At 52.8% G+C, this 133,458-nt stretch overlaps 5 protein-coding genes and 1 pseudogene across 11 annotated transcripts in view; 5 read left to right on the top strand and 1 right to left on the bottom strand.

Moving 5' to 3' along the window:
• Window positions 1-556: 556 nt before the first annotated feature.
• On the top strand, window positions 557-2,105 carry LOC126500492 (pre-mRNA-processing factor 17-like; annotated as a pseudogene).
• Window positions 2,106-26,547: 24,442 nt separating this feature from the next.
• Window positions 26,548-61,347, top strand: Tmem94 (transmembrane protein 94). Of its 6 annotated transcripts, none has more exons than XM_050140281.1 (32): window positions 26,548-26,694; window positions 38,649-38,778; window positions 48,188-48,307; window positions 48,520-48,647; window positions 48,901-49,037; window positions 49,655-49,857; window positions 50,272-50,423; window positions 50,751-50,853; window positions 51,045-51,131; window positions 51,333-51,449; window positions 51,715-51,771; window positions 52,056-52,160; window positions 52,301-52,465; window positions 52,832-53,041; window positions 53,300-53,615; window positions 53,931-54,104; window positions 54,432-54,534; window positions 54,612-54,829; window positions 55,516-55,697; window positions 55,772-55,910; window positions 56,352-56,467; window positions 56,608-56,707; window positions 57,023-57,131; window positions 57,257-57,446; window positions 57,732-57,809; window positions 58,045-58,130; window positions 58,383-58,464; window positions 58,895-59,043; window positions 59,139-59,233; window positions 59,346-59,439; window positions 59,593-59,763; window positions 60,253-61,347. In XM_050140281.1, exons 2-32 carry the CDS (start codon window positions 38,755-38,757, stop codon window positions 60,323-60,325), a joined length of 4,083 nt encoding a protein of 1,360 aa, XP_049996238.1. In that variant the 5' UTR covers window positions 26,548-26,694; window positions 38,649-38,754; the 3' UTR covers window positions 60,326-61,347. The 6 variants fall into 6 exon arrangements, with proteins under 6 accessions (XP_049996238.1, XP_049996239.1, XP_049996240.1 ...); XM_050140282.1 differs by lacking the exon at window positions 26,548-26,694 and adding an exon at window positions 27,920-28,027; XM_050140283.1 differs by lacking the exon at window positions 26,548-26,694 and adding an exon at window positions 32,349-32,367.
• Caskin2 (CASK interacting protein 2) lies at window positions 60,974-75,113 on the bottom strand. Of its 2 annotated transcripts, none has more exons than XM_050140285.1 (20): window positions 74,987-75,113; window positions 73,328-73,823; window positions 69,093-69,144; window positions 68,517-68,614; window positions 67,993-68,138; window positions 67,798-67,893; window positions 67,574-67,704; window positions 67,096-67,204; window positions 66,703-66,811; window positions 66,488-66,582; window positions 65,736-65,997; window positions 65,510-65,631; window positions 65,363-65,423; window positions 65,161-65,249; window positions 64,895-65,005; window positions 64,713-64,814; window positions 64,290-64,428; window positions 62,676-64,145; window positions 62,368-62,590; window positions 60,974-62,024 (listed from the first exon to the last, which is right to left on the bottom strand). In XM_050140285.1, the coding sequence occupies exons 2-20, from the start codon at window positions 73,419-73,421 to the stop codon at window positions 61,934-61,936; spliced, it is 3,600 nt and encodes a 1,199-aa protein (XP_049996242.1). In that variant the 5' UTR covers window positions 73,422-73,823; window positions 74,987-75,113; the 3' UTR covers window positions 60,974-61,933. The 2 variants fall into 2 exon arrangements, with proteins under 2 accessions (XP_049996242.1, XP_049996243.1); XM_050140286.1 differs by lacking the exon at window positions 74,987-75,113 and adding an exon at window positions 74,546-74,955.
• Window positions 75,114-75,358: 245 nt separating this feature from the next.
• On the top strand, window positions 75,359-84,464 carry Tsen54 (tRNA splicing endonuclease subunit 54). The gene is made up of 11 exons (XM_050140194.1): window positions 75,359-76,281; window positions 76,380-76,544; window positions 76,632-76,695; window positions 76,789-76,872; window positions 77,164-77,262; window positions 79,884-79,936; window positions 81,498-81,596; window positions 81,783-82,408; window positions 83,050-83,110; window positions 83,402-83,518; window positions 84,008-84,464. The coding sequence occupies exons 1-11, from the start codon at window positions 76,226-76,228 to the stop codon at window positions 84,156-84,158; spliced, it is 1,575 nt and encodes a 524-aa protein (XP_049996151.1). The 5' UTR covers window positions 75,359-76,225; the 3' UTR covers window positions 84,159-84,464.
• A 985-nt stretch (window positions 84,465-85,449) lies between these two features.
• Llgl2 (LLGL scribble cell polarity complex component 2) lies at window positions 85,450-121,026 on the top strand. Its single transcript, XM_050140193.1, has 26 exons — window positions 85,450-85,585; window positions 96,765-96,869; window positions 106,246-106,343; window positions 107,943-108,024; window positions 108,312-108,427; window positions 108,821-108,979; window positions 112,834-112,996; window positions 113,092-113,224; window positions 113,500-113,554; window positions 114,086-114,240; window positions 115,398-115,615; window positions 115,690-115,757; window positions 115,878-116,031; window positions 116,121-116,225; window positions 116,525-116,817; window positions 117,004-117,154; window positions 117,350-117,500; window positions 118,216-118,332; window positions 118,444-118,610; window positions 118,981-119,245; window positions 119,485-119,644; window positions 119,837-119,865; window positions 120,088-120,135; window positions 120,285-120,327; window positions 120,414-120,475; window positions 120,706-121,026. The coding sequence occupies exons 2-26, from the start codon at window positions 96,795-96,797 to the stop codon at window positions 120,711-120,713; spliced, it is 3,075 nt and encodes a 1,024-aa protein (XP_049996150.1). The 5' UTR covers window positions 85,450-85,585; window positions 96,765-96,794; the 3' UTR covers window positions 120,714-121,026.
• Window positions 121,027-124,773: 3,747 nt separating this feature from the next.
• The window catches only part of Myo15b (myosin XVB), a 34,815-nt gene continuing 26,130 nt past the window's right edge, over window positions 124,774-133,458 (top strand). Inside the window, 14 exon segments of the mRNA XM_050140214.1 lie at window positions 124,774-126,840; window positions 127,451-127,514; window positions 127,727-127,836; window positions 127,986-128,060; window positions 128,270-128,366; window positions 129,219-129,322; window positions 129,455-129,598; window positions 129,600-129,744; window positions 129,841-130,002; window positions 130,685-130,798; window positions 130,892-130,950; window positions 131,024-131,156; window positions 132,762-132,857; window positions 133,084-133,215. Of these exon segments, the coding sequence (XP_049996171.1) occupies window positions 124,793-126,840; window positions 127,451-127,514; window positions 127,727-127,836; window positions 127,986-128,060; window positions 128,270-128,366; window positions 129,219-129,322; window positions 129,455-129,598; window positions 129,600-129,744; window positions 129,841-130,002; window positions 130,685-130,798; window positions 130,892-130,950; window positions 131,024-131,156; window positions 132,762-132,857; window positions 133,084-133,215 (3,483 nt within the window). The 5' untranslated portion in view covers window positions 124,774-124,792.

Consider the following 133,458-nt stretch of genomic DNA (forward strand, 5'->3'; position numbering starts at 1 on the left):
CTGCGATTAAAGGTCTGTGCTTCCACTGCCCAGCTGACTTTTTAACTCAGTCATTTAATGTGTTATACTATGACCTGTCCCCAAGTGGAAGTCATCTGTTTTTCAATAATCACAGAGATTTCATGAAACACATTGTCAGATTTATGGGGTTCATTTGATGAACTCTGTTGACGGATGGATGCAGTCTGATATACTAAAAGATGTGGTGATATTTTATTTATGCTCTAGTAAATAAAGCTTGCCTGAAGATTAGAGGGCAGAGCTAGCCGTTAGTTAACCTTAGAAGCCAGGCAGTGGTGGCTCACACCTTTAATCCCAGCACTAGGGAGGTGGAGACAGGATCTCAAGCCCATTCATTCTGAGGATTGCAAAGATAGGAGTTCTCAGCCATTGGATCTGAGGATTCTGTAGAGGTAAGAACTAGTGGCTGGCTGCCCTGCTTCTCTGAGCTTAAGACCAGTTAGAATTTGCGCTACATCTGGCACCCAATGAGGTGCTGGGACTCGCTGCTTCGTCCGCCCTGGCCTGACCACAGCAGAGGGCATCTGTTGCAGTCATGTCCGCTGTGATTGCAGCTCTAGCTGCTTCGTATGGTTTGGGTTCAGGGTCTGAATCGGACTCCGACAGTGAGGGCAGTCAGTGTCGGCCGCCAGCCGCCGGCTCTCTCATGCACTTGACCAAATCGCCTTCAGCCAAGCCCTCTCAGACAGTGGCGGTGACTGGGCTCTGGAGGTGGCAGTTGAGGAAGATTTGGAGACTGGAGTTCACCTTGACCATCCTGTTAAAGAAATTTAATATAATCCTACCTTTGAGATTGCTCCTATGGCTGCTCCAGAAATAAGCTTTCTGGATATCCAGAGCGGCTCATGTCAACGACTTCATGTTTGAACAGCAAAGATGGACATTTGTATTTGAAACTGGTCAAAAGAAAACAGAAAAGAGGAAAAATTCAAACAAAATGATGCTTCTAATATTGATGGTTTCTTTTTTCTTTCTTTTTTTTTTTTTTTTTAGTTTTTTGAGGCAGGGTTTCTCTGTAGCTTTGGAGCCTGTCCTGGCACTAGCTCCTGTAGACCAGGCTGGCCTAGAACTCACAGAGATCCGCCGGTCTCTGCCTCCCAAGTGCTGGGATTAAAGGCATGCGCTACCACCACCCGGCTATTGATGGTTTCTTGGGACCATGGGCAAAATTTGTGGATGAAAAAGATATAGCCAAACGTTCAGAAGAAGAACAAAAGTAGTTGGATGAAATCACAGCAAAGAGGCAGTAAAAAGGCAAACAGGAAGAGGAGAGACCTGTGGAGGAGAAGACAATCTTACACGTTGAAGAAATGTATGGTGCTCAAGGCGGGTCCTGCGTGCACACACCTCAGGATGTCGGTGTTAATCTACAGTCATCTGGGCCACCTGAAAATGTTGTCTTCCCCAAAACCAAATTCCCGTGTGGTCTGGACACACAAAGGTGTCAGTGTGGTCAGGCTGTTTCCTCTTTCTGGACTTGTCTTTCTTTTGCTGTCTTGTTCCATGGACTGTAAAGTTAAGCTATGGGAAGTTTATGGAGACCGGCGCTGTCTGAACACATTGATTGGTCACAGTAAAGCTGTGAGGGAATCCGTGTCAACACTGCAGGGACACAGGTCCTCAGTGCAGCCTGTGACAGGTACCTGAAGCTCTGGGACACAGAGACGGACAGGGTAAGCCAAGGTTTACAAACCGAAAAGCACCCTGTTGTGTCGGGTTCAATCCCGATGAAGACAAGCAAAATCTCTTTGTGGCTGGGACGTTTGGCGGAAAGATTGTGCAGTGGAGAGATTGTTCAGGAATACTACCGGCATTAGGGAGCTGTCAACACCGTTGTTTTTGTTGATGAGAACTGAAGATTTGTGAGTTCATCTGATGATAAGAGCCTTAGAGTTTGGGGATGGGATATCCCTGTGGGTTTTAAGTACACAGCAGAGCCAAGTGTGCACTCAGTGCCTGCAGTGATTTGTCTCCAAATGGAAATGGCTAGCTTGCCAGTCAACAGATACCCAAATCTTAGTTCTGGAGCATGGAACAGATTCAGATTCAGAAGTAAGGAAAAAAATTGTAAGGTCATCTGGTAGCAGGCTACGCTTGTCAGGCAGACATGAGCTGTGTGATTTCAGGAGATGGAAATGGAAAATTAAACATTTGCGACTGGAAGACCACAAAACTCTACAGTTTGTTTAAAGCCTGTAATAAAGTGTGTGTAGGTGCCGTGTGGCAGCCCCATGAAATGTCCAAGGTCATCACGTGTGGCTGGGATGGCCCGCTAAGCTGTGGGACTAATGTTATTAGCCTTTCGCAATCTGGGGTCATTTTTGATTCACGGTCATATTTAACTACTTAGTTATTAAAATGTGTTGGATGATAATTTGATTTGTAGGTAATCTTTCCATACTTAGCCTTATGAAGTTGACCCCTGGTTTTCATTAAGAGCGTTGTAAAATTGCCTCACGCTACAGTGGACAGTTTGGGAGTTTCCAACTTTTGAAATAGAATGATTTTTTTTAAACATTAATGAGAATTTCTGGAAGAATATGTAAGAAGTTTGTCTTAGTGGCCCCAGGAAAGAGAGAGATTAGGAGGCAAGGGACAGGGATGGGAGAGAACAATATTGATAAGCTAAAAAGGTAGATTATTGAACCTTTTATTTTTATTTAATTAATTTGTCTGTCTGTTTGTTTGTTTGTTTGTGACAGGGTTTCTCTGTAGCTTTGGAGCCTGTCCTGGAACTGACTCAAGTAGACTAGGCTAGCCTCGAACTCACAGAGATCCACCTGCCTCTGCCACCCAAGATCTGAGATTAAAGGCGTGCGCCACCACCACCCAGCTTGAATCTACTTTTTAAAAGTAATGGCTAGTTTTAAATGTTTTACATTGGATTGAGTTTTTGTTTTGTTTTGTTTTTGTTGTTGTTTTTTATTTATTTTTAAAAAAATATTTATTTGTTTGTTTGTTTATTTATTATGTATACAATATTCTGTCTGTATGCCTGAAGGCCAGAAGAGGGTACCAGACCCCATTACAGACGGTTGTGAGCCACCATGTGGTTGCTGGGAATTGAACTCAGGACCTTTGGAATAGCAGGCAATGCTCTTAACCTCTGAGTCATCTCTCTAGCACCTGGATTGGGTTTTTGTATATTGTATAAAAAATTTATATATTGATACAAATTTGAGATGAACTTTGTTAGAACATACTGTACATGCATTTCTACTCTTGTTCAAGGTATTGTACCCATACAGCTCATTTAACAATGTAATGCAAATTTCTAGCCCTTGAAAGTTATTATTACTGCTTACAATAATAAGGAAATGCAGGTGAGTAGTTAATCACCTATTATAATCAAACTTGTAGTCACATTAGGTAGGTTTTCAATGTCAAACAAAGATATATTTTAGATAGGTCATTTTCAAATACTTCAGAAATCTACAGAATATGGAATTTAAGATATTTTTGTCTAAAATTTTAAAATAAGTTATAATTAATATAAGAAAAACTATATATAATAAATACAATAACTATATATATATACATACATACAGGCAATAATTATATCAACAATGTCTAGTCCATTTGCATTTGACAAATTCAGAGACAAATACTCCATATCTATCCCATCTTGGTGAGTCCAAAGTTTTGGACTAATTTACTTTCTACATAACTTGCTTTTTGCATCTGGCCACCAAGGAAAACTATAACTATCCAGTCTTCAACTTCCTTAGAGACCCAAGAAGGAATTAATGTTAGCTGAGTAAGCAGAAGTGCAAGCAAGCAACTTCCAAAAACTGTGAGAAATGACAGAAGCAGCTGACTGCCTGGACAGTCACCCAAAGTTTCTCTGCAATGTTGGGGCATCCATCTTTGGCCTACAGGCCTAGATTATCTGACAGGCTTTTCTGTGAAGCTGGATATTCTGAAGGGCTATTCCTCCTTGTCTTGATAATGTTTGGCAGTCACTTTCTTCTGTGTCCTGCTTCTCCACTTAGGACAGCATACTGTCAGTAGTTGAGGCAAGGTCATTTTCTTGCCCAGTTGTTTACTTTTGCCACGAAGAAAGTAAACTCCATGTGGCATTTCCTTGATGCTCATTATCTTCTCTGAAGTAGACTGGTGCTTCTGCCTCCCGAGTGCTGGAATAAAGGCATGCACCACCACTGCCTGGTTAATCTTCTACTCTTCAACTCTTTATATTTTTAAAATACTTAGTTGCATGCATTAGTTATTCCAAAATAAACGGTACATGTAAAATTCCAAGGTTGGGCGGTGGTGGTGGCACATGCCTTTAATCCCAGCACTCAGGAGGCAGAGGCAGGTGGATCTCTGTGAGTTCGAGGCCAGCCTGGTCTTCAAGAGCAAGTTTCAGGACTGCCAGGCCTGTTACACAGAGAAACCCTGCCTCGTTAAAAAATTCCATTTATGCCAGGCGGTGGTGGTGCACGCCTTTAATCCCAGCACTCGGGAGGCAGAGGTAGGCAGATCTCTGTGAGTTTGAGGCCAGCCTGGTCTACAAGAGCTAGTTCCAGGACAGGCACCAAAGCTACAGAGAAACCCTGTCTCGAAAAACCAAAAAAATATATATATATATTTATTCATCAGTGTCTTTGTGTCTTCCTGTATGTGTGTGACAGTTTAGACTTTAACCTGTATCAGAATATATAACCTGTAGGAGTCTGTTCTCTTCTCTTCTTCCTCTTCTTTCGGTCTTTCCTTATTTATTTATTTATTTATTTATTTATTTATTTATTTATTTAAGACAGGGTTTCTCTGTGTAACATTCCTGACTGTCCTGGAACTCACTCTGTAGATCAGGCTGGCCTCGAACTCACAGAGATCCACCTGCCTCTGCATCCCAATTGTTGGAATTAAAGGCATGTGCCACCACCTCCCAGATTCCTTCTCTTTTTCTACCCTGTGGGGTGGGGGGGAGCACTGGCGATATTGTCTCATGGTTAGGACATTTGTTTATGCAGAGGACCTGGATTTGATTCCCAACCTACATGGCTCTAACAACTATTTGCAGCTCAAGTTCTAGTGGCTCTGATGCCCTCCTGGCCTCCTTGGGTACCAGGTAGACATGTGGTATATGTACATACATGTAGGCAAAACATTCATACACACAAAAAATAAAATATTTAGCTGGGCAGTGATGCCACACACCATTAATTCCAGCTCTCAGGAGGCAGAGGCAGGCAGATCTCTGAAGTTGAGGCCAGTCTGACCTACAAATTGAGAAAACCCTGTCCTGAATACCCTCCCCCCAAAAAGGCTGCTCTTTCAGAGGTACTGAGTTCGATGCCCAGCAACCATATGGCAGTTCACAACCATCTAGAGTGGGATCTGATGTCCTCTTTCTCCATTTGGCATACATGCAGATAGAATACTCATATACATAAACTAAGCTAATAAGATCTCAAAAGAAAAACAAAACTAAGAAAGACTTTTTTTTTAAAAAGATTTTATTTATTACATATACAATACAGTGTTCTGCCTCCATGTATGCCTGCATGCCAGAAGAGGGCACCAGATCTCATTTTAGATGATTGTGAGCCACCATGTGGTTGCTGGGAATTGAACTCAGGACCACTGGAAGAACAGTCAGTGTCCTTAGCCTCTGAGCCATCTCCCCAGCCCCTAAGAAAGACTTTTAAAACCAGCTATAGTGGTGCATGACTAAACCCAGCACTTGGAAGGCAGAGGCATTCGGTCTCTGTGAGTTAGAGGCCAGCCTGGTCTACATAATGAGTTTCAGGACAGCCAGAGCTACATAGTGAGGTCCTGTCTTGAAAGAATAGCCAAAAAAAAAAAAAAAAAACCAGCATTAAAATTATGAAACACATTATTTCATGTATGTATGTATGACCTTTGCTTGATGACAAACCTGGGGCATATGCTTTTTATGTTGGATGCCACAATCTATATAAGGATGGGGCCTCTCATTCCCCCATAACTAAATCCTGAGCAAGGACCCTCTCAGGGGAACACATTGTAAGTCATATTCAATGGCCAGGGGACCGTATGGACTTAGCTAGAAGACATCACCAAGAGACCTGAAAGTTCTGTGTCTGGTTTAAGGGCAAAGAAAATTCTTGGGCTCCGAGCAAAGTTCTGGGACTCACAGGGACCCCTAGGGCAAGCCCTCTCCCTGCCTTACTGTTTGTTTCTCTATGGACACAAGAAGAAAGGATAAAACTACAATAAAAAACTAACCAGGCAGCCTGCAATTCGAGAGGAGGCTGGGGAAAGCCAGGTGGAGTAACAGCTGACCGTCCGTCATACGCCGCACAAAGCCCCGGCTACCCCAAGATAGAAAAGGCATTTTATCAACGGTCATCAATTATGCCAACTTTTTATAGTGACAACCCAGGCAGGAATCTAGAACTCATCTTTAAATAAACCTGTCTTCCCTCACGTAGCTTGTTCACACTGTCAGGGGGACACTTTATAAGAATATCCTTGATAAACTTTGCTATTCTAGGGCATTGGAACAGGCACATAGCAGGCGAGGGCTGAGCCACCCCCTGGTCTGGCTTTCAGATAAACCTCTCTCTGCACGCGTGCGTGCAGGCACACACACATCCTCGCCCAGCAGCCTGGGGAGAGAAGCTGTCTTAGAAGAACAGACCCCAGATGCTGAAGCGAGCAGGGTTCCAGGTTAGCGGGCTCTGTCCAGGGTAAAGCATAAGGGGACTCATACTTGAGTTTAAACAGTTTTAGTAAAGCCAAGCCAGGAGTAGTGGGCAGTCCTTTAAATCCCAGCACTCGAGCGGCAGAGGCAGGAAGATCTTCGTGAGTTCCAGAAGCCAGTTTGGTTTCCCTAGTAAGTTTTAGGCAGGCCCAGGCTACACAGTAAGACCCTATCTCAACAAAACAAAACAAAAGCCAATCATGGTAATTCCGTTGGCATGAGAATAAAATGCCAGAGAGAGTCTTCTGTCTTCCTTTCCCAAGCTTGTATTCATAATGTTCTTGCTTTTATTTTAATTAGTATTATTTTAAACTTGATGTGCATGGGTATTTTGCCTGCATGTCTGTTCGTCCAGCATGTGTGTGCAGTGCCCACAGAGGCCAGAAGAGGTCACCTGTTTCCCTGGGGACTCAAGTTACAGACATTTGTGAGCCACAGTGTGGGTGCTAGCTACCCAACCCAGGTCCTCTGAGAGAGCAGTCAGTGCTCTTAACTGCTGAGCCATCTCTCCAGCCCTGCATAATGTTCTAAAATTAACCTCAAACGTTTGGGACTGGGAAATGGCTAAGCAGTTAACTGCTTGCTGCAGAAGAATGACCAGAATTCAGATCCCTTGAATCCATGTGAATGCCAGGTGGGCCTGCCTATAATCCTGCATCACCAAGGGGGAGCCAGGGAGTCCCCAGAGCGATATGGCTAGTGGCACTTCCCCACTGCTGGGCTGGATCCTGGTTGATGGAAAGACTTTGCCTCCCTCGTGAATAAGGCAGAAGGTCAATCAATGGTGACGATTCCTGACATCAGCATTTGGCCTCCACGTGCACCACATCCACACATGCACAAAATTTGCACACACACATGCCCAGCACACACATGAAAGTGGGAAAAATGTTAACCACATATAGTCTAGCAAGATGGCTGGCCAAAGCACTTGGTGTTAAAAAGCTGTAGGATTTTAACTGGGCAGTGGGGCTCAGGCCTTTAATCCCAGCACCTGGGACCACCTTGAACACTGGGTTTCCGCTACCTCCCTGAGAGCTGGGATTACAGGCCTGCATCTCCAAACGTCATGTATGCAGTGCTGGTGCTCAGATGGAGGGCTGTGTGTCTGCTAGCATCCTACCCACTGAGCCGCATCAGCAGCCCGCATACACGCATCATCTTAATTCAGGAATTAGGAGCTATGCCCAGCAACCAAGGTTGTAATGCTGAATAGAAAACAAAACAACATCAACAAAAAGTGTTGGCTGTGAATGTTTTGTTCAGTGACTTTCCTTCCCCCTATTCTAATTCGCTCTTTTCTTTGCTTAATTTTTTTTTTTACTTTGTAGCCCTGGATGGTCTGGAACTCAATATGCACACCAAGCAGGACCTGAACTCACAGAGATCCACATCCCTCTGCCTCCCTACCTCTAGAACTAAGATGTGTGCCACCACACCTTGCTCAGGTTTACTTTTGATAGTATATATATAAAAGGATCTATCAAAAACTAACTGCACTGAGGCTGGAGAGATGACTCCAGGCTTAAAAGCACTTCATTTGGTTTGTTTTTTTTTTTTTTTTTTTTGAGACAGGGTTTCTCTGTGTAGCCCTGACTGTCCTGGAACTCACTCTGTAGACCAGGCTGGCCTCAAACTCAGAGATCTGCCTGTCTCTGCCTTCCAAGAGCTGGGATCAAAGATGTGTGCCACCACTACCGGGCTAGCAGTCAGCAGTACTCTTGTAGAAGACTTGAGTTTGGATCCAAGCACCTGCATGTCATTCATGACTATTGGTAACTCCAGACCTAGGGGCTCTAGCACCCTCTTCTGGCCTCCCTGGGCACCAGGAACTCACATGGTGCATATACACACAAACAGTAAAAGCCCTACACACAGACAATAAAAAATGAATGGATCTTCAAATCTGACCTCACAAATCTCATTCTGGTGTTAATGCATGGTCTCTTTTTACAATGAATTCATAGCTGGGCAGTGGTGGCACACGCCTTTAATCCTAGCGCTCAGGAGGCAGAGGCAGATGGATCTCTGTGAATTTGAGGCCAGCCTGGGCTACAAGAGCTAGTTCCAGGGCAGGCTCCAAAGCTACAGATAAGCCCTGTCTTGAAAAGCCAAAATACCAAAGAAACAAAAAGCAATAACAAAAAATTAAAAACAATGAATTCATGACCACCAGATGATACCAGTGTGACTTATATCAGAGTCCCCACTGTCAACACAGGCTGTCATTTCTCCTGCCATTAAGTTCTTAAAACATTCCACAAAAATTTTAGTCATTCCTAGTTAGTCCTGGAGCTATGCAACAGCCAATGCTATTGCAATCTCTCCAATCTCTCCAGGGCACCGACCCTACCCTGGTGGGCACTGGGGTGGACACTGTCAACTAAATCTCAGTTACTTTGGCACCCACAGAATGTCATCTTTGCTGAAGAGGCTCTTCTGCCTCGCTGGACTGGCCTAGCTGTTTACCAAGGATGAAGAAAGCACGGTAGTGTCCTGTACCTTCAAGATAAGCCTGGCCTTTCCTTTGTAGCCTTTGGGCTGGAATGGCAGATTTAAATGGCTGGGATTACTGGGGGTGGGTGTGGTAGGCACCTGTTCCCTAAATAGCATGGCCCTTCCCCTGTAAACCCAGACACAAAAGAGATCAACTCCTGATCTCTCCCACCGTGAAGAGGGAGATGAATGATGGGCTCGGTCGGGGTTTATTTTCAACCCAAGCCCTGTGACCCTGAGTAAAGGTCTTAGCCTGTTTGCCCCACATTCCTGCCTTCTAGAACACAGAGACGACGTCACCACTCTGCAGCTCACTCCCCTGGGATAGCCAGAGAGGAGAACAGTCTTTGGGGAAAAGCCTCAGAGGAGCTGAAATGTGGGTAAACTCGAGGATTTATTAAAAGAATTATAAAGAGACCTGGACTTCAGCCCAATAAAGATGGTCAGGAGTTGTAAAGTCCCTGTGGCTCTTTCTGACCGTGTGCTAGCCACACCCCGTGATAAAATCAAAACAAAACCTAGGCAACAACCTCTGTTTGTTGGCCTTTTCACCTAAGAAAACAGCCAGCCTGTTGTACGTGCTCTGATTTCCCAGGGATGCTCCTGTGTTTATTACTGACATTGGTCCTTGCCAAGTGGCCTGTGGACCCAGCCTTTTTTGCTAGAGAAAGTGGCAGAGTGGAAGGAAATAGTGAGAGTTTAGACATCTTGAAAATTCCTGCCTTGATTAGAAAGGTTGCAGGGCAAAAAATGGTACAGAGGATCTGATGCTCTGGCTGGGTCTCTTGGGAAAGGAGTAACTACACCGGAGAGATGTTCAGTAGGAGTCTGTCATTGGCAACAGTTTCTCCTCTGGGAGTATCAGCATCAGGTCTCGAGGCCATCTGTCACAACTTAGTGTACTCAAAGTTGACCAGGCTCCTGGGTCAAGCAGGTGCTGACCGTGCTAGCCAAGGCTCTGGACTGGAGACAGGACTGGAGAGATGGCTCTGCAGTTAGGAGCATGTGCTGTGCTTGCAGAGGACCAGAATTCAGCTCCCAGCACCGCATTAGGCAGTCCACACCGCCTGTATCAGACCATGGGAATACAGCAGCATCTTCTGGTCTACAGCGGCACACAGGTTCTCTCTCAATTTAGTTTTATATGTACAGATGTTTTACCTGCATGTATTTGTGCACCATTTGCATGCCTGGTGCCATGGAGGCCAGAAGAGGGTGTCAGATCCCTAGGAACCGGAGTTACAGATGGTTGTGAGCCACCAAGTAAGCAGTGATTTTTTTGCGGGGCGGGGGGGGGGGCATTTTTAAGGCAGCTGTTTTTCTGTGTAACAGCCCTGATTGTCCTGGAACTTGCTCTGTAGACCAGGCTGGCCTTGAACTCACAGAGATCCATGAGCCTCTGGGATTAAAGGTGTGCACCACCACTGTCTGACTGTAGTCAGTGCTCTTAACCTTTGAGCCATTTCTCCACAAATCTCTGGCCTCTGTGGGGCCTGCACACACTCAGTGCACATACACTCATGCAGGCAAAATACTCATAAATAAAATACATTTAAAAAAAATAACCTCTAGGAGCTGGAGAGATGGCTCAGTGGCTAAGAGCACTGGCTGCTCGTCCAGAGGACCAACCATCTGTAACTCTAGGATCCAACACCCTCACACAGATATACATAAAGGCAAAACACCAATAAGATAAAAATTAAAAGAAAATAACCTCTAGACTAATACGTCAGCTAAACTTGTGATGGATTTATCCATTCTGGTATGCAGTAGAACAAAGCCAGAGTGAACCTGGGCTTTGCAGCCACACGTCCTGCAGTCCACTCCCAGGTATTTGCCTAAGAGCAGCCAGTACACGGTGCCTACAAACATTTACACATGAATGCTCACTGTTGGCATGAGTCAAAACAGCCAGAGAGTAGCAACAATTCAAATGCTCCTCCGTGAATGAATTGCTGGGCAGAATCGCTGATACACACTTGCAATAGAGTACCATTGTTTTCTTGTCGGCTGCCTACAAGCAAGGTCACCCGCAGGTTCAGGGTTCTGGCTCTTGCCGAGTCTGCTCCACTCTAACCATCGTGGTCCTACCTGATCTGGAAATACGGGCTGAAACGTGCTGTTACTGTTCCCGCACTACTCAAAAGACTTGACTTAGGCTTCAGTAAGTTTGACTAAGCGACCCTGAATGGATTATCCAAGGCTGTCTACCCAGCGACACAGTCATGTTTGTCTTTGTACATAAAGGATATAAAAATCGAAAACCTTCAAAAACTACCATTCAGAGAAAAGAGTGAAGTAGTGGTAGATGGCTCACTATGGATGAACCTCGAAAAATATCACCGGTAGTGGGTCGTGAAGGAGACCAGTCAGTAAAGGTCACCAGGTGAATGATCGCATTTGCATGGGACACCCACCCAGAGTAGATAAATCCATAAACACATAAAGCAGATCAGAGTTTGCCTAGAGCTGGTGGGGGGCAGTGGAAAAGAATGCTAAAGGATACACGGTTGCTCTTTTGGGTTCTCTAAACTTGGTTGTGTTGAGGGCTACACAACCTTGAATATACTGAAATCTATTGAATGATTTACTTTAAGTAGGTAATTGTTCCTCCTCCTCTTCTCCCTCCTCCACTCCTTCCTCCTCCTCTCCTCCCCATCTTCTCCTTCTCCCTCTCTCCTCTCTTCCCCCTCCCTCTTCTTCTCCTCCTCCCCTTCCTCTTTACTGGGAACCAACTCTAAGACCTTCTGCACACTATGCAAAAGCTCCAAGTCAGGTACCCTGGTATAGATCTACAATCCCAGCACTTAGGAGGTGGCGGGCTGAGGAGACGTTCAGGTTATCTTCAGCTATATAGTGAGTGAGTTTGGAGGTGATCTGGAGTACAGGAGACCCCACCTCAGATAAAAAGAAAAAAACCTTATAAATAATAAGAAAGGTTCTCTGGTCCTGGCAGAAGCAAGGTGACAGGAGCTAGCCTCACATGCACGTGCACTGCTGCCACCTTCAGTCACGTGGTAAACGTGACTTCCCCGCCCTGTCTGAGATGACGCACTACAGAGCCTGGGGCCAATAAGGTCCCCAAAGCCTTTCCATTGCAGAGTCAGACATCAGTTCTGAGATGGAGTATCTGAACTCGAGAGCGTGGCTGCTGCAGCACCCAGGTCACCCTGGTGACTTCGCCTCAGCCATAAAATGAAGGTTCTTTTTTTTTTTTTAAAGCTATACAATTGCCCACTTTCTACAAATATATTTATGTTGCCGGGTGAGAGGGCACATGCCATGACAACGTGTCTATGTGGAGGTCAGAGGGCAACCATGGGAACTGGTTCTTTCCTTTCATCACGTGGGGTCTCGGGGATCGAACTCAGGGCGTCAGGTTTGGTTAGCAGCAGGCACCTTTACCCGCTGAGCCATCTCACTGGCCCCACATTCCTCCTCCTGTTTGTTTTGACGAGAGTTTTCTGGGTAGCCCAGGTTAGACTAGAACGCAACATCTTCCTGTGCCTGCCTCCCCAGTTCTGGGACTACAGGCATGTGCCCATGCTTTATGCCAAGCAAGTGAATTTTATGGCATGTGAATAATATCTCCATAAAGGATTTGTTGTTGTTGTTGGTGGTGGTGGTGGTTGTTTTTGTTTTGTTTTGGTTTTTCGAGACGAGGTTTCTTGGTGTATCAGCTGTTCTGGAACTCCCTCTGCAGACCAGGCTGGTCTCAAATACACAAAGATCCGGTTGCCTCTTCCTTCCAAATGCTGGGACTAAAGGTGGGTGACACCATTGCTTGGCTTCAATAAAGGTATTTTATAGACACATGCTCAAACACATAGTCCACATGAATGACCCTGGCCTCTGACATCACACTGCCTGCCGTGAGTCCCGTCATAGGATGCCCTGAATGTGCCACTTAGAATTACTCAGCTGCAGTTTTCTCATCTCTGAAATAAAGATGACAGCTATTGTTTTTTTTAATTTATTTATTATGTATATAGTATTCTGGGCACCAGGTCTCATTATAGATGTGTGTGAGCCATCATGTGGTTGCTGGGAATTGAACTCAGGACCTCCAGAAGGGCAGTCAGTTCTCTTAACCTCTGAGCCATCCCTCCAGCCCAAGATGACAGTTATAATGTAGAGATTTGGAACACATGTAAGTATATGGCAAAACTCAGAATAAGGGTTAACTATGCAGAGCCAAGACATGGAATCAGCCACGCGGTAGTGGCGCATGCCTTTAATCCCAGCACTTGGGAGGCAGAGGCTGGCGTACTTCTGTGAGTTCAAGGCCAGTCTGGTCTACAAGAGCTAGTTCCAGGACAGGCTCTAAAACTACAGTGAAACCCTGTTTCAAAAAACCATAAAAAAAAAAAAAAAGATATGGAATCAACCTCATGCCCACTGACAGAGGAAGAAAATGTGTGGGTTACTATTTAACCATAAAGAAGAATAAAATACTGTCATTTGCTGCAAAATCAAGGTGGAGACACATGCTATATGCGGAAGAAAATTAAAACAAAGTTGATCGGGGAGTGATGGTTGCCGGTAGCAGAGAACAGAGGAACGCAGGGTATTGGTGTGTTTATGGACTGGATGTAGAATATTCATCCACTTGTTGAAACACTTGGTTGTTAGCTGGCAGAATTGTTTTGGGATGTGTTTATTGTCTGTTTTTGAGACAGGGTCTGTAGCCCATATCATCCTGAAACTCATGACATGACCCAGGCTGCTCTTGAACTTGTAGCAATCCTCCTGCCTTAGTCTCCCAAGTGTTTGGATTACAGGAGGAGCCATCATGTAGATCTCATTTGCACTCCACCCAGAAAGCCCTTCACCGATGTGTTTGCTGAAGTTATATGACTGTGTGCTGGGTACTGTTCTGACGGCTTGGAAAATGGCAATCCCTAAACTGTATGGAATTTCCTGCTCATACAAAGCTTGGATCCCGTGGAGGGAGGCTGGCATCCCATGAACACACAGAAACACATGGCAAGCAGCGATCGGTATTCTGAAAACGAGAAGGTCAGCCTTAAGGAGACTGGGGGATGGGTGTTGGGTGGGATGTTATACATGGGAAGGTGGCAGGAGTGTGGAATCACAGCGGAGCCCAGGGGACTGTACGTGAGTGTCCTCTTAGATGACACTCCAGGTAGTGACTCCCTAAGTGATCCTCTCCTGCACTCTGTAGGGACTGCTCTGCTTCCAATGACAAGAGTGAAAACTTCCCAGGAGAGACCCTACAGTACCTTAAAGCTCCTGTTGTGTTCTTATGCACATGATCTTCTCAAGGGAGCCGGTACTCTGGCCTGAGGTCAGACAGCTCTGTTGAGGGGCCAGGAGAAGGGGAACGGAGGGGTCCTATCATCTAATTGCATTCGGCTTTTCAAACTTCAGCAAGCTTTCAGACGGGAGCTGGAGAGGAGGCTCAGCGCTAACAGCACTTGATGCTCTTATAGAAATCGCAGGTGGGAGCTGGCTGGTGGTGGCGCACGCCTTTAAACCCAGCACTTGGGAGGCAGAGGCAGGAGGATCTCTTTGTGTTCGAGTCCAGCCATGTCTACAGAGTGAGATATACAGAGAAACCCTGTCTCGAACCCTCCCTCAAAAAAACAAAAAGAAGAAGAAGAAGAAGAAGAAGAAGAAGAAGAAGAAGAAGAAGAAGAAGAAGAAGAAGAAGAAGAAGAAGAAGGAAGAGGAGGAGGAGGAGGAGAAGGAGGAGGAGGAGGACAGGTTTGCTTCCCAGCACCCTCCCTGGGTGGCTCACAACTTCCTGGTGCCCCCTTCTGATAGCTTCAGGTTTCTGCATACATGGTATAGACATACACACAAAGTAAATCTTTTAATTTTTTAATTTTCAGAAAAAGCTTTCAGATAGCTATAGCCCTGCTAGCATCTTTTTATTGCTCAACTTTTGTTTTGAGACAGGGTCTCACATGGCCTAGGCCAGTCACACACTTCCTAGATAGCTGAGGCCAACCTTGAATTTCTGAACTTCCTCCTGGGGAATGCTGGGATCATAGTGTGGGCCACGGACATCTGTGTGTGTGTCTGTGTGTGTGTGTGTGCGCGCGCGCGCGCGCGCACGTGCGCGCAAGTGTGCTTGTGGAGGCCAGAGGACAATCTGAGGTGTCATTTGTTCCTTTTGTGCCTCTATTGCTTTTTTTTTTTTTTTTTAGACAAGGTTTCTCAACACCCTGGAACTCAACCTAGCAAGCCAGACTGACTGGTTGGCCAAGAGTCGGGGGAGCCAGCTGTCTTGCCTCCTCAGTACAGGGTTTATAAACACACCTCTACACCTGGATTTTTTTTTATCTTGTGTTTTTCCTTTTTTTTAAATGACTGAAGGAAAGGAACCAAGATGTCATGTTTCAGCTTCAGGGCTGTGTGTTCGCAGTGCCGTTTGTGCAAGGCGGGGGCCTGGTGGGAGCTCCACTAGAAGAGGCTGAGTGTGGATTGCACGCGAGAGTTTGGGCTGCCTAGTAGAGGCACACACGTGGAGGAGTTGGAGAAGCCACTGCACAAAGCAAAAACTAGAGCTTTAGGGGAGAGTACAAGACTCACGAGTGTGGGCTCCTCACCTTGAGACCAAGAAGCAAGATGTGGTGGCTCCCACCTGTGATCCTAGCACTTTTCCTGAGGCAGGAGGATTGCCATGAATTTGAAGCCAGCTTGGGTTGCAAAGTGAGTTCTAGTCTAGCCTAGGCTGCAGAGTGAGACTCTGTCTCCAAAATAAACAAATTTTAAAAATGAGAGTAGATTTATGTTGGAGGAGGCCACTAGTTAGTTTCAGGCTACTTAGCCCCGAAATAATCCAACAGAAACAGTATTATTAAATCACTGCTTGGCCCATTAGGTCTAGCTTCTTATTGGCTAACTCTTACATATCAATTTAACCCATCCCCACTAATCTGTGCATCACCATGAGGTCGTGGCCTACCAGCAAAGTTCCAGCACATCTGTCTCCGGTGGTGACTCCATGGCTTCTCCCTAACTCTGCCTCTTTTCTCCCAGCATTCGGTTTAGTCCCCCCCCCCCAGCTCTGTTCCCCTGTAGCTCTGTTATAGGCCTAAAGCAGTTCCTTTATTAACCAATGGTAATCACAGCATACAGAGGGAAATCCCACATCAGATTTAGTCAATTAGAGAGATGCTAGCAGACAAGAGAAGGCCCTGAAGATGCTCACATCTTCAAGACGAATGCAGAACAGGCTGGTGAAGACGATCCCAGGACGGGCCGGTCAGTGGCGTTGAGGAGTCAGAACCTGGGCTGGGGTGATGTTCAGTTGTGCAAGCAATGGAGACCTGAACATAGCCCTGAATTCTTGGTTTTTGCTTTCTGCTTTCTAAAAGGTGGGTATGTTGAAGTGTGTTTATAATCCTGGCAGTGGGTGGGGAGGCAGAGGCCAGCGGATCCCATGGGCTCTCTGACCTGCCAGTTGGTGAGCTCCAGGCCAGTAAGAGACCTTGTCAAAAAAAAAAAAAAAAAAAAAAGTCACAAAACCAAACCTGGATGGTGCTTGAGGAAAGAAGGACCATGAAAAGTTCTCTGCCCTCCACTCACGGGCACAGACACTTTTGTACCCACATGCACACAACAAACACACACCAACAAAAATTCTGGGGCTGGAGAGATGGCTCAGGGGTTAAGACAATGTATTGCCCTTGCAAAGGACCCAGGTTCAGTTCTCAGCAGTTCAGTTTTAGACAGAGAAACCCTGTCTAGAAAAACCACCCCCCACAAAAGAAAATTGAAGGAGGGTCTCACTCTGTAGCCCTGCTTGGCTTAGCACTTCCTGTATTGCCCTGGTAGGTCTTGAACTCATGGCAATACTCCTGCCTCAGCTTTCCAGATGATGGAATTACAGGTATACAGCAGTACACCCAACAGAGGAAAGTCTTCTCTAAGAGGGAGAGGAGCAAACTGTCTTAGGGTTTCTATTGCTGAGATGAAACACCATGACCAAAGACCATTGGGGAGAAAAGGGTTTATTCTGCTTATACTTCCAGACAACAGATCACCGAAAGATACCAAGGCAGGAATCAGACAGGGCAGGAAGTAAGAGGCAGGAGTTAATGCAGAGGCCATGGAGAGGTACTGGTTACTGCCTTACCCCATCTCTCCTCAACCCAGATTGCTCGGCCTGCTTTCTTATAAACCCAGGACCACCAACCTAGGGATAGCACCACCCACAATGGGCTGGATCCTCCCCCATTAATTAAGAAAATGCCCTACAGGCCTGCCCTGAGCCCAGTTTCATGAAGACATTTTCTCAGCTGAAGTTCCCTCCTCTCATGAAACCCTGTCTTGCCATCTGCCTCCCCATCAAAATGATGGTTTGGTTGCAGGAACTACAGCAGTCGCCCTGCATGGACCAGATAATTCACGACAGAGAGCAGCCCATGCAGGATGTTGTTTTCCTTTGATGCTGTCCATCCTGTTTTGACTGGCATAGCTCCCTTTGGAGATGAGTCAGTGTTGCACTGGCCCGAGAGGAACTGCCTCTTCCAGTTAATGTACCTGCTAGGCTAGAGCAGCTCAGCTTTAGAGGACCCACTACTGGTGATAACTAGGCAGAAACAGTTCTAATAGCACAGGGAAATCCCTTAGACTTTTTTTTTTCTTTCTAAAGACTTCTCTGGAGGGTCTAAAGTTCCTTTGGCAGTTACTGGTTCCCAGCCAAATTGACTGCTTTATAGATTCTTCCACAGCCCCACGGGTGTAGTTACTGATCCAACACTATTGATCAAGATAGGGATCACATCCTGCCTCTCTTTTCAATAAACCAGCTGCTCGCAGAGGGGCCTGCCTACATGGGCACTGATGTAGAATATTAACTATGTAAAGGTTTGTTACATTTGTTTTTGTTTCAGAATATTACTTTAACTGTGCAAAGGTGTGTTGCTTTTGTTTATGCTGCGATTGTTTAACAATATAAGAATGTATGCTTAATTATGTACAGATACGGTGCACTTGTTTCACCTTGCCTGGTGAGGCGCCTGATTGGTCAAATAAAGAGCTGAACGGCCAATAGCTGGGCAGAGAAAGGATAGGCAGGGCTGGCCGATAGCGAGAGAATAAAGAGGAGGGAAAACTCTATGCTCAAACTAGAGGAGAAAAAACGAGAGAAGAAGAGAGGAGAGGACAAGGAAGACACCCTGGGCCAGAAGCCAGGCAGCCACCAGCCAGACATAGAGAAGCAGTGAAGGTATACAGAAGAAAGGCTCTAAACCCCGAGGCGAAAGGTAGATAAAGAGAAGCAGGTTAATTTAAGTTAAAAGAGATAGCCAGAAATGAGCCTATGCTAGGCCAAGCATTCAAGACTAGCAAGACTACATGTCACGATGTGGGAGCTGGTTGGTGCCCCCAAAAAGAAAGCCTGGCACAAGGGTGGGAGAGATGCAAGGACTTAGCCAGTAGGAAAACTGAGCGGCAGCCAGGTGGGTGTGGTAACGCACGCCTTTATTCCCAGCACTTGGAAGACAGAAACAGGTGGGTCTATGAGTTCCAGACCAGCCTGGTCTACAGAAGGAGTTCCAGGACAAGCTCCACAGCTACTGAGAAACCCTGTCTCGAAAAACCAAAGAAAGAAAAAATGTTGAGTCATCTCACCAGCCCCTGAGGGGCATTAATTTTTTTTTACACACCTGTGGTGTGTATTTGAGCACACTTTTGCACATGCCACAATGCAGTGTGGAAGTCAGAAGTCAGCTTGTGGGTGTTGATTCTCTCCTACGCGTGGGTTCAGGAAATCGAACTCGAGTCGTCAGACTTGGTGGCGAGTATTTCAACCCGCTGAGCCGTCTCACCAGCCCCTTGGGGGAGTGATTTTTATCTGATTCCCGCTGTGGTCAATACTCCCTGCACACACACACACACACACACACACACACACACACACACACAGCTTTGGACTTCTTTCCGAGTTGTATTGCCATAAGAAATGACAGCCACGACAAAGAGCTGGTCGTTTTGTGTTTTTACTGTCTACTGTCAGATTGTCCCGCAAAGATATTCTCACACTGCAATCACATATAAATCACATGTAAATGTGCCGGTGTCACCGTAGCCTCTGCCTTGTTCAATTTTATTATCTCGTGTGACCGAAGCGATGGGAAACGGACTCTGCGTTCTTTCCAGGTCAATCTTATTTTTATTAGGAAAATAAAATCTTCCCCTCCTCCAAATCAACTCCTGACGTTTGCCTTCTTGTCTCAACTGTCGGCCTGTGTCCTTTGACCATTTGACCCATCCCATCAGAGAACCTGAAAGTGTCTGGAACTTTGGCTGTGACAATAGACAGAGGATTAGCGCCCACAGCAGGAGGCTCCTCACTCTACTGTTTCTGGTCAGGGACTCTGGTCTGTTTCATCCGGAAGAGTCAGAGGCTTTTCAGCCCAAAGACTTTTAATATATACAAAGACTTTTATTTATGAGTGTCTGTGACTTTTATTTATGAGTGTCTGTGTGTGAGTCTGTGCCATGTAAGGTGCCCTTGGAGGCCAGAAGAAGACGGTGTTGGAATTATAGGCGGTGTTGGGGTGCCACCTGGGAGCCACAAGCAGGACCTCTGGAAGCAGCCTGAGCTTTTACCTGCGGAGCCCTCTCTCCAGCAGCTCCACATAAAGATATTAAGCCATGCCCGTTTCTTCCTGTCATCTTCAAGCAAATGATTAGGTGGAAAAGATGGCGCAATGACGAAGGATGCTGCAGTGGGTGGTAGGAGGGGCTTGTTTCAGCTTGCAGGTGGTTCAGCATGTTGCTCCTTGCTAAAATCCTGAATCAGGCCTGAGTCACTCATGGCTTGTGACTCAACTCCACTTGGGCGAAGTCCTAGAAACAAGAAGGTTCTCTAGGTGATGTCCTGTTCATCGTTTTGGTTTTTTTCTTTTTGAGAGATGGTCTCACTATGTAGCCCAGGCTGGCCTCAAACTCAGAATCCTCCTGCCTCAGCCTTCCAAGTGTGTGGATCGCAGGTGTGTGTCCCACCCCTGACTTGTCCAGTTTACGACTGCCTTTCTTTTCTCTTTTCCTTCCCTCCCCCTTTCTCTTCCCCTCCGCTTTGGTCCTCCCTCCCTCCTTCCCTCTTCCTCTCCTATGTGAATACAGGTATACAGTTTCCGCAGCACAGCTATGGGGGCCAGGAGAGTCAGTTCCCATCTCTACCTTGCTGAGGTTGGATTTCTCTTCTTTCTCTTGAACTGTGTGTTCCAGGCTAACTGGTTCATGAGCCTCTGCAATTCTGTCTTCACTTCCTATCTTCCTGCTGGGCTTATAGCCCTGCACTACAGCATCCAGCTTTTCTTTCTTTCTTTCTTTCTTTCTTTCTTTCTTTCTTTCTTTCTTTCTTTCTTTCTTTCTTTCTTTCCTTCTTTCTTTCTATTACTTTATCTTTTTATTTTTTATTTTTTGGTTTTTTGAGACAGGGTTTCTCTGTGGTTTTGGAGCCTGTCGTGGAACTAGCTCTTGTAGACCAGGCTGGTCTCGAACTCACAGAGATCTCCCTGCCTCTGCCTCCCAAGTGCTTGGATTAAAGGCGTGCGCCACCACTGCCTGGCAGCATCCAGCTTTTCACTGGGAATTGAAACCTGGGTTAATGTCAGGTGGCTCACACTTGAAGCCAGTGAGCCGTCCCTCCAGACTAATGGTCTGTTTATCCGTTTGTTTTGACACAGGGTCTCTCTACATAGCCCAGGCTGGCCTGGAACTCACTATGCCCATTTGGGCTGGCCTCTAAAACATCCACCTACCTCTGCCTCCCTAGTGCTGGGATTAATGGCATTTGCTGCCACTCCTGGCTCAGTAATTTGTGTTTGAGATGGGGGAACCCAATATGTTGCTCAAACTGGCTTCAAACTCTTGGGCTCAACTGATCACCCTACCTTAACCCCCAACTGCTGGAACTAGGCATATTCCAGTTTCCCCATCTGATTGTCCGGTATTTTCACTGTGTGTTAACCTTTCCCGGGTATCTTGGCACAGGACACAGACAGCTTCTGTCATTGTAATTGAGGTGATACGAGGCCCAGGGTTTGAGAGAGACGTTCCACCATTTTCCTATGACATTTCAAATCAGCCATTAGGTTTTGCTCAATAGCTCTTGGTCACATCTATGTCTTACCACCCAGGCTGCTGAGACCTCAGCACAGGCCCAGACAGCTTACCCTACTGCTCAGTGGAACCCCCACTTCTCATAGGCCCAGGCGGCAACTCCCCCCATCTTCCCAGTGCCATTTTCGCTTCTCTGCAATCCCGTTTTCACTCAGCACCCAGCCTGAGGATTTTTATAAATGTCATTCACAGAGTGCTGATGATCTTCTCACCATCTTTCCTGGTCTCAGAATAGAGTTCAAAATCCTTGACGTGGGATCTAAGGACTAATGTGGCTGCTCCCAGATTTCTCCAGCTTCCAGAAGCATCTTTCGGGTGTTTGGGTCAGGTGGGGGAATCTCCTTTAGTTCTTCACATCCTTGCTTCCTTCTCGTGACTGTCACCAACGCTGCATCCTCCGGTGGGAGCGGCCTTCTTCCTTCCCTTCCCCTTGATAACTTGAAGTCACCATAAACATCACTGCTTCCGGGAAGCCACAGCCACACAATGGAGAAAGCTGCAGTTCTCTGTTTAGCAAACCGAGCTGAAGGCATTGGGTGCTCCTTGGGCTAGTCTGAGAGAGATATGTCACCTAGACCAGGTCACCTGATATTGAAGGCATTTTCCTCTTCTCCATCCCATATTTTTTTCTCTTCTTTTTGCTTTATATACTTCTACTTCCTTTTGTTTTAAGGGGCGAGGACACCTACGAATGCTTATATGTTTAGGGAGAAAGATGTGGAGTGGGCAGTAACTGGGTACTGCCAGTCTCTAGACACAACCACTGCAAAGAAAATGAAGTTGGCATCCAAGAATAATTGCCACGCAACTTCAAATGCCAATGTGGTTTCTTGAGGAAGATGTCAAAGAGAATTACGTAAATTAGTGAGCTGCCATATGGATGTTGGGGTCCCATCCTGAGTCCCCGGTGAGAGCAACCAGAGCTCTTGACCACTGAGCCTTCTCTTCTGCCCAACTTCTTCAGTCCTGAAATTGTTTAGCAGCAGCAGAGTAGCATCTGAAACGAACTTTGTTACTCAATCCGCCAGAATGCTCTTCACTCTGTCCTAAAGCTCTCTTTCCCTCCCTTCAAATTTCCTCCAATTCTGCCCTACTTCAGACCATTTTGGTCTCTTCCTCCCTCTCTTCTTTACTCACCTCCCTCCCCTCTCTCCTTTCTTCCTTCCTTCCTTCCTTCCTTCCTTCCTTCCTTCCTTCCTTCCTTCCTTCCTTCCTTTCTTTTGAGATAAAGTCTCCTGTAGGCCAGGTTGGCCTTGAACTCACTTGTTCACTGAAGGACGATCCTGAACTTCTGATTCTCCTACCTCTCCCTCCCAAGTGCTAGTATCACTAGTCTGCACCAGCACGTCAGGCTTAGTGGTGCTTGGGATAAAATCCTGGCTTCATTTATGCTAGGCAAGCACTCTACCAACTGAGCCACACCCACAGCCCTCTTCCTTCTTTGAAAATGCATCCTTCTCTTGTATGTACTCGCTCCTGCACTTGGAAATGGTGGTTACAGTATAAACTCCCCAAAATCCAATGATGTGCAGGGTATGGGGGGGGGCAGAGGCAGGCAAGTCTCTATAAGTTCAAAGCTAGCCTGGTCTGCACAGCAAATTTCAGGATATCCAGGGTTACACAGAGATACCCTTTCTCAAAATAAAACAAAACAAAAACAAAACAAAGCAAACAACCAAAAACCAACAACAACAAAAAGCCAAAACCGACAATGTAAGCTTGGTTACCTGAGTTGGGTTCCCAAACCCACAGTGGAAGGAGAGAACTGACTTCTTTTAAATTGTGTTTTGACTTTTAAACACCTACTATGGTTCCCACATGCCCCCAAAATAATAAAAAATTTAAAAAAATCATCACCACAGGCAGGGCATGGTGGTGCACACATTCAGTCCCAGAACTCGGGAGGCAAAGGCTGGTAGATCTCTGGGGATTTGAGACCAACCTGGTTTACGTTGTGAGTTCCCAGCCAGACAAAGCTACACATGGTACCATGTCTTTAAGGAACAAACAACAAAATTAAAACAAAACAAAACAAAACAAAAACACCCCGCCATCACCACATCAAAAATCCCTACAACGTTCCCTCCTCTCAAAACAAATAACTCTCAAACACCCCACGTCCTGCTAGTACCTGCCCCCAGCAGGCGGGAGAGGGAAAGATGTACGCATACTTATGCTTTATTAATATTTTCTGTCAAAGATACAACCCAGTGGTAAGCAAGGTGCTACCGTTATCCACAGGCAACTGTGAGAAAACACGGACAAAGCCACCAGATCTGAAAGGGTGAGGAGGAGCCAATGAGGAAGCAAGGAGGCCGGGAAGGGTATTTCACGATCAAGGAACAGCACCAGTTGAGACCTCAAAATGGGATTAGCATTTGAGGTTGGAAAGGAAGGAACTGAGAACACAGGGGTGGTTTTCTTTAGAATCCTAAAGGAAAAAAAAAAAAAGAGAGAGAGAGAGAGACAGAGATGAAAAAAATCTCCAGCCAGGCAGTGGTGGCGCACGCCTTTAATCCCAGCACTCGGGAGGCAGAGGCAGGCGGATCTCTGTGAGTTCGAGACCAGCCTGGTCTACAGAGCTAGTTCCAGGACAGGCTCCAAAGCCACAGAGAAACCCTGTCTTGAAAAACCAAACCAAAAAAAAAAAAAAAAAAAAAAAAATCTCCCTTGGAAGGCCTTGGGCTCTTCTCAGGGCTGTCTTAGAGAGATTGGAGATGTTTCAGAAAAATGAAGGATTGATTGTACAGCTAGCTGCTTGAAACAGCTAGATTGGAAAGACACGGCTAAAAGGCCCTCAGAGCCTTGGAAAAGCTATCCAAGGTGCTTTAGAGTATGCTATTGGCAAGTTTGGGCTTGAGCCATTTGTTCTTTCAGCAGGTTTTTATGGGTGTCAGGGGCAAAGTAATCTTTCACAGTCCTTTAAACTGGCAGGCAACCCAGTCAGAAAGTCTAAATGGTGCCCAGAGGCAGTGTGGTCCAGAGGGGCCAAGGTAGGGTGTGTTGGTGCACACCTTTAATCTTAGCCCTTGGAAGGCAGAGACAAGTGGATCCCCGTGAGTTTGAGGCTAGCTCAGTCTACATAGTGAGTTCCAGGACAGCTAGGGATATATAGACACCCTGTCTCAAAAAAACAAAACAATATGAATTAGGACAGTGTATCGGCTGATTTTATGTCAACTTGACACAAGCTAGAATCATCAGAGAGAAAGGAGACTCAATTAAGAACATGTCTCCATAGGATCAGGCTGTAGACAAGCCTGTCTTCTTCTTCTTCTTCTTCTTCTTCTTCTTCTTCTTCTTCTTCTTCTTCTTCTTCTTCTTCTTCTTCTTCTTCTTCTTCTTCTTCTTTCTTCCTCCTCCTCCTCCTCCTCCTCCTCCTCCTCCTCCTCCTCCTCCTCCTCCTCCTCCTCCTCCTTCTCCTTCGTTTGTTTTGAGACAGGGTTTCTCTGTGTAACAGCTCTGGCTGTTCTGGAACTTGTTCTGTAGATCAGGCTGGCCTTGAACTCACAGAGATCCGCCTGCCTCTGCTTCCTGAGTGATGGGATGAAAGGTGTGCACCACCACTGCCAAGTGCAGGACATTTCCTTAATTAGTGGTTGATTCAGGAGGGCTCAGCCCATTATGGATGGTGCCAGCCTAGGCTGGTGGTTCTGGGTTCTGTAAGAAAGCAGGCTGAGGCTGGGCGGTTGTGGCACGCCTTTAATTCCACCCCTTGGGAAACAGGGGCAGGTAGATTTCTGAGCCTGGTCTCCAGGTCTCCAGAGCTAGTTCCAGGACAGCCAGGGCTACACAGAGAAGCCCGGCTTAAAAACAAAAATAGAAAACAAACAAACAAAAATAGAAAGCAGACTGAGCAAGGCCAGCAAACAACACTCCTCCATCGGCTTCTGCATCAGCTCCTGCCTCTCGGTCCCTGAACACTAGAGCTCTTGACTTCCTTTGCTGAACTGTAATGTGGCAGTGTTAGCGGAATAAACTCTTTCCTCCCCAAGTGTCTTTGGTCATGGTGTTTCATAACAGCATCAGTAGCCCTGACTGAGAGAGGCAGAATGAATGTCCAGCATCTCCCAAGGGTACCATGTTTTGTGGAGTGAAGTGGGAAGACCTATAAGACCCAAGCAATACCAGTTCTGTTGAAGAAACAGGGACAGCGTCGCCCGGGAAGGAAGTGTTAGGGCGCAACTTTCAGACAAGCACATGTTTGCATACTGGCTGTTATTAAAGGGAAAAAAACTTAACAGCGCAGAGAGCCAACGGCAACATTCTCTGGCGTGTTTGAGACTAGTGAGCTCCTGTGGCAGTGAGCCCTGAAAATGCATACATATCTCCATCATTAGGAACATCTATGATTACGTGGCGAGATTTAGACTTCTCCGTGGAATATGTAACGATAAATTGCAGATATTTGGGGCAAGTAACATGATTCTGTGGGTGTTTTAGGTAACAGCTGAACTGGTTTAAACAGAGCTAAATCAGTAAAATGATTTCTTGTCTAACCAAGAAGAGGAATTTTAATTACATGATTAAATTTATTAATATAAAGAAGGGAAGTCTTTCTTCCCAGGACCAGCTATGACCCCTTCTGATTTCATAAACAGCTTTTTTTTTTTTTTTTTTAAAAGCAACTCGTCCAGACTTAGATCTCTGGGAAAATGAAAGTAAATACTGACACAGGCTTATTTTGTTTTCCCAAGACACGGTTCCCAGGCGATTTCTTTAATTATCTAGAAAAAAAAATTTTTTTTAAACTTGTTTTCCCCTTTAGCTTTCAAAAGAACTGAGGGTGAAATAACAGTATTGCTTTAGATTCTCCAGCTTTGGCTTGGCTGCAGCATTAGTCTGGTGGGACTTTAAAAAAACAAGGAGGGAGAATTTAAAAAAACAGAGATAAGGCGCTCTTGCAAGGGGCTTTTTAAAAAATAATAAAGGGCAGAAGATATCGCCTGCCCATGGCTTTAAAACAATTTACTGGGAAAACTAATGGGGGAAGAAGAACTTGTGTGATCGCTTCTGGGCAGATTCTCTATAGCTAAAAACGCCAGAGCATCGTGCCCAAGGTAGGACCCAGGCTCCCGGCTTCAGAGCAAGTTATCGCAGAATTCCGCCAGGCTCCCTGAGGGGCGGTTAAAGCTACATCTTAGCGCACCCAACGACCAATAAGAAATCCAGAAACTGCCGCCATCTCGACTTTCAACCAATCAGCGTCCGGATGTTTAGCAGGTCTGCCCGCACCTTTGTTGTCGCGGGAAGGAGGCAAGTCGCCTCCGAGCTGCCCGTAACGGACATGGCTGCGGCCCCTGGAGGCGGGGACGTGAAGTGAGGAGGGGGCAGGGAGGGGAGAGGACGCGGGCGAGGAAGACCGGTCCGGGGGTCCCCCGGTAAGTACGAGAAGGCCGGCGGCCCGAAGTGGGGAGCAAGGGGGCGTGGGGCCCGACCTTCTGCGTCCTCTGAGTTCTTACCGGAGCCGAGGAGTGTCTGGGGTGTGCACCCAGCAAGTGCCATCAAAGGGGACATCCCTCTGTAGGGGAGTCGAGGGGCCCGCCTCCAACTCCTGGCCGGCTCCTTCCCTCACGTCCTCAGGGTGTTTTTTTGTTTTCCTATTTTCCCTCTCTGTCCTGGTTTGCCCCTTGCCTGCGGTCCCCTCGTCGGAAATAAAGGTTGTGTCCAACAAAGAGTCCTTGGCCCAGGTTCGTCGTGGCCGGGCCCTGGGCCAGAGGGCTCCCCATTCTGATGCCACGAGTGTTTATTTGTAGGCCTCTGGGTTGTCCCAGCCCAAAGGAAGACGGTTGTCACCCACTGCGCGCGCTGGGCCCCGGAGCTGACAGTAGCTAGTGCACCCGGCCGGCCGGTGGAATTACGAGGGTCTTTTAGTTCATCTGCAAGACTGCGATGTTGCAGTTGGGGTGGGCTCCCCCGCTTTCAGAGTCATGCCAAGGTTCTTCAGAAGCAACCCTAGCCCCCCAGTGTTTGCAATTCTGTAGAGCAATTGCTGTGTGACGCCCTCGTTTTCTCTCCCGTGAAACCCTAAAGGCAAAAGCAGAACTGAGATTCAGTATCTTAAAAGTCAAATAAGAGTGACTGAAGGGATAAAGAAGTTTGACAGTCACTTTCCGAATCAGGCCACCGTACCATGTGGGCTTAGCCTGCAGCAGGACGAAGCCGTGCGGATAGAATCTCACCTGCTTCATTAGCCCTAACTTCTGTTAGGTTCCCTCTTGGCAGATTGGTAGGTAGGGACACCTAGATTCTGGGGAGCACTGCACTGACCAGCGAGGGGAACTACAAACCATCCCTTTGATAGCCGGCCCCCAGCTAGCTGGAGAGTTAACTGTCCTGGAATGCCCACCTCTGCTCGCCCCCTTTGGTATCCAGACCTCATAGATGATTAGACCACAAAAGGCTGACTGCGCAGTGAGATGGAGGGAAAACAGAAAACACTTGAAGTTTCTATTTTAAGTGGCTACAGAGTGCCAGCTCGCAGCTTTTGGAAGGGCTACCTCCTGGGGAACAAATGAGATCTAAAGGTCACAGGCTTTGGTTCCTCCCTGCTCCTTTCCCCTAAACTGGACTCCAGAATCAGTTTCTGTACAGGGAGGGAGGAGCTGTCAAACGAATACTGCCTACATCCAAGGTGTTATTTAACTCGACTGGGGCTGTCAAGTGCAATCTGGAAAGCCCCTCAGCACCTCTAAGGCCATCCCTGGTTTTCAGGTAAAAGGCTCCCGATTCCCGTTGGCACCTCCAGTGCTCTTGTCCTGTTGCTCTGGTGTCTGTGTGGCTTTCATCACAGTGTCTTCCATGGCTGAAAGTCAGGTTTCTTTAAAACGGTTTTAAACCCGAGTTTCCAGTTTTATTCCTGGGTGAAATAAAGTTTAGGCTACGGTTGGAACCGGGATGTTTTCCTTCTGAAAGAAAGACCCAGTGTGTGGTTTGGTGATCAGGGGTTTGGGTAATAATCAGCTTTGCCTGCGGCTGCTGAGACAGTAGTAAACAGTGTGGGTCATGTGAGGTGGCAAGGAGGGTGAGGGCAAGATTTTAGTCTAACCTTGATGCTCCCTAAACCTGGCAAATCTCACTGATGGCTTTGAGTTTCAACATAATCATGTGACCTCAGTTTTTATAATTTTAGCTTCCACTTGAAAATGCTTTTGATAGCAGTCTTCCTCTGTAGGAAGATAAACAAAGAACTCCAGGAATCATAGGAAAGATGTTACTGGAGACTCAGGTGAGCTCCCAGGGCACAACCCTGCCCTGAGCTGACAGCAAACTCCAAAGAGAACGTTGCTTTGGTAATGTTAGGCAGAGCCGGAAATTCGCTGATTTTTTAAATGGTGATAAAATAGATATATTGCACGAAATTTGGCATTTTAACAAGTTCTGTAGCGCTCAGTAGTCTGTGTTATTGTGTAAACATCACCACCACCCATCTCTAGAAGTTTCTCATGTTCCCTACCTGAAACTACCATGAAAAGCCAATGTTCCACCCCTGGCAACTTTCTGTCTCTGTAGTTTTTGAACATTCTAGAAACCTCATGTGAGAGAAATCGTATGGTGTTTGTCCTTTCTGACCGCTCAGTCCATTTAGCATAATGTTTTAAAGGTCTCCCTCAGCTTGACTGTTTTCTTAGGAAAATTTTCTTTTTCTTTTTTTTTTTTTTGTTCGAGACAGAGTTTCTCAGTAGCTTTTGGAGCCTGTCCTGGAACTAGCTCTTGTAGACCAGTAGACCAGGCTGGCCTCGAACTCACAGAGATCCACGTGCCTCTGCTTCCTGAGTGCTGGAATTAAAGGTGTGTGCCACCACCGCCCGGCCTTTTACTAAAATTTTCATTGTGTATATTCATTGTACCTACTCCTTTGTTATCTAAGGACACACTCAAGTGTCTGTCACAGAGGGAGCACATTGTCCCCTGCTTGTCCCCTCCCATTTCTCCCTCTCCTAGTTGTCTCCTCTGTTCTCCTAGATAGGTTTGCTTTTCCTTTCATGTCATTTGTGTGTGTGTGTGTGTGTGATTTTTGTATCCATGTAAAACTTAGGAGCCAAAAATGAGAGACAAAATGCAAACAATATTTAAGACGGGCTTAATTCACTTAATATAGTCTCTCCAGTTATATCCATTTTCTGCAAATGATAAAACTTTATTCATGATGACCAGGAAAAAAAAACCCTGTGTACACGGAGCACATTTTCCTTCTCTGTTTCTCTGCTGTTGGTCAAGGAGGCTGGCTCCATGACTCAGCTGTTGTGAATAGCGCTGTGGTCAACAAGGATGTGCAAATGTCTGTGGTGTTGACACAGGAGCCATGTAGCTGTGTCTAGCTGTGTCATATGGTAGATCTGTTTTGAGGTTTTAATTGTTTTGTTTTGTTTTTGTTTTTTTTCAAGGCAGAGGCTCAGTGCGGTAGCCCAAGCTGTCCTGGAACTATGTAGACCAGGCTAATCTCTAACTCACAGAGATCCTCCTGCCTCTGCCTCCTGAATGCTTGGATAAAAGGGGTTGCCACCATGCCTTTTGAGATTTTTGTTTGTTTGTTTTTTTGAGACAGGGCTTCCCGTTATAGCCCTGGCTGTCCTGGAACTCCATTCTAAAACCAAGCTGGCCTCGAGCTCAGGGATTCACCTGCCTCTGCCTCCTGAGTGCTGGGATTAAAGGCGTGCACCATCATGGCCAGCGTTATTTTGAGGTTTTTGGCAGCTTCCATATTGAATTCCGTGGTGACTGGAGTGCTTTTCGTTCCCACCAGCAGTGGATGTCTTTTTGTCCGTGTCTTTCTGTTACTTGTGTTTGTTTGTTTGTTTTAGTTTTTCAAGATGGGTTTCTCTGTAACTTTAGGGCCTGTCCTGGAACTATCTCTTGTAGACCAGCCTGGCCTGGAACTCACAGAGATCCGCCTGTCTCTGCCTCCCAAGTGCTGGGGTTAAAGGCGTGCGACACCGCCCCTGGGCTGTTACTTGTTTCTAGCTGCCACTCTGACTCAGGTGAGATGGAATCTCAGTAGTTTGGGTTTGCATTGCTCTGATGGCTGGTGGGGTTGGGCCATTGTCTGTATTTACCGGCTGTCTGCAGTTCACATTTTGAGAACCAGCTGTCCATTTTGAAAGCTCTTTTATTGACTGGGTTGTTTGATCTCCTGTTGGTTAGCTTTCCTAGTTCTTACTATAGTCTAGATGTTAATGTTCTTCTGTGAATGGTCTAGCTAGACAAGATTCGTCTGTCGGTTGTCTCCATTCCGTTAACAGTTGCCTTTGCCACGCAAAGACTTTTGGCTGTCAAGAAGTCCCATGTGTGGTCGGTGGCATCCTTCTTTATTTTTCGGATTGGAATATTCGGTTGTTCCGACTGCCTTTGGTAAACACTTTCCTTCCTCTACTGAATCCTTTTTGTACTTTTCTTAAAAATCAATTGTCCAAAAATGTCTGGATCTATTTCTGGCCTCTCAAATACCAAGCCAATACCACATCGCTTTAGTGCGGTAGTGTTATAATCCTTGATGTCACGTGGCATCTTCTAACTTTTGTATGCTTTAACTCCGTTCTTGCTCCACCCTCCTTCCCTCCTCCTCTCCCCTCTCTTCTTTTTCTGCTTTTTTGAGTCTCATTATCACTTGATAGATCAGGCTGGCCTGGAATTCACTGTGTAGCTCAGGCTGGCTTCAGGCTTGGGACAGTTCTGTTTCAGCTTCCCAAGTGCTGTGCATACCACTGTATCAGGTTAAGCAATCCTAAGCACACAGAAAAATATTTCTCATACTGCTTTTGCTTGTTCTGGTTTTGTGTGTGTGTGTGTGTGTGTGTGTGTTTGCGCGCACTTTCACATGTTGGGAAAAAGTCTTTATTTGCAGTCCAGGCTGGGGTTGTGGGCATGAAGCACCACAGCTGGCTCTAATCTTTATTTTATAGGTGTTTCCCTTGCCCTGGAGGTCCTGGTCCCTACTGGGGGGTTTCTCACAGCAAGAAGCCATGTCTCCTGCTGCCATAGATAGCACCGTTGTCTGTAGCTTTTTCATCCGGTGTGTGCTTTTGGTGTCGGATAAGCACCTTCTCTTCTTCGCGTTTCTCCTGTCAGTTTCTCCTTCTGGTTATTGCTCTCCAGAAGCCTGCTGTATTCTCCTCCTCTTCCTTTTCTTCCCTCTTGTTGGCTATGGCATCCCTCTGCAGCCCAGGCTGGCCTGAACCTTGCTATGTAGAACAGGTCATGGCACTCTTGGAGATCCTCTTGTCACAGGCTCCTGAGTGCTGGGATTACAGACGTAGACCACCGGACCTAGCTTCTCAGTTTCCCTCTCTGTGTTCTGTATTGCGGGGACTGCTGAGACAAGTCAGCCGGTGAGGAGCCTTTCTGTCGAGCCTGAGTTCACGTCCCAGCCCCACGTGATGGAAGATAGAATCAACCCCTGCAAGCTGTCCCCTGACCTCCACATCTATGTCATGCATTCACGTCATAGCCAGAAATGATGGCACGTGCCTGGGATCCCAGCAACTGGGAGGTAGGTGGATCTCTGTGAGTTTCAGGCCAGTTTGGGCTACTGAGTGAGTTCCAGGACGGCCAGTACTATGTACCCTGTCTCAAAACAAAACAAACAAAACAATGCATGTGTGTTGTGCAACTGAATGAGGTATTCCAGACTCGCTCTGGTATAAGCAGAGGTCAGATGTCTTTCTTGCTGGGAAGAAGGATGTCTGTTAACTGTTAGCTGGAAGATAATGAATTTTGAGTGCCATGCACATGCTCACGTGTTGGAATTGCGTTTGACTAAAGCCATTTATGGTAGTTTTTGAGCCCGAGCTGAGGGCATATTATTCTTTTCAGTTAAACTGAGCTATTGGATTTGGCTCGTCTTTGCAACCTGTTGCGATCTCCTTGGATCCTGTCTTTGATATTTTTCCCCGGGTAACGCTATCTAAGAATTTGATTACCATACCATCTGTTTCCTTCTTCAAGCCATTGATAAAAATATTGACTAGGATGCAAAGGATGAAGCCGGATAGCTTGCTGTGAGACCTTCCGTTCATTGTGGCGTTAACACACCAGTTTGTTCCTTCTGGTTTCAGGTACTTAACTAAGTATGGGCCCATCAAATACTGTGGTGTGTTGAGCAAGGCCGCCGTGCAAGCCTACCTGATGCAGATTGTATCAGAAGGGTCTAGAAGGACAGGCAGCTCCCAGCTCATCCTCAGCTTGAGCCTTGGACCTGTGCTTGTTTTTTGGCCTCCGTTCTGAGCTTGGCAGCAGGAGGGCCATCCATCCCTTCTTTCCATGGCGGTTGATGTAGTCGTTTTTAGCTACTTGTTGTGGCAAACCAAGATTATTATAATTTTCTCCTAACTCTCCTGCATGTCATGTCTTCCCCTTCTCCCTCTCATTTTTTTTTTTTTTTTTTTTTAACTATTAAATACTCGAGTCTCCTGAGGAACTGTCAGCAACTCCTCATGGCCTCACAGCTCTGGCCTTTGGGGCCATGTTGGTCTGAGTCCTTTCCTGTGTGGGTGGGAGCTGTTCACCTTTTTCACTTTCTGCTGTCTCCCAAGAAGGCTGTGTGCCTCTCTCCTTGGTGCCCTCTTGAGATGGGTAGCTTCTGTGTGGGTTGCCCCTTGTCCAGCCTTAGCTTCTCCTCAGTTCTCCTGAGAGACTTTCCTGGTCCTGCGTCCCATGCTCCCCCGCTACCTGCAGGCCCCTGCAACGCCTGTTGTTTGGAAATTCCTGTTGAGTACTTCAGGGCCAACCGGAATCATAGCTGTTTTTAAAATTACATTTTTATTGTTTTATTATTTACTGACTTTCTGCGCGCGTGTATCTGTGCAGGCTCATGAGAATCACGGTGGATGTGGAAGTCAGAGGAATTGGCTGCCTGCAACCACGTAGGTCCTCAGGTGGTTAGCTTGGCAGCAGGTGTCTTTATCGGCTGAGCCATCTCACCAGCCCTTAGCTATCTGTTTTTATAATAGCCCTCAAACTGTTTATGTTTTACATTTCTCTGTGGCTTATGCCTGTAGTCCCAGCTGTTTGGGAGGCTGAGAACAGAGGGCTAAGAGTTTGAGGCCGTTCTGTGTACGGTAGCATACGCTGGCAGTCCCAGACCCTGAGAAACTGAGGCAAGCAGAGCAAATCTCTTTTCCTCAGGAAGAGACGTTACGTCTTCCACTTTGAAGGCCATCATTCCTTACCCTCTTTTGTTTTGATTTATTTATTATTATTTATCTATTTATTGTGTTTGCCTGCAGGCCAGAAGAACACATGATCTCATTACAGATGGTTGTGAGCCACCATGTGGTACTGGGAACTGAACTCAGGACCTCTGGAAGAGCAGCCAGGGCTCTTAACCACTGAGCCACCTCTCCGGCCTCTTACCCTCTTTTGTGAGGCATAAGGAGTGGAGCATGGTGGTCAGCTTTCTGTTTCTGGAATACAGTCCCAAGATAATCACTGAAGAAGAGGGAAGCTTTGCTTCTGACTCCTGGGCTCATGGATGGAATCATATACCAGGAGCTGTTCTGTGCCTGGCTTGTGTCTCACAGCAACCATTTGGAGATCCAGTTAGATGGTTGTATTATCGGTCCTACCGTTCACCTTCTCTCCCGGTGGTTCCACTGCATCGGGAGAACTGAGTTTGTTCACCCATTCTCTTGTGAATGGACACTTGAACTGTCGCTGGTTTGGGGCTATTTTGAATAAAACTAAGGGTAACTTCTCTTTCTGCACATGTATGTGTGTGTATGCATGTTTCTCATATGTATGGCAGCATGTGTGTATTCATATTCATGTGTGTGTGTGTCAGAGCTGATGTGTTTCCCCCGTCTGCTTTTCATCTTGTATATTGGAGAGAGGTGGACCTTCTCGCGAAACTGAAAGTGTGGCTGTTTGGCTAGTTGAGGTAGTCAGCTTGTTCTGACTTCACTTCTCGGCCTTCCAAATGCTGGGGTTACAGGTGGGTTGCCGTGTCATGGGCATCGAGACTCCAGCACCCACACTTACATGGAAAGTACTTTGTCTTCTGAGCCATTCCCCCAGCCATGTCTGCTTTATTGCTCTTGTTTTTTTTAATTTGTTTGTTTGTTTGTTTTTCAAGACAGGGTTTCTTTGTAGCTTTGGAGCCTGTCTTGGACCTAGCTCTTGTAGACCAGGCTGGCCTTGAACTCACAGAGATCCTCCTGCCTCTGCCTCCTGAGTGTTGGGATTAGCCCGGCTCTGGTTTTTGTTTTATAAAATATTTGGGACTAAAGAGATGGCTTCATGGTTAAGAGCACTTGTTGCTCTTCCAGAGAGTCTGTTTGGTTCCCAGCACCCACACAATGGCTCCCAATCATCCCCAACTCCAGCCCAGGGAATCTGATGCCCTTTTCTGACCTCTGAGTGTGCACGGGGCATGCACATAATACACATACATACATGCGGAAAAAACACCTATATACATGAAGTCAGTCCGACTAATTTAAACGGATTTATTCATGTGCTTAATGCGCCTGAATGTAGGTTTGTGCAGCGCATGCTTGCAGGTGCCCACAGAGGGCAGAAGGAGTTTGTTCCTCTGGAGCTGCAGTTCCAGGGGCTTGTGAGCCACCATGTATGTGGGTGCTAGGTATCGAACCATGGTCCTCTGCAAGAGCAACAAGGGCTTTAAACCGCTGAGCCATCTCTCTGGCCTCCGCATTTCTCTATTTGTGTGTGTGCGCACACGTGCCGTTTCACATGTGTGGAAGCCGGAGGACAGCTTGCAGGAGTCTGTTCTCCCTTTTTGCATGTGGGTGCCAGGCACTGCACTTAGCTCACTGGGCTTGGCAGCAAGGGCCTTCCACCTACGGAGCCGTCTGGCTGGCATGAGAAATATAATTTATATTTGTATTTTAACCTTACAACCTCATGCTTGCAGACTTCATACCATTTTCTGGAGACTGTATTATTTAGTCTGTAAACAGAGGCGGTCTTTCTTTAACATTTTTTTTTTTAAATTAAAATCTAAATACATCATTTTTCCCCTTCCCATTCCTCTTTCCAGCTCTTCCCATGCACCCCATGCCCCGTTCTCTCTCAAATTCATGGCTTCTTTGTGTGTGTGTGTGTGTGTGGTTGTTTGTTTTATTTTGTTTGAGACAGGATGTCACTGCGTAGCCCTGGCAGTCCTAGGACACACCATGTCCACCAGACTGTCCTTAAATTCATAGAGACCCACTTGACTCCATCTCCCAAGTGCTGGATTTTAACTTAAAGGCATGGAGCCACCATACCTGGCAAGGTCTCTATTTTTTAAATTGTTTTACACACACACACACACGCACACACAAACACAGAGAGAGGGAGAGAGAGAGAAAGAACTATATATTCCTAAGTATTTAAGTACAATCTGCTCAGTCCCTATGATGTTTGTTACTTGTACGTATATAATTTTAGGGCTGTTTGGTATTGGGGAACCAGTTTGGGGGCTCTTCCCTGGGAAAGTATTTCTTCCACATGCAGTAATCCTTGGTTGCCTGTAGTTCTAGGGTTGGGGCCCCATGAGATTTCCCCCTTCCTTGTTGGCATGTGTGTTGTGGGCGTCCTTGCCCAGGTCTTGTGTAGGCAGTCATGTTAGTGAGTCTCGATGGGTGCAGCTTCCCTGACATTTCTAGGAGATGAAATCTCGCAGCAAGCTTCCAGCTCCCGTGACTGTTACGGTCTTCCACGCCCTGTTCTGCTATGATCCCTGAGCTCTGGGTGCAGGAGCTGTGTCAGGGGATATGTCAGGGGTACTTGCTCTCCACATTTTGACTGTTGTGGTTTTTCTGTGATAATTTCTGTCTGTTGCAAGGAGACTTTTCTTTTTTTTTTGTTTTTCTTTTTTTTAATATTTATTTTTATTATTTATTACGTATACAATGTTCTGTCTGTGTGTATGTCTGCAGGCCAGAAGAGGGCGCCAGACCTCATTACAGATGGTTGTGAGCCACCATGTGGTTGCTGGGAATTGAACTCAGGACCTTTGGAAGAGCAGGCAATGCTCTTAACCACTGAGCCATCTCTCCAGCCCCGCAAGGAGACTTTTCATTTCAATCTCTATACCTTCTTTTTCCACTGTATACACATGGAGGTCAAGGGACTTCTACCATGTGGGTCCCACGGCCCAGACTTAGGCTTGGCAGCTTGAGTCCTTATTCCTTTTTCTTTTCTTTTTTTAAGATTTATTTATTTATTTATTTATTTATTTATTTATTTATTTATTTGTATATACCGTTCTGCCTGTATATATGTCTGCACTCCAGAAGAGGGAGTCAGATCTCATTACAGATGGTTGTGAGCCACCATGTGGTTGCTGGGAATTGAACTCAGGACCTCTGGAAGAGTAACCAATGCTCTTAACCTCTGAGCTGTCTCTCCAGCCCCTTGAGTCCTTATTCTTTTTCCTTTTTTTTTTTTTGTTTGTTTTTTCAAAACAGGGTTTCTCTGTGTAACAGTCCTAGCTGTTCTGGAACAAGCTCTTGTAGACCAGGCTGGCCTCGAACTCACAGGGATTCACCTGCCTCTGCCTCCCAAGTGCTGGGATTAAAGGCGTGCGCCACCACCGTCTGGCCAAGTCCTTATTCTTGACCTGGATGAACTTGAGTGTCATTTCTTGTTGTTCATCATAGTAATGGCTACTGTTTATTGAGCACCAAATACTGTACCAGGCCCAGCACATATGCTATTTTTCATAACTCTCACGGCACCGCTGTGAAACCGGTGTTGCCACATCCATCGTAAGGACAAGGAGCAGAAGCCGAAAAGGACAGATAATAATTTACCGAGATCCTTCAGTATCTGATACACGTTGGAGCTGAGATTTGAACCCACAGGTGTTCATTTAGCTGTGATGCATCTGCTTTTTGCAGTGAGATATGGGCAGAGCTGGCCCTTTAAGGGTTCTGCTCCTGATTTCAGGTCAGATGTTAAGAACGGTCCTCTCCCAGAATCCCATGTATGGAATGATGGGAATACAGAGACTCTTAGAAAAATGTCATGTTCCTGGCTGCCCTCTGCACTGCTGTGGTTCCAGCTGGCCACAGCCATTTCCCTCTGGTTGTGTTGGCAGAAGACGTTAGTAGGAACAATCCCCTTCTGGATCCTAGTTCCTTTCCCTGTGTGGTGAAAACCTTATTCAGCCCCTGCTGGGATGGGGTATCATGGGGACCTCAGCCATAGCTGTAAACAAGGCTCAGGACACTTGGTCAGAGTGGCCTTGGGGAGGAGTGATTTGGCCTCTCAGGATCCCATTTCAGTTGGCTGCCAAAGACTGAATGTCACCGCTTAGCAAGGCCACTGCCAGCGTCACTGTCTCTGACCCTGAGGGGTGTCTCAGCTTTGATTGAAGGTCCTGGCTGAAAGGAAGGGGTAGGGAGAAACTTGGCAGCCTGGCAGGTGACATCAACATGGGTGCCGCTCGGAGGAACTGGGTGGGATTTGGGAGTGGAGTTGGTGGCTTCCAACCCGAGTTTCCTGGCTGGCCCTCTGGACATAGATTTTTAATTGTTTCTCGACAGCTCTTTTATGGGTCAGCTCTCCGAGGCCTCTGATTCCTCGTAATGAGGTTGGCCGTGGCCCTGGAGAACTGCCCTCATCAGCAGGTTAGCGCTTCTCCGAGAGGCGGCCTCTGGCACAGGGCCAGATCACTCAGTGTCACTTTTTACTGAGAACATGCCCTGAGCTGAGATTGTGAAAGTTGTGTTGGCTGCCAGGACGGAAGGGTGAGGATCAGGGCTCAGGTGGGGCAGGTGGGACTGGTGTCAGGGTCACACGGCTCTGTTTTTGAAGCAGGAGGGATGCTGAGATCCAACCCAGGCTATGGCCCATGCTAAGCGCCTTGTTCTGACAGGGCTGCATCCCAGCCCTTGGGCTGGTTCCGTCGTCCAGGCACCTAGCTGGCTTTTGTCACACCGTTGTCAGATCGGCTTGCTCATCCTGGCCGACCTCTGCCCAAGGTGCCTGTCTAGCACTCTGTCACCCACACAAGAGGCTCAGAAGACCCGTGGGCATGCATGTGCCGGCAAGTGTGGCACCCGCTCAGCCCAGAGAGCGTCGTGTGCCTGCTTCTGCCCGGTCTCTTTCCGGCCTCCCTCCCGATGGCTTGTGGTAGACTCCAGATGACTTTACTGCGGTCTTCAACCCTAGTTGTGAGGCGGCTGATTAGCCGGGGCTCGTCCAGGGACCCCCCAGGAGTGGGCCTCATCCAGGGGTGACTCCTGAGGGATGCCACCAGAGGACCAGGCCAGCCAGGTGCTGCTGGTCAGGGGCTTGGTTGAGGTCGTCCTGTTGCACAACAGTCTCCCAGTCATGTGACCTTGTGACCTTATTTACAGGATTTCTTTCCTCTTTTTTTTTTCCCCAGATGCTGTGACTGTGGCAGACTCACCCGGGTTTGTCCATGTTGGGGAGGAAGCTTCCTTCCAGGTGTGACTGTGTTCATCTGGGCATGTCTGAAGTACCCTGTGCCCATGGACCTGAAGGAGAAGCATCTGGTGGGCCCTGCTCTCTTGCTGTGTGTCTGTCATGGGGGGTATCTCTATTGGGCTCCCCTCCCCTGGGTTTCCTGGGAGGTTTTACACTGAGTGTGAGCAAAGGGGGTGTCATGAGGCCTGTGGGGGATATAACTGTGACCCCTCCTCGGAGGTCACTATTGCCAGGCTGCGATGAATACAGGTTAAGGGGAGCCCGGCTAGCATGGCTGTCATAGCAGGCTTTCTGATTGGGTTTGATCCCAAGCCAGCTTTGCCCAGAGCTGTGTAATTTGGTTTGTTTGCACTGTGCTAGGGCTGTGCCCCAACCTGCCTGGCCATGTTGAGGACTGCTGGGCACCCTGTCTGTGGTTAGGGACAAGCACCTCATCAGATTCCAAACACAGCTGCGTGCTAATCAACAGGACTGAGCTGGGCCTGGTGGTGTGGGTCTGTATTGTCACTTACTGTAGAAGCTGAGGCAGGAGAATTGCGAATTTGGGGCATGCCTGGACTACAGAGTGAGTTTGGCAACTGGGTGAGGCCTCCTCTCAGAGGCCAGTGTCCATCGAAAGTCCCCGGGCCTGAGTAGTTCAGGCAGGGAAGACTGGCCCTGCCTTCAGGCGCTCTTGCTGTCTCTGGATGGAAGTAGATTTAGAATAGTCTCCTCCTGTGGCAGACTGCCCCCGCGAGTGCTTTACCCACCAAGCAGTCTTGCCAGCCCATAAGGATCTCTTCAATAACACGCTGGGCTCCAAAGGTGAACTCTAATGATAATACTACCCAGGACTCTCAGACGGCTTCTTGGAGAAGAAGGATTGAGGGGAGTTTGTATGGTGACAGTTGCTCCTCAGGTGGACTATACCCAGCGCCTTAGTCCAGGACTGGTTTGCCTGTCCCTGGATGGCTTTTAGCACCTGGTCCCCCCTCTTTCGTACCCACCGGTTCCCAGCCTGTCTGGAAGCACATGGAGGATGAACTTGTGGCCATGCCAGCTTGAGCCCTGTTTCTGGGCTAACGGCTGTTCTCCTGCCTTTGAGTAGGCAGTGCAGGAGTGGGTGAGAAGGGAAAGGACCGTGTTGCTGTCTACACAGCACCCTGTGCGCTCTGAGGTGTGCTCTGGAGCAGGGGGAGCTTTGCTGCCTTGTTCTGTCCTCACAGAGACTGGTACAGAGGCTGACCCCGCCCATCCCTCTTTCCTGCTCCCAGCAAAGACTTCCTGCCCTTAACCTCTGGACTGCCCAGCCCCTCCTTTCTGTCCCCATTCTACTGTTTGGCAGGGGCCCCACAGGGAGGTACATAGGCCAGCGAGGGGGAGGGGGAGAGGCCGGCTTGTGCTGGGAGGTGCTCTCTTTCCTCTCAGCAGCTGGAGAGGGTGTAGTCTAGGAGACAGAGGGCCCTGGAGAAGCACGCTCAGCCTCCAGCCTGCTCTCCAGCCAAGGGACCCATTAGGCTGTCCTCACTCCCTGGGGCGTTGTGTCACCATGCTGAAGCTGGCCTATCCATTAGCAGAGGAATGTATCTTACCTCTCCTTTACCCAGAGTGCCTGTGTTGATTTCTTTTATGTCAAACTAGGGACCAGCGTCACTCGGGCCAGGCTTAAATTGCAGCCTGGGAGCCTTTTTGCCTGTACTTGGGCCTGGTGGCACATGCCTTTTAGCCTGAGCACTCAGGAGACAAAGGCAGGCAGATCACTTGAGTTCGAGGCCAACCTGGTCTACATAACACACTGAATTTCAGGACAGCCAGCGCTATACAGAGAGACTCTGTCTCAAACAAACAAATATACAAAAATCAAACCAAAAAGAGATCACGGTGTACCCAGGCAGCCCTGGTCTCTACTGTGCCTAAATATAATGCTTCCCTTTGTGGGTCATTGACTTGTGGGATCTCTAGATCTCCTGGAGGGAGGGCGTTAAAATCCTAAGAAGCCCTTTTAGATGGCCTGCTCTCTCCCTCTGCTACTGGTCTCTTCCTCCAGACTCCTAGAAGTCTCTGCTGGAATCCCTGCTGGCCACCCCTCCTTGCTGCAGGATGTGCTGCTATTAATAAAACCCCGGTTCCCTCCCCTCCTCCCTGCAGCTCTCATGGTGGAGGTCTGCTGTTGCCTAGGCTCCGCTCTCCAAGAGGCAGGGAGCTCAGCCACAGTGGGATGCTTACTAGTGACCTAGGGGCGGTGGACAGGTAGTCGGGCAGGAGATTCAGAATCTGTTCCCCAGGGTTCTCCTGGATGCCAGCATTTGCCCTGGGGGCTCCAGGCCTTTGACAGCTCCCTTCGTTTGTCCAAATGTCCCTCCGTCCGTCTGGCTGTCTTCTAGCTGGATCTCCCTTCTGTGCTCACCCTGCACTGGACTCTTGGACATCAGGCAGTTCGGGGACCAACTTTGGCCTCTCAGCCCTCCTTTCTTCACCCTCCTTCTTCCCTCCCTCCTCCCTCCCTCCCTCTCTGTCTCCCTCCCTCTCTGGGCTGCTGTTACTGCCTGCTGCCTCCTCCTCCCTCCCTGAATCTGCAGCGTGACTGGAAATAGGCTGAATTAATCAGCAGATTGAAGCTCTGCTACACTGCGCCCAATTCTCTGCAGCACCGGTCTCTCACTCACACACGGTCTGGCTCTCTCCCCTCTTCTCGCTCACACGGTCTCTCACTCTCTTGTTCTGTTCTGCGTCTCCCTCTCTCCTCGAGGGTGGTGTTGGGAGTGACCATACCTGACTGCTTGTCCCTCAGGCTCTGTCTGCCCCATGCTCTTCAAGCAGGCAGAGCTATGGATGCCCCACCAGGGCAAGCACAGCACGGTGAGTATGCCAGCTTGGCTTCCCCAGCTCCCCCTGCCTCCTGCCCTGCTTACCAGGGTGTCTTTGGGTTATCGTTCAGAGGAGTCCTGAAGATGCTGCAGGGCAGGATGAGCCTGGGGTAACCAGGGCTTTGGAAGGAGATTGGGACTGAGAACCGAAAAGCTGGTGTGTCTTGGAATGGCCAGCCAGGTTTTCAAGTTATCCAGAGCAGCCTTGGGGATTGAGTTTCCCAGAGGGGAAAGGATGCTGGGACCCAAAGCTCCATGTACAGGTGATGAAAGCCCAGGGCCTGGCTGCCATTCTTTCTCTATAATGAGGGGACTTTTTCCCCTGCTGGATCACTCAGGTAACTGAGTCAGGGGTCAGGGCTGGGATAGTTCCTGGGTTTCGGTGGCTGCTGAAGATGCAGAAGCAGGTGGGTGGAAATGCTGGGGTCTGCATGAGTCTACGAGGAAGGAAGAGGAGTAAGCCGTGCTGCTCTGCCTCTGGCTGGCCAGGCTGCAGACGAGCCCAGATGTGCCGGCTGCAGACGAGCCCAGCTGTGCCAGCCAAACTCAGAGGGATTCCTCTCCGTCTGTGCTGACTACGGCAGCTCTGATGGGGTGACTGGTGAAGGGACCCAGCTGATTATAACTGGTGGCCGTCTGTTGTCAAGGCAACCAGTCAAAGTTTATTTTGTAACCTGCCTTCCTGAATATATAGCCATAATTTTGCTGCTTCTGAAGCAGGTGGAGTAGGAAGAAAAGTGGAGCAAGCCTCAGAAGTGCCCGACAGGGACACGGGCTAGGTGCTGGGGGCCAGGGGCTGGGGCTCCTTGCTGAGGTAGGTGTACCAGCTATTGGATGCTGAGTTATACACCTTGGCAGTGGGGTCCTGCTCAGTGTTAGATTACTGCTGGCGACTGTCAGTCATTTTGCCCTCGTTGTTCCCCACAAATGTTCGGTCCTGCTGGTGCTCCTCCTCAGTGGTGGAACAGAGAGAACCAGCCCAGCTGGTGAGGGCATCCAGCCTCCCAAGTCAAGACTTCCTTTTTGCCCAACATGGTGGGCAAATCTCAGCGCTTAGGAGGCAGAGGCAGGCAGATCTCTGACTTTGAGGTCAGCCTGGTCTACGTAGTGGGTTCCAGGTCAGCTAGGATTACATAGTGAGACCCTGTCTCAAAAAAACCCAGCAAAACAAAGCCCAACCAAACAACAGCAGCTGCCTTTCTGAGTCAAGTTGTTTCCTCTTCTCTCTGGCTGAGTGTGAGTGCTGACAATAGTGGGAAGGGCTGGCTCTGCCTGAATGACTTCAGCGCCCTTCTGTCCTGGTCCCTCCTGGCCCCACAAGTCCGTCTAGGGGGTGCCAGTGCCAGGGAAGGGGTGAGTTTTTAGCACCAGAGAAAGAGGAGAAATCTCTCGTTAGCCTTGGGAACTTAAGGCACATCAAAATGTTCCTCACCCTTCTTGACCTCAGTAGGTAAAGAGAAGCAGGCCTTAGCCTGTGCTGACTTAGTTTATTTATTGTTCAGATAATAGGAACTTGCTGCGTCTCTCAAGGCGCCCAGGAACACGGAGTGCCCCGTGTCACTCTGCCTGTTCCCTACCAACCAGTCCTGCTCCTCCTAAGTACGATGGTTTTCCACTGAGCCCCTTCCCTCTGCCACCTGGGGGAAAGCTCAGGCAATGAGGGTAGCAGTGATCTGACCCTGAACACTAGCCCTCCTTCCACAGATCAGCATGGTTGAACCCTGCAGAGAGTAGGCTGGCTCAGAAGGCCCAGTCCTCACCACAGGCTGGCCAGCCTGTGTGGGCAGGCACTTCCTTTGGGCAGCATGTAATTACAGAATAGCTTATTTTCCCTCTGCTGCACTGTCTTTAATCCCCTGTCTGGAGTTGGTGCCTCTGGCCAGACACAACATGAGGGGGCAGATGGGCAGATGCGTGCAGGCAGCTCTGCAGGTGTCCTGTCCACAGAGCATCTGTCACCTTCTGACCATGCCTCTCTCCCCTGGAGAAGAGCAGAGTACCTGGGACAGGGAAAGCAAGTGATGACGAGGCGGGCAATCCTGGGCTCGGGGCTGCAGAGAAGGAGGCAGGAGATGTCTAGGTGGTAACGGTGTAACCCGGGAGTCAGTGAGTGCTCTGCAGGCCTGGCTAGAGGAGGGACGTCTCTCTGGTTCCCTGGCTTCTCATAGACTTCTCTCAGTCCTGCAGGGAACTGCTCCTTCCTGGGCAGAAGGTCCTAGCTCGAGGTCCAGCAGCTTCCCATGTTACCTTACAGCCTGTGCATGTCTCCTGGACCCTTTTACTCCTTGTCCCATCTCTTGGGCATGCAGCCCTTACCTCTCACAGTAGTCCTCTCTCCCTCCTGTTTTAGAGGTATGGTCTGTGAATCCTGTCCTGTCCAGGAACTCTTGTATCTGGCTGTGGAAAGGAAGCCAGGAGAAGATGGAGTCCAAGAGGAGAGGCTAGTGTGAGGGAAGATGCTGGGGGCACAGGCCTCTTACTCTGGCCCCAGGTCCTCTTCCTTCCTTCAACAGGGAGGAACAGGCCCAGCCTGCCCTTTGGAGCCCTTTGTCTTTCTTAACTAGAGCCCCCAAGAAGGCCTCTGCCCTTCTAGGAAGTTGTATAATGGATCCTAGCTGCACTGAATGCTTGATTTGGACCCTGGGCTCTGGAGGGTCAAGATCCTACTGGCTTCAGGCAAAGGAGCTAAGAGTCGCCAGGCAGTGGTGGCACACACCTTTAATCCCAGCAATTGGGGGTAGAGGCAGGCACATCCCTTGTGAGTTCGAGACCAAGCTGGTCCACAGAGAGAATTCCAGGACAGCCAGGCAGGGCTATACAGAGAAACCCTGTCTCAAACAAACAAAACAAACAAAAAAGAAGCTGAGACTCTTGGGGTGAATGCACCCTGGAAAACTGGGGTGGCCAGTGGTGAGGTGGACACTGGGGACGCTATGTGTACCTACAATTCAAGGTGTGTGGCACTGGGCTCCTGCCCCTCAGGCTTGGCAGGCCCTTAGGGTCATGGAGGTGTGTGTCCCACCAAAGCCAAATGGCCAAGGAGAAAGCCAGGGGATACATTTGGAACTAGTCAGGAAAGAGAAATGCAGAGTGGCCGGCCATCGGCAAAGCCAGAACAGGTCCCTGCAGAGGACAGAAATGGGGCCATTGGAGTGGCGAGGTAGGACAAGGAGTCAGAGTGTCCCCACAGCCCTTCGTTCTTAGTAGACAGTCTTGAGGTATCTCGGGCCAAGAGTTTGCTACTTTTGCTTGGACTTTTCCTGGTGGAAGCTCTTCAGGTGGCCTCTGGGGAAAACTTGTTGCCCTTCAGAACTCTGTTTCTTGGTCCCATTGCCTTGTATTTTACAGTTGGAGATCTGTCCACTGAATTCACCCTGACATCAGCTTCATCCCAGAAATTTTAAAATTTTAAGTTTTGGTCAGTGGGGTCAGGATGGTATCCAGACAGGCTCCTCCTCCTCCTCCTCCTCTTCCTCCTTCTTCATTTTTGGTTTTTTGAGATACAGTTTCTCTGTAGCTTTGGAGCCTGTCTTGGAACCCACTCTGTAGACCAGGCTGGCCTCAAACACACAGAGATCTGTCTACCAGCCTCTGCCTCCCCAGTGCTGGGGTTAATAGCATGTGCCACCATCACCTGGTCTTTTTTTTTTTTTCTTTCTTCTTTTTTTTTCTTTTAAGACAGGGTTTCTCTGTGTAGCTGTAGCTGTCTTGGAACTTACAGTGTAGACCAGGCTATCATCAAACTCACAGAGATCCGCCTGCCTCTGCCTCCTGAATTCTGGGGTTAAAGGCATGTGCCACCACCCAGCTGGCATGTCTTTGAAAGCTGCAGGTACCACGGCAGGCTTTGTTTGACGTCCCCTAACTAAGGTGCCATTGCTATTTCTGTGCTCATCCATTCAGCTCATTCACTGAGTTTGTGTGTGTCTAGCATTGTCTGTTGTGGTTCAGTGGGGAGGGCTTGTGGGAATAGGAGAATTCCTCTTCAATTCTGTACCAAATACTATACCAAATTCAAGGAATTTAAGGTACAGTGAGAGAGCCAGACCTGCAAATCCAGAATCAATTCCATAAGGTACAAGTTGAGAGCCAGGTTGTCCTGATGCCCTTAGACCCCAGACCTGAAGAGCAGCTCTGGGCTTTTGGGAACTGCTTGTCCCTCCCACGGGAGATGATATTTGAGCTATCTTGAAGAAGCAAGAGTTGCCTGGTGGCAAGTATGTCCTTGGTCAGGAAGTACGCGTCCCTTTGCACGTGAGCTGAAGGAGCAAGGGCTGCAGAAGGAAGAGCAGGGAGAGGCTGGGAGGCCACAGGCTCCTAAGGCCTCACAGAGCAGGCGCAGGACCGTGGCAGTAGAGGAGAGGAGGCTGCAGAAACGGCTCAGTGGAGAAACATGCCTGCCATCAGCCTGACAACATGAGCTGGGTCCCGGGGACCCATGTGACGGAAGGAGAGAACTGACTCCCGAAAGTTGACCTTTGACACAGTCAGTCAATCAAATATCATAAAAATGTAAAGATAAAGGGAGTCGGCTGTTGAGGGCTGGGGTATTGCGGTGGGTTTGGAAAAGGTAAAGAAGGGATGGGAAGGAAAGGTGTGGGGGCCAGGTTAGAGCCTGGGGTGGTGCAGAGGTGACTGGGTAGTGGTGGTGTGGGAGGAGAGGTGACTGGCACGGATGAGTTTGGAGTTTGGGATATTTCCTGTTTCCTGTAAAGCAGCTCTGAGGCAGTCAGTAGACAGGCCTGAGTTCAGAACGGGCCTGGCCGGGAGTGAAATGCAGGTCTTGGAGCAGGGAGGTGGCAACGGTGGCAGAGGTCTCCTGGGAACATCCACCAGCTGGCAAGGATGGGCTGTGGGGTGAGAGGAGGGAAGAGCAGGAATGAGTGGTTCTCAACACAGAAGGCTCAGGTGGAGGTCCCTGTGCCTCCACTGTGGAAAGGAGAGGGGCCGAGTCGCGGTGCTGTCTGTAAGAACGGCTAGCTGTCTCTCCCCCTGAGATTATGTCCTGCTAATTTCTAGTGTCACAGACCCTGTCTTGCAAAATAGCGGTGCTAGAAGGCGAAGGTGGCAGGGTCTTCTTTATTTTAATTTTTAAACATTATTGTGTGTGTGTGTGTGTTGGTCAGAGAACAGCTTGCAGAAGTTGGTTCTCTCCTCCTACCACATAGGTCCTGGGGGCTTGGACTCAGGTTATCATGCTTAGCAGCCCACACCTTTACTGGCAAAACCATTTCACCAGCCTGCTGTAGAAATTCCTACCACCAGTAGCCTTTAAGTTACCCGCCCACTTGGGCATGGCCTCTCATTTATGCCTATGTAAAGCGTGCGACTGGCCTCTTTTCTGGCTGTGGGATTTGATTGCTGTTTTCCGTTCCAGCAGAGGATTGTGATTTGTGAGTCTACCCCTAAATAAATAACCCTGTCTCATTCTCAATTCTGAGCTAGTGTGGGATTTCTTTTAAGTGTCCTTCTTCTTCTGGTGCCCCACGATGGGCGCCAGTTTGTAGTAAGAGGGACTGCTTGTTGGTTCCCGGCCGCTTAGTCCCAAAATAATCACACAAAAAATGTAGCAATTAAACCACTGCTTGGTCCATTAGCTCTGCCTTCTTCTTTTTGTGTGTGTGTGTGTCCGGGGGTCTTGAGACAGGTTTTCTCTGTAGCTTTGAACTTGTCCTGGACCTAGCTCTTGTAGACCAGGTTGGCCTCGAACTCACAGAGATCCGCCTGCCTCTGCCTCCCGAGTGCTGGGATTAAAGGCGTGCACTACCACCACCTGGCAGCTCTAGCTTCTTATTGGCTAACCCTTACATATTAATTTAGCCCATTTCTATTAATCTGTGTATCACCATGTGGCGGTCTCTGGCAGTGGCTCCATGGCTTCTCTCTCACTCTGCCCTTCTTCCTCTCACCAGCCAAAAGTTTTTCTTAAATGCCTTCCCCAGGAATGATTAAGAACAACATCTGAGTTAACTCTCTTAAAGAAAGAGATATATTCCAGGTGGTGATGGCACATACCTTTAATCCCAGCATTTAGGGGGCAGAGGCAGGCAGATCTCTGAGTTGGAGGCCAGCCTGATTTACAGAGTGAGTTCCAGGACAGCCAAGGGTACACGGAGAAACCCTGTCTCAAACAACCAGAGGGGGTGGGAGAGCAGGAGAGAGAGAGAGAGAGAGAGAGAGAGAGAGAGAGAGAGAGAGAGAGAGAGAGAGAGAGAGAGAGAGAGAGAGAGAGAGAGAGAGAGAACAGGGCAGGGTGATGCATGTCTTTAATCCTAGTACTTAGGAGGCTCTGTGAGCTCCAGGGCAGCCAGAAATAGATGGATAGACCTGCCTCAAAACATAAAACAATAAATAAAAAAGAAATAGATACCCTCTGGTCTGTGAAATCTTGAAGTAAAATGGGGTAGGGGATGGGGCTGGGAGCAGGAAGAGTTGGAATGGGGCAGGAAGACCACCCGGCTCCATGGGTCGATGGTCTAACGACGAAATGAGTTGAGAAAGTCCTTTTTTTGCTTTTCTTTTTCACTTGGCTATAAGGAGTGTAGGGTTAGGATGGGGAAGAAGACCTGCAATCAAAGAGTGAGTCTGGGCAGGGCCCTGGGAGATGCTGACTGTTTCTATCACCCTGCAGGGAGAGCCCCCCTTGGCCCTGGGCCTGTCTACCCGGAAGGCCCTCAGTGTCCTGAAAGAACAGCTGGAGGCTGTGTTGGAGAAACACCTCAAAGAACGGAAGAAATGTCGCACATGGAAGGTGACGCTTCCTCCAGGGTGACAGGAGCATGGCTGCACAGGCAGCGAAGCAGGGAGGACCTGTCTTAGGGACATACTGTGCTTGTCCCCTGGACACTTCACGTAGTCCTAAGTTCCAGTTTACTGGGAGTGGTGTCCCACCCAGCTGCTGGAAGATGTGGGCATACTGGGGCGAGCTGGGAGACTCACTGCCTGCCTGTCGTGTTGCTCTAGGAGACGTGGAGAAGCAGCTTCCTGCACCTTAGCAACCGCTGCTCCTGTTTCCACTGGCCGGGGGCTTCTCTCATGCTGTTGGCTGTGCTGCTGTTGCTGTGTTGCTGTGGGGGCCAGCCAGCCGGGAGGTAAGCATGGACCATGGCTTCTGCCAACTCACTTCTAACCCCTCGGCCATCCCAGGGCTCTGAGGGGGCTGTTCCCTGAGCTGCCCATAGTGACATAGAGTACAGAAGAGTCCCCTTTCTATTGACTGGGGACAGAGGTGCAGGAAGCAACCAAGACCACTTTTAAAAGTGGCCAGAGGAATGGGTGGAGGGAGCTGGCTGGGAGGCCTTTTCTCTGGAAATGCAGGCCGTTCTCTGTGTCCCTCAACACCAGCCATGGAGTGGAGCTGGTAAATGCCTCTGCCCTGTTCCTGTTGCTGCTTCTGGATCTCATCCTTATCGGGCGGCAAGATCGGCTGAAGCGCCAGGAGGTGGAACGCAGGCTCCGGGGGATCATTGACCAAATCCAAGGTGAGGCCGAGGGTCAGAGCAGTCTCTAGGAATGAGGCTCTGTGACTTGTCAGAACACCGCCAGTCCAGACCCAGCCAGGCAGGTCTGGGGTGACAGGTGCCTTCTGTGGCTCCCTCTTGCTTCTCCAGGCCATCCCAGATGCCACACACAGCTCCTGAGAGCTGCTTCTGCCCAGGCTCCAGCTGTCCTGTCCAGCCTCTCCTTGTAGCTCATCTCCATCCTAGAGCCCCTCCGTCCAGCCTGCTTCCTGCTTCCTGCCTCTCTGTTCTGCTCCTCTCCACCCAGATTGCTTCTCCTTCTTTGTCTCTAACTCATGAAGTCTTGTCGTCCATTCTTCCCGGCCTACCACCCATGCTGTCCCTGTCTTCCTGGTCTCTTCCCACGCTGTCCCTGTCCTCCTGGTCTCTTCCCACGCTGTCCCTGTCTTCCTGGAAGTATCTCTTGTTGCCTGGCAGACAGGTTCACTCCTGTACTCCCTCCCCACAGTGCTGGAATCATTCTTTATTTATTTGTCACTAGGGAAGGATTCTCAGGGCAGGTGTTGTTGAAATATGGGGTGCGTTTGCATGCATGGGATAGATGTGCAGAGCCTGTGCTGTTGTTTTGTTCTCGTTAGATGCTGTCAGGGACGGAAAGGAGATCACATGGCCGAATGCCATGTATCCAGACCTCCACATGCCCTTTGCACCGTCCTGGTCCCTGCACTGGGCTTACAGAGATGGACACCTGGTGAACCTGCCAGTTAGCCTGTTGGTAGAAGGAGACATCATAGCCCTGAGGCCTGGCCAGGAGTCCTTCGCCTCTCTGAGGGGCATCAAGGTAGAGGGAGCAGCTGGGGGAGGATCTGAAATCCATTGGGAGTCCTGAGGCTAGACTTTGAAGCTTCCTGCCCAGCGTGGGGGTTACCAGGGCACCAGGGCAGGGTTGAAACCGCCTCCTGCTGTTGCTCTGGCTCTTCCTGGAAACCCAAGTCCCATAGGGCCCACCCCAGCAGGCTCATTGCTAGAGGAGAGACCATGACCTTGGGGAGCTATTTCTACTTTGGCTGGCTCTGTCCGGAAAGAGTGGTCTTGCCAATCATAGTGCTGGTCATGTATTCCTAGCCCTGTAGAGGCCAAGGCAGAAGGATTGCGGGTTCCAGGGCAGTGTGACTGTCTCAAGAAACCCACTCCCCGTTCCCCAAAGACCCACAATGCACTCTGATGGAGCCTTTCACTCCGTCTCTGCTGGCAGGAGGACGAGCACATTGTCCTGGAGCCGGGAGACCTGTTCCCCCCCTTCTCTCCACCGCCCTCCCCGAGGGGGGAAGTCAAGAAGGGACCACAGAACCCCCAGCAGTACCGGCTCTTCCGCGTCCTGGAGACTCCTGTCATTGACAGCGTCAGGTAGCACTGCCTTCCTCTTGTCCCGCCCCGCTGGTAGGAGGCACCTGTTCAGCGTCTTGTGAGCATTTTTAGGCTGAGGGAATAGATGGTGGTGGCTACAGCCCCTCTCTCATGGCACTGTGCGGCCCAGGCTGGGGCTAACGCTGACTAGGGAATTTCAGGACTTGGAGGTATTTAGTGATGGTTTGTCCAGGAGAGAGGCCCAGAACCCTTTCGAGGTTTAGCTGTATGGCATCTTGCCCTCAGAGAGACTTGAGGGTTGCCGTGCTTTTTTTTTTTTTTTTTTTTTTTTTTTTTTTTTTTTTTTTTTTTTTTTTTTTTTTGCAGATGGTGCCTGGACATGGCCCTGTTGCGCCCAGTCACTGCTCTGGACAATGAAAGGTTCACAGTCCAGTCGGTGATGCTTCACTATGCCGTGCCGGTGGTCCTGGTACGTGAGGGACTGCAGGATAGGGAGAGGGCCAGACATGGGTGAGCTGCGGGCCCAGCCCAGGGGAGAGGGCATGGAGAGGTCAGAGTGAGCCTGCAGTGTGAATAGCAAAGGAAGGGGCCTGCAGCTCAGTCCCTCTCCGGGGAAGTCACTAAGGCTATGCCCCTTCTATGCCCCTTCCGTCCCCACAGGCTGGCTTTCTCATCACCAATGCCCTGCGCTTCATGTTCAATGCTCCTGGGGTCACTTCATGGCAGTACACCCTTCTCCAGCTCCAGGCAAGGGCGACCCTTTCCTCCCTGTTGAGCTTCTCTGTCCTTCTCCTCCCTTCTGCAGCCCGGGGTGTCTCAGGGTTTAGCTTAAATCAGCTCCTTCCAGCTCCCTGGGGGATGGCTGTGTGGCAGGGCATCCCTCCCCTTCTTCCTCCCTTTGCAGCAGCATCTCCTTAGGATCCTGGCATGTGGTTCGTTCTTTCTCAGGTGAATGGCATGTTGCCCATCCTCCCTCTGCTCTTCCCAGTCCTCTGGGTCCTGGCTACCGCCTGTGGAGAAGCTCGTGTCCTGGCCCAGATGAGCAAGGCCTCACCCAGCTCCCTGGTAGGTTGTTCCAAAGACAGTGGCAGGAACAAAAAGAGTTAATTGGCTGTGCCAGGAAGTGGGGCCTAAGTCCAGCTCCACCTTGGTTTTAGCATGTTGAAGCCCTGGGAATCTCTGCATGGTTTCAGGTACTTTCTGTTACCAAGTAGGTTCCAGGCCAGGCCCAGGGGTGGATCCCATCAATGAGCCCAGGGGTGTAGACATGGGGGTCTTTGCGAAGGTAGCTGTCTCCTCATCGATGCTCATCCTGTCTCTTTTTGTGTAGCTGGCCAAGTTCTCAGAGGACACTCTCAGCAGTTACACTGAAACCGTCTCCTCTCAGGTAAACTGCTGAGATAGACGGGGTTTCCTCCAGGCCCCTGCAGGTGCGAGGATCTCCGTGATTCTCTGGCCTTGACCTCCAGCTGTGCTCTTGGAGCGCTTGCCCCCTCCCCCATCCCTGCTGAATGTGTGCATGATCCGGACCTGATCCTGTATCAGTATCTTGTCCCACAACTCCACTTGCTGGCGTCTCCTGGACTCCTCTTGATTTGGGTCCTACAGGCTGTCGTCAAGGAAATAAGACTGAGCCCCAGATAGCCTCACAGACTGTCTGTCTCCCACCAGGAAATGCTACGATGCATTTGGGGTCACTTCCTGAGGGTGATCCAGGGGACATCGCCAACGCTGAGCCACAGCGCCAGTCTGCTGCACAGCTTGGGCTCTGTCACGGTGAGGAGACCCTGCGGGGAGGGCAGGCCTGTTGACTGGACCTCCTGCTGGGTCTGGATGGTCGTCTGTCTGTTTGTGTGTAGCACTGGGCAGTTAGACTAACACTGAATCCTTACCTAACCCTGCTTCTTTTCCTCCAGGTGCTGTGCTGTGTGGACAAGCAGGGGATCCTGTCATGGCCAAACCCCAGCCCAGAAACTGTGCTCTTCTTCAGTGGGAAGGTGGAACCCCCTCACAGCAGCCATGAGGACCTCACAGACGACCTGTCCACCCGCTCCTTCTGCCATCCTGAGGTAGAGGAGGAGGTATGGCCAGCTCCCATGGAGGTCGGTTAGGGTGCTTAGTCTCAGCTGGGCCTGTAGCCTTTGGAGAGTGAGGCTTAGGAAGGAGAGAGGAGCTCCGGATTCCTGGGTCTTCTGAGTGGTTAAGATGAAGGATGAGTGGCCAAGTGTGGTTGCACATGCCTTTAATCCCAGCACTTGGAAGGCAGAAGCAGGTTGATTTCTGTGAGTTCGAGGTCAGCCTGGTCTACAGAGTGAGTTCCATTGTTTCAACAACCAAAACCAAAAAAACCTAAGGCTAAGGCAGTTAGGAGCCCAGAACTGCCTCTCTCCCTGTTCCTCAGGAGCCATGGGACTCTGGTCCGAGACCTGTGCTCCTGTTCTCCTCAGCCCCATGAACGAGATGCCCTCCTTGCTGGCTCCCTGAACAATACCCTGCACCTTTCCAACGAGCAGGAGCGTGGTGACTGGCCTGGCGACGGTCCCAAGCCCTCGGAGCCCTACTCTCATCACAAAGTACATGGCCGCAGCAAACACCCATCGGGTTCCAACGTGAGCTTCAGCAGGGACACTGAAGGAGGGGAGGAAGAGCCCAGCAAGGTAAGAGGAAGGAGACAGCGTAGAGAAGCCACCTTGTCTGTCCCAGGCCTTCCTGCCTCCCCTATCAAAGGGAAATAGCTCAGTCTGAACCAGCGGGGTTGGAAGAGCAGAGGAGGGAGGCACATGCCGCCTTCTTCCTGACGGAGGAGAGCGAGAGCACTGGTACCCGGCTGGGGAAGATGGACTCTGCTGAGGGGCTGCTTGGGCATCAGGGCCTTTTCCCACCTCCTCCCAGCCTTATGCCCACATTTCCTCCAGGCCCAGCCTGGGACAGAAGGTGATCCTTATGAGGCCGAGGACTTTGTGTGTGACTACCACCTGGAGATGCTGAGCCTGTCCCAAGACCAGCAGAACCCTTCATGCATCCAGTTTGATGATTCCAACTGGCAGTTACACCTCACCTCCCTCAAGCCGCTGGGCCTCAACGTGCTGCTGAACCTGTGCAACGCCAGCGTCACCGAGCGCCTGTGCCGCTTTTCCGACCACCTGTGCAACATCGCTCTGCAGGAGAGCCACAGTGCGGTGCTGCCCGTGCACGTGCCCTGGGGCCTCTGCGAGCTGGCCCGGCTCATTGGTACGGCGGCGCTGGCACTGACTGTCCCTGGCATGGCATCCTTTTGTTGTGAACGTAGCCACCCTTCGCTTTCTAGTCCGGCACGATGACTAAATGTTGGGATATAAAGATGGCAGGAGCCGGCCAGGTCAACTAGATTCTGCCTTTCCACCTGTTCCGCAGTGTAGCTTTGGAGCCTGTCCTATAGATCAGGGTGGCCTCAAACTCACAGAGATCCGCCTGTCTCTGCCTCCGGGTGCTAGGATTAAAGGCGCGTGCCACCATTGCCCAGCTTGTCTCCTCTCTTAAGGCCCTTTGTGCTGTCCTTGTTCATAGGTTTCACTCCAGGGGCCAAGGAACTCTTCAAGCAGGAGAACCACCTGGCACTCTACCGCCTCCCCAGCGCTGAGACGGTGAAGGAGACGGCGCTGGGGCGGCCCTCCTGTGTCACCAAGCGGCGCCCCCCACTCAGCCACATGATCAGCCTTTTCATCAAAGACACTGCCACCAGTAAGCCTCACCTGAGCTCAGCTGGCATTCAGACAAACCTTCTGACTTGGTGGGCAGAAGACTATACCCTGTCCCATTTATTCAAGTGGATGCTAGACAGCTCCCCAAGTTCTCTGATGTGGCAGGGGCTGGGCTTGGGGACCAGAGTCACAGAGAGTGGGATTCTCCAAAGGACGGGGATTGTAGCGCCAGCATTGCTAGTCTAGCGGTGTTCCATGGTGACTGGCTGACAGGTTCCGCCCTCTGTAAAGACTGTGGTGTGCTGGGTCAGGATGAGGCGGGAGCTGGTTTGTGGCCTCACGATGTGGTCTCTTTCCCCCATCCCAGGCACAGAGCAGATGCTGTCCCACGGCACTGCTGACGTGGTGTTGGAGGCCTGCACAGACTTCTGGGATGGCGCTGACATCTACCCCCTTTCGGGTTCTGACAGGTGAGTGAGGGGCTCTGCTGGTTTGCCTGCCTGTCTAACGGTCAACTCGTCTCACGTCCTCCCTGCTTCTCTGGCAGAAAGAAAGTGCTGGATTTCTACCAGCGAGCCTGCCTGTCTGGTTATTGCTCTGCCTTCGCCTACAAGCCCATGAACTGCACCCTGTCCTCCCAGCTCAATGGCAAGTGTATTGAGCTGGTGCAGGTACCCGGCCAGAACAGCATCTTCACCATGTGCGAGCTGCCCAGCACCGTTCCCATCAAACCCAACATCCGCCGCAACAGCTGGAGCTCTGATGGTACCGTGAGCCTGCGTTTCAGTGGGGATGACATGGGGGCTCCCTGGGGCTGGGAAACCCAGAGCCAAGGAGCTTCAGAGGAAAGTGCCCCGGGCAGTCCAGGGTGGCATTCACAGCCTGTGACATGGGGCATCCCTCAGTTTCTTCTCATCTAAAGTTAGATGCCTTCTCTCCCTTCCTCAGGGGTTTCTCCTGGTGCTCAAGAGGATCAATGTATATAAAAGTGTTTCCTTAGGAAGGTTTAGAATGGCATGTTTATAAAGCATTACCTTGTGAGAATTAGCTCAAACTATTAGAACAGAGGGACATAGACCCTGCCTTCCGTCCCAAGCCTGCATATTTGGCCGTATCTTAGGCCCAGGAGACATGTGTTAGGGGCCTGGAAGAGGGCTGGGCAGCTGAGCCGTGTTTAGCATGGCTCCCAGCATGGCTGCCTCGCTGAGCACCTCTCATTGTCTCTTCTCTTGTGTGTGTTGGCTCGTATGTATCCTGACTCTATGCACCTGTGTGGCTGTGTGTGTGGTCCCCTGGGGCCCTTACGCTCACTGATTTGGGTGTGACCTCTATGTGTGTGGCCCTGGGCTGCCTCCTGGAATCTGCTGGTTCCTCCACGTCCTGACTGGGCTGTGTCCTGATTGTCTTGCCACACATGCCGGCTGGCTTTTGTGTCTTGTGCCCACCTGAAGAAGGGATCGGGGAGGTGCTGGAGAAGGAAGACTGCATGCAGGCCCTGAGCGGTCAGATCTTCATGGGCATGGTGTCCTCCCAGTACCAGGCCCGGCTGGACATCGTGCGCCTCATCGACGGGCTGGTCAACGCCTGCATCCGCTTTGTCTACTTCTCTCTGGAGGACGAGCTCAAAAGCAAGGTGAGCGTGCCTTCCCGTGTGTCCCCACTGCTCTTCCCGAGCCCGTGCCCCTCATCGCCATCCTCCTTCCGCAGGTATTTGCTGAAAAGATGGGCCTGGAGACAGGCTGGAACTGCCATATCTCCCTCACACCCAACGGCGACGTGCCTGGCTCTGAGATCCCTCCCTCCAGCCCCAGCCACGCAGGCTCTCTCCATGACGACCTGAATCAGGGTGAGGGCAAAGGGCACGTGGCAGGATCCTCTTGTTGGGAAGTACAGCTAGAAGAAACTTGCCTAGATCCTGCCTAGAAGGAAGCACACTCCCTCGCCAAACAGCCCCATGTTCTTGTGGGCAGTAACGGGGCTGTTAAAAGTAGAGGCCTGAGCAGGGTGGTTGTGGCTCATGTCTTTATTCCCAGCACTTGGGAGGCAGAGGCAGGCGGATCTCTGTGAGTTTGAAGCCAGCCTGGTCTACAGAGTGAGTTCCAGGACAGCTAGAACTGTTATACAGGGAAACCCTGTCTCAGTGGGGGGGCGAGGGGAAGTGCGGGGGGGGGGGGGGGGGGGGGGGGCTGGGAGTGGAGGTCTGGAGACGGAAGGCTGTACCTTCTGCAGGGCATGACTTGGCCTCCCGGGAGGCTGGCCCAATGTAAGTACAGGCTTTCATCCCCAGTGTCCCGAGATGATGCAGAAGGACTCCTCCTCTTGGAGGAGGAGGGTCACTCAGACCTCATCAGCTTCCAGCCTACGGACAGTGACATCCCTAGCTTCCTGGAGGACTGTAACCGGGTATGATGGTGGAATCTGTCTATGCCCTCAAGTGGCCAAGAACTGATTCAGGAAGTGAAGGGCAGGAGGAGGAGGAGGCAGGAGAGGCGAGTCTCTGCTCCTCCATATCTTGAGACTACTGACATCTCTGCTTCCTCCAGGCCAAGCTGCCCCGGGGCATCCACCAGGTGCGGCCCCACCTGCAGAACATTGACAACGTGCCGCTGTTGGTGCCCCTCTTCACTGACTGTACCCCTGATAGTGAGTACTGGGGCCCCTCCTTCCGAGCTCTGGCAGGGGTGGGCGCTGCATAGCTCACAGGGGATGAGAGTTTTCTAAGAAAAGTGAAAACCTGGGCTGTGTCTAGCTGGGGTCCAGTGGGACCATGCAGTGGGCATGCTCATTTCAGGGAGCCTGGAGTGGGTGGTCATGTGATCTGTCCTGCTGCTGGGTGGGGTTAATGCTGCAAAGAGGGTCCCTCCTCCTCACTGCTCCTGGCCTCTTGACCTGTGGGTTTCTGCTAGCACCTGCCCAGGGCTCTGCCCGCCTGACTCTGTGCCTCTCTCCTCCCCTCAGCCATGTGCGAGATGATAAAGATCATGCAGGAATATGGGGAGGTGACCTGCTGCCTGGGCAGCTCTGCCAACCTGCGCAACAGCTGCCTCTTCCTCCAGAGTGATGTCAGGTCAGGGAGAGACGCGGGGACTGTGGGCCTGGGTCTGGTGGGAGAAGAGGGATGGGATGCTCCAGTCTTGTGGTCGACAGTTCTGACAGTACAGTTCACGGGTGGATTTTCCCTTTACTGAGCAGCATTGCCCTGGATCCCCTGTACCCATCCCGCTGCTCCTGGGAGACCTTTGGTTATGCCACCAGCACCACCATGGCCCAGGCCTCCGATGGCCTTTCTCCCCTGCAGCTATCAGGGCAACTCAACAGCCTGCCTTGCTCCCTGACCTTTCGCCAGGAAGAGACCATCAGCATCATCCGGCTCATTGAGCAGGTGGGCCTCAGATAGGTACTGGGGGTGGCACAGGGCCCTCTGGGGTAAGCAGCCTTGAAGGTGGAGCTGCAACACGTGATACTTATGGGCCCGCTAGGCCTCATGCTTCTCGCCTTCCCTGCCTGTGGGAGGAACAAGTGAAGCTCCCCAAGGCAGTTGAATTTGTTTCTGCTCCTTCCTCATAGGAACACCCGGGCAAATGGCTCTTGACTGAAGCTTGCTTGTTGTAGGACCTGAGAGAGGCCAGGCAAGACTGGATCATTAATTGTCCCTCTTGGTCCTTAGGCTCGGCACGCCACCTATGGCATCCGTAAGTGCTTCCTCTTCCTGTTGCAGTGCCAGCTGACCCTTGTGATCATTCAGGTAAGCCAGGGCCTGCACAGGCATTGCCTCTCTCTGTAAGGGAGGGACAGTTAATGGTCTGAGGAGTCTGGGGTGCAGTATAGCTACATGCCTTGTGTACCCCTCAGCTTGGGAGATGGCCCCGCTGTCAGAAGTGTTCTCTTCTGCTCCTCAGTCAAGATGTTGAGTCTGTTGGGCAGGGGAAGGTAGCCTTGGAGGTCTACAAATTTGGCGATTGTTGTCTCTCCTGGTTTAGTTCCTTTCTTGTCTGGTTCAGCTGCCACCACTCCTGAGTACCACAGACATCTTATGGTTGTCCTGCTTTTGTTACCCTCTGCTCAGGTGAGAGGCCTTGAAGCTGCTCGGTGCCCAGCCAGTAGGGCTGAGGTGTCAGTGGGCAACCCAAGGGACCTAGAGTTTTCTGGCAAGATGGCTCAGGGATCACCTCGGTGCTAGGAGGCAGCGGGGCACAGTCCCTTTGTCTTATTCTGCCTCACTAGACTTGACTTCATCCCAAGATTCTCTGTAGGTGTTCCCTTTGAGAGTTGGGAGACAGGTAGTAACCACTGTCCCTTTACCCACACTGAATTTCAGCATCTCTCTGTTGGGGAAGCCACCACATAGTTCCATCATGTCTATGGCCACAGGCAAAAACCTTCAATCCATTCCTAAGAAGGTAAGTAAGCCCAGGTTACCAGGGCTTCACAGAGAGTCTGGGGGTTGGTGCTGGGAGTCGGCCTAACCTGGAAGACTCTGCAGAGGTCAGGGACCTGGAGAGCTGGTACTTGGCTAGTGGAGGGAGGTAGTGGTCAAAACTGAGAAAGAGCCTTGCTGGGAATGTTGTTCCTGGTCCGTATCTCCTGAAGTGTGACCATTTGCTGAACATGAGAGAGATGAGCAGGCGCCAGGTCTGCCTTGCCGCCGCAGAGGAACTACCCACTACAGGGCTGACGGTCCTTCCGTGGCCCACAGAGGGGCTGCCCGCTGCAGGGCTAACGGTCCTTCTGTGGCCCGCAGAGGGCTGCCCACTGCAGGGCTGACGGTCTTTCTGTGGCCCACAGAGGGGCTGCCCACTGCAGGGCTGACGGTCCTCCTTTATGCCACAGACCCAGCACTACTTCCTGCTCTGCTTCTTGCTCAAGTTCAGCCTCACCATCAGCTCGTGCCTCATCTGCTTTGGCTTCACACTGCAGAGCTTCTGTGACAGTGCCCGGGCCCGCAACCTCACCAACTGCTCCTCAGTCATGCTTTGCAGGTGGGCCCTGGGGCTTCTTCTTTTCCACCCATTTCCACCCCAGCCCATTCTCCTGTAGACCCTCAGGAGGATGAGCCTTTGTCTCCCTTTGGCAGCAATGATGACAGAGCTCCAGCCTGGTTTGGAGATTTTGCCAATGGGTTGCTGTCAGCACAGAAGCTTACAGCTGCCCTGATCGTTCTGCACACTGGTGAGGACGCTGTCTCCGTGGGGCTGCTGACTGCTAATGGGGAAGCCCTGAGGTGGGAGGCAAGGCTTTGGGCCAGTGGAAGCCTTGACACCCCATTGGCCAATCTTTCTAGTCTTTATCTCCATCACCCATGTCCATCGCACTAAGCCTCTGTGGAGGAAGAGCCCCTTGACAAACCTCTGGTGGGCGGTGACCGTGCCTGTGGTGTGAGTAGTGTTTGAGGGGCTGCGGGACAGGGCTGGGACAACAGGTGGGAGGAAGACGGGTCTGTCTGCCCTCCTTGAACTAACTGTCCTGGGAAAGCCGGGGAGGAAGCCGATGACTCCAGGGCCACACAGGGCTGTTCTTTCCCTCCACAGGCTCCTAGGTCAGGTGGTCCAGACAGTTGTGGACCTGCAGCTGTGGACACACAGGGACACACGTGTCCACTTCGGTCTAGAGGATGTGCCCCTGCTGACATGGCTCCTGGGCTGTCTGTCCCTGGTCCTTGTGGTCGTCACCAATGAGATTGTAAAGCTGCATGAGATTCGGTGAGCTTGCAGCCCACCACTCCAGTGGGCCTTGTCCCCTAAACCTCTCACCCCTTGTTGGCGTCCTGCTCAGTCTCTCTCTCTCTTTTTTTTTTTTCTTTTTCTTTTTGGTTTTTCGAGACAGGGTTTCTCTGTGGCTTTGGAGCCTGTCCTGGAACTAGCTCTGTAGACCAGGCTGGTCTCGAACTCCCAGAGATCCGCCTGCCTCTGCCTCCCGAGTGCTGGGATTAAAGGCGTGCGCCACCACTGCCTGGCCCTGCTCAGTTCTCTTGTCTAAGGGGGTGTCAATCTCTTCCCCTGGTACTGGAGAGGGAGTCAGCTCTTCTAATACGCTCTGCCCTGGCTACAGCCCTAACACTCTTTCTACTTTCTGAGACATGCTTTCGATCTTAACCTTATAATCCTACTGCCTCAGCTCCCAAGAAGCTAGAATTACAAGTGCCAACCCCAAGGCTGAGTAGTCAACTGTATCTTGATCTGTTTCACCAGGGTTCGTGTCCGCTACCAGAAGCGACAGAAGCTGCAGTTCGAGACTAAGCTGGGCATGAACTCTCCCTTCTGAGCCATTGGCCATGGTGGCCGTCATTGCCCTGGTTCCTGGGGCTAGAGCCAGACCGACTCCTGAGTCTGGGGAGTTGGTATCACGAATGTTTCAGGGTTCGTCTTTGTGCCTCATGGCACTGGAGGCTCAGCTCCGGTCACTGGAGACCCTGCTGTCTTCCCGACTCTGGGGCTTTTCACGAAGGAGCCCAGGGGCCGTCGCCATGGTTTGACAGGACTGCCCTGGCTCTTCCCTGGCCTTGCCAGGGGCACTCTTGAATGTATGACCTCAGGCCCTTGGTAAAGGGACCCTTAGCCCCCTCTCCTGTGAGTGGCCCCTCTTTGGGGTCCCCTTACCGAACACCCTCCTCTCACATCTGTGGCAGCCTCAGAGTGAGCCTCAGGCTTTGCTGGAGCAGTGGCTGCTGCTGTGTCCTCCCTGCCACCCATCCTTTTCCTGGGGCAGCAGCCTGGCTGTGGTCCTGGGGCCCTCCCCTTCCTCTGGGCCGGAAGATGGAAAAGGGTCCACCTCACCCTGGAGCCCCTGCATCATCAGCTGGCCGTAGGTCATCCATGGAGGACCCAGCCCAGGCGCTGTCCTTGTTCTGAGAGACCTTTTTTTTTTTTTTTTTTTTTTTTTTTTTTTTACTGGAAATGAGCCTTTTAGGAATGAATGTCAACTGGTTTATATTAAAATTGTAAATTGCTTAAGAAAAACCTGTGGCGGATCCATGAAACAGCCATGAAAGGCTCCCCTCCCAAGACTGCAGCCGTCACCCTCCACACTGATGAGTGCTCCGGCGGCATGTGGGTGAAGGGACAGTCCCGGATGTGGAGGTCTGATGCACAGATCCAGACACAGCCCAATCACGTGGAATGACACTTTCATTGATGTTAGCTGGGGAAGAGGTTAATAGTTACAGGGCCTGGACCAACGGGGCCCTCCAGCAGGAGGTGGGCAGAGGGTTCTTCTGCAGTCTGAAGGCCTCCCCACTGCATTCTCTCAGGCAGTTAATAGATAGAATAAATTCCATTTAAAATATATGCATTTCTCTCTGCTTGAAAAATATTATGTACAGTTGTAAGAGTTTGGGCATCGGGGATCTGTTAGTTGCACTGCCTCTGCCCCGGCTGGCGCTGCCTTCCCTGTGTGGGATGGGCAGACAGGGCAGGAGATGACAAGGCCATAGCCACGGGCAGGAAGGCATACCCCTGCCGTGTATTTACATCTCCTATGTACACTCGCACGGAGGGAAGCAGCCAAGTACACAGCCTCCACTCAGCCTCAGGGAGCCTAGAGCAGCTCGGTGGGTGGCCAGAGGAATTCCTTAAGCACTGAGACCCGGGTGGGGAGGTGCACGCATCCGAAAAGCCCTGCCGCCACCTCCTCCTAGAGGAGAATGCTCTTAACGGGTCCCTCGTCAGGGGCCAAAGCTGAGCAGTCAGCTCTACACGGGAGGAGCTTTGCTCCCACCCAGCTGAGGCCCCTCAGTCAGCTTCTGACTCCAGCCCAACCAACCCTCAGCCTGTGCCCTGGGTGGCAGGGTCTTCTTCCATGTTGGGCCACAGGCCATGAATGCTGGCAGGCCACTGTGGGTACCAGGAAAGGAGGGTCACAAGCCGGTCTTGTTCAGTCCAGCATGGCATCCAGCTGGTCGGCCAGGGCATCAAACATGGTGCTGATGTCATCCAGAATGTGCTTGGTGGAGGCCGCTGTGGGGCTGCATCGAGAGAAAGCCTTAACGAGGTGGGCCTGGGCCTGCTACCATGGCAGTCCTGTCTGATGGCAAACACCTTGTACCTCACTCTTCCTGCCTGCAACCTCCCCGTAGCAGGGGTTTCCGTCCTTCCCTTATGGGTGAGTTCAGAGGCTTGGGGACAAAGGACTGGGCTAAGGAATAAGTGATAGTCCCCAGGAATCTCCGTAGGCCTCTCTAAGACCACTAGGCCAGGGCATCCCACTAGAGGCCTCCCTAGCCCCAGACTTGGCCGACAGTCGCCTTCCAATGCTCCCAAGCCCAGCCCTCCTTCCCTCCCTCCTTCCGCACCCAGCACCCAGCTCACCCCTCTCGCTCCTCGGTGCCAATGCTCTTCTCAGCTGCCTTCAGTGCGGCTGCCAAGGACGAGCTGGTTTGCTCCAGTCTCTGTTGGGCCTGGCCTGGACACACAGGCCCAGTGCTCTCAGGCCTTGGAGGGGGTACAGGGCGGGGGCCGAACCGGGGAGCCAGCTTTGGGCCAGAAAATGCCAGCTGCGTACAGGCCACAGACACAGGCTTAGGAGCTGCTCCTGAGGAGATAAAAGGTTACCACGTGACTTGGCGCCACGTGACCCTGCACACAACAACCTTCCCTCCGCGGGCCTCACTTCTTACCTGCTCCGGGCACTTTGAGGAGGGCAGCAGGGGCAGATGGAGGCTCCGTCTCCACATTCAGCCGGCTGCCTGTTGCCAGAGCTGGCCCGGCAGAGGCCCCTTGGTGGCCGGGGGGCTGAGATTTGGGGCTGAGATCTGGGGCTGGAGTTCCTTGAGACGGAAGGCTGCTAGGCTCAGACCGTGGAGGGTTAGAGGAAGCTGAGGGAGATTCACAGGAGGCCTGGGAGGACAGGGGAGTGGAGGGGCTAGGGGTGTCACCACCCACTACCCCAAAGGCCAACAGCGCAGTCTGGAGTGGCTCTCTCTCTTTACATTTGGGCCTCCGTTTGACAGTATCGGACTCTGTGAGGTTGAAGTCAAGACCAGGGAGCACAGGTGTCTCCCGGGCCGGGGGACCAGCTGGCTTTGGCCGCTGCTTGATCGTCAGGTTCCCTTCCTCTGCGAATGGCAGCCCTTCTCCTGAGCTGCCCCGAGATGGGGGTGTCCCCTCAGGCCCAGGCTCCTCTTCTTCTGTGTCAGACACAGGGCCAGTTGGGGCAGAAGGACCAGGGGGCTCTGAGGGACCGGCTGGTTCACTCAGTGTTCTTCTCCGGGGGCCTGTGGCCCCTTCCTTGGGTCCTGGGCTTCCTTCTAGTGAAGGTGGCTCGGTGGGGCCAGAGACGGAACTGAGGCGCTTGGGGGGTGGGGGTGGGGGGCCTTTACGACGGGCACGGAGGGCAAAGGACTGGCTTCGGGGTGTCCCTCGAGTTGGGGTCAGGCTAGGGCTAGTCCGGGCAAGGGTGCTGCGTCCCGGTCTCCGGGTAAGGGTGGCATAGCTGCCCAAGGCACTGCCCACTGGCCCTTCAGCTTCCCCTTCAGCTTCCCCCTCAGCAGGGCCTGAGCGGCTCAGGCTGTGGGATCGGCGTTTGGGCCGAGGCGGGTCTGGAGGAGCTGCAGGAGAGCCGGCCAAATAGGAGAAGGCCCGAGGAGCACCAGGAGGTGGCCCTGGGGCCGGGCTAGTGGGTGAACTCTGTGAACACATGAAGACATAAGGGGCAGGTCCTTGGCCAGGGAGTGAGGTACAAAGCTTAGAGGGGCGCTCTGTACCCTCTGGAAGGTTCCTCTCCTGTGGGGCGATGGAATCACCAATACTGGGCTGAGAGACAGGCTGTTCCTGTGAGTGACCGGAACCCCGGGAGCGGGCGCCAATGCTTTCCTGGCTGGGAGAACGGGCAGGGGGAAGAGGGAGTGGCTCTGGGCCCCCCCCTGCCATAGCTGCCTGTAGCTCTGGGCTCAGCTCACTGCCCTGAAAGGTGAGGAGGCGAGGGCCAGCCGTAGCTGGACTTTCCCCATTCTCTAGGCCTTCAATGGCCATCAACTCCGGACCCCTGGTCAGCCGGCGTCCGCCTTCACCTAGAGCCTCCCCATGCAGCAGGCCCCGCCGAAGCTCTGCCAGCCGCCTCACCCCCAGCATGAGCTTCTTCTGATGCCCTGGAAGGGTAGGCAGAAGCAGATGGGTTAACTGAGTCTAGGCTTGTCCCCTTTGCCCTGACTAGACCCCCTTCCCCCTCCTCTCAGAGATGCTAGAGGTAGCTGGGGTCAGGGGCTGCCAGGAGGCCTCAAGGTGATCCTCACCCAGCTTGTTCACGCCTATCTCCTGCAGCTCCTCCCAAGTGAGGTCGGCGACCAGCCCCATGGAGTCGTAGCCGCTGCTCACCAGCTGCTTGTGATACTGTGGCAGCCCCAGGGCACACAGCCACTCCAGCAAGTCCACCTGGATGAGTGCCACCGTCAAAACCTGGCGCTCCCCAAGTGAGAAAGGAAGCCCTGACCCCTCTCAAGGCCACAGCCCTGGGTGAGGGCCAATAGCCCCACCCTGCCAGGCGGTGATGACACACACCTTTAACCCCAGCACTTGGGAGACAGTGCTCTGTGAGTTCGAGGCCAGCCTGGTCTACACAGTGATTTCCAGGACAGACTCCCAAGTCACAGAGAAACCCTGTCACCAAAACAAAAAAAACAAAAAACAAAAATACCCCACCCTGTCCACCTGCTCACCGGGATATAGTTGGGCAGCCACTCAGCGATGCTGAGCTGGGCAATCTCTGAGGCGATCTTCTTCCGGTGTCCAGGTTTGGTCACCCCAATGGCTGTCAGGTCCTGTCACACAGGGCATGGACATTAGGGCCCTCCCGTGCCTGCTGGGCCCTGGCGTCACGTGTGACTGTGACAGTGCTTACCTCGGGCGTCATTCGGCTGATGGTTGGCACGTCATAGCCGGCCTGCAGGAAGTGGGCAGTGTAGCCCTCCAGCTGGAATTCACTTAGCCAGTTATGAATGGCCTGAGCATCCTGGGGCGTGCAGCGAAACGGGGAGGAGAAGCCGGCTGAGAGACGGACTAGCCCATCGGCCCGCACCTTCCCCAGGGTCAGGTCTCCGTGGATACTAAAGCCCTCTACCCTCTGCCCAGGTCTGAAACGTATTTCTGGGGGGCGGGGGCCCTCACCTTCCCTTCCAGCAACTGTTCCGGCCTCACATCCTGAGTGAAGGTCTCCCCTGAGCGATAACTGGCCAGGGGGCGATGGCTCAGGTTGTCTTCAAGGAAGGAGAAAGACGGCATCAGGGGCGGTTGGAGGAGGGATGGGTGGGGGCATGGCTCCTCACCTGTATGGGTCCCCAGCAATGCCAGTCCCATTTACCCTTCTTACCTGACGCAGACGGGACACGCAGGCCTGGCAGTACCTGGTCCTCACTGGCAGAGGGCAGTGGCTGGAGACAGAGAAAGAGCTTACTCAGGACATGGAAAACAGACAATGGGCAGGCCGTGCCCAGGCCTGGGTGCCCTCCCCTCCTACCTGAGCATTCTCAATAAGGAGGCCAGTGCCATGGCCATTGGTGCCTTCAGAACTCTGCCCACTGCCAGCACTGCGGATGCTGCCCACACTGCCCTCGCTGCCCACGCTGTTCCTGTCACCTGCTGCAGGCGGCAGAAGCATAAAGGTCAGAGTTGGCACCGCTAACATCTGACTGGCAACTTGCCAGCGCCCAGGGACCCCTGCACTATCTCCTGGGAGGATGTACCTGGGCTGTCCGGGCTGAGGCCCCCCCGCGGGAGCTGGCCATAGGTAAGAGGCTGCAGCGAATCGTCAGCAGAGGACTGTGATATCCGGGGGAAGCTTGGCCGCAGCGGGGTGGGCGCAGAGGGGAGACGGGCCACAGGTATGCCCACCCGCTTGCTGACCACCTCAACGATCCCCGGGGGGAAGTAGCCCACACGGTCAGTGCCCCTTTGGCTCTCATGGATGTGGCCCTTCCAGCGGCCGTCAGGATGTTGTTCGAGCACCTGTCGCGACAGGATGTGGACGGAAAGGACAGTCACTACACCAAGCAAGTGGCAGTGGCTGTCTCTGTAGTGACAGCCCAGCAGGCCTGGGCCATCTCTTCCCAGCACAGAGCTGACCTCTACCCGAGTTTGGTCACCGATGCCAGCCCAGTCTCTCTGTAGCATGAGACATATGAACAATGATATTCTATAGAATAATGGTATTCTATATTCTGTGTTTACTAGATACGTGATCTGGCCCAGTTCATCTAATTCTCTAAGTCTCAACTTTGTCATCTCAAAAAAATAAAAATAAAAATAAAAAAAGAAAAAAGAAAAGAAAGAAAAAAAGAAAAGAGAAAGGAAAATGACAATGGTACCCATGTTTCCTAGGATTAGAGAGGATTATATGAAAGAATATATAAAGATTTAACTTGGCCTAGGACCACAGCAGATGCCCAAGTGAGTCATAGCAACTGCTTGTCTTACAAAGGATGTGTGGGCCCCTCACCGTGATGACATCTCCTGCCCGGACATTGAGAGCAGTGGGGTCATGAAGGTTCCAGAAATCCTTAAGTGCTCGGACTTTCAAGATCCCTGAAGCCTCTAAGAGAAGGGGTAGGGCAGGTGTCCATGATGGACCCTCGATTCCCCAGCCGACTCTCCCACCACACCCTGGTACCGACTGTAGAGCCCCACCCACTAGGTCTTCTCCCACCCACTCACCCCGAAGTAGCTGCTTGATTTCCCGGCTGGCCTGGGAGGTGGTGAACTGATTCACTATGTCCAGCGCCGTCTGGTTATATGTGTTCCGGATATTCACATCCACGCCTCCCTGGGGTTCACAGTACCACAAGAGCATAGCATTTTGCTTGACATTTCTCTTTGAGTCCTCCCCACTACCCAGGAGGCAGGCGCTGTTACCACTTTCAGGGCTTAGAGGGGGGAAGCATGACACTTTGGACATGGGTTAAGATCAAGCTCATAAGAGACGGACTTGGTGTCTATCCAGTCGGGGCTGCTTTCCAGCCACAAGGCTTTAGCACCATTCGGAGGGAGTGAGACCCTCTTTCCCAAGCCCCACAAAACAGACAGCAGGCTCTTTGCACCCACACCCACCTCTAGGAGCAGCCGCACCACCTCGGTTTTGCCGTATAAGGCGGCCTCGTGGAGCGCGGTGCCGGTCTTGGTCTGGCGGTTGATCTCAATGCCAGCTTTCAGGAGCTGCCTGTGGTGGGCAGGAGTGTGAGGTGGCTGGGATGGGAAGAGGCTGACTGCCAGGGGTGTGGGGACTGTGGCGTTGAAACCAAGAATGGAGACAGCATCAGGGGACTGGGGAGATGACTCGGTGGCTAAGATAAGGCTGGGCTGCTCTCAGAGAGCTCTGGTTCAATTCCCAGCACGCGCATGGGGTAGCTCATCTCCACCTGGAGCTCTGGCTCTGTGGTCCACTGCAGGCAGCTGTGCTTACGTGCACACACCCCACACAGAACACATGTGTATTTGTCATTTTTTAAAAAAGCAGCAGGGAGATATTGGTTAGAAACCAATGGTCCCTCAGGAAGAGGCTGAGGAGGCGGGTGGGTCCCTTGGGTACCTGATGACTTCTCTGTGGCCATTCTTAGCAGCCAAGTGCAGGGGTGTGGTGTAGTTGGGGTCGCACGGGTCCTTTGCCTCTCCTTCCAGCAGCGCGACACACAAGTGGCTGTTTAGAAGCAACTGGGCCACCTACAGTGTGCAGCACCCAGTTAGAGCCTCCTCCTGACTACAGCACCCAGTACCCAGCACCTAGTACCCAGCACCCAGGGCTGTACGCCTCACCTTGAGCCGCCCGAATTCGCAGGCTAGGTCTAGGGGTGTCTTCTTCAGCTTGTTGACTAGACATGGGTTGGACTGATGCTGGAGAAGCATTTCTGACTGGGATGGGGAAGCCAAGTAAGGGAGGCTGCCTGCAAGACACAGGCCCCCACCCGGCTCCTCACTCCCACATCCCCTCAGGCAGGCAGGCTCACTTACCACCTCATAGTGTCCATACTGCGCAGCCAGGTGCAGAGGGATCTGGCCGTCCAGCGAGGCAGCGTTGACAGCCGCAGAAGCCCTCAGCAGCAGCCTCACAGGCTCCAGCCGGCCCTGCCAGGCCGCATAGTGTAGGGGACGCATGCCTGGCAGGGGGAAAGAGATTCTAAGAGGGGTCACAGGGGGCCCAGCAGAGAACCCTGGGACGGGAAGAGTTCCATACGGCAATGCTAGCTTCACCCGGGTTTGCTCAGAAAAAGGTCCTACGCGGCTCTGAAGTCAAGAGTTCTAACTGTGCCCTGCACACATGATCTACAACCCCAGGGTGGGACTATAACCTCTCTGTGCTTCCTCGTCTAAATAATGGAAATCTTAGCTACACACTCTCTCCAGAAGGAAGCTATTCACGATTTCAGAGAAGGAACCCAAACGCCTGTTGGTGTGTCCTAACAGGAGACGCTCCGGCCCCAGGTCTGTAGAGAGGCCCTGGCTTCCCCACGTGGCGGGATACAGTGGGCTCTCACCATTGCTGTCTTTGATGTCGACAGTGGCTTGTGCCTCCAGCAGCAAGGCTATGAGCTCCAGGCTGCCCCCCAAGGCAGCATGGTGGAGAGCAGAGAATCTGGCATGGGGGACACAAAATAGGGGGTGTCAGTGAACAGTCCACCCCAAGCTCGTTCTGGGGGCCGGCAGTGATGGGTTACTTGCCCCCCCCGTGCCTGCCAGCCCTGCCGTGGGAGCGCACAGCAGCCGGGCCACAGCATGAAAGGGCTCAGTGTCTTGGCTGAGAGGCCCGTTTGTCTAGCGTCCCCCACCCAGCCTGCCCAGAGGAGGGGGCCGTGGGAGCAGAAGCCTGAGGGCTCCTACCCTCCAGGGAGAGAAGGGGCCCAGGAAGAATCTGACCCAAGGGGGGCCCTCTTCTTGCTCAGGGCTAACTCCATAGGCAGGTGGGTGGGCAGTACCCCCTCCTTCTGGCCCTATACAGGCAGGACCCAGCTCTGGGCAGACATACTTCAAGGACCTAGTCTGAGGGAGGAACTGCGGGCCCCAGTTCCTCTCACTTCCTCCCCGGGTCTCTTCACCCAGCAGCACACACTTACCCATCAGCATCCTGGTAGTTGATGTTGAGTCTCTTCGTGGAGCCGAGGAGCTCTGGGTAGGGGGATCAGGGGAGGAGACATCAGGGTACATGGCACCACCTGCCCTAGCCATGCCCTCACCCAGCAACTCCCACTACCCACCTCCAAGGACCCAACCCACCTTTCGGTATACAGAGGGGCACCTGCCCCATGGCTTTTTACAGGTCCTGTCCCTAGGGCTCGAGGGCGAGGAGCACTGGAAGCTACTGCAGCAGCCGCCTGGCTTCCCTAGAACCCCTGCCCAGCTTGTTTATAGAGCCAAAGGGGGCGGGAAGGGGTACTGGCATGACATGCCTTCAATAGGACAGGCCCACGGGGCGCATGGTTGGCATTCCTGCCTGAATGGGTTAGGGAGAGAGTCATATTGTCCTGCTGGGCCACGGGGAACAGGAATTGAAAGGAGGGGGGGGTGTCTTAAGAACTGAAAAGCAGAGAGAAGGTTGTTGACAAGGCTGGGCTTGGAGCATCCCTGAGCAGGACCTGGTAGGCAGGGCCGCATAGAATATACTGATCCTAGCCCAGGTCCAATGTGCCAACCCTGCCACTTTGGGCAGGTCACTTAATCTGCACGACTTGGTCTCCGTAGCATCTGCCCCCAGAAGCTGTGGGGACAGTGTCTGTCCCCTGTGAGCACGGAATGATGATGATAACGATTTCGCACCCCTCCCGTGCCAGCCATTACACTGGGGTCCCAGACCCAAACTGCCTTCCGGCCTCTCCACAGAGCTCTATCTGTGGGGGGCACACCTGCCGACTCCATACTCACAAGCTTTGACTTTTTGGGCCCCCCTAGAGAAGCAGTGGGCACTGGCACCGCCTCCCCGGGACTGGGTGCGGGCAGGTGAGAACCCAGGGGCACACAGACCATGTTGGGCAGATCTTTGAGGCGCTGAGGAAGGACAAGCCTTGTCACCAGCAGCCCTTGCGCCCTCCTGGAACCCACCCTGCTGGGAAGGAGCGGGCCTGGCTCAGCCCGGGCTGGGCAAGGTGCCAAACATGCTGGTCCAGGCCTGCCCCCCCAGGCCCTGGTGGGCCCCCAAATACCCTAGCAGCCTGGGAAAGGCAGGGCCTCATTCCATCAGGGAGGAAAGCAAGGGGCAGGGAGGGAGGGGACACACACACACAAGGTGGAGCTGAAAGACTCTATACTGAGAAGGTAAATACAGAACCACGAAGGGGCAGGAGAGAGACCTCTGACCTGACAGTTCTTATAACACAGAACCATTTTTGGTGGGGTGGGGAGGTGGGGGTGGAGTAGGGAAAGAACAGAAGCTGTGGAAGCAGGAAGTGCACAGCTCAAAGGCTACTCTGTCTTTCCTGGGCTGCGTGACTTTGGCTGCCAAGGTGCCTTTTAAGCCTCCGTGAAGACAAGGTCCCAAGAGAGGAGCGCCAGAGTCCTTGAGGGAGGCTTCCCTTCACTAGCACGGAAAGTCTGGGATGGGACAGTTGGGTGGCTGGATGTGTCCCTTCTAGGGAGGGGCAAGCAATGTGACAGAGGGGACACAGGAACAGGGGCAGGGCCAGATAGGTGGCTCTGTTCTTTCTAGAACAATAGCCGGAAAGGTGGCGGAGAAGAGGCCCACAGAAACTGGGCTGGGGACCCTGGCGGGTGGGCGGAGGGTCCTGTCGAGGCACCAGTCACTTCCGATGTGGCAAAACCTTCTTCCCCAGCCTGGCTTTGGGGCTGGAAGGGTCACCCCGTCTCAGGCCCAAGCAGAGGATATGAGTTCAGCCAGTCACCCCAGCCCATCCATTTCCTCTAGCCAAGAAAAAGATGGGGAGGGGCAGAGGGAAGAGGCAAGGCCGGTGCAATGGCACCCCTCCCAGCAGCCTGCTCCAGAAGAGGGCCTGGGACAGGGTGGATCAGGACGAGGCGGAAGGAAAGAGTCATGGGCTAGAGGCTCCCAGCCAGTGGGGTGAGAGGAAAAAGGGGCGCCCTGATGACTTGATTTTAGTGGTTTGCTTTGGTCCAGGGGCCCTGCATCGCTCTCTGAGATTGCACTGGATTCAAATAAACTGTATCATCCACAGAGTCCCAGGCTCGCTCTTTTCTTTCTTTCTTTCTTTCTTTCTTTCTTTCTTTCTTTCTTTCTTTCTTTCTTTCTTTCTTTCTTTCTTTCTCTCTGTCTCTCTCTGTCTCTCTCTCTCTCTCTTTCTTTTTTGATTTCTTGAGACAGGGTTTCTCTGTAGCTTTGGAGCCTGTCCTGGAACTAGCTCTTGTAGACCAGGCTGGCCTCGAACTCACAGAGATCCACCTGCCTCTGCGCCACCACTGCCCGGCTGAGTCCCAGGCTCTTTAGCACAATTTTAATTTAGGGGACTCTATGTGTGTAGAACGTCCCTTAGGTGGTACCGACAGAACAGAGATCAGTGGTCGCTACGGAAACGTGAGGAAAGCACACAGGCTTATCAGTCTCTCATCTGACCCCAGGGCTATGTGACCTTGGGTAAGTCACTAACCCCAGAGGGCCGTAGAAATTCCTACCGGACAGGAAGCCAGGGGGTAACACCATTTCACAAACCCCAGGGTTTACAAAGGTCACCTGTGAGCTCATCTTTGTCACTGGTCTCTCAGAGGACAAAGAAGGGAAGGACGGTGCAGAGATCTAAAAGGACACTCAGGCCTGTCACCGTGTGTCTGCCCCTGTATAGGGGAGTCCACACCTTGGACGCAGGGAAGGAACTTCAACCCCTAGAGGCTCTGTCTCTGGTAGAAAAGACAAGCCTAGTTGCGGGGGTCTCGCCACCAGCCGACCCTGCTACTACCCTCCAATGGGCCTCACTGTCTAAGGCAGCCAGGCCGGTGAGGCCAGCAGCAGTGTGATCAAGGCCCCACTGGGCAGGTGGCCAAAAGCAACACAGAGGTGAGCGGGGAGGAGAGTAGGCTCCCTCTCAGACCTTCAGGCCATCTCCTGGGGACCGCTTGGGCCCCTTCCTCTATCCCGCTCACCCTCATACCCTCATTCGCTTCCCCATGATGAAAGGACTAGGGACACAGCTCCACCCCATGGCTGGGTCTCCACCCTGCTCGCCTCGCTGTGCAGGTGGGTGCACGCCACTAACGTCTTTCCTTTTGGCACCCACACTCCAAGGTGTGGGCGGGAATAATAAGATGTCTCCAAGTAGCCTGGGGATTCCTTCCTGTGTACAAGACCCAGGTGTGGCTTGGGGTTAAAACCCCAATGTTACAAAGAAGACCCTCCCCTCAGGGAACACTTTCTCTAACCCCAGAGGAGCCGGAAGAACTACTGGCTCATGTAAGTCCTGGAGGAGACAAGCCTCGGGGTCTGGGAGAGCCCAGGGTGCTCGCCTGAAGTTCAGAGGTCCATTTTCCTGGGGTGGGTTTGAGAGGTCCCTACCATCACAGGGTCCTGAGAGATGGGGCTTAGTGGCCACCCATGCATCCAGCCCTGACTGCCCTGTCAGGGATAGAGTCCTCAGGGCTATGGAAACCTCTAGAAAATTAGCATGGGCTACACACTCCCAGGAACACCAGCAGGTGAGCTAGCAAGGAGCTTTAGTACCGGTTGGATGGTGCTATGAGTCCCCGGGAATCTGCTCTCTTTGGGGGCTGGGAATACACTGCCAGCGATGATAGATCACTGTGTGCCAAGTGTGAGGTCCTGGGTTCTAAGCCTCTCAGAGCCCCAAACCAAACAACCAATGACACCAGAAACCCAACCACTGTTTCCAAAGAGGTTTTACAGACATCCTCATGAAGTTCGACACAAATACAGGGAAGCTCTGGTTTTATGCAGATGGGACTGGGGGTGGTCACGGCGCTCTCTTCCTTCTTTCCCATCCCACAGCCAAGTCCCACAAAGCCAAAGAACACACCTGAAAAGCCAGCTACCAACAGGCAACCTCCAGGGCTTAGAAAAGAGCCTGACGCACAACAAACGATAAAAAAACGCAAACAGAATGCGCTTCAATATGCGCCCTTCGCAGGCCAGGATTCCGTGGCTCAGAGTGGCTAAGTGACTTGTCTGGGGACCCAGAGCAAGAAGGGACCCCCTTTCCTCTCTGACACTCTTACACAGAAGCACTCCTTGTCTACACCAGGACAGTCCTTCTTCCTCAAGTCTGCAAACCGAAGCTACCCTCCCCTCCCCCTCCCCCACTGAGCATCCCTCTGTAGCCTCGGTACTCAGAGAGCAGCCTCAGCTGGATGGCCACCCCACCGAGGGAAGACTCACTTGTTTTTGCAGCCTTGACTTTAGCCACCAGTTTCTGCACACACGTCACATCTCCGTTCTTGACGGCAACGATCAGGTCCTGCTCACGACCCATTCTGACTAGGGCGCCGCCAGGCTCTGGGCTTCCGAGTCCAGGAAGAAGCAAGACGCTGGTCCAGCCAAATGTCAGTCCGCCATGCCTCAATGCTTCGGAGGACTCCTGGTCCCAGGGGCACAAGCCTGGTGTCCCAGGCAATGGGCTCCTTGTCAGGCAGAGATATAGTCCTTCAAGGTGCTCTGGCAGCTGCCACCACAGGCAGGAAAGTCAGTCTCTAGGGGGTGGAGGCTGTGTGGAAATCTGGACTAAGATCAGCCTGTTGCTTCCGACGGCCTTGGGATGGGCTGAGACTGGGCCCGCCAATTTTCCTGGGTTAGCTCAGAAGCACCAATGCCCATCCAGAGAGCAGTCAGCATTCCCTCTCGCATGAGGCAGCAGCTGTAGACAAGTCCCGGGGGTCTGGAAAAGGTACAGGTTCTCCGCTGAAAAGCTGGGTCACGGCCAGGAAACAGGACCCAGACGATGACCAAGACAGGATCTCTAGAGAGCCCCAAATCACTTTGGGTGCCCTGGGAGTCGTGGAGGGTCTGAGCCACTCAGGGAGAGGGGAGGAAGGTGCTGTACTTGAGAAAAGTATATAACTATAACACGCAAAGGGAGGGGGTAGTATTCCAGGAGGGAGGGGCTGAGTTGCCTGTGCCCCATGGCACGGGGCAGCACCTCAACCTTGGGCAGGAGGGGCCCTGGCAGCAGGAGACACTGGGGTAGGCAGGGCCAGCAGCCCATTCTCCACAGCCCCAGGCTCTGACACCCACAGACAACAGGCGGGGCCGAGAGGTAGGGCCTGGAAGAGTAGCACAGACAGATGGGCAGGGGTCACTCCTGTCCACGGTGTCTGCCCTCAGACTCCTCACTACCTAGGCTTCACTTAGTAAGTGAACATCCCAGCTCCACTGAGGGATGAGCTATGGCCCTCATTTTCCGGGGTAGGGGCGGTCTACCTGTAGGATAGGCAAGTTCTACAGCACCTGTTGCTACCCCTTCCTTGTTGCTTCTGGGGTGTGAGGGAACAGCTGGGTAGAGACCCAGGCCAGGGCTTGGACACTGCTAACCAACTGCCTCCCAAGCCTGAATCTGAAACCCCAACTCTCGACTTCCCGCACAAAACCTTAAGTCAGTACCTCGGTGGCGGTGATTTTGTTGCCAGAATCTTGTGGCATGAGACTCGTGCAGGCCTGGGGCCCAGGTAGGGAACCCCTCATTCCTCATAAGTCCAAGCCCAAGCCGGAGGGCACTCCTCCTCAAAACCCGCGACCCGCACCGGGGGAGGGTGCTCCTGGCAGTGCCTGGGGTCGGCTGGCTCCCCCGCCCCTCGGAATGCCCCTCTAGCGCCGCGCAGCTCCCCGCAGCCAAGCCCAGCTCCGACCGATCCCGGGAACAAAGCGGCAAGAGGGACCCGGAGAGTCAAGAGTCCGAGGGATAGATAGAGGAGAACGAAAAGGGGGGGCTCAAGGAAGGCGGAAGGAGCAGAGAGATGGAGGCGCCCGCCGATCAGACAAGAAAAGTTAGTTTGCGTATGCTCTCAAGGATTCTGACCCCCAGCCGGGGCCCCGCAGGCTCACCTCTCCCGGCCGCCCCGCCGGGGGTCTGGCTGGCGGTGCTCAGTCCCAAGCACTCTTGACGCTGGTTTCCACTGTCGCCCCCCCCCCAACCAACCCCTTTCTCCTCCTTTCCAAGGCCGGCTCGGCGCCTCCCGCAGGAAATCCCGCCCCTCCCCCCTCCCTCCCGCCGGATCGGGAGCTGGGGGACTGTCCCAGCCGCACAGTCGGATTGTCAATCAGCACCCTCAGTCCCGCCCCAATCTCACTAGGTCCCGCCCCCGCCAGCCAGCCAGGATCAGAGCCCCTGGGATCAGCGCATGCGCGCAGGTGAAGCTGTTTGGGGTGCCAAGTGGCTGGTGAGAGGGCGGGTGGATGAAGCTACGTGCCACTGTGTCCTGGCTGGGGATCCCGAGCGAGTTGGGCTCTAGTCTAGACCAGAGAATGAGGTGTGAATAAGTAGAATAGGGGACGTTTTAGCGGTTGAGCCTGAGGACCCCACTAGGGGCGGGGATCCCTTCCTTTTCGTCCCATCTTCTCCCGGCTTGGCCGCAGCGACCTTCGTCCACGAGCAGAGTCGCTGACCCACGGCGGCTGGCTGGAGCAATGGTGCCACCTAGTGGTGAGCGTAGGAACGACCCACGGTGTCACGGCGGGGACCCCAGCCTTGAGGAGGTGCTTTTGGAGGCTGGGGTGGCGATTCAGCACCAGTGTGAGCCGGACAGCGCCTCCCACCCGTGGCCTTTGAACCCTGCAGCCGAGCTCCTCTGGAGAGATTCTTTTGGCTCATCCCGAAGGAACTCCGAATGTCTCTGGACCACTCCTGACCGTCCCCACGTGGCCTCCAGTTTGCAAAACTGGTATTCGAGGGCTCACTGCTCTCCTCCCCACCTCGCATCTCTTTCCTCTTAGTGGAAGAGCACGAGGCAGTTCAGGGCTGGAGAGAGGTCACACACGTGATTATTCATACTGCATGCCCAGTCGCCAGGGGAGATTTTACTAGAGCGAGGTGCCCCAGGAGCGCTGCAAACAGAATAGGTGTGTTCCTGCACGTTTGGAAACCTGCAGATCAAACTCGGCCCCGCCGACCTAGGGACACGTGTACAGACAGGTGTCTGAGGGACACAGGGCAGGTAGGAAGGCGCGAAGCCAGGTGGATTTGCGCTCGGGAGTGGAGCGCCGGGCGCTAGGACCGCACGGACAGCACGTTCCCGGAGAGGGCGGGGCTTGGGCGGTGCGCGCGCAGCCGCAGCAGGCAGCCCGATGGAGCCAGACTCCGAACCCGCGACCGTGGAGGTTCCCGCGGGGCGTGTGCTCAGGTGCTCCCCGGCACGGGGGCGGCGTGGGGGTGGTGGCGTGGGGCCGGGGCCGCGCGGGGTGGCCGTGGTGCTGACCGCGTGTCCCCGGCTCGCCCCAGCGCCTCGGAACTCCGGGCGGCTCGCTCGCGGTCCCAGAAGCTGCCCCAGCGGTCGCATGGCCCCAAGGACTTCCTCCCGGACGGCTCGGAGGCCCAGGCCGAGCGGCTGCGCCTGTGTCGCCAGGAGCTGTGGCAGCTGCTGGCAGAGGAGCGCGTGGAACGCTTGTGAGAGGGGCCGGGGCCGGGGCCGGGTGGGCGGGGGCCGGGGACTGCCCGTGTAGACCGAGGCGCCCACAACCCACTCCTCGCCAGGGGCAGCTTGGTGGCCGCGGAGTGGAGACCCGAAGAGGGCTTCGTGGAGTTGAAGTCGCCTGCGGTGAGCGGCCCGAGCATCTCCGCGGCTGGGAGGTGGATCCCTCTTCCTCGGTCCCCTTAGTTGTTTGGTGACACTTGCGCTGATGCCCCACAGGGGAAATTCTGGCAGACCATGGGCTACTCAGAGCAAGGGCGGCAGCGGCTTCACCCCGAAGAGGCCTTGTATCTGCTGGAGTGTGTGAGTGGGCTCCTGGGGCCGTGGGAAAGGGGTTCAGAGTAAGGAATGGGAAGGACCAGGAAGAATTTAGAATTACGTTTTTGGTGAACTTAAAGGCGGACTTGGAGAACAGAAGAGAATGCCACACAGGCAGCAGGGATGATGCTAATCCTTTCTCCTAGCTGGTCAGGGTTATGCAGTGATGCTGAGGGTGTGTGTGGGGGGGGGGGGGTCAGAGGCAAGAAGTTGACCGCATTTGGCTTGGGCGCTGAAGGAAGGTTACACACAGCTAAGCCCTTGGTCCGCTTCCAGGGCTCTATTCAGCTCTTCTACCAAGACCTACCACTGTCCATCCAAGAGGCCTACCAGCTGCTGCTGACTGAGGACACCTTGAATTTCCTACAATATCAGGTATCAGTTACCTCTCAAGGAGCCTCCCGTTGGTCAAGCCAGTGGATGGTGACAAGTACCTCTGAGGGTGCAAGCACAATATCTATAGGAGAGTTAGGAGCCTGTGCCGGTCAGGCTTATAGTCAGAGGAGGCAGTTGGATAATAAAAAGTTACTAAGTAGCCAGGCATGGGGGGGGGGTACACACTTTAGTCCCAGTGCTCAGGAGGCAGAAGCAGGAGGATCTTTGTGAGTTCCAGGCCAGCCGTTTCGTTATGCTATATATTTGGAGACTCTGTCTCAAAACAAAAAGTACTTAGTGGCCAGGCGGTGGTGGCGCACGCCTTTAATCCCAGCACTAGGGAGGCAGAGGCAGGCGGATCTCTGTGAGTTCGAGGCCAGCCTGGTCTACAAGAGCTAGTTCCAGGACAGGAACCAAAAGCTACGGAGAAATCCTGTCTCAAAAATCCAAAAAGAAAAAAGGGGGAAAAAAAGTACTTAGTGCTTCTCATGGTTACCCATGTATGTAATTCCAGCACTCTGGAAGCTGAGGCAGGACAGTCTCAAGTCTAAGATCAGCTTGGGCTACCTAATGAAACCCAGCCTTAAACAGAACTAAACAAACAAGAACCAAGAGAATTAGTGCTCGGTGGAAGATCAAATTAGACAAGGAAAAAGATCTGTTCTGGACCATTCTTTCAGGAGAGAGAAGATATAGGCTGGGCTAGGGGCAGTGAGCAGGAAAAGCTATGTCGGGAGTGTTTTGGAAGAAAGGTTGGATGACTGAGAGACTCAAGGCTTGTGACTACCAAGGTGTCATCTAGCTGGGAAGACTGAGGTGGGTGTTTATATGGAAGACTGGGACCACTCAGGGGTTCTGTTTGATACAAAGTAACGTTGAGGTACTTCCTGGACATCCAGCAGGATTTCAGGCACACAGTAGATACAACCTAGAATGTAGGGTGAGGGCAAAGCTAGAAATATAACCTTGGATGTTTGCATGCTGTGGGTAGTGTAAGCCATTGTCTCTGAGGGGGTGCAACCAGCAGGGGACTGTCACTGTCCTCTGGAGCTCACAGATATGGGAAGGTTAGTGGAGAGATGGGACCCATCCGTGATCAGGAGGAGAAGAGGAAACCACGCCGAAGCCTCTAGTACAATCTTCCATTCCTCTCTTTTTCTTCTTTTCAGTGTTCTGTTTTGAAACAGGATCTTACTGTGCAGATTTGTCTGTCCTGGAACTCACTATGTTGACCAGGCTGGCCTCAAACTCAGAGATCTGCCTGACTCACTCTCTCAAGTGCTAAGGTTAAAGGCCACTATGCCCTGCGCTCATTTTTAAAGGAGAAAACAATCAGTTGTGTTGAATGCTGGGAGGAGACTGAGTGAGATGGGGACACTTTTGGGTTTGTTCCTCCGCTGTGGGGACAGGACACGAGCAATAACGTGTGGCTACTTAGCAGAGACTATTCCCATCAAGTCTGTGGAGGGTTGGGTAAGTGATGTCTAACACTGTCTACCACTGTTTTGCCTAGACTTTAATGTCAACATATTCTATGATGTAGTTCTTTCCCAGGAGGCCCACCCCTGTTTGTGTTTTTCTTTTGAGATTTGTATTGTCGATAAATTATTAGATGTCACTTGTACCCAGAATAAGAGACAGAATTCAAAGAGTGAAACTTCCTTGGAACATGGTGTTTGCTAATTTACTTTTAGTGCTACTGGGGAAGAATCCAGCAGCCCATGTGTGTTAGCAAACTGTCGCATTGAGCTGTGGCCCTGCCCTCTCTTTTATTTTCTGAGTCAGGGACTTTGGAAATTTCACAGACTGACCTTGAACTCACTCTGTACCCCAGACTGACCATGATTTTGTGTTTTTTTTTTTAAATATATATATTATTTATTTATTTATTATGAATACAATATTCTGTCTGTGGTGCAGGCCAGAAGAGGGCACCAGACCTCATTACAGATGGTTGTGAGCCACCATGTGGTTGCTGGGAATTGAACTCAGGACCTTTGGAAGAGCAGGCAATGCTCTTAATCTCTGAGCCATCTCTCCAGCCCCGTGACCATGATTTTGTGATCCCCCTACTTTAGCCTCCCTAGCAGATGGGATTACAAGCTTGAACCAGTAGGCCTGGTGTGGGTAATATTTATAATGGAATGTGTTCCAAGCAGTCCCGAGGTTGGAGCCTGGAGCTCTGTAGGAGAGAGTTTCAGGAGATAGAGGAAATGACTTGTGTTTAGAGAAACCACTATGTTACTGTAGAAAATGGACATCCAAGTCAGGCATGGGGGCACACGCCTTTGATCCCAGCACTGGGGAGGCAGAGGCAGGCGGATCTCTGAGTTCAAAACCAGCCCTGGTCTACAAAGCAAGTTCCAGGACAGCCAAGGTTATATAGAGAAACCTTGTCTCGAAAAAAAAAAAAAAAAAAAAAGAGTGGACATCTAAGCCAGGCATGGTAGTACCTGTCACAATTCCAGCACGTAGAGGTTTAGAGGGGGAAATACGACTTTTGAGTAGTGTGAGGCTAGCTGGTCCACGTAGTTCCAGGATAGCTAGGACCGTATAGCAAGAGCCTTGCAAACAAACATGCAAACAAAAAGCATCTAAGATTTCCTTTTTCTTCTCCTGAGGTCTTCAGCCACCTGAAGAGACTAGGCTACGTGGTTCGCCGGTTCCAGCCGAGGTAAGTCCTTTGACTCATCCACTGCGGCCGGGGGACCTGACCGACCGTTATAGTGGCCTCCACTTACCTGGGACCTTTGGCTACAGTGCAGCATGTGGGGGTGAATTCCATTCCTGCACTTTTTCCTGGGTTGTCAAACTGGGCCCTGCTCAGGTAATAACCAAGTACCTGCAGCTCACTGTGAGCACAGAACTGCAGTAGCCAGCGCCTGGCATGTAGGTGTGCAGGCCCATTTGTGGAGTGCATGCATGAGCGAGGGGCTGGGGAGGGATTTATAATTGAGGTGCCGTTCACATTCTTAGGCTGGGCTAGATCTCCCTCTATTACCTAGTGGTCCAGCTTTGCTGAATGCCACAGCCACTTTCAGACTTACAGTAGAAACTGGTGTTGCCTCTACAGTCTGTCCCCAAAACCCTAAAGCAGTTCCCCAAAGTGGGATCTATTCTAGGGAGACAAGCATGGCTGTGTGCAGAAGTTCCTCCTGAGAATTGTTCGTCACTCAGCAGTATTATTGAGCACCTTCTGATGCCAGGCCCTGAACTAGTGGCTGAGGAAGAACAGAACGAAATCGCAGCTGCTACCTGCTTATTATGTATTAAAGAACAGTCGCAAAACGCCATCACTTTGTAGAATCAGTACTTGAGAAGCTTGGACTCAGCTGCGGAGACCTACCCACACAAACTGGCTGCTCTTTTAAAGCGGTCGTCACCTAGGACTTGTGTAGTACAAAGATGCCCTCTGCGGCAATGACAGGACTTGAGGTCTCATTTCGTAATTTTAATTGGCTTGGATTTAATGTGAATAGACACTCGTGGCTATCCACCATGCTGCGCCTGAACTGTGCAGCATTGGGAGCTATAAAAATACATAGTGGTGGAAGGGGATTTACAGCAAGTACAAGGACCTGAGCCCAGTCCCTCAGAACCCAAGGCCATGTGTTTATCCTTATATTCCTAGCACTGGGGAGGCAGAGACAGGCAGATTCCTGGGGCTCAGTAGCCAGACTGGCTTAATCAGTGAGCTGTAAGCCAACTAGAAACCCCCACCTCAAACAAGATAGACAGCTCCCAAGAGGCACCCTGCTGTTGTGTGTTCTCCCCTCCACACCCTCTCTCTCTCTGTCTCTCCCTGTCACATGCCCTCTCCCCTTCTCATAGCAGGAAGAGTGCTGTGGTGCTAAGTGATGAGGGTCTGAGCCCACAGTGTGTAACTGAGTGGGAAAGAAAAAAGATCTAAAGTAGTGTGTTAGTACAATGTCAGTTTTGTCAGGAAACAAAACAAACAAGCAGAGAAACAGTAGTATGTATGTGCAAGAAATAAACGTGTACTTGATGGCACGTTCCAGAACAGCCAGGGCTACACAGGTATTATTGCTGACACTCGGGACCTGGACAGAGGTGGGTGACTAGGCCCCTATGGCTGTTCCCAGGTACCCTTCCTTTGGGTATGGATCTGCCTCTGGCCTCTGGCTCATCCTCTTGGCCACTCCCTCCCAAATCCTGCCGGCAGCACCAGTCTGAGAAGGTGGATCTGTTGCCTGCCTGCTGTTCTCGCCCCACAGCTCTGTCGTGTCCCCTTACGAGAGGCAGCTTAACTTGGATGGCTATGCCCAGTGCCTGGAGGACGGGACTGGCAAGAGGAAGAGGAGCTCCAGCTGTCGGTAATGCCCCCTGCTGTTGCCACCCCAGGGGATATCATGAGCTCCGGGCTTAAGAAGGGGCCTGTGATGCTCTCATACAGGCTTTGGGAGACAGTAGGGGTCCACCTCAATTCCAGTGGGACACACCTGTCCTGGTGACAGTAACAAGGGGAATGAATACATTGCTTTTCCTCCCATGTCTCTAAGGTCTGTTAGTAAGAAGGCTAAGGCTCTACAGAACTCCCTGCCACCCATGAGCGGGGCAGCCTCCAGCCCACCTGCCTGTGACCAGAGTAGCCAGTACTCAGAGAAGCCCCAGGAGTCAAGTCCCAGAAAGGGCTCAGGACCCTCCTTTCAGGCTCTGGGGTCTTCAGAGCCTTGCCCTGCTCTGGCCAGGGAGGATGTGGAGTGTGGCCAGGAGAATGATAAAATCAAGAATGGAGCCAAGGGGGCTCCTAAACCACGCTGGAACTTTGAGCAGATCTCCTTCCCCAACATGGCTTCAGATAGCCGCCACACCCTTCTGCCTGCCCCAGCCCCAGAACTGCTCCCCGCCAATGTCATTGGGCGAGGGACAGATGCTGAGTCCTGGTGCCAAAAGCTGAACCAGCGGAAGGAGAAGCTTTCCCGGAGAGACCGGGACCAGCAAGCAGAGGTGCAGCAGTTCCGGGAGGATGTGAACGCAGATCCCGAGGTGCAGGGCTGCTCCAGCTGGCGGGAGTACAAGGAACTGCTGCAGAGGAGACAGCTGCAGAAGAGCCAGCCCCGCCCTCCACACCTATGGGGCCAGTCTGTTACTCCCTTGCTCAACCCTGATAAAGCAGATTCCCCAGGTATCCCCTCACTCTGCTATACCATAGGCCACTGGGAGCAGAAGGATCATGAGACTTGAAAAGGGCTATTTTGACCAGGGCTGGCTGATGCCTAAGGTATGAGAGGAGAAGGTACAGTGGCGTGGGCTCCACACAGGCTCCTCTGTAGGTGGGGACCGTGGCCCCAGCAGAGCCCAGATTGCCCAGGGACACTTGCAGGGTGTACCCGCATCTTTAAGGCCATACCCAAGAATGCTGGATGGTTTTGCCAGCAACCAATTTCAAGTCCCTCACCTTTACGGCCTGTTAGCCAGAACATGGTGGCGCCACAGAGGTTTTAGTCAAATAAGAGGAAAGTTCACTGTCTGTTCTTGGTTTTGATTTTAAACACAAGGAACTAAGTCTGTGGTCTGAGCTAAGTGTAGTTAACAGATTCAGAACTCCGTAAAGGCATCATGGGAACATGGTAGAGTGGTGGGTGAGGAGAGCAGGGTTACCAGATAAGCGTGTTCTAAATACTGCTACTGTGTGGAGCATACCTTACTGAATACATTCTGGTAAATCTGGTGGTCCTAACCTGGTTAGCAGATTTTGGTAGCACCACAGGAGCATGTAGGACGTTGACTCCCCTCCTCCATATCTTTTCTTCACTGCCCTTGTAGCCGCGGTCCTTGATCAAGTCTCCGTGCTGCAGACAGCACACCTTGCTGACGGAGGTTACCGGTAAGTCTCAGCTGCGCTCGCCGTCTCCATGACACTGGCTGCCAGGTGGAACGACAGCTGGGATTTGATTCCTGGAGTTGGGTGTGAGTCAGAGGATCACCCCAGGGACACCTGCCCACATACTTAGTTTCCAGTGACAGCTACTCGTGTGCGTCAGGGAAAGGGAAGAATGACAAGATGCTGGGTCTATCCCATGACTAAGCTGCTATGCAGACGTGGTAGTGGGAGAGGGTTTGGTGTGGAGGGAGGTGGGAGAAGAAGTCCTTGTAACCTTTCTTACCTGGTCCTCAGGCTGCTGGAGAATTCGAGAGGCTTGGAGATCAGCTTCGATGTTTACCAGGCTGACGCTGTGGCTACATTCCGAAAAAACAACCCTGGCAAACCCTATGTCCGGATGTGCATTAGTGGGTACGAGATGATTGAGCAGTACCCTGCCTGCTGCCAGCCTCTCGCTTGATCCCTGCCACCACTTTGCCAGTCCCTGAGAAGAATCTGACATCCAGAGGGTTAAGTGCCACCTATCTTAAGGCCATATGGCCAGTTGGTGCCATAGGAACCCAAGCTTTTGAATCCTTGGCTCCTCATTACAGGCATTTTGCAGTAAACTCTCTTCTCTTCCGCTTTAGTCCTGGGCTCACTCAGCAGGAGGGAACTGATGTGAAGGGATTTCTGGCTAAGAGTGGTGAGAACCCACTCTGTCCTGCTCTCCCTCTACTCTGGGGCTCCTGAAAGTTCATCAAAGCCACGGAGTTTGTAGACAGCAGAGCCCGGGGCCAGTATTCTTGTATTCCTAGCTTTTGTCTTAGAGCCTTCCTACTCTGGACGTCTGGGAGTGGGGGCAGCCCGGGGCCGTGGGTAGGCTGTGACTAGGCCTCAGTTTAATCTCTATTCCTACAGATTTGACGAGCCTGTCCCAGATCTCTGCAGCCTCAAGCGGTTGACCTACCAGAGTGGGGATGTCCCCCTGATCTTTGCCCTGGTGGATCACGGTGACATCTCCTTCTATAGCTTCAGAGACTTCACACTGCCCAGGGATCTGGAGCATTGAAATGCAGCTCTGGGGATGGGAGCTGGGGGACTTGGATACTCTCAGGGACCATGTCGGCTGACTCCTGTACAGGACTCACCGGGAACTGTCTGGGCCAGTATGGTCTACAGCCTTGGGTATCTGCTGTTTGTAGGGGAGTGAAGCCTTGCCCCATGCCCTCTTGCCTGGCAGTGACCCCCTTGGAACTCAGGACTTGATTTCAGAGGCCCAGGAGATGGGGCAGAAGAGAGGACTCTGTGCCTTTTAAACAGTGGGGTGCCTGCTTCGTGCCATAAAGCCAAAGCCATTAAAAGAAATATTCTCTGCTGTGGTTGATATACTTACTGGACTACCCCTTCCCTTGGTTCCTCATTTGTCCACGCTGAACTTGTCTGTCTGACTTCTAACACCGAGGTCTGACGGACGCCTGAGGAGACAGTCCTGTTGGTCCTAACCCGAGTGCAGCTGGGTGGTGGCTGAGGGCCTCTGTCGGGTTGGATTCGACCCCAGCCACTCAGAGGGACCACCCCATGATTCTTTTCCCCACTTGTAACTCCCAAGATTGAGCTAAAAAAAAAAAACTAGCCTAGCTACAGTGGCTAGCCCTTTGGACCCTGGGCTCTAGTCGACCACTGAAGACAGAAGTGGGGGGCTCCCAGCAGTGGTTAGGCATCTCGCCATTATGCCTTCGTTCCTACACCGCCCTACTCGGGTCTGAAACCTGCACCTGTGGGTCATTCTAGTTGGAAGGAACGCTCTTTTGAGGAGCCCGCCTGGCTATGCCCCTCTCTCAACAGTTGCGAGAGTAACATATCCTGATACCTGGCATTCATCCTAGAAGGCACCTAGGGACTATTTCCTGTTCCGGGAGGTGGTGGGACACTGGCAACAGGGAGCAGTCCTGTGACCAGGTGCGCGCAGGTGAGGGCGGGGTCGGGCTGGCTGCACTAGGTGCGTCTCGCTGCTGCCCCGCCCCGCGCTCCTGGGGCCCCGATTGGCCAGAGCGCGGCCCCCGCCCTCGAGGGCTCGAAGGCTGCGCCCCCGCCCCATTGGCTCCGCCTAGGGGGCGGGTCCAGGGGCGGGGTGCGAGCTCGGCAGGCTTGCCCTGTGTGTAAATCGTGGCGGCTCCGCCCCCCCCCCCCCCCCCCCCCCCCCCCCCCCCCCCCCCCCCCCCCCCGGCCCGGCCGGGCGCCCCCCCCCCCCCCCCCCCCCGCCCGGCGGGGGCGGGGGGGGGGGGGGGGGGGGGGCGCCCCCTCCGCGCCCCCTCCGGTCCAGCGGCCCCCCCCCGCCCCCCCCCCCCCCCCCCCCCCCCCGCTCGCAGCGCCGGAGGTGAGCAGGAAGGAGACGGCCGCCCTGCAGCCCGTGGGCCGGCGCGGGGAACCGGAGCGGCGGGTGACGGGCGCCGAGGAACGCCGAGGCCTCTGGCAGGGCCCGGCCGGCGATTGCAGGTGAGCCTACCTGGCTTTACACGGTCTTCGAGGGCGCGGACCATTCGGGGCGGCGCGGCGCGAGGGGATCCGAGTCCCCTGGGCTTCCCCGGGCGGGTCGGAGAAGGCAGCGCCCAGGTCTGCCTTCCTTGCTCGCCCAGATCTCCGACGTTTGGCTCGTCCCGGAGAAAGACACCTGTAGAAAGTGGCTCTGAGAACTTGTCTTTTCCTGTTTCGCCACACGGATTACCAAACTTGGGACTCGGGTTTGCACAATCGTGTTGGCTTTCGGGAGCAGGGAACAGGTGTCTGGCCTGGCTGGGTGCAGGGGGACACGGTGAGCGGAGACCCAGTCCCGGACCCTCGAGCGAGGCGCCTGGACTCAAAGCCGGGCGACACGGCTTCCCGTGACCCGGCGTCCGCCAGCGGCGTCTGGAGAGTGTTACCTTGGCGGCTTAGCCCTTACCTCTGCCATCTGGGCTCTTTCCCTGCCCTCCCTTTGTGCCTCCTAATCCTCCGATGCAGGAAGTCCGCGGGTGGGACCTGGTTCTCTCGTAGAAAGGGGGCCACTTCTACGCTCGGGGCGGCTTTGGACACCTTTAGGCGACGGTATGGAGACCCAGACTGTTTTACACGCTGATGGCTGGGGGTTGCACTGTGGGACTTGGCAAGGAGTGGAAAATTCTTGTCAAAGAAAGTGTGCTATGCTTTCACTGTGTTTGGACAGTTGGTGGACACACTGGGCCTTAGCTGTGGGACGTGGCCGTAACTGGGGTAACCGCGGTGTAGCTCTTAAAGGTTTTCACCTGAAACAGGTGAGCTTCCGGTATGGAGGGCGGGGCTTAGATACCGCGTCCCTTCCCTTGGGTACCTACGTTGGTGCAGGCTCTGGAGACTGAGGCCGTTCTGAGCCGGGAGAGAATGGGTGTGTCAGGGTAACAAGGAAATGTTTGTGGGAAGAACTGAGCTGCGCTGCACGGCCGAAGAACTGTGGCCTCCCTAAGAGAAATCAAAGTTAGAGTGAGTCTGGGAGAAAATCCCCTGGGTCCCTGTAGTAAGCTACCCAGAGAGGCGGGAGGATGGAGGAAGAGATGTTTCTACTGTACAAGACCGGTAGGTTTGTTTGTTTGCTTGCTTGCTTGTATTTTGGTTTTTTGGTTCGAGACAGGGTTTCTCTCTGTAGCCCTGGCTGACCTGGCACTCGCTTTGTGGAACAGGCTGGCCTTGAACTCACAGAGATCCGCTTGCCTCTGCCTCCTCAGTGCTGGGATTAAAGGCGTGCACCACTACCACCCAGCTGAGTTCGGAAGTTTTAAAAGTTATCTGCACGCAGAACATTTGACAGGACTCAAAGCAAGCTTTCTGTTCTCTGATCAGCTTGGGCCAGTCCATGGAGAGCATTTCCAGGTCCTCGGGACATTCTGCATCTCTACTCTTCCTTGAGGCAATGATGGCTCCTCTTTAGATATAGATTGGGATAATTTTAATTATATCAAAATATTTAGTCTCAAGCCAGGCATGGTGGCACATGCCTTTAATCCTAGCACTTGGGAGGCAGAGGCAGGTGAATCTCTGAGTTCGAGGCCAGCCTGGTCTACAGAACAAGTTCTAGGACAGCCAAGGCTACACAGAGAAACTGTTTTGAAAAACAAATTTAGTCTTTTATTACATTTAAATTTTATTTGTATGTGTGCATGTGTATATGTTTGGGCATGCACATGTTGTGGTGTGTGTGTATGTATGTATGTATGTCATAGGACAACTTAGGAGAGTTCTCTCCTTCCACCATGCAGGTCCTAAGGATTGAACTCCGGTCATCAGACTTGTTGCCAGGTGCCTTTACCTGCTGAGCTATCTTGCTGGCCATAAAATAATATTCAATGAACAACAGTATCAAAAAGAAAAAAGAAAGGAAGGCTCTATGTTCATTTGAAGAACAGACAAGGAGCTGGATGGGCAGCTTACCCCTGCATCCCAGCACCCCTGAGACAGGCAGGAAGGTTGCTACAAACTGGAGGGCAAACGGGACTACAAGACCAGCCTCTTGATTTTATTTTATTTTTGTTTTTTCAAGACAGAGTTTCTCTGTGTAGCCCTGGCTGTCCTGGAACCCAGTCTGTAGAACTGCCTCTGTCTCCCAAGTGCTGGGATTTATTTATTGATTGATTGATTGGTTTTTCGGGACAGAATTTTGCTGTATAACCTTGGCTATCCTGGAAGTCTTTGTAGACCAGTCTGGCCTTGAACTCACAGAGATCCGCCTGCCTCTGCCCCCTCTAGTGCTGGGATTAAAGGCGTGTGCCACCACCACCTGGTGTGATTTTACTTTTAATTTATGTGTGTGTGTGTGTGTGTGTCTCCGTGAGTGTATGCCACATGTGGACAAGACCAGATGATATCAGAGCTACAGGTATTTGATGAGCTGCCAGACGTGGGTTCTGGGAATGGAATTGAGTCCTCTGGAAAATGTTAACTGCTGAGCCATCTCTCCAGCCCTAAGACCCTTTTTCAAAAAACGCACAGTAACCTCGTTCCCCAACATCAGATGGCTCTGAACCCTGTCTTCCAGCTCTTGCCGAATAGTCTTAGGTCTGACACTTAGCCACACTGGGCCTGAGTTTCCTAGTGGTTGCTGAGAACATGTAAACACGAGATCAGATGACCTAGTACCTAGCAGGTACCCCCACCACCACCACCAGAATCTGTTAACTTTCCTAGAAGGATTTAAAAAGAAAAAAAAGAAAAGTGCCAGTTAGCCCCATGTAGGCTTTTGGTCACTGAAGCTGAAGGTCTGAATTTTATCATGAGGACAGGTGTCAGGGGGGAGAGGGCATTGACCTTTCCTAGTCTGACATCCTCCTTTCTCTGGTCCTTAAAAATTAATTCCCTTATTCTTTTGGGAAAGCCAGGGTGGAGGGCTGATGGGCAAGACACTCTCCCTGTCCGTGAATGTGCGCATGCACGTGTGTCCGTTTGTCTGTGGCTCTGAGTCTGTCTTCTGAGTGTAGAACCCGTGATCTGTTTCCGCCCAGACATCCCCCTCCGCTACACCCTGTGTGGGGGGCGGGCAGGGGAGTAAGAACATTCCTGCGCTGCTCCACGCACCCTCAAGACACTTGAAGGGAAGGTGCCCTTCCTGCCCTCTTTCTCCCCGCCCCTGCCTGCCCTGGGAGAAAAGATTTGGAATCAGCCTGTGGCCCTTTGCTCTCCTGGATGGGTCTGGCAGAACCATGGGGCCTTGTGGGGAGACTGAGCTTCTTGGTTTTCTAAGACACCCAGGAGCAGCTGTTGAGACACCTGAGTTGGGTACCACTAGAGGCTGGAAAAACTGACACTATCTCCAAGGTGGCTCCTTGGAGCAGCATTGGCAGCTAGGTGCACTCGGGCTGGGGGGGGGGGGGTCTTATCTCCCAGTGATACTGTTATCTCCCTTCTCCTGGGCCGGGCATGCCAGGTCTGCTCGACAACTTTTATTTTCCTCTGCCCAGGCAGGATTCAGAGCAGGAGATGGGTGTTGCTCTGCCCATCAGTGCCACTTGTACTACGTGGCCTCCCCAGACTTGGCTTCCTAGAGATCCCAGGGAAACCCTTCCTAGCTGTACCGGACACCCTTAGAGACAGCTTTCTCTGTCTGCCCTGCCTCAGGAAGCTGGTCCTGTGAGGAGTCAGTTGTTCAGATGAATTCTTGAGTTAGGAGAGGCTCCTTTGGGCGTGGGGACAGGGAAACTGAGAGGTGTCTGACTCTACCCTTTAGGAATTCAGCAAGAGACCGGAGCCCTCTCTTGAGGGACTTGACTTGGTGCTCCCAGAAAAAATAACATTATTATTATTTTATATAATATTATTCTGGGATCTTCCTCACCAAGGAGTTGGTATCCTGAAGCCACAATCTGTGGCAGGGTCTGCACAGGTATCCTCAGAGGATGTCACATATGACACCCATGTGACTTGAGGACAGAAGAGGAAAGTTCTCTGAGGACCCTGTAAACTACATCTCAGCATTTTTTTTTCTTTTCTTTTGTTTGTTTTTCAAGTCAGGGTTTCTCTGAGTGACAGTCTTGTCTGTCCTGGATCTCTATTTGTAGATCAGGCTGGCCCTGAGCTCACTGAGATTCACCTGCCTCTGCTGGGATTACAGGTGTGTGTCACCGCTGCCAGGCCGCCTCAGCATTCTTAAGGGCAATGACTAGGGAAGACCGTGCCTACCTAATCATTGATTTAACAATAAGTCCTCATTGTTTCTTGGTCCTGTCTTGGAATTTTCTTTCTTTCGAAGTGCCGGAGATCCCGGATGACAGAATATAAACAGCATTAGCAGGTAATATGAGCTGTAGACTAGAAAGAACCAAAGAAGGGGTTGGGATGTCCCTTGGTGGGTAGAGCTGTGTGTGGCTTTGCAAGGTTGGCCTTGACAAGAGGGGATATTTGAGTTAAAGACTTGAGGAGACAGGGGAGTTCTGAAAATAAAATCTGAGTGCCTCAAATGCTGTGTGGCCCTGGGGACGAAACTGCCTTCGTACTCTCCCCCTGGAACTGCTGGGACAGCCATTCTCTTCACATTTAGGGGCTGATAGGGGGTCCTAGGATAAGGCTGGCATAGGGCTGGGTAACCCAGTCAACTGTCTGCCTCCCAGAGAGCTTTTGTACACTTTACCGGGGAGCCTGATGTGGGGATGTCGGAGAGGCTTTCAAGGACACTGGATAGAACCCTCAGAGGATCCTGGGTTCCTCTGTGTTTTGGGACCAGGAATTGGAGGCCAAGCCCAAGCTAACCTCTTAGCTTAGCCCTTGAATACTGGAGAAGGAGCCGAAGGTGCATAGAAGATTCTGGAGTCAGCCGGATTGGGACTGTTTGAACTTGATACGGTCCTGAGTCGGCTATTGTGTCAGTAATTGGAGGAACGAATGAACTAATGCAAGGGAGAGGCTTGGGGACGTCTAGCCTCAGCTAGCTCCCTCTCTCCTGTTATGACCTGACAACAGCCTCTGTCCCGTGGGCTCCTAGGTTCTATCTACATGGAAATTATCCCTTATTTGGGGTTTGCTAGTCAGTCAGGCTTGTCTGGGGCCTTCGGGAGATTGAGTTTCCCCAAGCAACACCAGTCCTTGCAGAGTAGCCACGGACATCTGAGTTGGCACAGGCAGAAAAGCAGCTGCCTGGGTACCTTAGCGCCCCGCCCTACACTCTGTCAGTGGGAGGTGCATGGGCGTTCTCACATCCGCCAAGCAGGAGGCCAAAGCCACACACACTGGCCTCACACAGGATGTTGGGGAAGGGAGGGGGCCAGTCCCTTGATCAGTGACTGTTGTGGGAAGCCCAAGCACGGGGGACAGGTGAGGGAAGCTTGGATTCCACAGTGTGCTCCTGAAGAGCCCGAGGGATTCTAGGTGAGGCTCCAACAGGACAGATGGACTCTGCTGGACCACAAGTTGTTTGCGTGGGAACACATTAGCCCAGGCACCCCATAGGAGATGTCCGACCTGGAGATCCCCACGTCCTACCCAGGCATGGCCAGATCCGAACCTGAGACAAGGCCACTCCTGCGGTCACTGCACACTTCCACTGCTCTCTCCATTAGGGTCTTGAGATAGAAGGGTGGAAAGGCCAGTGTGTAGCCCCGTGGGGTAGCTGAAAATGGGAGAGGAAGACAGGGTGTGAGCTGTGTAGTCTTTCTTCAAGTCCTTTTTTCCAGACAGGTGCATTAGATCTAGTTGGGGGCCCAGGAATGTTCTGCTGACAGGGGGCTATGGGAGCTCATAGTAGGAAGGAAAGGAAATGATCAAACCACTGCCCACAGGTCACTCTTGGGCTCGTTCCACACACAGGGCAGTGACTTGTGTGGATAATGGTCCGCATGGCTCACATGGCCACCCCCAAGTCTTGAGTGCCTGCCCATGTAGGAGCCGAATAGGGGGATGGCCCAGAGGCTGGTCTGGTCCTGAAGAGGGGGTGTGACCAGCAGGGTTAGAAACGGAGACGGATTCATCTTTAGAAGTTAGGGGGCAGAGGAGCCATTTTCCTATAGAAGCCTGGCCTCAAATAGCCACGTGGTGACCCAAATGACCGCCTCAGTTTCTCGTTAGCCTCTGGTTTCCCCCCAGCTGACGATTGCATGCTCTCAGCTTTGTGTCTATACGGGTCTGTAACGGGGTGTCCCATCCGCTGAGGTCAACGTGGCTAAACAGGAATCCTGTGTTCCCCGAGCGATCGCACCTGCAAGATGGAGACAGACAGACAGACACACACACACACACACTCGGGGGACACATCTCTTCCCCTTTGATCCTCCTATGTCCCTGAAGACAAACCTAACATAAATGTCATAACCTTTTCATCGCGTGTCTGTGTGTCTTATTATTTCCAGTAGATTCTACCTTGCTTCAAGACCCAGTACGCTATTCCTTTCTCAGTAAATAGACTTCTGCTGCAGGGTTGAGCCCCTTGTCCTGTCCCTTGTCCCTTGTCATTTAAGGTTGCTTCTCATTCTCCTTATAGCTTACTAACACTGGAGCTGGATAGGTGGCCCACCTATGTGATTCTCAGTAATCATTTCATTTTATTATTTTTAGGTGTATGTGCATGTTCATGCATGTGAGTGGGTACGTGATGTGAACATGTATGGGGGTGGGGCGTAGGCTGGGGTCACCCTCAGATGTCATTGCCCAGGTACTTTCCACCTTGTTTTTGGAGGCAGGATCCTTCACTGAGTTGGAACCCACCAAGTCTGTTAGACTGGCCAGTGGGCCCCAGAGATCCTCCTTCCTCTGCCTGTGTGCTGAGATTACAAGCACACACCACACCCAGCTTTTTCACCTGGGCTTTGGAGGTCAGGCTCAGGTAGGTCCTCACTCTTTTTTTTTTTTTTTTTTTTTTTTTTTGGTTTTTCGAGACAGGGTTTCTCTGTGGCTTTGGAGCCTGTCCTGGAACTAGCTCTGTAGACCAGACTGGTCTCGAACTCACAGAGAGCCGCCTGAGACAGCTGTCTCCCTGGCCGAGATATCCCCATAGCTTAGGGGCAGCCAGGCATTCGCAGACAGGATCAAGGTCAGCTCAGGTGAGGAATGTATATTTGAATCCCGCTGCTAAAGGGGCGGGAATGTTCTTCAGGAGGCAGGCATATCTCTGTGAGTTCCAGGACAGCCAGGGCTGTACAGAAAAAAAAAAAGGGGGTCAAAGAGGAGAGGGCACGTGGCGTGGTGGGACAGGTGACGTCCCCGAGGCCCTGCCTCTGGCTGTCCCTTTCATCTTTCCGGTGTGTCATCTGTGCTATGCTGTGCTGTGCCGCGCTGTGCGGGTCTCTATGATCTCAGCCTAGACTTGCCCCAGTGCTCCTGGAATGCATTTCTTGTTCTGCCCTGAGGCACTATGCTCCTTCCACCTGCCTGACCATCTGACCCCTTAGCCCTGCCCCTACCTGTGTGGCCCTCACTTCCTCCACTGAGGTCTGAAGAGGGGTATTGACTCAGCCAGCCAGCCAGTCCGTCCGCAGGTAAGGAATGTCCACTCCATGCAGGCAAGATTCAACAGGGTAAGGGGCCATAGGAATGTCTACTCCATGCAGGCAGGATTCGACAGGGGAAAGGGGCCACACTGTTGAATCAGTGCGAGGTCGTTGCCTCCCCAGGATGTCAACAGGGTTAAATCAGTAATTGCTTCGCATCTTCTGCTCCATGGGCCAAGGTTTGAGGAGAAAAGTCAGGAGGGAACCATAGGGAGCCACCAGTTTCAGCCCGAGGAGGTAAGGGGCATTTGAGCAGTGAGGGTTGTGTGTGGGCATCCAAGATGGTGTCCCCCGTAGAGCGCGGTGACCGTGTCGACACTGACCAAAGACACTCCGCTAGGCTTCCCCTCCTGCAACCTCTGGGCACTTTGTTTTGCCATAGCCCTGGATTAAAGATTCTAAAGAATCTGCTGCTTCCTCCCCGCTCCTCCACCATCACTGAAGCATCCTTGGATCCAGCACAGGGCTTGCTGGGTGCCAGGCACTGTACCACAGACTCAGCCTTCGGCTCTACCCTCTCTCCTTCCAGATTGCCTCCCTCAAAGCTTGTCTGCCCAGGAGTCACCGGGCTTGGGGGCTGTAGGCATGCACCCCTATTCTTCCTTTTACCTCCCCATTTCCCAGGAGTAGGCTAGGCAGGCGGGATCTGCCCGGTATCAGGCTTCACAGCCCCTGCCTGACTTCCTCGGCTGCTCCAGAGAACTTGCTTATCTCCAGTAAATGGCCTGGGGTGGGAGGAGGTGGGGGCTTCCTGAACTGAGTCTAGCCAGGCCCAAATTTGTCCTCTAAGAAGAGGTGGCGCGTTTTCATGCCTTGCCTTGGGGCAGTTACATTGCCCCCCACGCCTGTCCCGCCTCCACCTTGGTTCCAGCTCCTAAGTCCTTCTTCTATCTCCCAGGCCACTGGGGTCCTGGAGGATGAGCATCAAGTCCCCTGCAAAGTCGCTGAGTCCTGCCAGTCTAGTTTTTACCAGCTCTGAAAGCAGTGGCCAGGTATCCGGTTCCAAACTGCTTGGCTAGCTTTGGGCTCACTGCCTGTGGGAGTATGTGCGCGTGCCCCTGCCTTTTAACTGTGAGCATGTAATTAGGCATCCCCGCTCATAATGACCGTCCCTCATCCCTCCTTTATAAGCCCTTCGATTCCAGCGTTAGTCACCCTTGGTCAGAGCTGAGTTCTGCCGCTTCCTATGCAGTGGTGACCTTGGGTGAGTTGCTTAGTCTGTGGCCTGGCTTCCTCTCTGTCAGGTGGTTGTTCCGGCTTGCCCTCTCAGGTGGCTTCCGCCTGAGCTGACGGTAGTGTTTACTCTGCTATCACAAACAGAGGGCAGGAGGTACTCCCGACCTGCACCCACATATTCCTGAGGTTATCTGGAGTTTCCCTCTGTGACTTGATGTTTCGACAGTGAGCAGAGAGAGACATGATCAAAAAAAAAAATATTTAAAACTATCAACAGGTACATTCTGGGGAGTCTGGAACGGTCCCTGGTGGACAGCAGGGCTTAAAAGGGCACTGGGGCTGGTGGCCACCGCGGAGTGTTCTGCCCTCCTGACCAAAAGGGGGTCTCCCCTCTCTCCTGCCACCTTCTGCCTTTGAGCTCCTGTGGGGGTCCTTAGCACAGATGGCTGGTCTCTCTTGTCCCTTCCCTAGAGTTTGTAGGTCTCTTTCCCAGAGTCACTCCCAGCTTCCTGTGCCTTCTGACCCAGTGACCCCAACTGGGGAGGGGAGAGCCTGCACCCCAGGAGCCGGAGCTGCTGATTTACGAGCTTGCGCCACCCTCCCCCATGGCTGGAATGTTCAGCTAGCCAGCTCAGCTGTCTGTTCAGAGGCAGGGACGGCTGCAGTCTGGGGGCCTGTTTTCACTTCCAGCCCCAGGAGCCCCCAGGACTTTGATGCCCCATGCTTGTTCCCTGACTTGTGGAACTTCAGATGAAGTGAGCACCCAGATTTTCCCAACCTCCCGCCACCACCTCCACCTCCCAGAGTGGTTTGGCTTCTCTACAACGTGGAATCTCTAATCTCCATCCCCATCCCCCACTGCAAATAATGGCTTTTTGGTTGTCCCCAGAGGGTGACAGTTCCCCCAGCGTTTGGTTTGGAAGTGAACTAACTGCCCTGCGGATCCTTTGCAGGGGATGTTGGCCACTGCCTTTTCTTCCACAACCTCAATGTGATGTGTAGCAAGTCCTAGTTACCCACCCACCCGTGGAGGCGGTGGGGAGTGGCCTCCAGCCACTAGGACCCCCAGTCTTAAATCCACAGGGTCCTTTCATGAGGAAAGTCCTGGCCATTTGACTGATTGATTGCAGAGCCAAAGATTAAGGGCCTTGCACCAGACAAGTACTCCACTAGATCCACCCCACCCCCAGCCTTGGGGATATTCTTATCTTAGATAAGAAGCACCCCCCACCCCTGGTTGAGGCTGGTGTCCCACGCTGCCCCAGGGTAAACACTTAGCATACTTTGCTGGCCTGTCTCTCTGTCTGTCCCTACCCACCCTGAGCTCCTCGCTGAAGAGTGCTGGCTGTGTTTGTTTTCTTTATTAATCTAGAGTGGAATGAAGGAAGCCGGTCCTGTAATGGACCTGGGCCCCTGTGTTCCTAGGGATAGGCCTGAGTGTCCTTTGGTCAGCGAGAGCTGCTGCTACTGGAAGCTGGAAGTTGCAGTTAGCTGCTCGTGTCCCCTCCCCCAAGGAGTCAAAAATAGTTTTCCCTTGGGCTGGGAGCACTTCCTATGGTAGGTGGGTGGTTTGGGGGACCTTGATCTTGTTTCTTTATTAGGTACAGGTGTCTTCTCTTGATTTGGGCTCCACTGCAGCCCCTGGGGAAAAGGAACCTCTTTAGGGAGTGGCAGGAAATAGGGTCTCATTTCGTACCCCTCACTGGCTTCAAACTTTTGGTCCTCTGTCTTCCCAGTTGCCCAGATCACACATGTGCCACCAGGCACACCTGAAAAGGAGCCTTTGTAGGTACACGGGGAACTCAGGGAGCTGCAACTGGGGATCAGGAGTGAGGTGAAGCTAGGATTGACCTGGGAACCCCAGCAGCCTCATGGAGCCAGACCTTGGTCCCCTGCACTAGCAGCCGGGCTTAATGAGCGGCCTTTGATAGGCTCCCTGAAGGGCTGGCCCAGGTGCATGCTGACCCCACCCCATCCTGGGTGGTCCTGTGGAAACTGCCCCAGGTTCCTCCCTAGCTTGTCCCACTGGGGCTCTGACCAAGGAGTTCCACAGGACTGCCTTGCCTCCACCAACCTTGCAAAGTTTCCCTTTCTGGAATTTTATGGTTTTTCAGAAAACAGGTTAACAATTAAGCTAATTAACCTTAGGGCCGCTGGCCCTTCGCGGTCCCATAAAGCCAGGCGAAATGGCTTCCTCCCCCAGCTTCTCCTGCTCCCATTGTGTATCTGGTGGCATTAGAACATCAGCCTGGGAAAGACAGGCCCAGGCCTCCAGGAACCAAGGTCTCACTGACTTCCTGTTCTGGGCCCACACAGGGAAGGGAGCACTGGAAACAGCAGGTGAAGCTGGGTTTGGGCAGAGCAGCTGGAGGCTGCCTGTCAGGGATGACTCTGGGCTTGGGCAGCTGCGCCCTGGGTGATCCCGGGCCTGGGCAGCTGTGGCCTGGGTGATCCTGGGTGATCCTGGGCAGCTATGACCTGGGTGATCCTGGGCCTGGGCTCACAGGCACCTTTGTCTTCAGCAGGGCTCTGGTGGAGGCTGCAAACTGAAGATGAGACGGTTCCTGAGAACGGGACACGACCCTGCCCGGGAAAGGTTAAAGCGGGATCTGTTCCAGTTTAACAAGGTGAGTGGTGAGGGAGAGCAGGGGTGTTCTGGGTTCCTCACTATGGGAAAGACCCCACGGGCAGTGTTCTAGTAGGAGTAGACAGCTTTCCTAGGAAGAGATACATTGTTTGTGAGACAGGGCTCACTGTCTATATAGCTTTGGTTGACCTGGAACTCACAGAGATCCACCTGCCTCTGCCTCTGTCTGAGTGCTGGGATCAAAACAGTGGCATGTGTCACCACCCTGTCTAGGAATGACATTTTTCTGTGATTTGGAATTCCTTGTCCCAGGTCTCTCTCTGGCTATCTCACTCTGCAAGTTACTCTATCAAGTCTCTGCCTTTCTACTTATAAGGAGCACAAAAAACGATCGGCCCCGCCTGCTTTGTCACAGGGTTGTGCAGGGCGCTGAGGGACAGAAAAGATGAAAGCACCTTGAGACCTGATATAATAACATCCTTATGATGCTACAGCCCCTGGGGCTGAGGACCGCCCCAAAGGAAACAAAAGCTTTCCCTGCAAGCTGGACACTGACTCCAGCCTGGGGACCAGCACGTGCAGGAGGGGGCCAGAGTTGACATCTGAAGGGCCAGGAGCTTTGCTGGACTGCTCCAGGAGACCTGGCCTTGGAAGGCCTGCACAGGCCCATAAAGAGGACTGTGGCGTGGTTCATTAGCTCCTAGCTCCTGCCACCAACAATCTGGAGCTGCCTGGGGGCAATTAGCCTTCGCCCTCTGCTTTGATCTTTGTCCTAGTAGATTGTAGGTCTGGGTCAGCCATCCTCTCCCCTGGGGTCTGAACCTCCAGGACAGGACACATCTATTAGTGGAATTCTGACCTTCTTCTTCTTCTTCTTTTTTTTTTTTTTCTTTAAATGGTATTGAGGATTGAACCCATACCTTTATAGTAGGCAAGCCCTCAACTGAGCAGCCCCTCCACCCAGGAAACATGCCTTTTGTTGTTAGGTTTGGAATCCCCTCACCCTGAAAGGAACGAGTAAGTTCAGACTCCTCCTTTCTGTGTTGTCTTGTTTTATTTGTTCATTTGAGAAGTGTAGAAGTCGGCTCACCCAGGTCCAAAGCCACCTCTACCACTTAAGGACTGGGAAAATGCGTGTCACCTATGCAGTGGGCTTGTATAGACATCACTGGGAATAGGGGAGCTTTGTGTTAGCACCGTGGCCCAGAAAACTTAGCTGCTGTGTCTTGTTTATCGGCCTGTGCCTCCTAGATCTGTGTCCAGAAAGTTGCATGTCAGGGTCCCGCTTACCCGCTGTTTCCCAGCCCCGTGGGAGGTGTCGCCTTGGAGTTTTTCATAACACCTGCCTCTAGAATCAGGCCTCCCCAGAGATTGCTTCTTTCTCTGGCTGGCTTTTAAGCCACAGGCCGTCATCTGGTGCGGGTGTTGGGAACAGGGTGACAACCTTACTCCTGGGTGCTGGGTGTGAGTCTTAGAACCAGTCAGTATCCGTCAGCTGGCCTGAGTGACCCCCAGATGCTGGGTGTGAGTCTTAGAACCAGTCAGTATCCGTCAGCTGGCCCGAGTGACCCCCCAGGTGCTGGGTGTAAGTCTTAGAACTAGTCAGTATCCGTCAGCTGGCCCGAGTGACCCCCAGATGCCACTGCTGTCCTTGGTGATGCTAGAATCTCTCACTGGGAAAAGGAGGCCAATTCTAGCAGAAACCAGACAGACTGGCTCAGCAAAGGGATAAACCTAGGCCTCAAGTTCCTCTGTGCTATGGGTGAGGCTGGGGTGGGGCTGGGGTGAAGGAGTCTTACCGCTGCCTCTAGTGTGCCCCACTGGTGGTCCCCAAATAATGTGGCCTCATGGGATGTGGGGGTGGCCTGGAATTCCTCAACGTCTTACTAGTCAAACCTAACCTACTCTATACGTAGACCAAGGCCTGGGTCTATAAGACTTGAATTGGTAAGGCCTTTGCCCTTCAGTCTTGGTGGAGAGGGGCTGATGGGTAAACAGGAGGGAAGGCCTGGATACACCAAGACCTCGAGGTTCTGAGAGTGTGGTGAATCTAGCAGGGTAGATTGGAAGGTGAAGTCAGATTCTGGGGGATTTGAGACTCAAGAGTCATACCCATGGCAGCCCCTCCCCGTGGCCCAGGCGAAAGCTGTACCATCGGAGCCTGGTTAGATTCTGATCATGGCAGTCAGTGTCCTAGTAACAGTTTAGAAAAGACATTCAGGTTTATTGTTCCCTGAGTTGAGAGGACGGCCTGAGCAGGGTGTCTCAGCCTCCACAGCGGTGACGTCTGGGATGGGCTGTGCTGAGAGGACTGTCCGGGGCACTGCAGTTAGCAATACCCTGGTTCTGACTAGATGCCAGTCTCGTGCCTCTGTCCGGATGTGACAATACATCCAGACGCTGTCAGTTGTCACCTGGGGATTGCAGTTGCTCTTGGTTGGGAATTCATTTAGGGGATCCTGGTTTCTGAGACCTGGTGAGAGATGTAAGGGGGGGGGGAGGCAGAAGAAGAAGGACCATGGGTCCCTGCCAGGAGCAGCGAGGGGCCCATTGAGAGAAATAGTCTACCTGGCCTCTTTGTTTGTTTTGTTTTTGTTTTTGAGAAAGGGTCTCCTATAGCCCTGGCTAGTCTGGAGCTTGCTATGTAGACCAGGATGGCCTTGAACTCAGAGATCTGCTTGCCTCTGCCTCCCAAATGCTGAGATTAAAGGCTCAGGGTATACCCTACCATGCCCAGTCACTCTGACCATCTTGATAAGGATAGAAGGGAAAGCAGTGACCTCTCTTAATGATGAAGCATCTGGTCCAATGGTGAGTATAGACTCCAGCACCTACTGGCCCCATGCACTCAGTTGTGGCCATGGCAGGCAGCAGATCTCTGGAAAGGATATGATTTTAGAAGCTAGTCCATAGGTTGGGTGAGAGCTAAACAGATCCAGCATACTCTAAAGGGCTGTGCACATGTGTGCATGGCTAACGGATGCCGAATCATGTGACCTGAATCTACAGGTGTTGCTGAATTTGAGGATCCCAGGGACCCTCGGGTGAGGGGTGTCCTGCAGACTGATGTACCAAGCTGGACCTTAAGCGGCATGTGTGCTGTTGTGTAGATTAGACACAGGAACCCCCCACGTGTAGGTTAGGATCTGTGTCTACCTAGGAGCTGTGGGCACCACTTCTGAGAGCCCCATCCCGAGGGCCGAGTTGGTGTGCAGCTATGGAACAGTGAGTGGCCCCATTGCCAGCCTGGCCCCGACAGCTTCTAAACCAGTTCTGGGCTTTTCCCTCCAGCCTCTTCCTGCCAAACTCCTTCACACCAGTGTCAGCAAGACACCTCATAGGAAGCAGGGACATTGCCCTAGGGCCACAAGGGCTGTGCTTGTACTTGGGCTGGCGTTGTTACCACAACCAGAGAAGGGGCTGGGCACCAGGCCGGCAGGTCAGGGTTGGGTGTTACAGTGGTTGGGGCAGGGATTTGGAACCAAACAGTCTGGGCCTTGGTTCTGGTTTTGCTCAGCCTGTCTGTTCCTCAGTTTCCTCTTCTGTGAAGTGGGCGTTGCCACAGCACCCTTGTGCTAAGTGAGTTTAATTGCTTTGTTTTTATTTATTTATTTTTTTAGATTGTGTGTGTTTGTGTGTGTGTGCCTGTGTATGTGTGTTTTGCCTGCATGTATGTATTGGTACCACACATATGCCTGGTACCTCCAGAAATCAGAAGAGGGCACCACATCCCCTGGAACTGGAGTTAGGATCGTGTGTCCCACCATCTGGGTGCTGGGAGCAGCTTCTGTGTCCTCTGCAAGAACAGCAGGCACTTCTAACTGCTGGACCATGTTTAATGGCTTCTTATGGGCAACATCCCGTACCAGGGTTTGTCCTGTCATGACCTCATTCTCACAAGGACTCGCAGGTGGGAGCTGTCCCCACTCTACAGGCGAGGAAATTGAGGTCTTCAGGCATCGCCAGCCTAAGCGTATCCCCGAGGGCATCTTCCAGGGACGGTCAAGGTCTTGTCCTGTCCGCTCCTGGCTGGGTGGCTTGAGGTGACTTTGCCTCTTGGAGTCTCAGTTTCTTTTCCTGCCATTAGCAGTTGTGGTGAGTCCCCAAACCCAGTAAGACAACCGAGGTGCTGCATAAGGCCACTGAAGAGCAGCTACAGGAACATCAGGGGTTGGACTTCCTAGTCAGAGTGAAACTCCCCTCCTTCAGCGTTGCTTGGGGCCTGCTTGCTTCTCTGGTGAAACTCAGGCACACAGGAGCAGAATGGCCACACCCAGGTGTGAGCAGACCTGGACCTAGGTGCCTGCCCTGGGCTGCAGCCTCGTCCAGAGTCTCCCTGCCACTCCACCTCCAGCCCCCTGAATGAACAGCGTGTTCTTAACCAGTTACCCAGCCCAGTGCCAGGTCATTTTGTTGTGGCTTTTTCCTACCTGCGCCCCAGTGTCGGGTGTCAGGTACACAGAGAGGACCAAGCTGCTTGGGCCAGGAATCTGAGCTTACCACACCCAGTGCCTGGCAGAGCCATCTAGCTGACCAGGTAGGTGTGCCCCCTCCTCCTGTGGCCCTGAGCGGCTTCCTGGGGCTTTCTTCTCAGCCCCCGACAGATACTCCAGACTCCCCCAAGGTCTCGTGCTTAGAGAAGTCCTTCCCAGCTGAGTGTAGGGGAAAGGCCTCCAGCCTCTTGCGATCTGACAGGGACTTGGGCTGATATTACAGTCTTGGCGGCTCCTGTCCATCTTTGCTCACCTTTCGCTTCTCCACATCAAAAGAGCCCATTGTTCTCGGCTCCCTCAGCAGCAGTCACCTGAGCTCAAGGTGCAACACAGGACAGGGGCTGGGGAGATGAAGGGGGAGCTGCCAAGCTTCCGTCCACCGCCTAGTTCAGTCCTGAGCTGGAGTTCTCTGGGGTCTGGGAATCCCATACTCCCAGTTTCCCCGAGGCTGTACCTGCTGCCCATGTGCTGCTCTGAATTATAGGGGAGACCCCACCGTAACCTGTGGGCATCTCTGAGAAAAGCCATCTACATTCACCCTTTCAGGGCCCTAAACAAGGTCGGGCAGTTACCATCCGTGGAGAACTTAGGGGAATCCGAAGCGCGAAAGGCTAAAATCAGTGTTGTGCTGGGAAGGGCCCGTCAGCATGAGGCGAGGATGTCTGCTCAGGACTAGCTTTGCCTCTTCATAGGAGCCTTGACCTAGGGAGTGGCCGCTCACCTGGGCCCTGTCCAGAAAACGTCCTGTGGAGTTTAAGCCACTCATTTTGCTTCTGAGGGAGCAGTGTTGTCAGCTGGATCAGATGCCCCGGGGGATACTGCAGCCAGCCAGCCTGGGGACAGTTTCTCTCACACTGGGTGAACAATATCCCCCCCCCCACACACACACACACTCATTCACTGTATTCCCAAGATGCCTCGTGTTAGGTCCAAGAATACTCCATGCAGGGCATCATGGGTATCATCCCGATGGGGCTTGGTGAGCCTGTTCTAAATTGACCTTTGGAAGAACCAGGAGAGGACAGCAGGGAGGGATGGTCAGGTGTCCACCAGACTGTGAAGGAAGCGAGGAATGAGTGTGGGTGATGGAGGGGGATGCCCAGGCTTTGCAGCAGGATGGGGGAGTCCAGCGAGACCATAGGAGAACGTTAAGAGCTGATGGGATAGCATACAGCCTCACCTCTGTTCTTCTTTGACTTTATATCCCTGCTGATGAGAACACAGAATAATCTAGGATGGTGTGATGTGTGTTGGTCCAGTAAGAATAGAATAGGAACAGCCGGATAATGGTGGTATATGCCCTTAATCGCGGCACTCGGGAGGCAAAGGCAGGCAGGTCCCTGTGAGTTTGAGGCCAGCCTGGTCTACAGTATTATTCTTTTAAAGCGGGTGTGTGTGGAGACAAACACAGGACAGACAAAACACGCACGAAAGGAGAAGACACAGACACGCGGCTCCCATGTGGGTACGCTTTAATGGGGGGGGTACACGATAAGGGACAGGTGTGCAAGACACACAAGGGTAAGGGGCAAGAGAGAGCGAGACCTCGTGGAAGCTTTTTAACGAGAAGCGCAAGGGTATCTGGGAGAAATGTCCTGCACCTGTGCGCGCCCGCGCGCAGGTGTCCGTAATCCAGGAGGAATCTGGGAGCTGTAGTTTCCAAAAGGAACGACATATAGAGCAAGTTCCAGAGCTGTTACAGAGAAACCTTATCTTTAAAATTTTTTTTTTTTTTTAAATTTTGAGCTCCTTTTGGAGCTCAGTGGTTAAGAGCACTGGCTGTTCTTCCAGAGGTCCCAGGTTCAGTTCCCAACACCCAAATTGCAGCTCATAGCTGCTTGTAACTCCAGTTTCAGGGCATCTGGCATCTTCACAGAGACACGAGTTCCTGCGAGTGTGTCTGTGTGACACATGTGTGCATTGCCCCTGGGACTGGAGTCAGAGATAGTTGTGAGCCGCTATGTGGGTCTGGAAATCGAACCTACCTGCTTTGTCTGATACTAAGTCTGTAAATTCAGGTATATTTTGCGCTCCTGACACGTCTTAGCCGTAAAACAAGCTCTTGGAAATACCTGGCTCTAGCACCTGTGGTGGTGCGGGCCTTTAATCCCAGCCTGCAGGCTGATCTGCCAGTTCCAGGCTCCAGCCTGGTCTACAGAGCGAGTTCCAGGCCAGCCTGGTCTATAGAGTGAGTTCCAGGACAGTCAGGGCCACACAGAAGAGAGAAAATACCTGGCCCTGCTTTAAGAGTTTGAGCCGTCCAGCGGAAGGTTTGCAGCAGGCTGGCAGAGCCCTGCCCTGTCTCTCTGGAATTCAGGCTCTTTCAATAAAGACACTTGAAATGGGGTTCCCCGTGGTGGTACTGAGGGTACATTCTTTACTTATTCATTTGTTTGTTTTTTAATTTTTTTGCGATAAGGTCTCACAAAGCCCAGGACTTACTGTGTAATGAGGCTGCCCTTGGACCCCTAACACTCCTGCCTTCCTTTGCCCTGAGTGCTGGGGTTGCAGTTTGTTTGTTTGTTTGTTTGTTTTTTATGTGCATTGGTGTGAAGGTGTCGGATCCCCTGAAACTGTTGTTACAGACAGTTGTGAGCTGCCATGTGGGTGATAGGAATTGAACCCAGATCCTCTGGAAGAACAGCCAGTGTTCTTAACTGCTGAGCCATCTCTCCAGCCCTGGGGTTGCAGTTTGAATCCCCATTTAAGTTGATGGAAAAATAAGGGAACTTTAAAAGTTGGCTCCTTGGTATGGCAGCTGCCACACTGCAAGAGAGGAAGGGCTATGGCTGCTCTCAGGGCTGCTCAAGGTGTGGGGCCTCCTACTGGGTTCAAGCTCCTGAGGGTATTCCCAGCCCCCATCCCTCCCAGACAGTCCCCCAAATTCCACATTCCAAAGGCTTTAGCCTAAACTGCCCCTGCCTGTGGTGATGAGCAAAATGCTCGTTTCTGGAACCTTCTCCAGGCCTCTGACTTCTCCAGGCTTCAGCAACCTGAGATCAGCCAGGGCCCAGCTGAGCCCTGCAACAGCTTGTCCCACCCACACAGCCAACCTGTGTGAGTTCTATGCTCTCCTTTTTCTAAGAAATGTTTGCATTCCAGACACTCAGCTATCTACTCAAGGCTCTTCCAGGGTCCGCATTCTTCACATAGCTGAGTGAGGACTGGGGCTGGCTGGGGGCCTCTGACTGGGTCCCTTCTGGGTGCCTGCTTTCCTGGCTGACCCTCCAGGTACTGGCCCTTTACAAGGCTGAGTGTGTTCCTGCCCCATCCACCCATTCAGCCCCAGGGATTCTCCAAGGAGGCTTTTGTTAGAGTTCTCCCTGCCTGACCTCCTCCCTGGAGCCTCTGGGCTGGACTGTGGGGAGGTGCAGCCCTTGCTCCAGCTCTGAGGCCTGTTGTCACCAAAGCTTATCTCTGTCCTGCTTGGAGGCCTGATAGGGCCTCTCAGGAAAGCCGACCAGAGGGCCAGAGAGGCCGCCTCGGCACCCTTCTCCACACCGCAAGTCCCGATTTAGCTAAGAAACTGAGAGGTGACTGATTGCCATTCCTGTACTCAGCTCCTACCCAGTTCGCCAGAATCTGTGCCCCTGGGGGTAGGTAGCTGGTTAAATGCAGAGCCCCAAGTCTCCTGAGGGATGCTTTGTCCTTCTATCTTTCACACCCTCTCAGTCTGTAGTTCTTTCCACAGACACCCAGAGCTTCAGGCTAGCACCTGATCACCAGTGCGGCTCTTGTTCAGAAACCCTGGGAGTGAGACAGGACCCCTCGGGAATGTTCTCCAGCCACTTGCTGTTCATTTTAAAGCTTTTAGCCATAGGCTGATTTCACGCAGATAAATAACCTGAAAAGCTCTATCTGTGCGCGAGCACGTGTGGGAGTGTTGGTGCGATGCCATCCAGTCACATCTCTGTTTTTTCACAAATTATATATAACCAGGTGTAGGGGCATGCCCCTTTAATCCCAGCATCAGGGAGGCAGAGGCAGGGGGATCTCTGGCCAGCCTGGTCTGTAGTGAGTTCCAAGGCATCCAGAGGTACATAAAATAGAGAATCCCTCTATCTCCCCACAGAAAATTACATATATGTGAATTTATATATGTGTGTTATGTGTATAGTTAAATGGCGTGTGAGCTCACATGTGGGTGCATGTGTGGAGGTCAGAGGACAACTTTGTCAGTCAGTTTTCTTCTCACCTTTCTGTGGGTGCCAAAGGTCGAATTCTGGTTTTGAGCAAACCCAGGAAAAGGCTCCTGCCGACAAACCTGACCACTTGACTTTGGTCCCCAGGACCCACAAGATGGACAGAACGAAAAGACTTCCGTGGGTTGTCCTCTGACCTCTGAATATGCCACATAGCCCTCGGGCACGCCCCCAGCTGCCCACATAGACACACAAAATAATAAATGTGAAAGCCTTTGGCGAAAAGGGACTGAGCTAAAGCATGTAACTCCAGGAATTTCCTGTCGGGGAAGACGGCTGAGGAAAACACGATGGCATGGGGGGTCCAGAGCCAGGCCGGGACGCCGGGGCATCCTCAGACCACAGGGCAGGCCTGGAGCTGTGACATCTCCAGGCCTCCTTATTAAGGGACCGTTGTCTCCAGGAGTTCACCCTTCCTCTACCCCCTCCAGCACCTCCCAGAGACTCAGGAAGGCTGGAGTGTGACCCAGAGTGCTCTCGGTAGAGGCACAAGCTCCTGAAGATTGTCAGGTGGCCTGGGTGAACTCACAGGAGTGGCCATGTGGCTAGGGGTGTAGACTACAGAAATAAATGACCCCAGTCCTCTGTGTCTGGGAAGAGCCAAGAAGGTGCAGCGCTCTGTTCCCCTTTTCCTGCCGTTCCTATTGATCTGCGATTCCTCAGCCCGGCCCCGGCCCCAACCCTAGGGTCACAGGCCCAACCCCCATGGCTCTCATTACAGACGGTAGAGCATGGCTTCCCTCACCAGCCCAGCGCCCTTGGCTACAGCCCTTCGCTGCACATCCTGGCCATTGGCACCCGCTCTGGAGCCATCAAGCTGTATCCTTTCCAGTGCCTGCCGCCACGGGGAGAGGCCAAGGTGGGGTCTGGGGCATGGGGTGGGTGAGGTCTGGAGGGGTCTGTCTTTCCCTGCTTGATCTTGGACAGTTGATCCAAAGGCAGGGCAGAGCTTAACATGGCAAGCAATGTGTCCTTCGCTGGGGCGGTGGGGGGAGGGAGGGGGAGGAGAGGGTTATTTTCTGTTCTCTGACTGCTCAGGTCCCCCTCCTAGCTGGAGGTTTCAGGACTTGAGCTAGACGTGATTGTGGGCCCTTTGTGGCTAGCACCTTGTCTAGAGGAGTCGGGCTTGGCCTCAGCATCTTTTCCTTCTGCCTTGACAGGATATGGGCCCAGAGAGTTGGTTTAGGGGGCCAGGCTAAAGGCAGGAGGTCCTAAAGGAGTCTGTGCCCTATCACTGTGTAAGAGGTGACTAGTAAGTCATGGAGGATGCCTTCCCAGTGTGCCACTCAGGCGACAATGGCAATGGGACTCGTGGGAGCGTATCTCAAAGACTGGTGGGCGCATCTCTAGGGAGGCCTGGGCTCTATTTCTCTGCTGCCTTCAACTCTATGCCCCTGCCAAGAGCTAGTTTCACGTGACCCATCTTGTCCCTGGGAATGGTGCAGGTATCCATCCCCTCAGGAGCCTGCTCTGACGGCAGGGAGGAGATGGGCAATGCATTTTTAATCGTTCACGCTTCTCCTCCATAAGAGGCTGGAGCAGCCTGGCCCTGGGCTCTGTCGTGTCTGCAGGTGAAGGTGGAATGACCTTAGGTGAGCAGTGGGGTTAGCACTTGGGCAGCCACACACATCCCTGATTGGTTAGCAGAAACAGGCCCTCCCTGACCCGTGACTAGACATCACCTAGCTGTACAGTCTTTTGTCCCCCACACTGTGTGGCTGGGATACCAGCGGCTCCACCCTGGGGACAGCTCCTCTAGCCAGCCTGAGATGAGCTGGGCCCTGAGTCCTAGACAAAGCCCCTCACTTCTGAAGTCTGACTATCTGAGCTGGCACCTCCTCCCACAAAGTCCTCCCCTCCCCCCCCCCCCCCCCAGTCCCAGAGTACTGGTGCCTGGTGGGCTGGGTTAGTGTATACACAGGAGGCCAGGGGCCCGAGCCCTGCAGCAGCCAGCGCTAGTCCAATGTTCCTCCAGCTGGTTAATCATTACCAGCCAGAATCACATCCTGGTTGCTAGTCGCTGGTGCCAAGACTCAGGGCAAAGCTGCTGGGGGTGCCCCCCCTCACCATGCCCCATGTTCTGGCAGGTGCCACCAGGTGACAGGTGATACGTCTGTTGTTACAGCTCAAGTTGCAGGGGAGGGGGAGGAGGTGGCAGTCTAACTTGCCAGGATGGGGAGTTTACCTTTCTGGGGAATTGCCCCTGACCTGTCCTGCTGGGGGAACTGTCCCCAGGGTCAGATCACTGACTGAGTGCACCTGGGGCAGGGCCACTGCTATCTCCCCCGCATCCCACGCCCCTAGACGGTTCACCATATGGGCACTTGCCTGCGAGCGCTCCTTGCCACCCAGGCTATGGACCACTAGGGTTGGGGAGGGCTGGTGTCCAGCTTTCTGAGGTTTTCCTGAGCCTTCTAGATATGGCGCCCCTGGGGTAGAGTTCATGGGGCTTCACAAGGAAAACAACGCGGTGATGCAGATCCACTTCCTGCCTGGTCAGGTGAGCACCTGCTTGGGGAGGGGCCATGGAGGGGAGGGGCCTCCGTGATGCTAGGTGGGGCTGGGCTTGGCCCGGGGTTGACCCTGGGTTTGGTGCTGGTGGAACACCTAGGACTCCCCCCCCCCATTTGTCCACTCGGAGGCTCGAGGCCACCCTGAGAACCACAGAGGGGTGTTTGTCCTGGGGCTTCTTAAAAAACTCAGCACAGGCTGGACTGCCCAGAAAGGAGAGGCCTTGGAGAATGTTGGCTCTTTAGCTAGCCAGCTCCCATCCCCATTCTCTCCCAGTGTCAGCTGGTCACTCTGCTGGACGACAACAGCCTGCACCTATGGAGCCTGAAGGTCAAGGGTGGGGTGTCAGAGCTGCAGGAAGAGGAGAGCTTCATGTTGCGTGGCGCCCCAGGGTAAGGGTGGTGGTCCCCTTGCTTACCTTATTCTCCCCCAGTTCTAGGGCGGACTCATCTCTTGAGCGTCCTGCTGACTGATTGGCAGTGCCTAACTTGTGTCCAAGCTGCGACCACATGCTCAGGGCCCGTCCCAAACTATGGTGGGCTGTGCCCTCCCATGCCCACACCCTCTTGTGTACAGGATTGCTAGGTCTTTCTCTTGCCCCACAGCTCATGTGCCCTGCCACCTGGTTCCCACCATGGTAGAATGTAAACCGACCGGGATACTCAAGGCCCTCAGGAGCCTGTCTTCCCTAGAGAAGGTCTTCCAGGGGCTGCTAGAGATTCCGGGAAGCCTGGGGTCCCACCTGTCCAGACCTCGGACATCTCACCAGCTGTCCCTGTTCACAGGGCTGCTCCCAGTGCCACACAGATCACCGAGATCCTCCCCCACTCCTCCCGAGAACTGCTCTACCTGGGCACCGAGAGCGGCACGGTGTTTGTGGTGCAGCTACCAGGCTTCCGCACGCTGGACGACAGGACCATCAGCTCTGAGGCAGTGCTGCAGTGGTGAGCTCCAAATGGGCCGTGGCCTTCTCCAGGTGGCTTCCAGCATAGGCTCAGTTTGTCATTTTATCCCTAGGAAGTGTGGAGGCCCGGAAGAAATACCCTCAACTTTCTACCCACCTCTACCAATCCCAGATTGCTTATCCGTCAGCCTCTGTCTGCTAACATCATAGCAGTGGGGGTGGGGTGGAGAAAGTGAGGGTGGATCTTAGAAGTAATTTTGTCACCTCATTTAAAGGTGAGAGAAGTGGCTGGGTGTGACGACACTTGCCTTTAATGCCAGCATTCAGGAGGCAGACATGGGCAGATCTCTGAGTTTAAAGCCAGCCTGGTCTGCATAACAAGCTCCAGGCCAGTCAGGGGCACACAGAGAAACCCTGTCTCAAGCTAAACTAAAAAGTGGGCTGAAGCAATGGCTCGGGAGTTAAGAGCACTGGATGGTTCAGAGGACCCAGGTTCCATCTCCAGCACCCACGTGGTGGCTCACAACCTTGTCAGCATCTCTAGTCCCAGAGGATCTGACACTCTCTTCTGGCTTCCAGGGGCACTGTATGCATGAGGTGTACAGACATACATGAAGGCAAAACACCCACACATCAAATGAGAATAATAATTAATAATAATCTAAAAGAAGTAAGACCCAAAATAATGGTATACCAGCAACTCCTCAGTCCAGTGTCCACAGCACATTGGGACCACAAATCTCAGAGTCCTGAGGACCTGTGCCGTGGGGGAGCTGGGCCTGCTCCCGCTGACACCTGAGGTTTGGGGCACTCTGCTGTGGCTGAGAAGCTGCAAGTTTGTTAAGGTCACTTCAGAGACTTGCTGCTTGACCATAGGAGCTAGCAGGGAGGCGAATTCAGAGCAGCGCTGAGAATGCGGAGGGGAAGATGGTTCTAGAAGGGCAATAGAGTTGGTCGCACAAGAGCTTGTTGGGCCAGTTTGAGGGTACTGGAATATGCCTCACTTCCAAGGCAGGTGGCGAGTGTCTAGGACTCGGCCCTGCAGGCCCCAGACCAGGCTCAGGACACAGGCAGCTGGCAAACCAGGCTTTCCTACTTCCCATGTGGACCTGAAGCAGGACCCATCTGTACAGCTGTGGCGGTGCCAGCTAGGGAGGATTCCTGTATGGGGTGGGGTCCTTCTGACTCCAACCCCTGTTCTTTCCCGCTTGACAAAGCTGGGCAGAACTAGGCTAGGGCAGCATGCCTGAGGTCAGAGCAGTTTGTGAGGTGACAGGTGGGATGGCTGATGTCTAGCCTGGACCAAGTCTATGGGCGGGACATAAGAGGACCAACTCCTACACAAATGGCCCTGTCAGGCCCAGCCTCGCCGTCGCCCCATGGTGAGCTGGGGGAGCTATCAGGGAGGGCTGGAGTGCCTGAGACCCCCTTCTTGCTGTCTAAGTCTTTGTTCACCTTTTACTGATACTTAAATAGCCTTTTATTTTGTTTGGGGGTGGGGGGTAGGACAGGGTATCATATAGCCCAGGCTGGCCCCAAACATGCTCTGTATTAAGGATGGTGTCTAGATCTTTCTGTCTCCACTTCCAGAGTACTGGGATTACAGGCGCCAGCCACGGTGCCTAGGTTTTGTCAGTTGTCCATCCCTTAACTCTGGTGACATCACACTTAATAAGGTCTCCCTCTAAAGAGATAAATACTACAAAAGACAGAGGTTCTCTGTTATCATTGTAGAGTGTTTCTGTGTGTGTGTGTGTGTGTGTGTGTGTGTGTGTGCGCGCACGCACGTGTGTGGTGTTGGTGTGTGCTGGAGATGAAGTCCAAGGCCTCAGGCATACTGGGAGAGTGCTCGGCTGCTGAGCCGCACCCCACCCATAGTGCTGTTTTTAATAAGATTGGAAACCATCTAATTGCCCAGCAGTTTTCATTTCTATGATGATATTGTTTATGTTCATTAGGAAGGTCTTAGCCAACTTGGCAGTGGTGGCACACGCCTTTAATCCCAGCACTTGGGAGGCTGAAAAAGGCAGGCGGGTCTCTGAGATCGAGGCCAGCCTGGTCTACAGAGTGAGTTCCAGGACAGCCAGGGCTACACAGAGAAACCCTGTCTTGACAAAACAAAAGCCCAAGAAGAACCTTGAGCTGGGCAGTGGTGGTGCACACCTTTAATCCCAGCCCTTGGGAGGCAGTGGCAGGAGGACCTCTGGTTAGAGGCCAACCTGGTCTACAGAGTGAGTTCCAGGATAGCCAGGATTATACAGAGAAATCCTGTCTTAACCCCCCCTCAAAAAAAAAGAAAGAAAGAAAGAAGAAAAACAAAACCTGGTATAATAGTATGTATAATAGTATGTCTGTAATCACAGAACTAGGGTGTGGGGACCTGAGGGACTGACCAGCCTGTCTAGCTGAACCAGTATGTTCCAGGTTCAGTAAGAGATCTTTTCTCAAAAAAGATTCTACAGCAGAGAATGATTGAGGAAGACACTCAATGTCAGCTTCTGGGCACCCTCCCCCTCCCCCATACATGCATACAGGATTACATACGCACACATGCACTATACAGCAGCAGCAGAAAGGGGCCATCAAGATGACCCAGCAGGTAAAGTTTAACACTGGTCTCTCAAACCTGACATCCAGTATTTGATCCCTGGAACCCGGTTAAAAGCAGGAGAGAACTGACTTCAAAAGATTGTCTTCCAGGGGCTGGAGAGATGATGGCTCAGTGGTTAAGTGCCTGACTGTTCTTCTAGAGGACCCAGGTTCAATTCCCAGCACCCACATGGCAGCTCACAACTGTCTGTGACTCCAGTTCCAGGGGACCTGACACCCTCACACAAACACACATGAAGGCAAAAGCACCAATGTATATAAAATAAAAATAAACTTAAAAAATAAAAGATTGTCTTCTGATCACACACATGCTATGGTTTGTGCATGCCCATTTTCACAAACATACATCATGCACACACCCATAATAAATATAATAAAATTATTTAAAAAATAGACAAGGGGCTGGAAAGATGACCCAGAAGTTATAAGTACTGACTGCTCTTGTAGAGGACCCAGGTTCAGTTTTCAGCACCCACAGGGTGGCTCCCAGCCATCCATAACTCCAATTCTAGGGGATCTGATACCCTCTTCTGACCTCTGTGGGCATACATACATGGTATACTCATACACATAAAATAAATACATCTAATAAAATTTCAAGAAGATATTTAAAACAAGCACATTTAATTGTCCCACAACTTAAATTCCTATAAATGTTACTTGCCTTGATTAAAAATGTCTTTGAGGCACCACGGATAAGCACTTGCTGCTCTAGCAGACAGCCAGGCTTCCGTTCCCAGCACCCTCAGTGGGTGATTCTCAACCTCCTTAACTCCTGCTCCACAGGATCTGCTGCCTCGGGCCTCCGCTGGCACCAGTGCTCGTGTGCACATGCATACACATATATGCATAATCAAAACAATAAAAATCTTCTTTTTAGTGGGGTGGATTGAGATAGGGTGTCTCTCTGTAGCCCTGACTGCCTTGGACCTGGTAAATAGACCAGGCTGGTCTTGAACTAACAGAGATCCATCTGCCTCTGCTGGGATTAAAGGCATATGCCACCACACTCAGCAGACTTTTGCCTCTGAAGATTTGAGGCTCATGTGATCCAGACTAGCTTCAAATTACTGTACAACTACATTTGATCTTGAACACCTAGTTCTTACTATTATACCTCCCCCCCAGGGGGTTTTAATGTGTGTGTGTGTGTGTGTTTAAATATATAACTACCATGTCTTGTTCGACATGGCCCTCACTGTGATGTGGCTGGCCCTACCATCTTCCCGGGCTGGCATGTGGGGTATCCACTGTTGCATGGGCTCATGGCACTCCCTTGCCTAGGCTGCCAGAGGAGGCCCGCCACCGGCGAGTGTTTGAGATGGTGGAAGCTCTGCAGGAGCACCCCCGTGACCCCAACCAGATCCTCATTGGCTACAGCCGAGGCCTCGTTGTCATCTGGGACCTTCAAGGCAGTCGAGTGCTTTCCCATTTCCTCAGCAGCCAGGTAGGTGGTGTCTGGGGGGGGGGGGGCCTCTCCCAGGCCCATGTGTAGACTGCTGCCCTGATCCGCTTCTAATCGCTTCCTTTCCCCCCTCAAAGCAACTGGAGAATGTCAGCTGGCAGCGGGATGGCTGCCTGATCGTCACCTGCCACTCCGACGGCAGCCACTGCCAGTGGCCCGTGCCCAGTGACACCCAGAACCCAGATCCCCTGCGCAGCTCCATACCTTATGGTCAGTGCTTCTGCCTATAGGATCTCTCCCTGTCTTCTGCCTGAGAAGCACCTTCGGTCTTCCCTGGCCTCAGGTGGAGGCTGCCTAGCTCGTAGAACCAGAATCTGGACCCAGAGAGGTTCAGGATTTAGTCTAAAGCCACGCGGCTGGTTTCCTGGTTCCCACTGTGGCTGCCTCGGGGATGTGCAGAGAGAAAGCCTCCCCGTAACATGTGATTAGAGCAAGGAAACTAGACCTTGTGGGAAACCCTCTCAAGATAACACCTTTTCTTCCAGGTCCCTTTCCTTGCAAGGCTATAACCAAAATCTTCTGGCTTACCACCAGGCAAGGGTGAGTGCCGATGCCCTGCCATTCCCACTTAGTACAGCTTCCCTGGAAAGAGCCCTGGGCTCCCTAGAGTCAGGGCGTAATGAGGACTTCCGTGGTCTTGGTCCCAGGGACACTAGGGTAGGGTAGGGTATCAGATTTGTTATTCCACCTTTCTGTAGATAGTTCTTGCAAAATCCGTTCCCCTACCTTCCTTCAGCCTTCCCAGAGAGATGCCGTCAGCCAGGGTTCTGTACTCTGGTGGCCACGGCCCCTTTTCTTCAGAAGGAATTGTATCTAGCGAGGCCTGGTGTGGGAACGTGTAGGAGGCCCCTGTAGAAGAGGGGGGGATGGCTCCTGGCCCAGGTGCCCCATTTCACCCCAAAGCCCTCCTTGGTTGTTGCAGTTGGGAAGAGATGGGAATCTACTCTGCCTCCTCCAGCCATCCTGGGGACTGGTTTCCCTTCAGGCTCTGGGGTCTCCCAGCCTCCAGCCCAGCACAAGGCTGTCGGGAATGGTACTGAGCCCCAGCCCACCTTTCTCCTGTGCCTGCAGGTTGCCCTTCACGATCTTCCAGGGCGGTATGCCACGTGCCAGTTATGGGGACCGCCACTGCATCTCCGTGGTCCACGATGGCCAACAGACAGCCTTCGACTTCACCTCCCGTGTCATTGACTTCACCGTCCTCACGGAGGCGGACCCTACAGCTGGTGAGCGAGCATGAGGAGTTAGAAGGGTGCTGGGATAGATGCTCCCAAACCTGCCACCCTTCCGGGTCTCTTGGCCCTATTTACCTCTTCTTAGTGTCGCCAAGGCCAGTGACACCTGTGATCCTGCTCTGTCCCTCCCTGCCGTTCTCCCAAGGTGGAGACCCAGTCTGGAATGTCACCATTCCAGGCTACACCTCTTACCTGTCCCAAGCTCTCTTTAAGGGATTTGGCCCAGCTCGGGCAGATCTGCATTGCTGGGTTTATGCCCGTCCAACTTGGCAAGAGGGTCCTGGCTTAGATGTGGTGAAGTCTGGGTGGGGTAGCAGGTGGCTGTGTGGGGCCAACCCTGAGTCTGCCCCAGAAGCAGGAACACTGACAAGCCTAGCAAGGGCTGGTGTAGAATCAGGGAGGAGGCCTGGGAACTGTCCAGGAGAGGAGGGCAGGCCTACTTGGCCAGTGACCATGACTTACCCAGCCAGCATCCTCAGGGATCACAGCCGGGACTGTTCTAATTACTCCTGGCTTTGAGTCTTCTGGTCTTCCCCCACCCCGGGAGACCCCAGGCCTGTGTTTGCTCTTTCTCAGCCTCTTCTCCCTCCTCCTGCTCTGGTCCATCCTCTCATGTTTGCCTCGACAAGCAGGCTATAGGTTAATGCCCAAGGGCCACTCTGTGGGGACACAGACATACTTGGTGACTTGCCGCCTGTCCCCGCTTTGGGCCTACAGGGCAAACTAGGTGCTGTGGCAGACAAAATACACACCATCCAACCTTGACAGATCAGGTCATCAGTCAAGACCAAACACTACAGTTTCCCAAGCCAGAACTTCTAGCCGCTTCTGTGCCAGAGGGAGCTCTTGTTCAGTTCTCAGTGGGACTGATCCCTAGGACAGCCATGCAGAGAGGCCTTGATTGTGATACTTCTGCTTGGAGCTCTTCAGGTTTCTCTGTGTAGCCCTGGCTGCCCTAGAACTCGCTCTGTAGACCAGGCTGGCCTCAATCTCCTCCCGTGTGCTGGGATTAAAGGCGCATGCCACCACTGCCCGGCCCGCTTGTAGCTCTTATAGACCTTGATGGATCCTGCTCTTAGCCTGGAGCGTTTTCTGCAGGCCAGATGGGGCTGCGGCCTCCTGGCCCTGACTGTCTGTCTGTACTCCAGCCTTCGATGACCCCTACGCCCTCGTGGTGCTAGCAGAGGAGGAGCTGGTGGTGATTGACCTGCAGACGCCAGGCTGGCCACCGGTCCAGCTGCCCTACCTCGCCTCCTTGCACTGTTCCGCTATCACCTGCTCTCACCACGTCTCCAACATCCCCCTGAAGCTGTGGGAGCGCGTCATAGCCGCGGGTAGCCGCCAGAACTTGCACTTCTCCGCCATGGTAGGTCCAGTCCTAGCTCCAGGCCCACTCCTCACTTGGGCCCAGGTTCTCTTGGACTTTCTGATGTCTTCTAGGAGTGGCCCATAGATGGTGGCACCAACCTGGCCCCACCTCCACCCCAGAGGGACCTGCTGCTCACAGGGTAGGTGACTTTAATGGCTACTTTCCCTTTGCCAAGGAGGCCATGGTGAGTGGGAACAGTTGTGTGTTGCAGACCCCAGGCATCCTGGCTGGCATAGCCCTCACCAGGCTCTGCCCACAGGCACGAAGATGGCACAGTGCGGTTCTGGGATGCCTCGGGGGTCTGCTTACGGCTACTCTACAAACTCAGTACGGTGAGGGTGTTCCTCACAGACACAGACCTCAATGAGAACCTCAGTGCCCAGGGTGAAGATGAGTGGCCCCCACTCCGCAAGGTGAGGCCAGGAGCCCGGGTGCCAGGGGTGAGGGGACCCCAGCTAGGACGGCCCAGTGGCCACTCACAGACCTCTCCCTACCTCGGCAGGTGGGCTCCTTTGATCCCTACAGTGATGACCCCCGGCTGGGCATCCAGAAGATTTTCCTCTGTAAATACAGTGGCTACCTGGCTGTGGCAGGCACGGCAGGGCAGGTAGCAGGCTGGGCAGGGTGGGGGTCGAGGGCAGAGTGGTTGGGTGGCTTTGCAAATCAGGAACAGGATCCCCTATCTGGCAGCAGCATCGGGAGCGAGTGCGCCTGCAGCTTTTCCCGGCAGGCGCAGGATGCTTGATCCCCATAGTGAGTGGCCCCCTGAGTGACTTGTGCTTCCGCTCCGGAAATGAGGATCTGGGCTGGAGTCAGGCAGAGGACCTCGGCTTGGTTCCCAAGTCCTTTGCCTCGCTGTGGTGCCTGGGCTCCGCTGAACTGTCTGCCGCCCTCGCCCTACCCCAGGTGCTGGTGCTGGAGCTGAACGATGAGGCGGCAGAGCACGCTGTGGAGTACGTGGAGGCTGACCTGCTTCAGGACCAGGAAGGCTACCGCTGGAAGGGGCACGAGCGCCTCGCCGCCCGCCCGGGGCCCGTGAGCTTTGAGCCAGGCTTTCAGCCCTTTGTCTTGGTCCAGTGCCAGCCCCCAGCCGTGGTCACCTCCTTGGCTCTGCACTCTGAGTGGCGGCTTGTAGCCTTTGGCACCAGCCATGGCTTCGGCCTCTTTGATCACCAGCAGCGGCGGCAGGTCTTTGTCAAGTGAGCAGGGCGTTTGGGGATTGGGACTGGGACCTCGTGAGGCCGGGGGGGGGGGGGGGGGGGGGGGGGGGGGGGGGGGGGGGGGGGGGGGGGGGGGGGGGGGGGGGGGGGGGGGGGGGGGGGGGGGGGGGGGGGGGGGGGGGCTGTAGTGTTGATGGGCCTGACATGACATCCCCCTCTCTCAAGGTGCACACTGCACCCCAGTGACCAACTGGCCTTGGAGGGCCCACTGTCTCGAGTAAAGTCCCTCAAGAAGTCTTTGCGTCAGTCATTCCGTCGGATGCGCCGCAGCAGGGTGTCCAATCATAAACGGAGGCCTGGTGGCCCCGCAGGAGAGGTGAGGCCCAAGCAACCGTCTACAGGACCGTACAACACTCTCTCTCTCTCTCTCTCTCTCTCTCTCTCTCTCTCTCTCTCTCTCTCTATTTCTGGGCTATGAGCCCAGGATCTGAATCCAGGCCAGGCCAAGTAGGATTAGCATTGAGGAGCAGAGGCAAGAACCCACCCTTAGGCCCAGCCCAACTTCTTGCAGGCTCAGGCTACGGGCAGCAAGGCGGAGCGAGCAGGCCTACAGAACATGGAACTGGCACCAGTGCAGCGCAAGATCGAGGCCCGCTCGGCAGAGGACTCCTTCACTGGCTTTGTTCGGACCCTCTATTTTGCTGACACCTACCTAAGGGACAGTGAGTAGCTAGCCTGAGGTTGGGGGTGTGGAACACATCGTGGCGGGAGATGCCCCTAGCATGACGGATGAATAGGTGGACTCTCCGGCATAAGGAAGTGGTAGATGGGTGCTCCCGGTGTGAAATCCTATAGGCAGTGCTGCCTTCCTAGAACCCTCGAGGAACTGGTCTGTTGGTGCAGACAGAGCCAATACCTGTTGCGTTCCCTTCTCTTCCTGGACGTGACAGTCAGTTGCCCAGTTTGATAGCCTCTCTCCTCTGCTCTCTTGAAACATGGCCTTAGACATGTCACCTAACCTTTCTGGCCCTCAGCTTCCTCTCATGTAAAACAGGGGACTGCTATGTTCTCCCTCCATAGGGGCTGGAGGTGGCATAGTTCCATTGCCACCCAGTAGGCATGTGGCAATGTTTATCCCTAGCTGGTTCTTCCCTGCTGAAAGTGAGTGGCCACTCCTATGTCCCTTCAAGGGCAGCCCTGTCCTAGGTTCAGTATCCTCTGTGTGGGGAGCCCCGTGAGACTGTGGGAGTACTTTCCCGGGAAGCCGGAGAAGCCCACAGCATGTCTGTGTGACAGAGGTGGAAATTGAGCTTGAAGAAGCTTTCCAACTTGACTTTAGGTTTTCAGGAGCAAGGCTTGGGGTGGAAGCCCAGGTTGCCAGCCCCGCTCAACTCCCAGAGCCTGGTGTTAGATACCCAAGCCTTTACCTTTCGACAGGCTCCCGCCACTGCCCTTCACTGTGGGCTGGCACCAATGGAGGTACTGTCTACGCCTTTTCCCTGCGCGTGCCGCCTGCAGAGCGGAGAATGGATGAGCCAGTCCGGGCTGAACAGGGTGAGTGATGGACCGGGAAAACCCAGGGGACCTGACCTACTTGGGTTGGGAGGTGTGTGGTGTCCCCAAGCCACCCATCATAGCCCGGTCCCCAAACTGCCTCTTCTGTAGCCAAGGAGATCCAGCTGATGCATCGTGCACCTGTGGTGGGCATCCTGGTGCTTGACGGACACAATGTGCCCCTGCCCGAGCCCCTGGAAGTAGCCCATGACCTGTCGAAGAGCCCAGACATGCAAGGGAGCCACCAGTTGCTCGTGGTCTCAGAGGAACAATTCAAGGTGCCACATGGCTGGGTCCCCTGGATGTCCCTGCACATAAATAATGATAGCTGGGATTAAGGTTCTCATTTGGAGTTGGAGCATGTGTTTCGGTGTCACAGGAAAGAGGAGGGGTAGTGGATGTCTTGTGTGTGTCAGGTCAGAGGTAGAAACACTGGGGCAAGCCCCGCATCTGTGGGAGGTACAGAATGCCCAAATGTCAGTGGCCTTGCATCCTCCCGAGAGTTGATGGATGATAGGACTCAGATGGGCTTGTTGTACACCATGCGATGCCCGCTATAGGACAAGAGCCCCGTGGGTAGGAGTAATGGGTAGGAGAACCACAGCCTGGTTATGGTGTGACTCGTGACCAGTTGCCACATGTGCCCAGGTATTCACATTGCCCAAGGTGAGCGCCAAGCTGAAGCTGAAACTGACGGCCCTGGAGGGCTCACGGGTACGAAGAGTTGGCGTTGCTCACTTTGGCAGCTGCAGGGCCGAGGACTACGGGGAGCACCACCTGGCAGTGCTCACCAACTTGGGTGACATCCAGGTGGTCTCAATGCCCCTGCTCAAGCCCCAGGTGCGGTACAGCTGCATCCGGCGGGAGGACGTCAGTGGCATTGCCTCCTGTGTCTTCACCAAATATGGCCAAGGTGTGCAGGCATGGACTGGGGCCTCAGTGAGCTGGGCTGGGCTGGGTGAGAGGGTCTCTCAGGCACTGTCAGGGGGTGGAGAGGCAAGATCCACTCAGATACGCAGCTCTGCCAGGCTGGCTCTGCCCTGAGTGATGAGCATCAAAGGAGGCTCTGTCCCTGTTCCCCCTGGGAGGGAGGCCCCACCACAGCCACAGGAGCTCAGGAGCCCTGGGCTGACTTGCTCTGCCTCTCCTCAGGTTTCTACCTGATATCACCCTCAGAGTTCGAGCGCTTTTCTCTCTCTACCAAGTGGCTGGTTGAGCCCCGGTGTTTAGTGGATTCAACCAAAACCAAGAACCACAGCCACCCCAGTAATGGCAACAACACAGACCCCAAAAGGACCTCGGGCCAAGTCAGGTGAGGATGAGGGCCCAGAGGCCTCTCCACAGCCTTGCTCTTTCTGAGACAACTGCTGACTGGGCGAGACACCCTTCTTCCTGGGCCAGCTGCTAGTGCAGACCTGGTCAAGCAGGTTGGCCTCACCCACCTCATGGGACCAAGATTTTCAGAGCCTAGTGGTCCCAGCCCTCACTGTCTGCCTCTCCACAGGAGCTCCAGAAGCCAGAGTGACGGGGAAGGTAAGACAGGCCTCTCCTGGGCCCCAGCTGGCTAGCCTGGAGTAAAGGGAGGCAAAGGGCTTAGGGTTAGTGAGACGGAAGAGCTTAGACAGGGAGCAGGAAGGGACAGTCGGTCTCCTACATCTGGGGCTCTGGCTTCCAGCACTCGCTCCCTTTACCCCTGTAATGGGAGGGCTGGGCAGAGGGCCCAGGACAGGCCCACCTGACCACTCTACCTTCCAGAGAAGAAGCCCGGCCCAGTGATGGAGCATGCACTTCTCAACGACGAGTGTGAGTCGATGTGGGGGTTGGTGAGACTCACGGGGTGGGGGAGCATGTCTTGGGGTACAGGGCAGAGCCTGGAGGACAGAGGAAGCCAGGAGACAAGCCTGTTTGGCACCCATCCCTGCAGGCCTCACTGGGTCTCTCCTACCTAACAGGGGTCCTAAAGGAAATCCAGAGTACGCTGGAGGGGAACCGGGGGTAAGTCACTGCAGCGCTGAGAGAGTGTGGGGACATGGAGGATGAGGCCATGCATGGATGGTGATCTCCCTGTGTTGCCCCCTCAGGAGCTATGGTAATTGGCGTTCTCACCGCGTGGCCGTGGGATGCAGCCTCAGCAATGGGGAAGGTAGGGCTCTAGGCACCGCAGAGGAGGAGAGGGCCTGCTGCCCGGGGCTGGGGTGGGGGCACGGCAGGAAAGACGAGCCTTAATTGCCACCCTTTCAGGGCCCAGCAGGCCCGCAAGGCCATCCTAGCCCTGGAAAACACCAATGGTATGGGGGGCTCAGGGTGGTTGACTCTGGCACCCTATCCTGCCCCGGTGGTTCTGACCCACTGTCTCCCCGTGTCCTTCCACAGCAGAGTGAAGGGACAGCATCCAGGCTGTGATGAACACACTACTGAGGGCCTTTCCAGCCCGAGCGTGGCCAGGGTCTACCCTGGTCACCACCCTGTTGCTGCTGCTCCTGGCCTCGGGAGAGGAGAGACCCCACCCTGGGCTGCCCCTCCTGGGCTGCTCCTCCTGGGCTGCCCCTCCTGGGCCTTTGTGTGTCTTGTCCTTTTGTTGTGCACAGTTTTTATTCCCCGCCCCCACCCCCTTTTGTAGTGGGTTGGTTTTAAATTATAAATTGTAACTGCCTCTGAGTAAAACAGAGTTTTTAATAAATACCTTGTTATGTCTTCACTGGAACAGCCTGAGGACGAGTTTTTCGGTGGCTTAAGTCCATCCCCAGCTCGGAGATGCTCAGAGAACCTCCTCTTTACGTATTTGAATCATCAAATGTTGCTAAAATACCTTCCAGGAATGGCAGTGGGCATGCAAACATCATCTGTCCCTCCTCCTAAGGTCCCAGTAACAGAGACATGACCCGCCAAAGTCCGCCCTGGGCGCACTAATGCGGTTTATTGGACTTTCTTTTTCTTTTTTTTTTTTTTAAATATTTATTTATTATGTATACAATATTCTGTCTGTGTGCATGTCTGCTGGCCAGAAGAGGGCACCAGACCTCTTTACAGATGGTTGTGAGCCACCATGTGGTTGTCAGGAATTGAACTCAGGACCTCTGGAAGAGCAGGCAGTGCTCTTAACCACTGAGCCATCTCTCCAGCCCTGGACTTTCTTATAGAGCACAGGTGAGGGGTTACCTACAGAGGTGTGGGTGCTCCTCCTCTCAATAGACCGCCCCTAAAAAGCCTTTACCCAGCAAGGGTGAGAGCTTCCCTGTAGTAATAGAGACCGCATGCTGGTGGGGACCCCAGAATGGTTTCTCCTCCAGGAGTAGTAGGGGCAACTGGATACTTGGACAAGAATCTCATACCCCACTCCACCCTTTGGGATATAAACTGCCAACAAGCCCAGCAGGGATGTGTTGCAGGAATTTTGATCGTACTGTGACATTCCCAAGACTGTTAAATAAAGTTTACTTTGCATTAGGGCTGCCCTAGAGAAGCCAGGAATTTGGATGGAGAAGACACACAGGAAGGAAAGGGCAGGGGCTTGAGTGTGGTGCTTCCTTTTGGTTTGGGGACACATCTCTTGCTGGCTCTCCAGCCAAAAAGGAGGGTCAGCCAGTTGCTTCTCAGCTTCTCTGATCTAGCAGGTTTTCACCCCCACATCTGACTTCTGAGTCTTTGTTGGTAAATAAAATGATAAGAAATTTGGTTTAAACCTACAGACCACAGCCCCGGCTCTTCCTCAACTGCGGAACTGGAAGGCCCTCCAGGGCCTGAGTGGCCAGCAGAGTGTTTAATGTGGGGCCATGAGACTGCAGACGATAATTCTAATATAAGTAGATTCGGCCAAGCGTGGTAGTACATACCTTTAATCCCAGCACTCGGGAGGCAGAGGCAGGGGTATCTCTGAGTTCGTGGCCAGCCTGGTCTACAGAGTGAGTTCCAGGACAGCCAAAGATACAGAGAAACCCTGTCTCAAAAAACAAAAAAACCCAAAAAACAGTAGATTCACATACAGCCTCTAAGCTGACAGAAAAATGTCCAAGATGCTTCTTTGCAAGGGGGTGCAGCAGAACACCCCAAGATGGTGGTTGTTCACCCTGGAGGACAGTCACTGCTCTAAGCCACGTTTCTATCTGAACATTCTCTTTGGGAGGGATCAGGCAGAATGTCTTCTTCTGGGTGAGACTTTCAAGTAATAGAGCATGGGGGCTGGAGAGATGGCTCAGTGGTTAAGAGCACTGGCTGCTCTTCCAGAGGACCTGGGTTTGATTCCCAACACCCACATTGTGGCTCACAGCCATCTATGACTCCAGTTCCAGGGGATCTGTCGCCCTCTTCTGGCCTCTGAGGGTATCTGCTCACGTGAGCCTGCCCACACACATTTATGTAATCAAAACTAAGATAGATAAAGCTTTTCTTAAAAAACAACCATTTATCATTATATTGGTAAATATACTATATATTACTTCTGAATCACCAGGACAACCAGAACGTCCATGGGAGCACAGAGTCTTCCATTTGTAAGAGTTTGTCCAAGAGCCCACAGGACATGCTGGAAAAGGGACAAGAAACTAGCGTTCCCTTGGTCAGCGATGGTGGTACCCCACAGCCATTCTCCAGCGAGGGCTCTGAGCTAGACTGGGGTCGCATACCAGTTTAACAGCTGTGACCTCAGAGTACATCCGTAGAGTACCTGCCCCAGGGATTCAGTAAGTTCATAGCAAAATGTTAAAAATTGCCGAGGACATACTAAGCCCCATGGGTGGGATTTGCTATTGTTTGTGCAGGACTCTTTCTCTGTGATATCTTTAGGAAATCATAGTAGTCCTACATAGGTCAGAGTCATCATCTGGGTAAATCTCCATAAACTGAGCACACAGCATCATACGTACCCTGGGGTCCTGCTGTAGACCCATGTTTGCCCTGTCTGCCAATAGAATCCCATGCTGGATGCCCTTCTGTGCCTGGCTGCTTTCACGCACCATTCTGTTTACAAGATTACCCTTGTCATCCCTGACTTCCTGTGTCTCTCTTTGCTGCGTGAGAACCCCTGTTTCTACTTTCTCCTTTTTACTGGACACACAGCCCTTTGAAGAGATCTGCGGACAGCGGGTATTGCCGCGGGCAGCGGGTATCGCTTCGTGCGGCTGTCTGCTGGCACATGGTGTTGACCATGAGCTCGTGGTCTTTTGGGACAGTTGCTTCCTCCTCCTGATTGTGAATTGACACAACCTCTATAGGAGAAAATTTAGGAATCTCAAAATTACAAGCACACCCAGCCCTGTGGCCCAGCAAGTCTCACTCTAGGAGTTAATTCTACTTGGATGAGATTATACCCCAGGGCTGTTTATAACATAAGCAAAGGATGATTCCCTACTTTACGTGTATGGGTGTTTGGCCTGAACATATGTTTGTGTACTGGGTGTGTGCCTGCTGGCCTCCGAGGCCAGAAGAGGGCATTGGATCCCCTGGAACTGGTTAAAGTATTGTGCATCAATTCATGAAATTGTGCAGCGGCAAAGGAAGAGGAGGGAAGCCCTGCATGTGCCCTTTGTTGGCTTGCTTTGTTAAGACAGGGTTTCTCTGTGTAGCCCTGGCTGTCCTGGAACTCATGATGTAGACCAGGCTGGCCTCTAACTCACAATCTGCCTGCTTCTGCCTCCAGAGTGCAGCCACCTCTGGGCTTCTCAATGTGTGTTATAAAAACCTCCAAAGTAAGCTGCGTGAGACTGAACAGAAGTGGTGGAGAGGCCCAGATGTGGCACTCCGTAGTGGAGGATTTGCCTGGAATCCACAGGGCTCTCCCTGGATTCCACCCCCACGATGGGGGAAATGAATCCACAAAGATCTGTGAGCTAAGTTCCACTTGTGGGAAAGCTGCCTTCAAAGCCAATGACAGGGCTTGAGAGCACTGGCTGCTCTTCTAGGGAAGGCTGTTTGATATTTATCACCTACGAGTCTAATTCTGTTCCATAACTCCACAGGGGTGCACAGGCTTTACCCCGGTTCAAGGTATATACTCCTAGCATATGTACTTTTTAGTAAATTGTATTTCACAATAGAAAAGAATGAAACTCCCGGCTGTCCCCTGCAGGCTTCCGTAGCCATGGTCCCAGCCTTTTGGAAGACCCGCAGGTAGACTCGCTTCACTCTGCCTTTTTTGCAGAGTGAGACTGAAGTAGAGCCTGGGCTCCTCTGTCTGACCTGGTGTCAGGCTGACTTGTCTGGCAAGGAATCCAGGCGCCGTTGCCCTGTCCACGGCCTTTGTCCACAGCTACCGCGTCTCCTCTTTCCACGGCCTCCACTCCATTGTTGACCAAGGGGGTCAGGACCCGCTGCCTCCTGCATTATTGATGCTGCTGCCTAAGAGGGGAGACTCCGGACAGATTGAGCCCATAACCTGGCTGGAGCAGACAGTGTCCAGCCACCAAGACCTCAGGGCAACCGTGGGCAGTTAGATCAAAAGGCAAAAGGAGCAAGGAAGGCTGTCATGGGCGGAAGCAAGGGCAAAGCGCCCCAGCGCAGGGCTCGACCCGGGAGGCCAGCCTCAGTGGAGCAGGAGTCAGGGTCCGCCAGCGCTGACGGCGCCCCCAGCCACAGTCGCAGACCTGCCCGCGGCAAAGCCCACAAGACCAGGCCCGCTAAGGAGCCCGATGCCACCTCTGGAGGCCGCAGGAAGCCCACCGAACAGGAGAGCCACCGCTGCAGAAATGCAGGGACTGGGACATCACTGGAGACCCAGGAGGGGCAGGGCAGCTCGCAGCGTCTGGGCCACAGGTCCACAGGGAGCCGTGAGCCCGGGCACAGTCGTGGGGAGCTCCCCGAGGAACAGAGACACCTCGGAGAAGAAGAGTGGACGGTCAAGCGCGGTCGCCGCAGGAAAGGAAAGGAGCGGGGGCCTTCGGCTCTGCGAGGCGGTGGAGAAACTCCTGGCAGGGATGGGGACATGTCGGGCGGCGATGGTGGCAGCTCGTGCCTGGACAGTGAACACCGCGAGGCCCTGGACAGAAGCAGCCAGGGTGGTGGGGCCTCGGAGCGGCCAATCAAGACCGAGCCTTCTGACAAGATCACAGAAGGCGCCCTTATCAGAAGACCGGAGTCAATGGACAACAACCATCAGGGCAATGATGGACAGGTCTTGGAGCTCCCAAGCAGGGAAGGGCCGTCGGGGACAGGGTCTCAGGGAACGAGTGATGATTCCCGGACAGATACAGACTCAAGTCCGGAGTGGCCCGGGCACAGACGTCGCCTGCAGAAGACCCCAGGAACCTCAAGCCGCGTCCCTGTGTCCCAGGAGACAGAGCTGAGCAGGGAAGCCGCAGCCTCCAGCTCCCTCGAAAGCAGCTGTGCAAGCACCCCCAGGGGTTCTCAGGGTCCTCGGGACTCCAAAGCGAACGCAGACACCAGTGACGTCGAGGCCCAGCCAAAGGCTGAGCTGCAGGACACTGAGCCTGAGACAGCGGAGACCCCCAGGGCTCAGTGCCTCCAGGTCGGAGAGGTGCCGGGGAAGGTGCAAGTGGTTGTGAGCAAGAGAGACACGGGAGCCAGAGGAGGAGCAGGTGCAGGGGACCGACGATCCCGGGACCCGGCGCCGCTGGCTGCACTCGTGGTGCTCCGCAAGCTGCGCGCGAGGGCCCCGACTGGCGCGTCTCCCCAGCCCGCGGGTGGCCTCCACGTGGGCCTCAAGGCGCGGCTACAGCGTGTGGCGCGGGCTCTGGGCTTCTTGCGCTGGCTGCGACTGCGGCTGGAGCAACGTCGGGGTGATGAGCGCAGGGCGAGCCCGCAGGAGCAGGAGGAGCGCGGCCGCGAGAGGGCGCTCGAGGCGCGGGGCGGCGAGCCTGGGCTACCGCGCTGGCGGGCCATAAGCCTGGCCTGCCGGGCGGTGCTCCGGGGACCGTCGCGGGCGCCCCCTGGCGGCAGTCTGAGCCCTCCGCAGGCGCTGACTAGCTCAGGCTCAGCCGGTGCTTCCGTCGTCGAGGATGCAGCTTCAGATCCAAAGTTCGCGGTGGTCTTCCCCCGGGTCCACAGTGCGGAGGAGTCGTGCAGCAGCAGCTCAGGAGCATCCACGGACGCCTCCACTGGGGAAGGCCACGTTTCGTCTCCTGCAGGGCCTACAGAATGCAGGGAGGAGCAAGGGGCTAGTGAAGAAGGGGTTGTCAGGTCCGGCCAGGCTCCCTCCTTTGCTCCGTCTTCCCCCAGTGGGACCCCACCGGATGAGAACCAGAGCGAAGCAGAGCCAGAGACCTTGGAAGTGGAGACTCAGGTGCACTGGGCACAGGACTCTACTCCCTGCGTAGACCCTGAGCTTGGGTCTGATTCTCTGCTGCCTCAACTTACCTTGGAGACTCGCCTAAGGCATAACAGCCCCGGCAGGTCCCCAAGGGAGCGGTGGGAGCCAGAGGATGACGCTGAGGCAGCACTGGAAAGGGACCTGGAGCTGAGCCTCAGGAAGGACCTAGAGATGCTACACTTCCCGGGTGCTAAGGCCACGAGTCTCCCAGAGGGCCTGGAAGACATTGAGGACCTCGCTCGCCTGCGGTGAGGGGCACAACGCCAAATCGACCTCTCCTGGCTAATAATGCCTCGTACTCCATCCCGCCCTTGAACCTTTGAAAATCGTATGCACTTGATTACTGAGTCAACAAGGGATTTTTACTTCATAGAAAGACAGATTCTGGGTGAAAGGTGCCCTTTCCAAAGCTCCAACATACCCCAGCTTACTACGGATTGAACCTAGGGTCCCGTGCATTTGGTCCTGATCTATATAACCCCAGCCTTTTTTTTTTAAATTTCATTTTACATTCCAACCACAATTCTCCGCCATCCCTCCTCCTCTTGCTGCTCACCACCTCCACCCACCCCACGCCTCATGCTCCCACCCTGTTTATCTTTGTTAAAGACTCATCAAACTGTCCAGGCAGGAGTTCAACTTTTGATGCTTTGGCCACTGGGACAGGCAAGGGACTTCCTTTCCAGGCTGGCCCAGAGACCACCTCTCTTGGTCAGCAGCCTCCCACCCCCACCCCCAGGGAATGGATAGCAACTGAAGCCCCCGGCTGGATGTTTGCACAGGACCCCTAAAGCTAAGTAGCAGAGCTAGCCAGGAGTGAGTCCCAGCAACTTACCCCTGGCCCCGCTGTCCCCACAGGCTGGTGTGTGACAGCTCTGTGCTACTCTGCCTTAAGAAGAGGTTCCACCTGGGCCGCATCTATGTAAGGGGACCCCAGAGAAGGGACACGGCTGAAGTCCCTTTCCTCTGTGAGCAGGAAGTCCCTGGTGTCCCTGGGGCTTCTTTTCATCCCTTGACTGAGCATAAAATCAGCTCTACCTGGGGTCCTACAAGACATGCATGAGAGACTGGGCTGGGGTGCATCAGAGTCCCCCATTTGTATCCCCTCTTCCCTGCCTCTGCTTTCTTTACCAGACTTTTGGGGGGCCCCTCCTGCTTGCACTGAACCCCCACCAGCCGCTGCCTCTCTTCTCACCTGAGGTCTCGACCAGCTACCATCCCAGGAAGGCCCCGAACACCACACCGTATGTAACTTTGCCCCTGGGCTTAACTCCCCGTTTGTACGTCTTACTGAGTGAGTTCCAGGGCCGTGGGCACATTGCCTGTTCCTCGGAGCCCAGACAACCCTCTCTGGCGCCTTCTCATCCCTCCGCTGTCCTCCCACCCCCACCAGGCACATCTTTGCTGTTGGGGCAGCAGCCTATAGCCTGTCTCAGAGCCCTGGACAGGACCCCTGCATCCTGCTGGGGTGAGTCATGACCGCCTTGCCTGCCGGAACCCACACACCCTCCTAGCTATGCACTGCTGGGCACCACTTCAGGACCACATCCTGGGGACTGTCCTGAGGCCGCCCTGAGTGACCTTGTGCAGCACGGAGTCACTTCCCTGACGCTCTTCCAGGCTGAGTGGGGCAATCCTACGAGCTCCCTCCCACCCTTAGCTCCTCCCCTCCTTCAGGGGCTACAGTGGCTCTGGGAAGACCGAAGCTGCCAAGAGGATTGTGGAGTTTCTAAGCAGCCTGGGGCAGAAGCAGACGGAGGCAGGAGGGGCTCAGGTGAGGTCTGGCTGGAAGCTACAGGTCACCTCTCAGGTCATTCCTCCAAGCCTGGCTTCTCATGGGTCAGCCCCAAGATTTCCCTGACGCAGGGGAGCAAGCAGGGCTGGGTCTTTTTAACTTATTATTGTTTTTGGTGGTGGTTGTTTTTTGGTTTGTTTCTTTGCCTTTGGTTTTTTTTTCATGATATGGTTTCTCTGTGTAGCCCTGGCTGACCTGGACCTCGATCTCTAGACCAGGCTGGCATCGAACTCAGAGTTTCGCCTGCTTCTACCCTACTGAGTGCTGGAATTAAAGACATGAGCCACTATGCCTGACTATTTATTTATTGTGTATACAACATTCAGCTTCCATGTATGCCCACACACCAAAAGAGGGCGCCAAATCTCATTACAGATGGCTGTGAGCCACCACGTGGTTGCTGGGAATTGAACTCAGGACCTCTGGAAGAGCAGCCAGTGCTCTTCACCACCGAGCCATCCCTCCCGCCCTTTTTTTTTTTTTTAAATAGGGTCTCAGGTAGCCCAGGGTGGCCTGGAATCTCCTAGGTAGCTGAGAATGACCTTGAACTTCTGAGTCTCCTGCCTGCACCTCTTGAGTGCTAGGGTTAAGGGTATGCACCCAGCACCCAGTTTTCCATGGGGCTGGGACCGAGCCCGAGCCTTGTGGATGTCATAGAGCGCTCTACAAGTTGAACTACACCCTCAGCTCTTTTAATTTAAGGGGGAGGGGGGAGCAGATTCTGATAGGACTGACCCCACATAGGCCCACACAGCCAGCGGTATCAAGAACCCTCAGTAGTAGGTGCTATGGCCATTTTAGGTACCCATGAGTGTTCTAACCTTCGTACAGCTGGAGGACATACTGCCCGTGCTCAGCAGCTTCGGCCATGCCAAGACCATTCTCAATGCCAATGCCAGCCGCTTTGGTCAGGAGTTCTGCCTCTGCCTGCAGCAGTGAGTGACGGAGGCCCATTGGGCACAGCGACACCTTCCATGGGTTATTCCTCTTGGGCGCTGGGATACTGCCTTTGGCCTCAGACCCTGGAAAGTGCCCCTGGGCGTGCCTACCCTGTCTTTTACCCACAGGGGAGTCACGGTAGGCACCTCTGTGTTCCACTATCTGCTTGAGACCTCCAGAGTGGTGTTTCAGGTAAGGACCTGCCTGCCTTCTGCCCACTCTTCCCCAGTTCTGAAAGTTGGAAGGCAGAGGAGCCACAGCCCCCAAGTCCTGCCCCACCCCCAAGCCAGTTTCTTTCCCCAAGGCCCAGGCTGAACGAAACTTCCATGTTTTTTATGAGCTGCTGGCAGGGTTGGACACCGAGGATCGTGAGAAGCTCTCTCTGCAGGGACCTGAGGCCTACTACTACCTCAATCAGGTAGGGCCGAGGCTCTCATGGATGTGCACCCAGGGTTTTCAGGATGCTGTGGGGATCCCAGGAGCTACCCCACCACAAGCCTGCTGTGCTCTGCAGGGCCGAGCCTGCAGGCTCCAGGACAAGGAGGATGCTCAGGACTTCAAAGGGCTGCTGAAGGCCCTGTGGGTGCTGGGCTTGTGTGCAGAGGAGCTGACTGAAGTCTGGGCTGTGCTGGCCACCATCCTACACCTGGGAAACATCTGCTTCTCTTCCTCAGAGGTGGGCTCCCCTGTGATGGGACCGGTGAGCACACAGGATGGGCAGTGGTGGGCGGTTTGCGCAATCAGAGCAGTGACGATGCCAAGTCACTGTGTGTGGAAAATCACAGAACTCTGGGATACTTCTGGAAGCAGGCAGATCCCTATGGTACAGACAGGAAAAGTGAGCCCAGGCCCTTCTGCACTCCTCGGCTGTCACCCTTAGGAACCCCTGGAGTCAACCAAGAAGCCATTGCCTGGTGATGTCCATGAAGATCCCTTGACAGTTTGTAAAAGAAACTTGATACTCACGTCAATACTGTGTCCTAAGGGGTATTGTTTTCCCTCTAGCAATAAGGCAGCAGAGGGTCAGAAAGAGAAGGGACTGGCCAGAATTGCCGGCCACTAAAAGAGACAGTTCAGGCTCCCACTGAGGCCTTCAGCCCTAGAGCCTGGCTCACCGCAGTCCAGAGTGCCTCTGATGCTGTTGGCCCTTTCTTTATTTTGAGACAAAGTTTTACTCTGTAGCCCAGGCTGGCATCAAAGGTATAGAGATCCGCCTGCCTTGGCCTCCCAAGTGCTGAGATTAACAGTGTACCACTACAGATAGCTGCTGTTGGCCCTTGGAGGAACGGGCAGCTGGCTGGGTAAAGCAAGGCTATGCCACCACACAAGCAAAGCTCCTTTTGTCCCCCTCTGTCCAGCGGGAGTCCCAAGAGGTGGCTGCTGTGTCCAGCTGGGCTGAGATTCACTTGGCAGCCCGGCTGCTACAGGTGCCACCAGAGTGCCTAGAGGGGGCCGTCACCAAGAGGGTCATGGTGAGCCCAAAGGGTGCTGGGAAGGTGGGAGGAGCAACCTGAAGCACCTGTGGGTATGATCCTAACTTCCTGCGCGGGTTCTCTGGTCTCCAGGACACGCCCTATGGCCGGGTCTCCGGATCTCTGCCGGTGGAAAGTGCTATCGACGCCAGGTAACCTCAGGGACCCGAGAGTGGAGGCAGGTGCAACGCTCTGCTGGGCGAGGCTCACTTATGGTATCTGCAGGGATGCCCTAGCCAAGACCCTGTACTCGAGGCTCTTCAGCTGGCTTCTGAAGCAGATCAACGTGCGGCTGGCTCCACCAAGGGAGGCAGCCGGTGTGGGCACCATCACTGTCGTGGACGTCTATGGCTTTGAGGTCACCCTTTGGAAGGGGGAGGGGCAGGGCAGGTGCTACCCTTCTCATTCCGGCTCCTCCCTGGAGGGCTCTAGCGGGCCCAAGGTTTTGCCTTTTACCCTTCTCCCCCTTGTTAGAAACCTTTAGATTATACTCCTAAAGCTAGACGCCAAGGTCAATTCCTTTGTTAAGTCACTTCCTCCTCCTGAGGCTGATTACCAAGGTCCAGCAATCAAAGTATTTAAGTCCAGCAACGAAAAGCCCCCCTTTTGGCCCCCCTAATAAGCATGCCCAATCAAAACAAACCAACTCATCCTAACAGGGTTTCTGCTTTAAACTTTTATAAACTGCCATTTGCCTGTGGGCCGTGTCTGTCCCCTCTCTATCCAGAGGTAGTCCTCTGTCCCTCCCTCCACTCCCTTGTTCCTTTCCCTTCTCCCCTGTCCTCTATCTCTGGTCTCTTATTCCTGTCCTTTGACCCTCTGGGGCAAATAAATCTCCTTAGTGCTGAAACTTGAGTGTCTCGTGCCGATCCTGGCCCTTTCCCTGTCTACACCACGTTTGCCTGTCTGAACTGTGCCTTTGCTTCCTCCTTCTGGGGATACTGAGTGGAATCCTTGCTTGTCCCTGGGTGGGGATGAGGAGGCACCAGGTTGGATCTTTAGAGTCTGGTCGTGGCTGGCAGGGAATCTTGGGGCTCTCGGTCGGTCCTCTTACTCCGTCTGCATCTTCCTGGGAGGAATATGGCCTCATCACATCTGCCTTTCCCTGCTGGGGCTGGGAGCACTCCTGGGTTCCCTCTGGGAGGGGCTGGAGCCCACCAAAGCCCCAGTGCCCTCTGCCTTGTCCTGCCCCCTTGCTGGCTGTGCAGCTACTTAACCTCTCAGAGGTCAGTGTCCCCAAACCCTAAAGTAGGCCATCTTAGCTCTCTACAGTTAGAGTCCTTCCCTGCTCTGTCTTGTTCTGGAGACGCTTCTGGAGAGTTCTCTCCTGCATGGCCACCTTAGGCTGGGCCTGTCTACGACCTAACCTCACACATAGCAAGGAAGGAAGAAGTAGACCCTCTCTAGTCTTCCAGAACTGTCACAGCTGTGTGCCCTTTCCTCAAGAGTCACCTCTTTTTGTGGGGAAGGGCCAGCAATAACGGGGCTTAGAGAAAGGAGCCACGCCACCCCCAGTTCCTGGATGGTCATTGTTTGCTGTCCTGTGTGTCCTGCCCCCTTTAGAACGTAGTGAGTGTCCTGCTTGCCTTGAGCCCTGCGTGCTGAAGTTGCGGAGAGCAGGGGATGAAGGCAGGAAGTCTTCCTGGAGGTGGCAGCCAGGGGGACCTACCTGTGAGGCTATGGAATTCTGAGGGCCATCCAGATAGGTAATAGGAAGACACGCCCTCCAGACCCTCTCAGGATGGCTCACAGCACTACTGAGGCAGAGGGCAGGGGTGTGGAGAGCTGCAGGAACGACTGATAGACAGTTGGGGCAGGTCTAAGGTAGCGCACAGGCTGCACTTGTCCCCGTTGGCCGCAGTCTCAGCTCCGGGGCACCACTCTCCCCGGAGAGAAGGTAGGAGCAGCCCCACTTTCCCGGCCCCCACCTCCTATGCAGCAGATCCTCCTTCACTTGGCCCAGGCATTGCGGGTGAACGGCTTGGAGCAGCTGTGCAGCAACCTGGCCAGCGAGCGCCTGAAGCTCTTCTCCAGCCAGAAGCTGCTGGCCCAGGAGGAGGTAGGGAGCTGGGCAGAGACGTGGCAGGTGATGGAGCACACTGCTCAGCACAGAGGCCAAAGCAGTGCATGGAAAATCCCGCCCCGAAGCCCCCTTTCCATAGTGGGTGGGAAGGGCCCATCCTTCTTAACCTCTGTTTACATATGTAAGAGGAGGGGGATCTCGGTGACCTCTCTCTGCCCCCACAAATGTGGGCTTCGAGTTAACAAATACTGCTTGTTTCTAGGAGGAATGCCAGCGAGAGATGCTGAGCTGGGTGCCCATAACCCAGCCTCCGATGGAGTCCTGCCTGGACCTCCTGGTGGGCCAGCCCCACAGCATTCTGAACATACTGGATGCCCAGACATGGCTATCCCAGGTACCCCAGCCATCAGTGATGCTTAGCATCAGGAATAAGGTATGGGGGCCCTAAGCAGCCAGGATGAAAACAGCAGGGCCTCCTGGGAGACAAGTTATAGGGGCCAGAGACCCAGCCTTCCTTCACAGCCCAGGGAAGATACATTCAAGAGGGAAAGCCCTGGGCTCCCACCAAGTGTTTTAAAAAAAACTTTTAATTTTAAGTGTATGAATATATATATATATGTATGTGTATATATATATA

This window comes from Alexandromys fortis, unplaced genomic scaffold, assembly GCF_014885135.2.
Source record: "Alexandromys fortis isolate MF-2015 unplaced genomic scaffold, M_Fortis_MF-2015_v1.1 scaffold_39, whole genome shotgun sequence".
NCBI lineage: Eukaryota > Metazoa > Chordata > Mammalia > Rodentia > Cricetidae > Alexandromys > Alexandromys fortis.

What these genes read in the sequence shown, in the direction of transcription:
- Tmem94 (XM_050140278.1), top strand. Translation starts at nt 38,105, where the DNA reads ATGGCCCATGCTAAGCGCCTTGTTCTGACAGGGCTGCATCCCAGCCCT. An exon ending in AGGACGAGCTCAAAAGCAAG is followed by an intron (nt 55,698 to 55,771) that starts GTGAGCGTGCCT and finishes CTCCTTCCGCAG; the next exon opens with GTATTTGCTGAAAAGATGGG. An exon ending in CCATGACGACCTGAATCAGG is followed by an intron (nt 55,911 to 56,351) that starts GTGAGGGCAAAG and finishes TTTCATCCCCAG; the next exon opens with TGTCCCGAGATGATGCAGAA.
- Caskin2 (XM_050140285.1), bottom strand. Translation starts at nt 73,421, where the DNA reads ATGGGTCGTGAGCAGGACCTGATCGTTGCCGTCAAGAACGGAGATGTG. An exon ending in AACTACCAGGATGCTGATGG is followed by an intron (nt 68,615 to 69,092) that starts GTAAGTGTGTGC and finishes CCCCCATGCCAG; the next exon opens with ATTCTCTGCTCTCCACCATG. An exon ending in GCGAATTCGGGCGGCTCAAG is followed by an intron (nt 67,705 to 67,797) that starts GTGAGGCGTACA and finishes TGCACACTGTAG; the next exon opens with GTGGCCCAGTTGCTTCTAAA.
- Tsen54 (XM_050140194.1), top strand. Translation starts at nt 76,226, where the DNA reads ATGGAGCCAGACTCCGAACCCGCGACCGTGGAGGTTCCCGCGGGGCGT. An exon ending in CCTTGTATCTGCTGGAGTGT is followed by an intron (nt 76,873 to 77,163) that starts GTGAGTGGGCTC and finishes GTCCGCTTCCAG; the next exon opens with GGCTCTATTCAGCTCTTCTA. An exon ending in TGAATTTCCTACAATATCAG is followed by an intron (nt 77,263 to 79,883) that starts GTATCAGTTACC and finishes TCTTCTCCTGAG; the next exon opens with GTCTTCAGCCACCTGAAGAG.
- Llgl2 (XM_050140193.1), top strand. Translation starts at nt 96,795, where the DNA reads ATGAGACGGTTCCTGAGAACGGGACACGACCCTGCCCGGGAAAGGTTA. An exon ending in TCCACTTCCTGCCTGGTCAG is followed by an intron (nt 108,025 to 108,311) that starts GTGAGCACCTGC and finishes ATTCTCTCCCAG; the next exon opens with TGTCAGCTGGTCACTCTGCT. An exon ending in ATGTTGCGTGGCGCCCCAGG is followed by an intron (nt 108,428 to 108,820) that starts GTAAGGGTGGTG and finishes CCCTGTTCACAG; the next exon opens with GGCTGCTCCCAGTGCCACAC.